General features: G+C 50.1%; 1 protein-coding gene across 1 annotated transcript; it reads right to left on the bottom strand.

Annotated features, from left to right (window-relative positions):
• Window positions 1–6,775: 6,775 nt before the first annotated feature.
• LIPE (lipase E, hormone sensitive type) lies at window positions 6,776–60,726 on the bottom strand. The gene is made up of 10 exons (XM_044278431.1): window positions 60,635–60,726; window positions 32,442–32,980; window positions 24,312–24,402; window positions 21,617–21,762; window positions 20,190–20,375; window positions 11,094–11,388; window positions 10,632–10,859; window positions 10,036–10,194; window positions 7,580–8,127; window positions 6,776–7,463 (listed from the first exon to the last, which is right to left on the bottom strand). Exons 1-10 carry the CDS (start codon window positions 60,684–60,686, stop codon window positions 7,173–7,175), a joined length of 2,535 nt encoding a protein of 844 aa, XP_044134366.1. The 5' UTR covers window positions 60,687–60,726; the 3' UTR covers window positions 6,776–7,172.
• Window positions 60,727–124,180: the final 63,454 nt, after the last annotated feature.

The raw sequence follows: 124,180 nt of genomic DNA, 5'->3' as shown, positions 1-124,180 counted from the left end.
GTGTTTTGTCTGGCAGCACCGTGCTGTGTTTGGGTGGCAGCACGATGCCGTGTTTTGGGTGGCAGCACCGTTGCTGTGTTTTGTCTGGCAGCACTGTTGCCGTGTTTTGTCTGGCAGCACTGTTGCCGTGTTTTGTCTGGCAGCACTGTTGCCGTGTTTTGTCTGGCAGCACCGTTGCTGTGTTTTGTCTGGCAGCACCGTTGCCGTGTTTTGTCTGGCAGCACCGTTGCCGTGTTTTGTCTGGCAGCACCGTTGCTGTGTTTTGTCTAGCAGCACCGTTGCCGTGTTTTGTCTGGCAGCACCGTTGCCGTGTTTTGTCTGGCAGCACCGTTGCCGTGTTTTGTCTGGCAGCACTGTTGCCGTGTTTTGTTTGGCAGCACCGTTGCCGTGTTTTGTCTGGCAGCACCGTTGCTGTGTTTTGGGTGGCAGCACCGATGCCGTGTTTTGGGTGGCAGCACCGTTGCTGTTTTGTCTGGCAGCACTGTTGCCGTTGTTGTCTGGCAGCACTGTTGCCGTGTTTTGTCTGGCAGCACCGTTGCCGTGTTTTGTCTGGCAGCACCGTTGCCGTGTTTTGTCTGGCAGCACCGTTGCTGTGTTTTGTCTAGCAGCACCGTTGCCGTGTTTTGTCTGGCAGCACCGTTGCCGTGTTTTGTCTGGCAGCACCGTTGCCGTGTTTTGTCTGGCAGCACCGTTGCTGTGTTTTGTCTGGCAGCACTGTTGCCGTGTTTTGTCTGGCAGCACTGTTGCTGTGTTTTGTCTGGCAGCACCGTTGCCGTGTTTTGTCTGGCAGCACTGTTGCCGTGTTTTGTCTGGCAGCACCGTTGCTGTGTTTTGTCTGGCAGCACCGTTGCTGTTTTGTCTAGCAGCACTGTTGCTGTGTTTTGGGTGGCAGCACCGTTGCTGTGTTTTGTCTAGCAGCACTGTTGCTGTGTTTTGTCTGGCAGCACCGTTGCTGTGTTTTGTCTAGCAGCACTGTTGCTGTGTTTTGGGTGGCAGCACCGTTGCTGTGTTTTGTCTAGCAGCACTGTTGCTGTGTTTTGTCTGGCAGCACCGTTGCTGTGTTTTGTCTAGCAGCACTGTTGCCGTGTTTTGGGTGGCAGCACCGTTGCTGTGTTTTGTCTAGCAGCACTGTTGCTGTGTTTTGGGTGGCAGCACTGTTGCTGTGTTTTGTCTAGCAGCACTGTTGCTGTGTTTTGTCTGGCAGCACCGTTGCCGTGTTTTGTCTGGCAGCACCGTTGCTGTGTTTTGTCTGGCAGCACTGTTGCCGTGTTTTGTCTGGCAGCACCGTTGCTGTGTTTTGTCTGGCAGCACTGTTGCCGTGTTTTGTCTGGCAGCACCGTTGCCGTGTTTTGTCTGGCAGCACCGTTGCTGTGTTTTGTCTGGCAGCACTGTTGCCAGTGTTTTGTTTGGCAGCACCGTTGCTGTGTTTGTCTGGCAGCACTGTTGCCGTGTTTTGTCTGGCAGCACCGTTGCTGTGTTTTGTCTGGCAGCACTGTTGCCGTGTTTTGTCTGGCAGCACCGTTGCCGTGTTTTGTCTGGCAGCACCGTTGCTGTGTTTTGTCTGGCAGCACTGTTGCCGTGTTTTGTTTGGCAGCACCGTTGCTGTGTTTTGTCTGGCAGCACTGTTGCCGTGTTTTGTCTGGCAGCACCGTTGCTGTGTTTTGTCTGGCAGCACTGTTGCCGTGTTTTGTCTGGTGTTGGGGTGTGGGGGTGCCGTCATCTACTATGGCTGTTCCTGTCTGGTATTGGTTGAGAGAACATTGACCAGACTTCAGCATGTCCAGGAAATCATGGATCCAGTCCTACTGCCATCACGTATGGTGTGGAGACACAAAGGACTAGCAGGGTGTCATGGTAGGGGCACTATCATCTACCATGGCCATACCCTTCTGGTATTGATGGAGGGAACGTTGTCTAGCCTTCAGTATGTCCAGGACATCATGGATCCATGTTATTAATACATGAGACTTTGTGTCCCGCTGTATAATGAACTGGGCGCAAGAGATTCTGTACAAGTTATTTTATTCACAGGTAAAAACCAAGCACAGAAATATGAGACGGCGCACACGTTATATACATGTATCTATACATATATATATATTAGAGAGGGTGTGCACACGTTATATACACATATATATTAGAGCCGGTGCACACGTTATATACATGTATATATATTAGGGACAGCACGCACATTATATACACATATATTAGAGACGGGACACACGTTATATACATGTGTATATATTAGGGACAGTGGACACGTTATATACATGTATATATACACATTAGGGATAGTGCACACATTATATACACATATATTAGAGACGGGACACACGTTATATACATGTGTATATATTAGGGACAGTGGACACGTTATATACATTAGGGATAGTGCACACATTATATACACATATATGAGAGATGGGACACACGTCATGTACATGTGTATATATTTATTAGAGAGGGTGCACACGTTGCATACATATAAATGGACAGACGTGATCTATACATGGATATACATGAGTGCTGTGTACACCGGAGACGGCTGGTGAGAGTACATGGGGGAAGCCTCCCACTGGATGGTGACACTACTGCTGGCTGGGAGTTGTAGTTCTCCCTAAATTAGATTATTTCCCTAAATGTGTCATTATTTAAAGTGTAGAACCGTTTTGGGCCCGAGCAACCACAGCGCAAACTTCACAACCAAATCTAAAAAGTAAAAACACTGGCCGTCCAGCTGCAGGGATTTGTGTTCTGGACTGAAAGTCACTGCCTCCTTAGTCTAAAAAAAAAAAATATAATAAAACAAATGGAGGCGGCCATATTGTTCTGTGCCCTGTTACACCGAGGGGCCGGCGCTCCTGGCACTGCATTAGGGCCTTGGCAGACCTAACACTTTCCACAGCTGATATTTGCTACATTGTATCCTCTGATACAGTCTAACAGATGCTCGAGAAAGAAGAGAGATTTGTGCTGGTGATACAGAGGACTGTCTGCATTGTAACAAACCCTCAGCAGTGTAAGGAAGAGGCTGTATCCATGATAATCGCACACTGCTCCTGTGTTTCTGGGACAGGAGAACATGTTACACAAGGGCTCGTTCCTGGACAAATATGTGAAGTGGACTAAACAGGCGTAATGACCTGAACATGTGACACAAGGGCTAGCCTCGGATACGGGTGTATATAATGAGGTGGACCGAACAGTCGTAATGACAAGAACATGTGACACAGGGGCTCATTCCGGATACGGAGGTATGTATTGAGGTGGACCGAACAGTTGTAATGATATGAACATGTAACACAAGGGCTAGCTTTAGACACGGGTGTATATAATGAGGTGGACAGAACAGTCGTAATGACAAGAACATGTCACACATGGGCTAGCCGCGGATACGGAGGTATGTAATGAGGTGGACCGAACAGTTATAATGACATGAACATGTGACACAAGGGCTAGCCTCGGCCACAGGTGTATGTAATGAGGTGAACCGAACAGTCGCAATGACAAGAACATGTGACACAGAGGCTTGCCTCGGATACGGGTGTATGTAATGAGGTGGACCGAACAGTTGTAATGACATGAACATGTAACACAAGGGCTAGCCTTGGATACGGAGGTATGTAATGAGGTGGACCCAACAGTCATAATGACATGAACATGTGACATAGGGGCTAGCCTCGGATACGGAGGTATGTAATGAGGTGGACCGAACAGTCATAATGACATGAACATGTGACACAGGGGCTAGCCTCGGATACGGAGGTATGTAATGAGGTGGACCCAACAGTCATAATGACATGAACATGTGACATAGGGGCTAGCCTCGGATACGGAGGTATGTAATGAGGTGGACCCAACAGTCATAATGACATGAACATGTGACACAGGGGCTAGCCTCGGCCACAGGTGTATGTAATGAGGTGAACCGAACATTCGCAATGACAAGAACATGTAACACAGGGGCTAGCCTCGGACACGGGTGTATGTAATGAGGTCGACCGAACAGTCGTAATGAGATGAACATGTGACACAAGGGCTAGCATCGGATACGGAGGTGCGTAATGAGGTGAACCGAACAGTCGCAAAGACATGAACATGTGACACAGGGGCTTGTCTCGGATACGGAGGTATGTAATGAGGTCAGCCGAACAGTCGTAAGGACATGGACATGAGACACAGGGGGCTAGCCTCGGACACGGGTGTATGTAATGAGGTGGACCGAACAGTCGTAATGACATGGACATGAGACACAGGGGGCTAGCCTCGGACACGGGTGTATGTAATGAGGTGGACTGAACAGTCGTAATGACATGGACATGAGTGTATGTAATGAGGTGGACTAAACAGGCGTAATGACCACAACATGAGACACAGGGGCTCATCCCGGAACCAGGTGTATGTAATGAGGTGGACCGAACAGTCGTAATGACATGCACATGTGACACAGGGGCTAGCCTTGGCCGTATGTAATGAGGTGGACCGAACAGTCATAATAACAAGAACATGTGACACAGGGGCTAGCCTCGGACACGGGTGTATGTAATGAGGTGAACCGAACAGTCGTAATGACATGCACATGTGACACAGGGGCTAGCCTTGGCCGTATGTAATGAGGTGGACCGAACAGTCATAATAACAAGAACATGTGACACAGGGGCTTGCCTCGGATACGGAGGTATTTAATGAGGTCAGCCGAACAGTCGCAATGACAAGAACATGTGACACAAGGGCTAGCCTCGGCTATGGGTGTATGTAATGAGGTGAACCGAACAGTCGTAATGACATGAACATGTGACACAAGGGCTAGCCTCGTCTATGGGTGTATGTAATGAGGTGAACCGAACAGTCGCAATGACAAGAACATGTGACACAAGGGCTAGCCTCGGACACGAGTGTATTTAATGAGGTGAACCGAACAGTCGTAATGACATGCACATGTGACACAGGGGCTAGCCTTGGCCGTATGTAATGAGGTGGACCGAACAGTCATAATAACAAGAACATGTGACACAGGGGCTTGCCTCGGATACGGAGGTATTTAATGAGGTCAGCCGAACAGTCGCAATGACAAGAACATGTGACACAAGGGCTAGCCTCGGCTATGGGTGTATGTAATGAGGTGAACCGAACAGTCGTAATGACCTGAACATGTGACACAAGGGCTAGCCTCGGCTATGGGTGTATGTAATGAGGTCAGCCGAACAGTCGCAATGACAAGAACATGTGACACAAGGGCTAGCCTCGGCTATGGGTGTATGTAATGAGGTGAACCGAACAGTCGCAATGACAAGAACATGTGACACGGGCTAGCCTCGGACACGAGTGTATTTAATGAGGTGGACCGAACTGTCGTAATGACATGAACATGTGACACAGGGGCTAGCCTCAGACACGGAGGAATGGAATGAGCTGAACCGAACAGTCAAGGAGATGAACATGCGACACAGGGGCTAGCCTCGATTACGGAGGTGCGTAATGAGGTGGACCGAACAGTCTTAAGGACATGAACATGTGACACAGGGGCATGCCTCGGCCACGGGTGTATGTAATGAGGTGGACTGAAGAGCCGTAATGACAAGAACATGTGACACAGACGCTCGTCCCGGACATGAGTGTATGTAATGAGGTGGACCGAACAGTCGTAAGGACATGAACATGTGACACAGGGGCTAGCCTTGGCCACGGGTGTATGTAATGAGGTGGACTGAAGAGCCGTAATGACAAGAACATGTGACACGGGCGCGTCCTGGACGCAGAAGTATGTAATGAGGTGACCACAATAGGTGACACAGGGGCTCGTCCAGGACACGTGTATGTAGATATATGGACTGGACCTTCCAACCATTTCACAGGGACACTATGGCGGTAAGGACAGTAGTTACATCCACGGGTGACCACTAATCTGCCAGTAACTTCCTGAAATAAATTCCCCCGAACGGTAAACATAAAGCGGGCGTGCCGCAATCCCCGTCACCACCTGAAGAGACCCGTACTGGTTATTCGGCTCAGGCCTGGCGATGATGACGGGTGTGACACAGAGTAGGGTCGTTGCGATACCAAAATTTTGTTTCTATTTTGATACTATAAAAAGGTATTGCGATACCCAATACCAAGAGATAAAAATAAAACACCAAAAAAGCCGCGTGCATTCCGCATAAAAAAAATATGGCTAATCGCAGTTTACATTTTTTCTTTTCCGGCATTAACCCCATAAGCAAATTTTTTTTTAAACATTTTAATAGTTTGGACTTTTCGGACGCGCCGATATGTAATATGTTTATATGTAAAATTGGGAAAGTTTTTTTTGATACTTAATAATTTTGTGGGGTTTTTTAAACTTTTTTTTATTTTTATTTACTGTTTATTTAATAACTATGAGCCCCCTTAGAGGCTAGAACCCTTGTCTCATTCACCCTGATGGAGATCACACTCTCCCTGCCGCCCTGTGCATCGTACACACAGCAGCAGGGAGCTGCCCATGGACGGCTTCAGCAGCGTCCTGGCTGCCATGGTGACCGATCGGAGACCCAGGAGTACACCGATCAGAAACTGCCACTGCGCCACCAATGAGAAGGGGAGAGGGGACCCTGTGGCCACTGCCACCAATGATTAGAATACTGGGGGGGTGGGGGGGGGGGGTGCACTGCGCCTCCAATGATAATTAACCTTTAATACTGGAGGCGGGTGCCGGCAGCGGAATCACATAGCTGGGAGCTGCGATCAGCCGCAGTTAACCCCTTAGGTGCCACGCTATGTGATTCTGCTGCCGGCACCTGTATTTGTATTAAACGTTAACGTTCATTGGTGGCACAGTGCGCCCGCCCCTCCTCCGCCCCTCTCTCTTCTTTTTGGCAGCAGCGGCACAGGGGGAGGGAGAGAGCGACTCCTTCTCCTGCTGAGGAGATCACGTGCGCGCTCCATGTTCTTTGATGCATAAATGTCAAATTCCGGTATTGTATCGAACCCGGGACAAAAGTATCAATTGGGCATCGTTATTTCGATACCAGCAACAACCCAAGTACAGAATATGGTGTCTTCTGCACAGAGCTGGCATTACCCGTGGGGCTCCACTGCAGCCGGTCTGCTCTGCCCTCTGCTGGTGACCCCCGTTATAATGGGAGCGAGGAGTGAAGCGCTAAGCATTGCACTTTATGAAGGTTATTACAGACTCAGGCCCCAATCTCTCGCTCAGTCACCGGGGTCTTCCCCAGGGTCCTTTCTAGCTTGCGGTGTTTTCTGGGGACAGTGGGGGGTGGGGCAGGAGGCTCCTCTCGCAGGATCTGTCGGATGCGCTGGATGCACACGTTGGTGGCAGTTCTTGTCTCTTGGGAGAGGTGTGCAAGGGTCAGGAAGCCATGAGGAAGATCTTCCACCACTTTTAGCGTGACCGGACGGCTGAGGGAGCGCAGCCTCTTGGCAAACATCACAGAGTCGTCCAGCATGGGGTCCAGGGCACAGGCCTGCGTGGGGACAATAAGCGGGCCCAAGTGAGCACTGTGCGGTGTTTTACAACATCAGGGTGCTACAACATCAATGGGTACATGCTAGGTCTATGCCAATCCCATCTGGTACTCACCACAATGTGAATGGGCGGAAGGCCTTGCAGCATACTGTCGGGTGCCAGGAGCGGTGACATGTAGGGATTGTTCACAATGGCGGAGGTCTGCAGGGTCATATTCGCCACCCCATTCTGGGAGCGGATAGGCTGGAATCCTTCAGGGAACCCCAAGGAGAAAAGGCTGGAAGACGGAGAAGACGTGTCCTCCGGGGGGATGTTCTCCTTGGAGTGTGCTGCCGGTTCTTTCTCATAGGAGTCCTCACTCTCGGTCAAGAAGAAGTTAACTGGTTCCTGCTGGCTGGATGGAGATTGCAGTTCGCCTACTCCGGGGTCAGACAGGACGGACGGGGATGGTGGTGACTGCTGCCTCCTCCCAGTGCTGCCCTCTGATCTGCTCTCTGCTCCTCTGGGCTGGTTCTGCTGGCTCAGGGCTCCAGCGGTCGAGCTGCACCCGCTGTACTGATGGCGGCTGAAATCCTGGACCGTCCTACTCTTCATTGACACCCGTCTGTTTACTGCTCCCACGTCCGTCAGTGCTGCATCCGATACGCTTTTCCTGACAGTCTCTGAAATATGGATAATAACAGTCACATAAACCGCCACACACGGCCTCACATAAACCGCCACACACGGCCTCACATAAACCGCCACACACGGCCTCACATACACCGCCACACATACACCGCCACACACAGCCTCGCACACACCGCCACACACCGCCACACACGGCCTCGCACACACCGCCACACACGGCCTCACATACACCGCCACACATACACCGCCTCACATACACCGCCACACACGGCCTCGCACACACCGCCACACACGGCCTCGCACACACCGCCACACACGGCCTCGCATACACCGCCACACACACACCGCCACACACACACCGCCACACACACACCGCCACACACACACCGCCACACACCGCCTCGCATACACCGCCACACACGGCCTCGCATACACCGCCACACACGGCCTCGCATACACCGCCACACACGGCCTCGCATACACCGCCACACACGGCCTCGCATACACCGCCACACACGGCCTCGCATACACCGCCACACACGGCCTCGCATACACCGCCACACACGGCCTCGCATACACCGCCACACACGGCCTCGCATACACCGCCACACACGGCCTCGCATACACCTCCACACACGGCCTCGCATACACCGCCACACACGGCCTCGCATACACCGCCACACACTGCCTCGCATACACCGCCACACACGGCCTCGCATACACCGCCACACACACCGCCACACACACACCGCCACACAAACACCGCCACACAACACCGCCACACACAGCCTCGCATACACCGCCACACACAGCCTCGCATACACCGCCACACACAGCCTCGCATACACCGCCACACACAGCCTCGCATACACCGCCACACACAGCCTCGCATACACCGCCACACACAGCCTCGCATACACCGCCACACACAGCCTCGCATACACCGCCACACACAGCCTCGCATACACCGCCACACACAGCCTCGCATACACCGCCACACACAGCCTCGCATACACCGCCACACACAGCCTCGCATACACCGCCACACACAGCCTCGCATACACCGCCACACACAGCCTCGCATACACCGCCACACACAGCCTCGCATACACCGCCACACACAGCCTCGCATACACCGCCACACACAGCCTCGCATACACCGCCACACACAGCCTCGCATACACCGCCACACACAGCCTCGCATACACCGCCACACACAGCCTCGCATACACCGCCACACACAGCCTCGCATACACCGCCACACACAGCCTCGCATACACCGCCACACACGGCCTCGCATACACCGCCACACACAGCTTCGCATACACCGCCACACACAGCCTCGCATACACCGCCACACACAGCCTCGCATACACCGCCACACACAGCCTCGCATACACCGCCACACACAGCCTCGCATACACCGCCACACACAGCCTCGCATACACCGCCACACACAGCTTCGCATACACCGCCACACACAGCCTCGCATACACCGCCACACACAGCCTCGCATACACCGCCACACACAGCCTCGCATACACCGCCACACACAGCCTCGCATACACCGCCACACACAACCTCGCATACACCGCCACACACAGCCTCGCATACACCGCCACACACAGCCTCGCATACACCGCCACACACAGCCTCGCATACACCGCCACACACAGCCTCGCATACACCGCCACACACAGCCTCGCATACACCGCCACACACAGCCTCGCATACACCGCCACACACGGCCTCGCATACACCGCCACACACGGCCTCGCATACACCGCCACACACAGCTTCGCATACACCGCCACACACAGCCTCGCATACACCGCCACACACAGCCTCGCATACACCGCCACACACAGCCTCGCATACACCGCCACACACAGCCTCACATACACCGCCACACATGGTCTTCAGTGAGTCCTATCACTTACCAGGACTAGTCTTCTCCTTATTGCCCTCCATCAGGTTGCTCAGCCAGGAGGCAGCGCCTTGCCGGATGTCTCTAAGAAACAGCGCAGTTCCTCGCTTCACCTGACTGACAGCACTCAGCTTCTCCAGCGCTCGATCCTCTACTGGGACCCGCTCGGTGCCTGTAGCAGATATTCAGTCACCAGGGGTGCACATACCATACAGGCCCCTCATGTAGAGTCGTCTATTATCCAGAAGGACGCCTATATTAGGGGAGGGTCCGGCGGGCTCATCTCAGTCACCATTTTCTACGCCTGTTTTAGGTGTAGAAAATGGTCTAAATGTAAGACAGAGAGGAGGCTCGGAAGCCGTCTGAAGTTATGGAGCGGTGGACAACTCTTCACAACGTCAGCGGATCCTCCGCCAGCACAGGGGTTATTAAGACCGGTGTCCAAAACGTCGGTCTTAAATGACCCCCTATGTGGCCCATGGGGAAGAGGACCTTCAGCTCAGCAATGGGCACTTCGGACATGGATGATGTACACAATGGGCGCCCATCTTGATCTCTTGGCTACTATGTATGCTTCTGGATATATCAGAACCCAGAGTGGAGCAGTACCTGCATATGCACTTAGACACTTTGACAGGACACTGAGGGGCAGCAGCGGGTCCATCAGGGTCAGAAGGCGGGAGGGGGACGCTGTAGCCTGCAGTAATGTGGCCGGATAGGCAACCATGAGACCATCTGGTAATCTGACACCAACAGAGGCTGCGCGGAGCGAGACTGTGATACAGAGGTTACCGCCGGCACTGTCACCCGCCAGACAGATCCGCTCTCCTGTGGAACCTACAAGGAAAGGAGAACATGTGACAAACCTGCAGCTGGGGACAGAAGTGACATGGGGGGGATGCCAGATGACCCCCGGAAGTGATGACGTGACTGCTGCCGGTTAATCAGTGGCCTCAGCAGTGACCTGTGCATACAAGGAACGTGACTGATGAGGCTCATTATAGGACTCCTTACGTCTAAACGCCTCCGTATGTTCCTATGTAACTAGCGCATTATTAGAGTAGCACTCACCCAGGAGGCGGCAGTGCTTTAGCGCCCAGCAGTACGCGTAGAAGCATTCCTCCAGCGCCCGCGGGAAAGGAGCCTCAGGAGCTAGGGAGTAATCCACAGACAAGATGGGGGCCTCCAGTTCCTGAGCCCAGGTCCTCAGGTAAGGTTCATGAGACTTGGAGGTTTGAGCTACAAAGCCCCCGCCATGGAAGTGGATAATCAGGTCGGGAGAGAGCGGGGCAGGACGAGATCGGAGACGAAGGTCCAGGCTCAGCGGACCCTCGGGCTTGGTGAAAGCGTTCAGTTCTTCACTCTCCTGAAATAAATATGGATATTTCAAAGGGGTGAAGGCAAGATGACAAGTACACACATATGGCCGACATCCAGAACTCGCCCCCTGCACGGTGCACACACACACATGGCCGACATCCAGAACTCGCCCCCTGCACGGTGCACACACACACATGGCCGACATCCAGAACTCGTCCCCTGCACGGTGCACACACACACATATGGCAGACATCCAGAACTCGTCCCCTGCACGGTGCACACACATATATGGCCGACATCCAGAACTCGTCCCCTGTACGGTGCACACACACATATGGCCGACATCCAGAACTCGTCCCCTGCACGATGCACACACATATATGGCCGACATCCAGAACTCGTCCCCTGCACGGTGCACACACACATATGGCCGACATCCAGAACTCGCCCCCTGCACGGCGCACACACACACATGGCCGACATCCAGAACTCGTCCCCTGCAGGGTGCACACACACATATGGCCGACATCCAGAACTCGTCCCCTGCACGGTGCACACACACATATGGCCGACATCCAGAACTCGCCCCCTGCACGGTGCACACACACATATGGCCGACATCCAGAACTCGTCCCCTGCACGGCACACACATATATGGCCGACATCCAGAACTCGTCCCCTGCACGGTGCACACACACATATGGCAGACATCCAGAACTCGTCCCCTGCATTGTGCACACACACATATGGCCGACATCCAGAACTCGTCCCCTGCACGGTGCACACACACATATATGGCCGACATCCAGAACTCGTCCCCTGCACGGTGCACACACACATATGGCCGACATCCAGAACTCGTCCCCTGCACGGCGCACACACACATATGGCCGACATCCAGAACTCGCCCCCTGCACGGTGCACACACACATATGGCCGACATCCAGAACTCGTCCCCTGCACGGTGCACACACACATATGGCCGACATCCAGAACTCGTCCCCTGCACGGCGCACACACACATATGGCCGACATCCAGAACTCGTCCCCTGCACGGTGCACACACACATATGGCCGACATCCAGAACTCGTCCCCTGCACGGTGCACACACACATATGGCAGACATCCAGAACTCGTCCCCTGCACGGCGCACACACACATATGGCAGACATCCAGAACTCGCCCCCTGCACGGTGCACACACACACATGGCAGACATCCAGAACTCGCCCCCTGCACGGTGCACACACACATATATGGCCGACATCCAGAACTCGTCCCCTGCACGGTGCACACACACATATATGGCAGACATCCAGAACTCGTCCCCTGCACGGTGCACACACACATATGGCCGACATCCAGAACTCGCCCCCTGCACGGTGCACACACACATATATGGCCGACATCCAGAACTCGTCCCCTGCACGGTGCACACACACATATATGGCAGACATCCAGAACTCGTCCCCTGCACGGTGCACACACACATATGGCAGACATCCAGAACTCGCCCCCTGCACGGTGCACACACACACATGGCAGACATCCAGAACTCGCCCCCTGCACGGTGCACACACACATATATGGCCGACATCCAGAACTCGTCCCCTGCACGGTGCACACACACATATATGGCAGACATCCAGAACTCGTCCCCTGCACGGTGCACACACACATATGGCCGACATCCAGAACTCGTCCCCTGCACGGTGCACACACACATATGGCCGACATCCAGAACTCGTCCCCTGCACGGCGCACACACACATATGGCCGACATCCAGAACTCGTCCCCTGCACGGCGCACACACACATATGGCCGACATCCAGAACTCGCCCCCTGCACGGTGCACACACACATATGGCCGACATCCAGAACTCGTCCCCTGCACGGTGCACACACACATATGGCCGACATCCAGAACTCGTCCCCTGCACGGCGCACACACACATATGGCCGACATCCAGAACTCGTCCCCTGCACGGTGCACACACACATATGGCAGACATCCAGAACTCGCCCCCTGCACGGTGCACACACACACATGGCAGACATCCAGAACTCGCCCCCTGCACGGTGCACACACACACATGGCAGACATCCAGAACTCGACCCCTGCACGGTGCACACACACACATGGCCGACATCCAGAACTCGCCCCCTGCACGGTGCACACACACATATATGGCCGACATCCAGAACTCGTCCCCTGCACGGTGCACACACACACATGGCCGACATCCAGAACTCGTCCCCTGCACGGTGCACACACACATATGGCAGACATCCAGAACTCGCCCCCTGCACGGTGCACACACACATATATGGCCGACATCCAGAACTCGTCCCCTGCACGGTGCACACACACATATATGGCCGACATCCAGAACTCGTCCCCTGTACGGTGCACACACACATATGGCCGACATCCAGAACTCGACCCCTGCACGGTGCACACACACACATGGCAGACATCCAGAACTCGTCCCCTGCACGGTGCACACACACACATGGCAGACATCCAGAACTCGCCCCCTGCACGGTGCACACACACATATATGGCAGACATCCAGAACTCGTCCCCTGCACGGTGCACACACACACATGGCAGACATCCAGAACTCGCCCCCTGCACGGTGCACACACACATATATGGCCGACATCCAGAACTCGCCCCCTGCACGGTGCACACACACATATATGGCCGACATCCAGAACTCGTCCCCTGCACGGTGCACACACACACATGGCAGACATCCAGAACTCGCCCCCTGCACGGTGCACACACACACATGGCCGACATCCAGAACTCGTCCCCTGCACGGTGCACACACACACATGGCCGACATCCAGAACTCGCCCCCTGCACGGTGCACACACACACATGGCAGACATCCAGAACTCGCCCCCTGCACGGTGCACACACACACATGGCAGACATCCAGAACTCGACCCCTGCACGGTGCACACACACACATGGCCGACATCCAGAACTCGACCCCTGCACGGTGCACACACACACATGGCCGACATCCAGAACTCGCCCCCTGCACGGTGCACACACACACATGGCAGACATCCAGAACTCGTCCCCTGCACGGTGCACACACACATATGGCCGACATCCAGAACTCGTCCCCTGCACGGCGCACACACACACATGGCAGACATCCAGAACTCGTCCCCTGCACGGTGCACACACACATATGGCCGACATCCAGAACTCGCCCCCTGCACGGTGCACACACACACATGGCAGACATCCAGAACTCGTCCCCTGCACGGTGCACACACACACATGGCAGACATCCAGAACTCGACCCCTGCACGGTGCACACATGGCCGACATCCAGAACTCGCCCCCTGCACGGTGCACACACACATATGGCCGACATCCAGAACTCGTCCCCTGCACGGCGCACACACACACATGGCAGACATCCAGAACTCGACCCCTGCACGGTGCACACATGGCCGACATCCAGAACTCGCCCCCTGCACGGTGCACACACACATATGGCAGACATCCAGAACTCGTCCCCTGCACGATGCACACACACACATATGGCAGACATCCAGAACTCGTCCCCTGCACGATGCACACACACACATATGGCAGACATCCAGAACTCGCCCCCTGCACGGTGCACACACACATATGGCAGACATCCAGAACTCGTCCCCTGCACGATGCACACACACACATATGGCAGACATCCAGAACTCGCCCCCTGCACGGTGCACACATGGCCGACATCCAGAACTCGCCCCCTGCACGATGCACACACACATATGGCAGACATCCAGAACTCGTCCCCTGCACGATGCACACACACACATATGGCAGACATCCAGAACTCGCCCCCTGCACGGTGCACACACACATATGGCAGACATCCAGAACTCGTCCCCTGTACGGTGCACACACACATATATGGCCGACATCCAGAACTCGTCCCCTGCACGGTGCACACACACATATATGGCCGACATCCAGAACTCGACCCCTGCACGGTGCACACATGGCCGACATCCAGAACTCGCCCCCTGCACGGTGCACACACACATATGGCAGACATCCAGAACTCGTCCCCTGCACGATGCACACACACACATATGGCAGACATCCAGAACTCGCCCCCTGCACGGTGCACACACACATATGGCAGACATCCAGAACTCGCCCCCTGCACGGTGCACACACACATATGGCCGACATCCAGAACTCGTCCCCTGCACGGTGCACACACACACATGGCAGACATCCAGAACTCGACCCCTGCACGGTGCACACATGGCCGACATCCAGAACTCGCCCCCTGCACGGTGCACACACACATATGGCCGACATCCAGAACTCGTCCCCTGCACGATGCACACACACACATATGGCAGACATCCAGAACTCGCCCCCTGCACGGTGCACACACACATATGGCAGACATCCAGAACTCGTCCCCTGTACGGTGCACACACACATATATGGCCGACATCCAGAACTCGTCCCCTGCACGGTGCACACACACATATATGGCCGACATCCAGAACTCGTCCCCTGTACGGTGCACACACACATATGGCCGACATCCAGAACTCGCCCCCTGCACGGTGCACACACACATATGGCCGACATCCAGAACTCGTCCCCTGTACGGTGCACACACATATGGCCGACATCCAGAACTCGTCCCCTGCACGGTGCACACACACACATGGCAGACATCCAGAACTCGTCCCCTGCACGGTGCACACACACACATGGCAGACATCCAGAACTCGCCCCCTGCACGGTGCACACACACATATGGCCGACATCCAGAACTCGTCCCCTGCACGGTGCACACACACATATGGCAGACATCCAGAACTCGTCCCCTGCACGGCGCACACACACATATGGCCGACATCCAGAACTCGTCCCCTGCACGGTGCACACACACATATGGCCGACATCCAGAACTCGCCCCCTGCACGGTGCACACACACATATGGCCGACATCCAGAACTCGTCCCCTGCACGGTGCACACACACATATGGCAGACATCCAGAACTCGTCCCCTGCACGGCGCACACACACATATGGCAGACATCCAGAACTCGCCCCCTGCACGGTGCACACACACACATGGCCGACATCCAGAACTCGTCCCCTGCACGGTGCACACACACACATGGCAGACATCCAGAACTCGTCCCCTGCACGGTGCACACACACACATGGCAGACATCCAGAACTCGCCCCCTGCACGGTGCACACACATATATGGCCGACATCCTGAACTCGTCTCCTGCACGGTGCACACACACACATGGCAGACATCCAGAACTCGTCCCCTGCATTGTGCACACTCACATATGGCCGACATCCTGAACTCGTCTCCTGCACGGTGCACACACACATATGGCCGACATCCAGAACTCGCCCCCTGCACGTTGCACACACACATATAGTGGACATATGAATTTTATTCAGCCGGACATGATGCACAACAAATTATGGCAACGTTTCGGGCTAAACAGTAGCCCTTCATCAAGGCTAGTAATACCCACATTAAAAGAACGCGCTCGGCAACGTTGCCATAATTTGTTGTGCATCATGTCCGGCTGAATAAAATTACCGAATTACTTCATCATGTCATTTGGAGTGCTGCCTGATTATACTAAGTCTCAAGGAGTGAAGGTAATGATCACAAAGCAAATGTCATGAAGGAATAAAGACACTCTGCACAGGCCGCCATCTTTTTTCTTTTTGACCGGTGACCTTGTTAGAAGTCCTTCTGTCTGCACAGCTTCCCCTCCACTGAGCAGCAGTTGTTAAGTAAAGCTGGTCATACGCACTGTACATACATGTATACAGACATATGTACATACACAGTCAAGTCCCATTATTCTGACCACTTGATACTTTCAGTGTTGGCAGTGTGCAGCTCATTAAAGGGGTTCTGCACTTTGTTTAAACTGATGATCTGTCCTCTGGATAGATCATCAGCATCTGATTGGCGGGGGTCCGACACCCAGGACCCCCGACGATCAGCTGTTTCAGAAGGCAGCGGTGCTCCAGCAGCGCCGCGGCCTTCTCACTGTTTACCGCCGGCCCAGTGACGTCACAACTAGTATCAACTGGCCTGGGCGGGCAAGTTGATACTAGTCGTAACATCAGTGGGCCAGCGGTAAACAGTGAGAAAGCTGCAGCGCTGCTGGAGCACCGCTGCCTTCTCGACACCCTCAACCTGGAGACTAGCTGCTGTCCGTGCTGCACACAGCGGTTATTCTGGAGACTAGCTGCTGTCCGTGCTGCACACAGCGGTTATTCTGGAGACTAGCTGCTGTCCGTGCTGCACACAGCGGTCACTCTGGAGATTAGCTGCGGTCCGTGCTGCACACAGCGGTTATTCTGGAGATTAGCTGCTGTCCGTGCTGCACACAGCGGTCACTCTGGAGACTAGCTGCTGTCCGTGGTGCACACAGCGGTCACTCTGGAGACTAGCTGCTGTCCGTGCTGCACACAGCGGTCACTCTGGAGATTAGCTGCTGTCCGTGGTGCACACAGCGGTCACTCTGGAGACTAGCTGCTGTCCGTGCTGCACACAGCGGTTATTCTGGAGATTAGCTGCTGTCCGTGCTGAACACAGCGGTCACTCTGGAGATTAGCTGCTGTCCGCGCTGCACACAGCAGTTATTCTGGAGATTAGCTGCTGTCCGTGCTGCACACAGCGGTCACTCTGGAGATTAGCTGCTGTCCGTGCTGCACACAGCGGTTATTCTGGAGATTAGCTGCTGTCCGTGCTGCACACAGCGGTTATTCTGGAGATTAGCTGCTGTCCGTGCTGCACACGGCGGTTATTCTGGAGACTAGCTGCTGTCCGTGCTGCACACAGCGGTTATTCTGGAGATTAGCTGCTGTCCGTGCTGCACACAGCGGTTATTCTGGAGATTAGCTGCTGTCCGTGCTGAACACAGCGGTTATTCTGGAGATTAGCTGCTGTCCGTGCTGCACACAGCGGTCACTCTGGAGACTAGCTGCTGTCCGTGCTGCACACAGCGGTTATTCTGGAGACTAGCTGCTGTCCGTGCTGCACACAGCGGTCACTCTGGAGACTAGCTGCTGTCCGTGCTGCACACAGCGGTCACTCTGGAGATTAGCTGCTGTCCGCGCTGCACACAGCGGTCACTCTGGAGATTAGCTGCTGTCCGCGCTGCACACAGCGGTCACTCTGGAGATTAGCTGCTGTCCGTGCTGCACACGGCGGTTATTCTGGAGATTAGCTGCTGTCCGTGCTGCACACGGCGGTCACTCTGGAGACTAGCTGCTGTCCGTGCTGCACACAGCGGTCACTCTGGAGATTAGCTGCTGTCCGTGCTGCACACAGCGGTCACTTTGGAGACTAGCTGCTGTCCGTGCTGCACACAGCGGTCACTCTGGAGACTAGCTGCTGTCCGTGCTGCACACAGCGGTCACTCTGGAGATTAGCTGCTGTCCGTGCTGCACACAGCGGTCACTCTGGAGACTAGCTGCTGTCCGTGCTGCACACAGCGGTCACTCTGGAGACTAGCTGCTGTCCGTGCTGCACACAGCGGTCACTCTGGAGATTAGCTGCTGTCCGTGCTGCACACAGCGGTCACTCTGGAGACTAGCTGCTGTCCGTGCTGCACACAGCGGTCACTCTGGAGACTAGCTGCTGTCCGTGCTGCACACAGCGGTCACTCTGGAGATTAGCTGCTGTCCGTGCTGCACACAGCGGTCACTCTGGAGATTAGCTGCTGTCCGTGCTGCACACAGCGGTCACTCTGGAGACTAGCTGCTGTCCGTGCTGCACACAGCGGTCACTCTGGAGACTAGCTGCTGTCCGTGCTGCACACAGCGGTCACTCTGGAGACTAGCTGCTGTCTGGGGAGTCCCTGCCTATTTCATCTGCTGCCTGTGCTGTTCGCTGTCAGCCCTGATCTTCTCTACGTTCCCAGCACTGAACCTGAGAAGATAGAGGGGTGCAGGGCTGCCGGTGACCAGTGTTGGGGGGTCCCCACAACAGGCGGAGGCCTCTGGGTGTATACATGTTCACACATGTATGGAAGCAGTGGCCGGGTAAGGAGAGGAGCTGAGAAGCCTCTGCATCTTACAGGCAGTCGTCTTCACCATACAGTGCACAATGAAGAAGGACTCTCCTCAGCTGCACTGAGAGGGGCCCCATAGGACCCTTTAGAGCAGGCATGGCCAACCTGCGGCTCTACAGCTGTTGTAAAACTACAACTCCCACCATTCCCTGCTGTAGGCTGATAGCTGTAGACTGTCTGGGCACGATGGGAGTTGTAGTTTTGCAACAGCTGGAGAGCCTCAGGTTGGCCATCCCCGCTTTAGAGGCTTTTTTCTTTTTCTCTAATAAAGTGTATTACATAAAAAAAACGCATGTTCACAATCATCGCCCATAGAACAAACATGGCAGCAGCTACATTCTGAATGTATATGTCCTTAAAGGGGTCAATCCACAAGATAGGTGATAAATATCAGCTCATGTCACACGTCAGCCCCACGGAAGTGAATGGAGCAGTGAATTAACCTGTGCACTACCACAGCATTCTTACGGGGATGCCTTGACCCCAGCAATCAGACCCCCTGCCATCTGATATTCATCGCCTACCCTGTGGACTGGTGATAGACACTTTTTGTGGGACAGCCCCCGAGCTCCATTGACTTGTGCTGTCTGCTTGCTGACATATTGATGTTTTTATCTCCAGTCACACCCAGAGCTGCAAGCTTCAGGACCTCACTGCTTCTCGGGAGCCATGCGTCTGACCACTGAACAATTGTAGGATTGTTGATGTGATGAGTGTAGCGGTCACTTACCTGTCCCTCCCGCAGCTGGTAGGATATGAGACGCATGTGAACGGGGCCAGGACCAGTGTGGGCTACAGGTGGGTTGATGGTCACAGTACACTGAGGGTCTGAGAGGAGCGGCATCTCCAGCGGCTCGGGGGGCACAATCAGGGTCTTGTTGATGCGGACAGCAGTGGAGGCTATGCCCACTATCGACTGGGTGGAAAGAGAAGAAAATGAGACAACCTGGAACTTTCTGACATTTATTCTTCACCATTTACAAGATCTCTGCTTGCTGTCAGTAAATATCCTCACCCAATACTTCCGTGACATGTGTACTTGGTCTGTGAGCTGAACAGTCCAGTGTGATACGTGTCTCCTGCGCTGACACATTGCAGCAAACAGGACACGTGAGAGATGTGTGATGGATACCACAGTATGACTTATGGGGTCCATAAATCGTGTTATGAATTGTAGTGCATCATGTAGACGTCACGCGTGATCTGCAGAGGTGCTAGCCCCTGACAGGTGGGGGCGTCTTACGTCCAGGATTATATTGGCATCTCTACATCTGAGGACTATGAGGTCACACTGGCGAGAAGCTCCGCCAGACACTTTAATTGCCCCCTCCAGAGGTACTAAAACATCACTCTTCTCCCAGGTGAAGATGCAGACAGGACGCCCCCAGCTACCTCATACTGGTGAACGGTGGCTGCATAGACCCAAAAATACACTTCAAAGGAGTTGTAATAATTTATGGTCTTATGATCAGGCAACCCCAAGATTTCTTTGGTCTCGAGCTCCAGGATTTTCGGCCTTAGGAAACCTACCAAAGTAATATTTCTTGGGTTGGTAAGAATCTCCTGTATAACTTGTGGTCGTATTACCTTTCTCGGAGATGCCTACAAAAAGTTCTGCCTCAAATTTGACTTATGCCATTTCCACTTTTTGTATGTAATTAGCAAACCCCATGTCACATGACTATTCGGAGGACGCAGGGGCTGGGTATGATCCCTTTAAAAACTGCGAACTGAAAACTACACAGGGTCAGAACCTGGAGATGCAGCTAACGTAGGACCGACCAGTGTGGATCTCTTACGTCCAGTACTAGCTGATTATATGGACCGCATGTCTTTTTAGCATCTTTTTGTAGCTTGTCGCACTGTACTTATTATGTAAAAGCGGTTCCTTGCTGCTCTGAACGTGCCCACGCCCCTGCTGTGTGACCATTGGAGGCCAGAGTGCTGGGGGTTTGCCTGTCATGTGCTCCGGTGTCGGTGGATGTGCGGACATGTTTTTCTGTACGCTTAACTCCTTGGCGGTCTAGTGCGTAGGCGAGTGCGGAAGGGGAATCCCCCTCATATCCAGGGTGACGGACGCAGGGAGTGCCCCCTCATGGCCTGTCGCCTGTCTCGGGGCCTATATCGTCTGTGGCAGCCGCTTTGCACATTACTCACCGTCAGAACCTCCATCTCTGTGATGTTCCAGAACGCTTTCCAAAAGTTCACGTCCAGGTTCTGTGTGATCCTCTCAAACTCTGCCCCTCGAAGCTCAGGGTCAATGGCGTACTTGCCACTGATAAAGAAGGAGCTGGCAGCGACACCTGCAGGGCGAGGGAGGAGACACGTCAATCATCATTACCAAGACGCGCATGGACAATATGGCAGCAGCAGAGACATTCCGCACTTACCGTAATAGGCTGAGAGCGCTCCCTCCGCTTCAGTGAGAGCATTACGAGGAGGAAGAGGGGAAACAGTCACATTGCAATAAAGACCGAGTACGTAACTAACCAGACGGACTGCAGACAGCGGGCGGGCAGGACAACAATGGGAGGACAGAGGGACAGGGAGGATCTGCCCAGTAACTGGAAAGAGGTCACCATGCAGACAGCATTCCACTAGAGGGCGATCACAGCGCAGGGGGCACTAACCATCATCCCCATAAGATGGAGCGTCAGGTACTCTGCTGTACTGACAACATTTGAGGTTGTACATGGAAACCATGACACCTAACAGACGAGGGCTATAGCTGGAGTCTGACAACCTCTCCGTCAAGAGGGGCCTACCAGACTTCCCCTATGGAAGGAGAGGGATAAGCGGCTTTCAGACACATAAGGCGCAGCTTATCCACGGAGACAAGCAGCCTGTGAGACAATAGCTGAGCCATCTCCAGGTTGAGTCTGAGCTCAGCTCTATGTATGCCCCATTACACCCCATTAATTTACCCCTGCTTCTATAAAGGGAGGGAGATAAGCGGTCAGAAGACAACTCTGCCTCTGCTTATCTAGAGGAAAAAAGAATAGGATGGGCTGAAATTCAGGTTCTGCTGGGGACAGTGCGGCTGGTGTCCTTCCAGAATGTTCTCAGGTTTCTGCGCGCCATCTCCCACAATTCAGCTCAGCACGCGCCGTGCAGCTGCTGAATGTGCTAGATGACATCACATGTAAAGGGTATCTAGACGGGTATGTGCAGTGCCCTGGAGCAGGGGGTACTTTGACATTTGTGGACATTTGCCTATTTCCTCTATGCAAAGTTAAAATTTCTTACGTTATTTCTGTTGAAAAGGTTAACTTATATTGTTTATTACTGTGTTACTGCATTTTATATATATGCTGCGATATATATCCTGTTCATTATCACTGTATTTGCAAGGCTCTGTGAGAGACTGTTAGGACTTTGAATGAGAAGCTGGTAATTTTCCACAGTTGCCATAGAGTTTAAAGACGACCATGTTTTGGGGGGAAAAAGCCAGACGTTGTTTACCACCAAAACCAGACAAAGTGACCTTCTGAATGTCTGGTTTTAGCTCTGTTGTCTGGAAACTTGGTTTTGTCTGTAAAACCTGCTGTGTCATTACCCATTGAGTAATATTCTAGCGCTAATATAAGTCTATGACAGACGAAAAGTGTAACATTGTATCTGTTTGTGCTGAGCTTCTCCACTTCACCACTCCCGCTAGAAGATTCCAGTCTATCAAAAACTGTATATAAGGAGAGCAGTCAGAGCCCCTAGTGTGCTGCAGTTAGGGACCAGTGCTTAGAAGAGGAGACTTTGCCAGACTACTGAGTGGCCAGAAGAAGACGATGAGACAGGGATACTCTGCCACAGACCCCGGATCACCAGGCTTGGACCAGGGAACTAGCCTTCTGAGAGAGAGAGGGACAGCTAGCTCAGGCCTTGCCTCAGCATCAAACCCTTCTTCTGCCAGGAAGGAGACTGGAGAAGCCGTCCCTATGCCTCGTCTCAGAGAGGAGACTGGAAAAGCCAGCCCTATGCCTCGTCTCAGGGAGGAGACTGGAAAAGCCAGCCCTATACCTCGTCTCAGGGAGGAGACTGGAAAAGCCAGCCCTATACCTCGTCTCAGGGAGGAGACTGGAGAAGACGGCCCTATGCCTCGTCTCAGGGAGGAGACTGGAAAAGCCAGCCCTATACCTCGTCTCAGGGAGGAGACTGGAGAAGCTGGCACTATGCCTCGCCTCAGGGAGGAGACTGGAGAAACCGGCCCTATGCGTCGTCTCAGGGAGGAGACTCGAGAAGCCAGCGCTATGCCTCGCCTCAGGGAGGAGACTGGAGAAGCCAGCCCTATGCCTCGCCTCAGGGAGGAGACTGGAGAAGCCAGCCCTATGCCTCGCCTCAGGGAGGAGACTGGAGAAGCCAGCCCTATGCCTCGTCTCAGGGAGGAGACTCGAGAAGACAGCCCTATGCCTCGTCTCAGGGAGGAGACTGGAGAAGCTGGCCCTATGCCTCGCCTCAGGGAGGAGACTGGAGAAGCCGGCCCTATGCGTCGTCTCAGGGAGGAGACTCGAGAAGCCAGCGCTATGCCTCGCCTCAGGGAGGAGACTGGAGAAGCCGGCCCTATGCCTCGTCTCAGGGAGGAGACTGGAGAAGCCAGCCCTATGCCTCGTCTCAGGGAGCAGACTTGAGAAGCCAGCCCTGTGCCTCGTCTGTATTGTTTTGTACTGAATCCCTCCAGCAAAGAAGACAATGGTTACTGCAGACTCTGACTCTCTATTGGGGTGCACCACATCTTTCCATCCCTTCCGGAGAGCAGCAACACGTGGTGAAAACTCGACGGTGTCCGGAGGGACCCAGCATAACCCTTGGGCCCCCACAAACCTGGCCACTGCATCCCCCATCCAATATGGAGACTTACTTATTCCAGATCCATGGCGCTTGTAATTCTCCCCAAACGACACGAGCCCGATGGAAATAGTCTGCAGGAATGGGCGGATGGACGGGGTGAACTGCAAGCAGAAGATAGTGAAAACAGAAACTCAGCAGATCAGAGGTCAAAGGTTACAGGTCAGGATAATAAAAAGCAGGTGAGAGGTCAAAGGTTGGACAAACAGGTAGGGGCACCAAGCTGGTTACATGGAAAGGGCATGGTGGAGACTGGTCTCATACTCAATCAGGGCAGAAAGGGGCCCCCGGGGCCGGCCCTTTTACATTGCCCCCTTTAGATGTCCATTATGCTCTCGGCTCCTGGTGGGGTACTTGGCCCCTGCAGGTCAGAACATGTCCATCTTATTTATTGCCCCAATGCCCCTAAAAGAAATGCTGAAGCGCCGCTGTAAACCCTTTGTGTATGCAGCTCCTATGGAATGGAAAAAAAAAAAGACCGCATGGACGCAGCCCAGTACGGAAAATAATGACCATGTGAACAGGTATGAAGAAGCGTTAAATATTACATCTCCATAGAAAACCCCAGCTGCAGACAGGAGAGGTGTGGCCCCCGAGCACCCGCAGTCACATCAAAGATGGCGTCCTGATGTGAGTCACGCACTTCAACCAGAACACAGGAGAATCTGGAAAAACCTCCGTCCTATCTTATCACAGGCGCAGATCAGAGGCCGTGATGTCATCACCACACAGGAGACAATCAAGGCCGCTCTGAAGGGCAAAAACGGAGGACGCACAGAGCCAGAGAGTGCGAGAGAGAGCGACACAGTGAAAGGAGAGTGCGAGAGAGAGCGACACAGTGAAAGGAGAGTGCGAGAGAGAGCGACACAGTGAAAGGAGAGTGCGAGAGAGAGCGACACAGTGAAAGGAGAGTGCGAGAGAGAGCGACACAGTGAAAGGAGAGTGCGAGAGAGAGCGACACAGTGAAAGGAGAGTGCGAGAGAGAGCGACACAGTGAAAGGAGAGTGCGAGAGAGAGCGACACAGTGAAAGGAGAGTGCGAGAGAGAGCGACACAGTGAAAGGAGAGTGCGAGAGAGAGCGACACAGTGAAAGGAGAGTGCGAGAGAGAGCGACACAGTGAAAGGAGAGTGCGAGAGAGAGCGACACAGTGAAAGGAGAGTGCAATACTGAGAGACAGGAGAGTGCAATACTGAGAGACAGGAGAGTGCAATACTGAGAGACAGGAGAGTGCAATACTAAGAGACAGGAGAGTGCAATACTAAGAGACAGGAGAGTGCAATACTGAGAGACAGGAGAGTGCAATACTGAGAGACAGGAGAGTGCAATACTGAGAGACAGGAGAGTGCAATACTGAGAGACAGGAGAGTGCAATACTGAGAGACAGGAGAGTGCAATACTGAGAGACAGGAGAGTGCAATACTGAGAGACAGGAGAGTGCAATACTGAGAGACAGGAGAGTGCATAGCACATAAGCCCCCTTTCACACGGGCGAGTTTTCCGCGCGAATGCGATGCATGAGTTGAACGCATTGCACCCGCACTGAATCCGGACCCATTCATTTCTATGGGGCTGTGCACATGAGCGGTGATTTTCACGCATCACTTGTGCGTTGCATGAAAATCGCAGCATGTTCTATATTCTGCGTTTTTCACGCAACGCAGGCCCCATAGAAGTGAATAGGGCTGCTTGAAAATCGCAAGCATTCGCAAGCAAGTGCGGATGCGGTGCAATTTTCACGCACGGTTGCGAGGAGACGATCGGGATGGAGACCCGATCATTATTATTTTCCCTTCTAACATGGTTATAAGGGAAAATAATAGCATTCTGAATACAGAATACACAGTACAATAGCGCTGGAGGGGTTAAAAAAAATTAAAATAAAAAAATAATTTAACTCACCTTAATCCTCTTGCTCGCGCAGCCGGCTTCTCTTCTGTCTTTTTTGCTGTGTGCAGGAAAAGGACCTATGGTGATGTCACTCCGGTCATCACATGGTCTGTCACATGATCTTTCACCATGGTGATGGATCATGTGATGACCGGAGTGACGTCACCACAGGTCCTTTTCCTGCACACAGCAAAGAAGAAGACAGAAGGAGATGTCAGCTGCGCGATCAAGTGGATTAAGGTGAGTTTAATTATTATTATTTTTTAACCCCTTCAGCGCTATTGTACTATGCATTCTGTATTCAGAATGCTATTATTTTCCCTTATAACCATGTTCGTGATATCGGACAGGGGGCACCTACTCTCCACATGCTATAGGACCGGAGTGGGGGGCACCTACCCTCCACATGCTATAGGACCAGAGTGGGGGGCACCTACCCTCCACATGCTATAGGACCGGAGTGGGGGGCACCTACCCTCCACATGCTATAGGACCGGAGTGGGGGGCACCTACCCTCCACATGCTATAGGACCGGAGTGGGGGGCACCTACCCTCCACATGCTATAGGACCGGAGTGGGGGCACCTACCCTCCACATGCTATAGGACCGGAGTGGGGGGCACCTACCCTCCACGTGATATAGGACAGGGGTGGGGGCACTTACCCTCCACATGATATAGGACAGGGGTGGGGGCACTTACCCTCCACATGATCTAGAACAGGGGTGGGGGCACTTACCCTCCACATGATCTAGGACAAAGATGGGGGTACCGACCCTCCACATGATATAGGACGGGGTGGGGGTACCTACCCTCCACATGATATAGGACCGGGTGGGGGTACCTACCCTCCACATGATATAGGACGGGGTGGGGGTACCTACCCTCCACATGATATAGGACGGGGTGGGGGTACCTACCCTCCACATGATATAGGACCGGAGTGGGGGGAACTTACCCTCCACAAGATATAGGACAGGGGTGGGGGTACCTACTCTCCACATGATACAAGACAGGGGTGGACACAAGGTGCGTTCAGATGCTCCGTCCATATCCAGCACAGCTAGTATCTGGCAGAGCAGTTCCAGGACGCAGCACTAGGGAAAGGCAGATCCTTAAAGGAGCACTCCGGTCAAAATGGAAAATCCCTCACTATTTGTACGTCTTCATAGCTTTCACGTTGTTCAGGCAACTGGAGTAAAAAACGATGTGGCCCGGGTCCAGGGGGACATAAACCTTTATCTAAGCCCCATCACCACCAGTGTCATGCAGGGGGGTAGTCATCATTGTACCCCGCAGGGCAGTAGTCATCACTGTAACGTCATGTGATGCTGTTATTTCTTACACTGACTCTGAGGTGGCTCAGGAGAGCACCTGTCATTATGACGGCTCAGGCTTCAGTTGCGGCCTACTAGGAGATGGCGGGATATCTCTGAAACAGCGTCACTCAGGTGAAGGAAACTTTGGGAGCTTGTAGAGCTCCAGCACCAAGGCCAATCGATTCATTTTTCATTTTTGCATGGAGTGACCCTTTAAAGAGGGCTTCTAGGAGTCCATATGACACAGGAAGCATTGTACAGCTGCTTAGAGAACCAGACCACTGCTCGCTAGACCCTAATGGAATCAGGGAAACGGTGAAGATTACGGGGATGTCACACTCACCGCTCCCCCATGTGTCGCTGGTTGTACCCTAATGAAGGAGCTCAGGATAACGGCATCAGGAACACAGTGGAGATTACGGGGCTGTCACACTCACCGCTCCCCTATGTATCGCTGGTTATACCCTAGTAAAGGAGCTCAGGATAACAGCATCAGGAACACAGTGGAGATTACGGGGTTGTCACACTCACCGCTCCCCCATGTGTCGCTGGTTGTACCCTAGTGAAGGAGCTCAGGATAAGGGCACCAGGAACACAGTGGAGATTACGGGGTTGTCACACTCACCGCTCCCCAATGTGTCGCTGGTTGTTCCCTAGTGAAGGAGCTCAGGATAAGGGCACCAGGAACACAGTGGAGATTACGGGGTTGTCACACTCACCGCTCCCCCATGTGTCGCTGGTTGTACCCTAGTGAAGGAGCTCAGGATAAGGGCACCAGTAACACAGTGGAGATTACGGGGTTGTCACACTCACCGCTCCACCATGTGTCGCTGGTTGTACCCTAATGAAGGAGCTCAGGATAACGGCATCAGGAACACAGTGGAGATTACGGGGTTGTCACACTCACCGCTCCCCTGTGTATCGCTGGTTGTACCCTAGTGAAGGAGCTCAGGATAACGGCATCAGGAACACAGTGGAGATTACGGGGCTGTCACACTCACCGCTCCCCAATGTGTCGCTGGTTGTTCCCTAGTGAAGGAGCTCAGGATAAGGGCACCAGGAACACAGTGGAGATTACGGGGTTGTCACACTCACCGCTCCCCAATGTGTCGCTGGTTGTTCCCTAGTGAAGGAGCTCAGGATAAGGGCACCAGTAACACAGTGGAGATTACGGGGTTGTCACACTCACCGCTCCACCATGTGTCGCTGGTTGTACCCTAGTGAAGGAGCTCAGGATAACGGCATCAGGAACACAGTGGAGATTACGGGGTTGTCACACTCACCGCTCCCCCATGTGTCGCTGGTTGTACCCTAATGAAGGAGCTCAGGATAACGGCATCAGGAACACAGTGGAGATTACGGGGTTGTCACACTCACCGCTCCCCAATGTGTCGCTGGTTGTACCCTAGTGAAGGAGCTCAGGATAACGGCATCAGGAACACAGTGGAGATTACGGGGCTGTCACACTCACCGCTCCCACATGTGTCGCTGGTTGTACCCTAGTGAAGGAGCTCAGGATAACAGCATCAGGAACACAGTGGAGATTACGGGGCTGTCACACTCACCGCTCCCCTATGTGTCGCTGGTTGTACCCTAGTAAAGGAGCTCAGGATAGGGGCATAAGGAACACAGTGGAGATTACGGGGCTGTCACACTCACCGCTCCCCCATGTGTCGCTGGTTGTACCCTAGTGAAGGATCTCAGGATAAGGGCATCAGGAACACAGAGGAGATTAGTGGTTGTCACACTCACCGCTCCCCTATGTATCGCTAGTTATACCCTAGTGAAATAGCTCAGGATAACGGCATCAGGAACACAGAGGAGATTTTGGGGTTGTCACACTCACCGCTCCCCTATGTATCGCTGGTTATACCCTAGTGAAAGAGCTCAGGATAAGGGCATCAGGAACACAGTGGAGATTACGGGGTTGTCACACTCACCGCTCCCCTGTGTATCGCTGGTTATACCCTAGTGAAGGATCTCAGGATAAGGGCATCAGGAACACAGAGGAGATTACGGGGTTGTCACACTCACCGCTCCCCCATGTGTCGCTGGTTAAACCCTAGTGAAGGAGCTCAGGATAACGGCATCAGGAACACATTGGAGATTACGGGGTTGTCACACTCACCGCTCCCCCATATATTGCTGGTTGTACCTTAGTGAAAGAGCTCAGGATAACGGCATCAGGAACACAGTGGAGATTACGGGGTTGTCACACTCACCGCTCCCCTATGTATCGCTGGTTATACCCTAGTGAAAGAGCTCAGGATAACGGCATCAGGAACACAGAGGAGATTACGGGGTTGTCACACTCACCGCTCCCCCATGTGTCGCTGGTTGTACCCTAGTGAAGGAGCTCAGGATAAGGGCACCAGGAACACAGTGGAGATTACGGGGTTGTCACACTCACCGCTCCCCAATGTGTCGCTGGTTGTTCCCTAGTGAAGGAGCTCAGGATAAGGGCACCAGGAACACAGTGGAGATTACGGGGTTGTCACACTCACCGCTCCCCAATGTGTCGCTGGTTGTTCCCTAGTGAAGGAGCTCAGGATAAGGGCACCAGGAACACAGTGGAGATTACGGGGTTGTCACACTCACCGCTCCCCCATGTGTCGCTGGTTGTTCCCTAGTGAAGGAGCTCAGGATAAGGGCACCAGGAACACAGTGGAGATTACGGGGTTGTCACACTCACCGCTCCCCCATGTGTCGCTGGTTGTACCCTAATGAAGGAGCTCAGGATAAGGGCATCAGGAACACAGTGGAGATTACGGGGTTGTCACACTCACCGCTCCCCTGTGTATCGCTGGTTGTACCCTAGTGAAGGAGCTCAGGATAACGGCATCAGGAACACAGTGGAGATTACGGGGCTGTCACACTCACCGCTCCCCAATGTGTCGCTGGTTGTTCCCTAGTGAAGGAGCTCAGGATAAGGGCACCAGGAACACAGTGGAGATTACGGGGTTGTCACACTCACCGCTCCCCAATGTGTCGCTGGTTGTTCCCTAGTGAAGGAGCTCAGGATAAGGGCACCAGTAACACAGTGGAGATTACGGGGTTGTCACACTCACCGCTCCACCATGTGTCGCTGGTTGTACCCTAATGAAGGAGCTCAGGATAACGGCATCAGGAACACAGTGGAGATTACGGGGTTGTCACACTCACCGCTCCCCCATGTGTCGCTGGTTGTACCCTAATGAAGGAGCTCAGGATAACGGCATCAGGAACACAGTGGAGATTACGGGGTTGTCACACTCACCGCTCCCCAATGTGTCGCTGGTTGTACCCTAGTGAAGGAGCTCAGGATAACGGCATCAGGAACACAGTGGAGATTACGGGGCTGTCACACTCACCGCTCCCACATGTGTCGCTGGTTGTACCCTAGTGAAGGAGCTCAGGATAACAGCATCAGGAACACAGAGGAGATTAGTGGTTGTCACACTCACCGCTCCCCTATGTGTCGCTGGTTGTACCCTAGTAAAGGAGCTCAGGATAGGGGCATAAGGAACACAGTGGAGATTACGGGGCTGTCACACTCACCGCTCCCCCATGTGTCGCTGGTTGTACCCTAGTGAAGGATCTCAGGATAAGGGCATCAGGAACACAGAGGAGATTAGTGGTTGTCACACTCACCGCTCCCCTATGTATCGCTAGTTATACCCTAGTGAAATAGCTCAGGATAACGGCATCAGGAACACAGAGGAGATTTTGGGGTTGTCACACTCACCGCTCCCCTATGTATCGCTGGTTATACCCTAGTGAAAGAGCTCAGGATAAGGGCATCAGGAACACAGTGGAGATTACGGGGTTGTCACACTCACCGCTCCCCTGTGTATCGCTGGTTATACCCTAGTGAAGGATCTCAGGATAAGGGCATCAGGAACACAGAGGAGATTACGGGGTTGTCACACTCACCGCTCCCCCATGTGTCGCTGGTTAAACCCTAGTGAAGGAGCTCAGGATAACGGCATCAGGAACACATTGGAGATTACGGGGTTGTCACACTCACCGCTCCCCCATCTATAGCTGGTTGTACCTTAGTGAAAGAGCTCAGGATAACGGCATCAGGAACACAGTGGAGATTACGGGGTTGTCACACTCACCGCTCCCCTATGTATCGCTGGTTATACCCTAGTGAAAGAGCTCAGGATAACGGCATCAGGAACACAGAGGAGATTACGGGGTTGTCACACTCACCGCTCCCCAATGTGTCGCTGGTTATACCCTAGTAATGGAGCTCAGGATAACAGCATGAGGAACATGGCAGAGATTACTGGGCTGTCACACTCACCGCTCCCCTATGTATCGCTGGTTATACCCTAGTGAAGGAGCTCAGGATAACAGCATGAGGAACACAGTGGAGATTACGGGGTTGTCACACTCACCGCTCCCCTATGTATCGCTGGTTATACCCTAGTGAAGGAGCTCAGGATAACGGCATCAGGAACACAGTGGAGATTACGGGGTTGTCACACTCACCGCTCCCCTATGTATCGCTGGTTATACCCTAGTGAAGGAGCTCAGGATAACAGCATGAGGAACACAGTGGAGATTACGGGGTTGTCACACTCACCGCTCCCCTATGTATCGCTGGTTATACCCTAGTGAAGGAGCTCAGGATAACGGCATCAGGAACACAGTGGAGATTACGGGGTTGTCACACTCACCGCTCCCCTATGTATCGCTGGTTATACCCTAGTGAAGGAGCTCAGGATAACAGCATGAGGAACATGGCAGAGATTACGGGGTTGTCACATCCCCCCACACACATTGCTGGTTGGACCCTAGTGAAGAAGCTTAAGATGAGATTTCAGGAACAAGGTGGAGATTACAGGGTTGTCCCACACACCGATCCCCCATCCTCCGAAATTTCTGGTTGGACCGTAGTGAACAGATAACGTATCAGGAACAAGGCGGAGATTACGGGGTTGTCACACTCACCTGGAAGCCCATGCACCGTCCATAGAAGCAGCCTTTGTGCATAGTGCTGTACTCTTTTACGAACTCCTCCGACAAGCCTCGCTCCTGGCGAAAGAACAGGTCGCCATGACGGTTAGCGGTGAGCAGACGTTGTGCAAAACAGAGCAGTGCACGAAGCTGGGTGAGAGCGGCTCCGTAGGCCTCGAGCTCGGAACAGTTGTGTGTGGCCCTGAAGAAGAGGCTGCGGCGGCTGGCAGCGACGTAGCGGCACTTGTGCAGGATGTGCTGGGTGCAGGCCAACACCACCTTAATCAGACTGCGGTACCCGTTAGCCGGAGTGTCGGGGTCCAGGTCAAACAGAGGACACACGGCAGCCAGAGCACGCAGGGCAGGCTCCAGGCCCCGGGCATCATCTTGGATACAGGAAAAGGCCTGCACCAGGCGGGAAGACACTTCAGAGCCAGACTCCCGAAAATGAAGGATGTTGTCCTGGCACAAGGCATCCACCTCCTGAAACAGGGGCCGAGGGTCCATCTGCTCGGGGGGCACAATCACCAAACCTAGGAGACAAAAGGTGAAAAGGCATGAGGTCCCCAGAGATCAGACAGAACATTAAAGGGAACCTGTCATCAACGTTATGCTGACCTCACTGAGAGCGCATAAAAAAGTGACAGAAATGCCGATGTCAGCGGAGTGTCACTCAGGAGCTAAAAGTAAGTGGTCGCCGAGAACCAGCATCATAATCACTGGAGCCCAGGCCTGGAAAAGAGTCACATCTACCTGAGAAGAGTCCGGGTTATTATAATCTCCTGCTCTCCGCGACCACCTGCTGATGATTGGCGGTCCTCTCCTAGAGAGAAAGGGAGACAACGAGGTAGAAGCCGGTCAGTCATCAGCGGGTGGGCGGGGAGCAGGAGATCATAATAACCAGGACTCTTCTCAGGGGGCCGGGACTCTTCTCCAGGCCTGGGCTGCAATGACTGTGATATTGGTTCTCGGCGACCACTTACTTTTATCTTATAAATGACCGACCGCTGAAATCGTCTCCCCTGTCTGTACTTTATACTGCCATTATATGGGCAGAATAAAGGTGAGGACAGGTTTCCTTTAAGCAGAACCATGATGCAAAGGACACTACAGTCTATTCACCGACAGGAGGCGCTCTCGACCGCAGGTTAGGCTGTAGTATATGCAGGAGGAGCTGAGCAGATTATATATACAGAGAACCTGTCACCGTGTAATCTGCGGGCAGCCGTCCTCCTCCCGTCACACATGTGGGGGAGCAGCCGTCCTCCTCCCGTCACACATGTGGGGGAGCAGCCGTCCTCCTCCCGTCACACATGTGGGGGAGCAGCCGTCCTCCTCCCGTCACACATGTGGGGGAGCAGCCGTCCTCCTCCCGTCACACATGTGGGGGAGCAGCCGTCCTCCTCCCGTCACACATGTGGGGGAGCAGCCGTCCTCCTCCCGTCACACATGTGGGGGAGCAGCCGTCCTCCTCCCGTCACACATGTGGGGGAGCAGCCGTCCTCCTCCCGTCACACATGTGGGGGAGCAGCCGTCCTCCTCCCGTCACACATGTGGGGGAGCAGCCGTCCTCCTCCCGTCACACATGTGGGGGAGCAGCCGTCCTCCTCCCGTCACACATGTGGGGGAGCAGCCGTCCTCCTCCCGTCACACATGTGGGGGAGCAGCCGTCCTCCTCCCGTCATACATGTGGGGGAGCAGCCGTCCTCCTCCCGTCACACATGTGGGGGAGCAGCCGTCCTCCTCCCGTCATACATGTGGGGGAGCAGCCGTCCTCCTCCCGTCATACATGTGGGGGAGCAGCCGTCCTCCTCCCGTCATACATGTGGGGGAGCAGCCGTCCTCCTCCCGTCATACATGTGGGGGAGCAGCCGTCCTCCTCCCGTCATACATGTGGGGGAGCAGCCGTCCTCCTCCCGTCATACATGTGGGGGAGCAGCCGTCCTCCTCCCGTCATACATGTGGGGAGCAGCCGTCCTCCTCCCGTCATACATGTGGGGGAGCAGCCGTCCTCCTCCCGTCATACATGTGGGGGAGCAGCCGTCCTCCTTCGATCACACCTGTGGGGAGCAGCCGTCCTCCTCCCGTCATACATGTGGGGGAGCAGCCATCCTCCTCCCGTCACACATGTGGGAAGCAGCCGTCCTCCTTCGATCACACCTGTGGGGAGCAGCCGTCCTCCTCCCGTCATACATGTGGGGGAGCAGCCATCCTCCTCCCGTCACACATGTGGGGAGCAGCCGTCCTCCTCCCGTCACACATGTGGGGAGCAGCCGTCCTCCTCCCGTCACACATGTGGGGAGCAGCCGTCCTCCTCCCGTCACACCTGTGGGGAGCAGCCGTCCTCCTCCCGTCACACCTGTGGGGAGCAGCCGTCCTCCTCCCGTCATACATGTGAGGAGCAGCCGTCCTCCTCCCGTCACACATGTGGGGGAGCAGCCGTCCTCCTCCCGTCATACATGTGAGGAGCAGCCGTCCTCCTCCCGTCATACATGTGGGGAGCAGCCGTCCTCCTCCCGTCACACATGTGGGGAGCAGCCGTCCTCCTCCCGTCACACCTGTGGGGAGCAGCCGTCCTCCTCCCGTCATACATGTGAGGAGCAGCCGTCCTCCTCCCGTCACACATGTGGGGGAGCAGCCGTCCTCCTCCCGTCATACATGTGGGGAGCAGCCGTCCTCCTCCCGTCACACATGTGGGGAGCAGCCGTCCTCCTCCCGTCACACATGTGGGGAGCAGCCGTCCTCCTCCCGTCACACATGTGGGGAGCAGCCGTCCTCCTCCCATCACACCTGTGGGGAGCAGCCGTCCTCCTCCCGTCACACCTGTGGGGAGCAGCTGTCCTCCTCCCGTCACACCTGTGGGGAGCAGCCGTCCTCCTCCCGTCATACATGTGGGGAGCAGCCGTCCTCCTCCCGTCATACATGTGAGGAGCAGCTGTACTTTCCTGATCCCTTATCTAGAGCTCCCGCAGCGTCACAGGAGAGTAAAGGTCTCTGCAAGCCGGAGGCGCTGACTACAAGAAATACAGAAGAAATAGAAAAAGACATGGACAGCTGTAGCAGCAATCCACAGGACACACACTACCCCCATCATCATAGGAACATACACTACCCCCATCATCATACCTGTGCTGAAGAAGTGCCTCTCAGTATGGCCTTTGCTTGTTCAGACAGAAGTATCTCAATGTCCAAGTGCTCTCCTCCTCGCACGGCTATAAACCCGAGGAGGAGGAGGGAGCCGCAGCTGGAGCAGCCCACTTGGAAAGGCAAGAAGTCTCGTGAGGCCCAACACATCATGGCACATGGGCCCCTCACCTGGCACCGCTCCCTGAGTGTTCACACCAAATATACCAATCACTGTAAGGCTACTTTCACACCAGCGTTATTCTTTTCCGGCACCGAGTTCCGTCCTAGGGGCTCAATACCGGGAAAAAGCTGATCAGGTTCATCCTAATGCATTCTGAATGGAGAACGATCCGTCCACGATGCATCAGGACGTCTTCAGTTCAGTCCTTTAAGGTATTTGGACGTAGAAAAAAACGCAGCATGCTGCGATTTTATTTCCGTCCAAAATTCCGGAACACTTGCTCCGGCATTTTTTCCCCATTGAAATGCATTAATGCCGAGTGTTCCGGCAAAACGGATCCGGCGTTGCAGGCTGCGCATGCTCAGAATGCAAAAAATGTGAAATAACATAAATGCCGGATCCGTTTTTCCGGATGACACCAGAGAGACGGATCCGGCATTTCAATGCATTTGTCATGCGGATCAGGATCCTAATCCGTTGGACAAATGCCATCAGTTTGCAGACGCTTTGACGGATCCGGCAGGTGGTTCTGGTGACGGAACTGCCTGCCGGAATCCTCTGCCGCAAGTATGAAAGTACCCTAAAAAACATGGAAGACCCTGTACACCCCGCAGGTTCTGGGTGACTTGCAATAATGGCCCCCACTGTAGTGACCCCAGGGGGTGCCACAACGTCAATCCTACATCCTGGTGGGTCTGTATAAATATCACTGAAGTTCTCGCATTCTATTCATCAATAAGAGGCCGATCATGAACAGTAGTATACATGCCATCATATGATCTGTGCAGTATCAGCAGCTGGGGTCTATCGGGTCTCCTACATTAGACCTTTAATACAGAGTGGGGTCTCTGTGTAGCTGACCCCGGCCTGGCACCACGGCATCCTCACCCGCTGGTGGTGCTCTCTGCGCACAGTGCCCTCTGCACAGCGCCCGCAGGACACGAGCCAGGAGAGAGCTGCACTTTTATCTAGAAAAGCAGAACATCGTCCTCCCATGACAAAACATGCCGGAAGCAACAACATAGGGGCACAAACTTTCTGGGAAGTGCGTCACACAACAGTGTCCTCTCTAGAGGTGCCTGTACACACACATGTATACTCGGCCCAGAACACGTATGTCATTAATGAGGAGAAGTGAATAAGCCACGGCGGCGACTTATCTCCCACACGATCGGCCATATTGATATCCAGGCAGATTTCCTGGGGTCCAGCCGCTCATCTGATCTGCGGCACCCATTTACCGATTTCCCAGTGATACATAGCAACGTTAAGTCCGCCAACACGCCAGGTGCTATTTACAGGGGCTCGTCACTCCAGGACCCACTTACATCCATACACCCTAAAAGATCTTACAGAAATGGATTGTATTAAAAGCGGCCATACACACCATGTAAACGTCATCCGAACCCAACAAACACCTAATGTGTGGGGGGTGTCCTGACAGCAAATGTAGGGGGATCAAACAGTCGAGTAAGCCCTAACCTTTATTCCCATGAGAGGCTAAGTCAGAGGGAGCCCGGGAGGGAGCAGAGGACAGAGGGAGCCCGGGAGGGAGCAGAGGACAGAGGGAGCCCGGGAGGGAGCAGAGGACAGAGGGAGCCCGGGAGGGAGCAGAGGACAGAGGGAGCCCGGGAGGGAGCGGAGGACAGAGGGAGCCCGGGAGGGAGCGGAGGTCAGAGGGAGCCCGGGAGGGGGCGGAGGTCAGAGGGAGCCCGGGAGGGGGCGGAGGTCAGAGGGAGCCCGGGAGGGGGCGGAGGACAGAGGCAGCCCGGGAGGGGGCGGAGGACAGAGGCAGCCCGGGAGGGGGCGGAGGACAGAGGCAGCACGGGAGGGGGCGGAGGACAGAGGCAGCTCGGGAGGGGGCGGAGGACAGAGGCAGCTCGGGAGGGGGCGGAGGACAGAGGCAGCTCGGGAGGGGGCGGAGGACAGAGGCAGCTCGGGAGGGGGCGGAGGACAGAGGCAGCTCGGGAGGGGGCGGAGGTCAGAGGGACCTCGGGAGGGAGCGGAGGTCAGAGGGACCTCGGGAGGGAGCGGAGGTCAGAGGGACCTCGGGAGGGAGCGGAGGTCAGAGGGAACTCGGGAGGGAGCGGAGGGCAGAGGGACCTCGGGAGGGAGCGGAGGTCAGAGGGACCTCGGGAGGGAGCGGAGGTCAGAGGGACCTCGGGAGGGAGCGAAGGTCAGAGGGACCTCGGGAGGAAGCGGAGGTCAGAGGGACCTCGGGAGGGAGCAGAGGACAGAGGGAGCCCGGGAGGGAGCAGAGGACAGAGGGAGCCCGGGAGGGAGCAGAGGACAGAGGGAGCTCGGGAGGGAGCAGAGGACAGAGGGAGCTCGGGAGGGAGCAGAGGACAGAGGGAGCTCGGGAGGGAGCAGAGGACAGAGGGAGCCCGGGAGGGAGCAGAGGACAGAGGGAGCTCGGGAGGGAGCAGAGGACAGAGGGAGCTCGGGAGGGAGCAGAGGTCAGAGGGAGCTCGGGAGGGGGCGGAGGTCAGAGGGAGCCCGGGAGGGGGCGGAGGTCAGAGGGAGCCCGGGAGGGGGCGAGGACAGAGGCAGCCCGGGAGGGGGCGGAGGACAGAGGCAGCTCGGGAGGGGGCGGAGGACAGAGGCAGCTCGGGAGGGGGCGGAGGACAGAGGCAGCTCGGGAGGGGGCGGAGGACAGAGGCAGCTCGGGAGGGGGCGGAGGACAGAGGCAGCTCGGGAGGGGGCGGAGGACAGAGGCAGCTCGGGAGGGGGCGGAGGACAGAGGCAGCTCGGGAGGGGGCGGAGGACAGAGGCAGCTCGGGAGGGGGCGGAGGACAGAGGCAGCTCGGGAGGGGGCGGAGGACAGAGGCAGCTCGGGAGGGGGCGGAGGACAGAGGCAGCTCGGGAGGGGGCGGAGGACAGAGGCAGCTCGGGAGGGGGCGGAGGACAGAGGCAGCTCGGGAGGGGGCGGAGGACAGAGGCAGCTCGGGAGGGGGCGGAGGACAGAGGCAGCTCGGGAGGGGGCGGAGGACAGAGGCAGCTCGGGAGGGGGCGGAGGACAGAGGCAGCTCGGGAGGGGGCGGAGGTACAGAGGGACCTCGGGAGGGAGCGGAGGTCAGAGGGACCTCGGGAGGGAGCGGAGGTCAGAGGGACCTCGGGAGGGAGCGGAGGTCAGAGGGACCTCGGGAGGGAGCGGAGGTCAGAGGGACCTCGGGAGGGAGCGGAGGTCAGAGGGACCTCGGGAGGGAGCGAAGGTCAGAGGGACCTCGGGAGGGAGCGGAGGTCAGAGGGACCTCGGGAGAGGGTCAAATTGGCCTCAGGGGTCAGGGGGGGATCAGAAGGGACTCGAGAGTCGGGGGGGTCAGAGGGGCCTTGGGAGTTGGGTGCCACGGTCCCTCAGGTGACTGATGTCAGGAAATCAAGGAGATTGGCTGAGTGTGGAGGAATCTAACAGCATCCTTGATTTCTCTTGATTCAGTGTTGATAGGGTTAATGACCACTTCCCTTTTCTTAGCTGTTGCTCAGTGGGCATCACTTCTACCCTTTATAGTCTGCCCCCACCCTTCTGACTATGCGGAAGATAGCTTAATTTGGGTTTGGCTGAGCTGGTGTGAGGTTGTCTCTGGTGTTCCCGTTCTTCCATCTCTACAGAAGTTAAGTGTCGCGTTTGTTTGTTATATTCCCTGTTGTTTGTATCTGGGCCTTAGACAGAGACTTCCATTCATCCATCTGGGGAGGAATGGGTTATCTCTGGTCCTATACTTATTCCAGGGCCTTATAGGTATCCTGCATATGAATATTCCTACCTTCAGGGTCTATTCATATTGATCGGTAGTCAGGGCCTGGATTATGGTTGTCTAGGAGGTGACCTGTTTCTTCCCTAGTTTCCAGGCCCAATTACTGTTCCACTTTCCTCCTGTGTTCAGTGTGGAGTTTCCCTCCCACACTGATCGTGACATTATCTACCGCCATATAAACCGCTATTTCGCTCAGGTCAGTGCAGCTATGGATCCTATGTCTGTACTGGTTGAACAGTCTTTGGCGGTAGCTGACCTCCGCTCGACAGTCTTACAGATGGTGGGTACCAGGCCTGCCTTGAACCTAAGGTTGCCCTCCCGGACAGATTTTTTGAGGGTAGCAACAATTTGATTCGGTTCACGGAACCGTGTAAGTTGTACTTCAAGCTGTGTCCATACTCCTCTGGGGATGAGTGTCAACGTGTGGGTATGATAATTTATTTGCTTAACCTCTTAACGACCCAGGACGAGAATGCTCATCCTAAAATGCTGGCACTTAGCGCTAGAGGACGAGTATTCTCGTCCTGCAATCCTTCTCTTCCCCTACGTGCAGTCCCACAACCAGCGGCAGAAATCCGGCTGTTACTGACAGACGGATCGCTGCTGCATCCACCAGCATCGGTGATGATGCCAATGTCGGTGGATTATCCCCTCATATGCCGCGGTCAACGATGACCGTGGCATATGGGAGGTTTGCGCTCCCTCATCTCATCCATCGGTCCCCGCGCTGCTGTGGCGGGGAGTCGATGGTTGCCATGGCAGCCCCAAGCCATTCCAAGGCTCGGGGCCTGGCATGTACGGAGGCCTAAGAGGCCCAGCCCCCAGGCTGGGTCTCCTAGGCAACTGTTAGCGTCTTACAGTGTAAGACACTAACAGTTCAATACAGCACAATACAGATGTATCGCGCTGCATTGAAACAGGGATCAGACCCTGTAATGTTGAAGTCCCAGAGTGGGACAAATAATAAGGTGTAAAAAAAAAGTTTAGGAAATGAAAGTTTTACCCCAAAAAATTAAAAGTTTCAAGTAAAAAAAATAATATTGTAGAGAAATTGAAACTTGGAAATTTGCAAATTTTTCAACATTATTGGCAAATTTGGCATTTATAAATAAAAATGTTTTCTTTTAACTCCATTTTACCAGTGTCATGAAGTACAATATGTGACGAAAAAACGATCTCAGAACGGCCTGGATAAGTCAAAGCGTTTTAAAGTTATCACCACATAAAGTAACACTGGTCAGATTTGCAAAAAATGGCCTGGTCCTGAAGGTATAAATGAGCCCAGTCCTTAAGGGGTTAAGGCCTCGTGCACACGGCTGTATTGCGGCTCGCAAACTGCGAGTCGGCAATCCACGGCCACCGGCTGTGTGCACCACGCGTCACGGATCCATTCACTTGAATGGGTCTGCAATTCCGGAGATGCAGAACGGAGTCACGGAATGGAACATCGGAAGCACTACGGAGTGCTTCTGTGGTGTTTCTTTATGTTGTTCCGTACCACAAATAAATATGACATGTCATATTTTTTAGCGATGTGGACAGACTGCACGGAACGGCCGCGTGCATGAGGCCTAAGGTTGATGCACAGTCTTGGGCTTTTTCTCTGCCGACCGGATCACTGTCCCTCCAGTCGGTAGATCGATGTTTTCGAGCTTTGGGTCTTATTTATGATGACCCGGATCGGATCTCTCAGGCTGAGACCAAGTTACGTGGTTTACGGCAGGGAGAACGCAGAGATCTATTGCTCTGAATTTAGGACATGGGCTACGGATACGGAGTGGAATGATCCTGCGATCCGTAGCCAGTTCTGTCAGGGTCTCTCTGCGTCGTTGGCCATTCATGAAAAACCTGAGTCATTGGAAGCAGCTATGTCACTTGCTGTACGTCTGGATAGACGCCTGAGGGGGAGATCTAAGGGTCCTCATCCTCAGGAAGTACTGTCAAACAAGGTGGCGGCTTCATTTGACACATGGTAAAGAGACACGGGTGGTTACGCCTTGTGAGGAGCTACTCCTGGGACTGCTGGTAAGAGCTCTGGCCATATGAAGGGAGTCTGTTTTTGTTGTGGAAAGAAGAAACGTTTAGTGAATATTTGCCCGTACATTCAGCGTCAAGGTGTAAACAAAAAAACACTTAATTCACAAATTACTATTGGTGGTGTGGGTGGGGAGCAAGAAAACGTACTTTGGTCATTTACTGGTAGTACCCAATTTCTCCTGTCTGCCGAGGTGGCGAGTCCAAAACGGTGGAAATTGAGGTGTTTATCGACAGTGGGGCAGGGGTTAACCTGATTGATGGAGAGTTTGTACGCATTCACGGGTTGACTACTAGTGCACTAGAGAAAAGTATTTCTGTCTTTGCAATTGATTCTGCACCTCTTACCCAAAAATGCCTGTCGCAGGTGGTAAATTACATCCATTTAAGAGTGGGTGATTTGCATCAGGAATCTATCTCCTGTTGTGTTGGAGGGTCTGCCTGCTCCGTTGGTGCTGGGCTTACCATGGTGAAGCAAATATAACCCCAACATCAACTGGTAAGGCCTCATGCACACGACCGTTGTGTGCATCCGTGGCCGTTGTGCCGTTTTCAGTTTTTTTTCACGGACCCATTCAAGTCAATGGGTCCGTGAAAGAACACGGATGCACACAAGATTGGCATCCGTGTCCGTGATCCGTGGCCGTAGGTTGCTTTCATACAGACGGATCCGAAGATCCGTCTGCATAAAAGCTTTTTCTGATCTAAGTTTTCACTTCGTGAAAACTCATTTCCGACAGTATATTCTAACACAGAAGCGTTCCCATGGTGATGGGGACGCTTCTAGTTAGAATACACTGCAAACTTTGTACAAGACTGCCCCCTGCTGCCTGGCAGCACCCGATCTCTTACAGGGGGATATGATAGCACAATTAACCCCTTCAGGTGCGGCACCTAAAGGGGTTAATTGTACTATCATATCCCCCTGTAAGAGATCAGGGCTGCCAGGCAGCAGGGGGCAGACCCCCCCCTCCCCAGTTTGAATATCGTTGGTGGCACAGTGTGCGCCCCCCATCTATTGTATTAAATCGTTGGTGGCACAGTGTGCGCCCACCATCGGCCCCCCTCCCTCTATAGCAGTAACAACATTGATGGCCAGTGTGCGGCCTCCCATTCCCCCCCCCCCCCATCATTGGTGGCAGCGGAGTTCCGATCGGAGTCCCAGTTTAATCGCTGGGGCTCCGATCGGTAACCATGGCAACCAGGAAGCTACTGCAGCCCTGGTTGCCATGGTTACTTAGCAATAGTACAACAGTATAAGATTCATACTTACCTGCTTGCTGCTGCGATGTCTGTGTCCGGCCGGGAGCTCCTCCTACTGGTAAGTGACAGTTCTTTAGCAATGCGCCGCACAGACCTGTCACTTACCAGTAGGAGGAGCTCCCGGCCGAACACAGACATCGCAGCAGGCAGCAGCAAGTATGAATCTTCTACTGTTGTACTATTGCTAAGTAACCATGGCAACCAGGACTGTAGTAGCGTCCTGGTTGCCATGGTTACCGATCGGAGCCCCAGCGATTAAACTGGGACTCCGATCGGAACTCCGCTGCCACCAATGATGGGGGGGGGGGGGGAATGGGAGGCCGCACACTGCCACCGATGTTGTTACTGCTATAGAGGGAGGGGGGCCGATGGGGGGCGCACACTGTGCCACCAACGATTTATAACAATAGAGGGAGGGGGGGGCCGATGGTGGTTGGCACACTGTGCCACCAACGATTTAATACAATAGAGGGAGGGAGGGGGGGGCGATGGTGGGCGCACACTGTGCCACCAACGATTTCTAACATTAGAGGGAGGAAGGGGGGGCCCAATGGGGGGCGCACACTGTGCCACCAACGATATTCAAACTGGGGAGGGGGGGGGGGGGGGTCTGCCCCCTGCTGCCTTGCAGCCCTGATCTCTTACAGGGGAATATGATAGTACAATTAACCCCTTTAGGTGCCGCACCTGACAGGGTTTATTGTGCTATCATATCCCCCTGTAAGAGATCGGGTGCTGCCAGGCAGCAGGGGGCAGTCTTGTACAAAGTTTGTAGTGTATTCTAACCTGAAGCGTCCCCATCACCATGGGAACGCCTCTGTGTTAGAATATACTGTCGGATCTGAGGTTCACGAAGTAGCTCATATCCGACAGTATATTCTAACATAGAGGCGTTCCCATGGTGATGGGGACGCTTCAAGTTAAAATATACCATCGGATTGGAGAAAACTCTAATCCGATGGTATAAAAGAACTCCAGACTTTACATTGAAAGTCAATGGGGACGGATCCGTTTGAAATGGCACCATATTGTGTCAACGTCAAACGGATCCGTCCCCATTGACTTGCATTGTAATTCAGGACGGATCCGTTTGGCTCCGCACGGCCAGGCGGACACCAAAACGACTTTTTTTTTATGTCCGTGGATCCTCCAAAAATCAAGGAAGACCCACGGACGAAAAAACGGTCACGGATCACAGACCCACGGACCCCGTTTTTGCGGACCGTGAAAAAAACCTGTCGTGTGCATGAGGCCTAAGCGAGACAGATTCTCGATTGGAGTGTTTTTGCATGGACAACTGTCTTAATGCATCGTTCTCTGTGGTCACCACTAAAACTGTACCCTCGTTCATGTCCCAATTTTCTGATGTGTTTTCTGAGAATAGTAACCAGGAGTTACCTCTGCATCGGGAGCGTGATTGTCCCGTCAATCTTATTCCTGGAGCTAAACTGCACAAATCTCGGTTGAATAATCTTTTCGGAGGTTATGCAAGAGGATATCACGAGAGCTTGGGTCATATCAGACCAAAAAAAAAAATGAAAGATGGTACCCTGAGACCATGTCTGGACTTCCATGAGCTCAACTGTATTTCCGTCCGTGATCCCTACCCCCCTTCCTTTGATTCTGGATTTGTTTAGTCAGATTGTGGGTGCCAAGGTATTCTCTAAATTGGAACTAAGGGGGGCATATAATCTGGTAAGGAACAGGGAGAGGGATGAGTGGAAGACTGCATTTAATACCCCTGAGGGTCATTTTGAAAACCTGGTCATGCCCTTTGGGTTAAACAACGCTCCAGCCGTTTTTCACTTTGTCAATGACATCTTTCATCATCTGGTGGGGAGGTTTATTGTTGTATCACTGGATGACATACTAATTTAGGCCTCTTTCACACGGGCGTTGCAGGAAAATGTGCAGGTGCGTTGTGGGAACATGCGCAATTTTTCCGCGCGAGTGCAAAACAATGTAATGCGTTTTGCACTCGCGTGAGAAAAATCAAGCATGTTTGGTACCCAAACCCTAAATCGGTGTTCTGTAGATTGTATTATTTTCCCTTATAACATGGTTATAAGGGAAAATAATAGCATTCTGAATACAGAATGCATAGTAAAATAGCGCTGGAGGGGTTAAAAAATAAATAAAAAATAATTTAACTCACCTTAGTCCACTTGATCGCGAAGCCAGCATCTCCTTCTGTCTGTCTTCTGTGCTGTGTGCAGTAACAGGACCTGTGGTGACGTCACTCCGGTCATCACATGATCTTTTACCATGGTGATGGATCATGTGATGACCGGAGTGACGTCACCACAGGTCCTGTTTCTCCACACAGCACAGAAGACAGACAGAAGAGATGCCGGGCTGCGCGAGCAAGTGGATTAAGGCGAGTTAAATAAAAAAAATTAACCCCTCCAGCGCAATTGTACTATGCATTCTGTATTCAGAATGCTATTATTTTCCCTTATAATTATGTTATAAGGGAAAATAATAATGATCGGGTCTCTATCCCGATCGTCTCCTAGCAACCGTGCGTGCACTTGCTTGCGATTTTCACGCAACCCCATTCATTTCTATGGGGCCTGCGTTACATGAAAAACGCACAAAATAGAACATGCTGCGATTTTCACGCAACGCATAAGTGATGCGTGAAAATCACCACTCATGTGAACAGCCCCATAGAAATAAATGGGTCGGGATTCAGTGCGTTCAACTCACGCATCGCATCCGCGCGGAATACTCCCTCGTGTGAAAGGGGCCTCATTCTCCAGACATGGAGACTTATGCGGATCATGCGAGACAGGTGTTACAGATCCTAAGAGAGAATAAGTTGTATGCTAAGATGGAAAAATGTGTATTTGCTGTTCAGGAAGTGCAATTCCTGGGTTACCTGCTCTCACCCTCAGGTCTTCGTATGGATCCCGAGAAGGTCCGTGCGGTGTTGGACTGGGATCGACCCGAAAATCTGAAAGCACTTATGTGGTTTTTGGGATTTACCAACTACTACCGTAAATTCATCTTGAACTATTCAACTGTGGTTAAACCTTTAACAGACATGACTAGGAAGGGTGCCGATATTTCCATCTAGTCTGATGGGGCATTACAGGCCTTTTCTGCTGTGAAGGAATGTTTTGCTTCAGCCCCTATTTTGGTGCAACCGGACGGGTCTCAGCCATTTATTGTAGAGGTTGAGGCATCCGAGGTAGGGGTGGGAGCAGTTTTGTCGCAAGGTCCTTCACCTAGTAAATGGCACCCATGTGCTTTTTTCTCTAAAAAACTATCGACTGCTGAAAGAAATTATGACGTGGGTAATAGGGAATTGCTGGCCATTGTTAACCCTGTAGCCTTCAGTCTTGAACTTCCTCAGGCTTTGAAATTTCTTAACGTATTTCATAAGTCGTTGTTGAAGAAATGTGTCGAACCTGTTGAGCTGTCCTCTCCACCTCCCGCTCCTGTCATGTGGATGGCAATTTTGAATTTCAAATCAGGATTGTGGACTCCCGAATTCTCCGTAGATCCCACCAGTATCTCGTCCACTGGAAGGGTTACGGACCAGAGGAGAGGATGTGGGTTCCAGCGGCCGATGTTAATGCGGATCGTCTGGTGAAGGCCTTTCACAGAGCCCATCCTGATCAGGTCGGTGCTGGGTGCCTGGAGGTCACCCGTAGAAGGGGGGGGGGACTATCATGCTCCCTCAGGTGACTGATGTCAGGAAATCAAGGAGATTGGCTGAGCGTGGAGGAATCTAACAGCCTACATTGATTTCAGTGTTGATAGGGTTAATGACCACTTCCCTTTTCTCAGCTGTTGCTCAGTGGTCATAACTTCTACCGTTTATAGTTTGACCCCATCCTTCTGACTATGCTGTAGATAGCTTCACTTAGGTTTGGCTAAGCTGGTGTGAGGTAGTCACTGGTGTTCCGGCTCGTCCGTCTCTACAGAAGTTAAGTGTCGTGTTTGTTTGTATTTGTTATATTCCCTGTTGTTGTATCTGGGCCTGAGACAGAGACTTCCATTCGTCCATCTGGGGAGGAATGGTTTGTCTCTGGTCCTAACATTTTCCAGGGTCTAATAGGGAAATAAAGGCCTAGGTATCCTGCATATTAATATTCCTACCTTCAGGGTCCATTCATATTGATAGTTAGGGCCCGGATTAAGGTTGTTTCCAGGCCCAGTTACTGTTCCCCTTCCCTCCTATGTTCAGTGTGAAGCCCCCCCCCCCACACACACACACCGATCGTGACTCGGGCCTCGGGAGCAGGGGTCAGAGGGGCCCCGGGAGCGTGGTTTAATAAAATCGTAGTCAGTGAATTGGATATGCTGAGGGTCCATTGTCTGTATTTTTTTTTTATTTTTTTTTTAGGGACAACCCCTTTACCATAACAATATAACAGTCAGGGTTTATAGTCTGCATAGTGTAGGTCTGGCTATGAGTAAATTGAGTCCAAAGCCACGATAGGTTATATTCTGCTTAAAACATAAAAACAAGATGAGAAAAAGAGAGAGGAGAAGGACAGATAAATAATTAACCAAGAAGACAAAAGGAGGAACCAAAGAGGAGATGTGTGGAGGAAGCATACACAGAAGATAAGGAAGGAAACTAAGACAAAAGAAAGGTAAAAAGAGAAGAGTTACCAATCAGAGGAGAGGTTAGAAGAGGAACCACAGCGGAGAGCTGGGGAGGAACCAAAGAGAGTTGAGGAGAAAGGCGAGGAAAGGATATACCAAACAAAGAAGAGCAGAGAGGAGAAAACAAAGACAAAAGGAAGGGGAAAAACAGAAGAATAACCAAAGAGAGAAGGGATGAAAGGTTAGAAGAGGAACCAAACAGAGAGAAGAGCAGATGAATCAAACAGAGGGGAGTCAATAGGTGAGAGGAGGAGGCAAAGAAATAGGAAAGGATAAAAGAAGAAGAACTAAAGAATGAAGAGAGGCGAGGGGGGGAACCAAATAGAAAGGAAAGCAGAGACGGAATTAAACAGATTAAACAGAATTAAACAGATGAGAGAGGTAGGATGAATTATGGACAGAGAAGAGAGCAGAGAAAACAAAGCAAGGGTAAAAAAGAGGAGAAGAGGAACCAAAGAAAGGAGTCAGAGAGGGGACAGGTAAAGAGAGAAAAGTAACCAAAGGAAAAAAAGAGGAGGAATCAAAGAGACAGGACAGAAGGAATCAGAGAAGAGAGGGACAACCAAAGAGAAGAGGGAGGAAGAGAGAGAAGGAACCAAAGACAGAGAAGAGGGGAGGAAAGCGCAGGGAAGGTACTGCCTTGATGATATTCTTGGGCATGCAAGACTGGAGCTGTAAACATGGACCAATTAGATTATAGATCCCATGACAGCACTTCTACTACAGTTACAATTGTAGATAGCTAGCTGTCATTGGTCAGACTATGTCAGTGGATGGTCATCCATTTTGTCTGAAGCATAGCAAATTATTGCTATTTACCCTTGTGGACAGCTTGTATTTGTTACATCTCTGTATAGTCATGTCCCATGCCACAGATTATCTGGCAGAACAATAAACCTTCTTCAGTGGAACACTGGAGACCGAACAGAACTTCCCCAACTCTGGGAATCGATGTGTTTATGATGACGGTCATATCCAGCTGTCCCATAGAGCAAGGAGGCAGGGGTGCCCTCTGTACATAGAGCCTCCGCCAACACTGGTGAAGAACGTGCAGGCTTAGGGAACAACATAAACCCATGAGTCAGGAGATGCAACAACAACACGGGACCACTTGGCAAAAGGACTGTGAACTCCACAGAAATGAGAGGACACATATCGCCAACTTCATCTTCACAACAACATGTCCTTCTCATGATGGATCCGAAATAATGAAAGCAGAAGAAAGACGACCAATAAACCCCTAAAACTGAGAGAATGTGATCACAACAAAAGAATGGCAACCAAATACACCCACAGGTGTGAGACATTGTGATCTGGGATGGTCAGATCCCCACTGATGGTACACGTATATTTGGAGACCACCATGTTAACCACTGACTGTTTACTCTACTGATTATTACCTGTCTTATCAAATTTAAAGGGGTCTTCTGTCTGCAGATAAGTCATTAATCTGAAAGTGGTGAGGGGCTGACCCCAGCCACTAGAAACCTGGACGTAGCTGGAAGCAGGAGTCTCCACACACTGTGGAATGGCCGTGCCCTACAGCTCAATGTACCCCGGCACTGCCACTACACGGTGCATGGAGCCTTCTGCTTCCAGCTCCATCCACTCTTAGGTGTAAACAGCTGATCAATGGGGGTGTCGGGCCCCCGCCATTCTGATATTGAGGACTTTCCTGGAACACAGGTCTTCAGTATCTAAAAGGTGAAAACCCCTTTAAGTGAACAGTAAATATAAAGGATCATTTATAAAATCTCCACCCGTCCTTTGATGCTACTCTAGCTCGTGTTACAATAAACTGAGAAGAATATAAGGAAATCTCTTCACCGTGTCCTGGAGCTCAGCCATGTCCTCCTCCTGCTCCTCACTGGCCTGTGTCTGGCTATAAAACAACTGGCTGCAGCAGGAGCCTCCCCCCTTCGGTCCTGTTTGAGTAGTAGAATGGAACAGATCGGCACGATATTGAAGGGGTTATCTGAGAGTCTGATACTGGTGGCCTATCCTCAGGGTAGCTCAACATAATCAGCTGTTTGTGACCGCTTTGGCCTCTTCCCAGGCCAGTGACATCACAGTACATCAGTCACGTGGCCTAGGCGCAGCTCAGGCCAATTCAAGTGAAAGCAGTTGAGCTGAAATACCAAGTGCAGCCACTAAACAATGTATGGCGCTGTGCTTGGAGACCCCACCCTGATGTGTATATACTGCAGGAGACCCCGCCCTGATGTGTATATACTGCAGGAGACCCCGCCCTGATGTGTGTGCGGAAAATATATATATTTTACACACAGACACTACTCACAAAAAATTTGGGATATTTGGCTTGTTGGTGAAATTTCAGGATGAACCTAAAATGCCCTCTAACCTTTACAGGAGAACTTAATGTGACCTTCTCTAACCTTCTGAATGCACATGTCGAACTGTTCAGTGTGTCAGGACTTTTTGCACAACTTGCTGTTCTCTAACAAGGAGCTTAACGGTAATATTCACACCTGGTGTTTGATCCATGAATCGCCCAATAACTTTCCTGGTTCAATTAGAATTGGTATTAAACAGTCCTCCTCATCATGCTGCTCACATTGTGACATCACAAGACCAAAACGACATCTAACAATTGATGAACAGGACCTCGTCATTATGAGGCTTCAAGTAGGATGTTCTCAGACGGAAGTGGGCCCTGAGCTTAGAGTGTCACAGAGTGTCATCAGCAGGTTGTATCAGAGATACAGAGATTCGAAGAGTCACAAAAAGGCAGAGAAGTGGACATCCTTTGGCCACATCCCACACTGAGGACCACTTTATTGTGAACAATGCCCTTCGGAACCGGATGATGAATGCCACACAACTCCAGGCACATTTAAAGGGTTTCTGTCATCAGAAAAATGGTTATGTAGCTGGCTGACATTAGCGATGTGCTAATGTCAGTAGAACATAACTGTATGACTGATATATCCCTGTTTGCCGCCGTCCGAGCTAAATAATGACTTTTATAATATGCAAATGAGCATCTAGGTGCTAGTGAGGCGTTGCTGCAGCACCCAAGCTTCGTCCTCTCACCGTTTGCCATGCCCTTGTAAAGGTGATTGACATCCTCGGTATCCTCCGAGCCCCACAAATCCCCGCACCCTCCATTAGGCGCAGTGAGTGAAAGACGTTCGCCTGCTGCCGTCCTTCACTCTCTGCACCTAATACTAAAATGAACGGCGCAGGCACAGGATTTGTGGGGCTTGGAGGATGAGAGGCAGCAAGTGTCACGTCAGACCATTCGAAACCATTTACATCAGCGTGATCTGTGTGCTAGACGACCTGCATGGGTTCCTAACCACACCACCAGGCGCAGGCGTCATCGTCTTGTATGGGCCAGTCTAAGCAGAAATGACGGCCACCAACAATGTTGGAGATGTTGAGGAGAGTGCTCTGCATCAGCCACTGCTGTCACCAGACGAGCCTTTGGTGGTGGTGTCACAGTGTGGGCAGGTGTGTCTAGTCAGTACAGAACTGCCCTACACTGTGAATGGTCCAGTGAAAAGCCCATACTACTTGAAGAATATCATTACTCCAGTCATGGTGCCTCTGCAGGAAAAACACAGGCCTAATGTCATCTTCATGGAGGACAATGCGCCGGCTTATCAAGGTACATCATTAAAGAACAGATGCTGGAGACTGGGGGACCTCACATGGTGTGACCTGTACTTTCTCCAGACCCGATTCCAATTAAAAACCTATGGGATCAGCTGATTTGCCGTGTAGAGGTTCGTAACTCTGTACCCCAAAACCTCAATGACCTGTGGGCCGCCCTTCAAGGAGAGTGGGATGCCATGCCTCAGCAGACAATAAAGCGAATTGTGAACAGCAGGAGATGTCATTTTCAAGCTGGAATTGATGCTCAAGGCCACATGACAAGATCCTGAGACACTGACATTTTGTGGCGGTACACCCAGCACTGGGGTCGGCTTCTGTGTCGACAAATCGTTTGAGATGAGGACATCACCATTGCTGCTTCTGCTTAAACGCCCAACCTTCATGATATAATATCACTGGAGCGGAAACTTTGTACGCTTTCCATAAATTTCATCTGAAAGCCAAATATCCCGAACTTTTTGTGAGTAGTAAATATACACACGGACATCTCCCTTAGAAAACCTTTACCGGGATTAGACAGCAGAATTCACAATGGACATCCCATCCAGAGAGGAGCTATGACTGCATGCAGAGTCTATAAGGGTTAACACACAGACGTACTTACAGTGCAGGTGAGGATCGGCAGGCCTGTACAGTAAGTGCCCCCGGACAATACATGCTCACTAGTGTGAAACTGGAAGGTCAGCAGCAGCCAATGGTCAGCAGGTCAGTGGTGGTGTGATGGGCTGGAGGGGGAGGGGCAGGTGTAGAAATAACCATTTCACTATGAATGGAAAGCTCCAGAATCAGGAGACCCCAGCACTGAACGCAATATCCCAGTAAGAACCATTACAGTACAATCCCTCTTATCTGCAGTCCGGAAATGTATGGATGTTCCTGGGGGACTATATCCTGATGTAGACCTGACAGTACAAATATTACTGGGGGACTATATCCTGATGTAGACCTGACAGTACAGACATTACTGGGGGGCTATTACCTGATGTAGACCTGACAGTACAGATATTACTGGTGGGCTATTACCTGATGTAGACCTGACAGTACAGACATTACTGGTGGGCCATTACCTGATGTAGACCTGACAGTACAGATATTACTGGGGGGGACTATATCCTGATGTAGACCTGACAGTACAGATATTCCTGGGGGGCTATTACCTGATGTAGACCTGACAGTACAGACATTACTGGTGGGCCATTACCTGATGTAGACCTGACAGTACAGATATTACTGGTGCGCTATTACATGATGTAGATCTGACAGTACAGATATTACTGGGGACTATATCCTGATGTAGACCTGACAGTACAGATATTACTGGGGACTATATCCTGATGTAGACCTGACAGTACAGATATTACTGGGGGGACTATATCCTGATGTAGACCTGACAGTACAGATATTACTGGGGACTATATCCTGATGTAGACCTGACAGTACAGATATTACTGGGGACTATATCCTGATGTAGACCTGACAGTACAGATATTACTGGGGACTATATCCTGATGTAGACCTGACAGTACAGCTATTACTGGGGGGCTATTACCTGATGTAGACCTGACAGTACAGATATTACTGGGGACTATATCCTGATGTAGACCTGACAGTACAGATATTACTGGGGACTATATCCTGATGTAGACCTGACAGTACAGATATTACTGGGGACTATATCCTGATGTAGACCTGACAGTACAGATATTACTGGGGGGACTATATCCTGATGTAGACCTGACAGTACAAATATTACTAAGGGGACTATATCCTGATGTAGACCTGACAGTACAAATATTACTGGGGGGCTATTACCTGATGTAGACCTGACAGTACAGATATTACTGGGGGGCTATTACCTGATGTAGACCTGACAGTACAAATATTACTAGGGGGACTAAATCCTGATGTAGACCTGACAGTACAAATATTACTGGGGGGCTATTACCTGATGTAGACCTGACAGTACAGATATTACTGGGGACTATATCCTGATGTAGACCTGACAGTACAGATATTACTGGGGACTATATCCTGATGTAGACCTGACAGTACAGATATTACTGGGGACTATATCCTGATGTAGACCTGACAGTACAGATATTACTGGGGACTATTACCTGATGTAGACCTGACAGTACAAATATTACTGGGGGGACTATTACCTGATGTAGACCTGACAGTACAAATATTACTGGGGGGACTATTACCTGATGTAGACCTGACAGTACAAATATTACTGGGGGGGGCTATATCCTGATGTAGACCTGACAGTACAGATATTACTGGGGACTATATCCTGATGTAGACCTGACAGTACAAATATTACTGGGGGGCTATTACCTGATGTAGACCTGACAGTACAAATATTACTGGGGGGGGGCTATATCCTGATGTAGACCTGACAGTACAGCTATTACTGGGGGGCTATTACCTGATGTAGACCTGACAGTACAGATATTACTGGGGACTATATCCGGATGTAGACCTGACAGTACAGATATTCCTGGGGGGCTATTACCTGATGTAGACCTGACAGTACAGATATTACTGGGGGGCTATTACCTGATGTAGACCTGACAGTACGGATATTACTGGGGGGCTATTACCTGATGTAGAGCTGACAGTACAGATATTCCTGGGGGGCTATTACCTGATGTAGACCTGACAGTACAGATATTACTGGGGGGCTATTACCTGATATAGACCTGACAGTGCGGATATTACTGGGGGGCTATTACCTGATGTAGAGCTGACAGTACAGATATTCCTGGGGGGCTATTACCTGATGTAGACCTGACAGTACAGATATTCCTGGGGGGCTATAACCTGATATAGACCTGACAGTACAGATATTATTGGAGGGCTATTACCTGATGTAGAGCTGACAGTACAGATATTACTGGTGGGCTATTACCTGATGTAGACCTGACAGTACAGATATTCCTGGGGGGCTATTACCTGATGTAGACCTGACAGTACAGATATTATTGGGGGGCTATTACCTGATGTAGACCTGACAGTACAGATATTCCTGGGGGGCTATTACCTGATATAGACCTGACAGTACAGATATTACTGGGGGACTATATCCTGATGTAGACCTGACAGTAGATATTACTGGGGGGCTATTACCTGATGAAGACCTGACAGTACAGATATTCCTGGGGGGCTATTACCTGATATAGACCTGACAGTACGGATATTCCTGGGGGGCTATTACCTGATGAAGACCTGACAGTACAGATATTACTGGGGGACTATATCCTGATGTAGACCTGACAGTAGATATTACTGGGGGGCTATTACCTGATGAAGACCTGACAGTACAGATATTCCTGGGGGGCTATTACCTGATGTAGACCTGACAGTACAGATATTACTGGGGGACTATATCCTGATGTAGACCTGACAGTAGATATTACTGGGGGGCTATTACCTGATGTAGACCTAACAGTACAGGGGGGGGGGTATTACCTGGTGTAAACCTGACAGTACAGATATTACTGGGGGACTATATCCTAATGTAGACCTGACAGTACAGATATTACTGGGGGGGTATTACCTGACAGTACAGATATTCCTGGGGGGCTATTACCTGATGTAGACCTGACAGTACAGATATTCCTGGGGGAGGGGGGTATAACCTGATGTAGACCTGACAGTACGGATATTACTGGGGGGCTATTACCTGATGTAGACCTGACAGTACAGATATTACTGGGGGACTATATCCTGATGTAGACCTGACAGTAGATATTACTGGGGGGCTATTACCTGATGTAGACCTGACAGTACAGATATTCCTGGGGGGGGGGGGGTATTACCTGATGTAACCCTGACGGTACAGATATTACTGGGGGACTATATCCTGATGTAGACCTGACAGTACAGATATTACTGGGGGGTATTACCTGACAGTACGGATATTACTGGGGGGCTATTACCTGATGTAGACCTGACAGTACAGATATTACTGGGGGACTATATCCTGATGTAGACCTGATAGTACAGATATTACTGGGGGGTATTACCTGACAGTACAGATATTACTGGGGGGCTATTACCTGACAGTTCGGATATTCCTGGGGGATTACTGCCCCCCATTACTGTGTTAATCGGGGTGCAATGTTTAGACTTTTCCAGAGCTTTTCCCCCTGAAAGTAGAACCTGTTTTGAACCCTGAAGCAGAACCCTGCACAGTCAGGAGTGGGTTAATACCGCAGCAGAGGTGTAATAGAATAAAGCTGGCTCTTTCAGCCTCGTAACGCTGCCATCACATATACATACATTGTGCCCACTACTCACCACCCGGAGCGGCCATGTCCCCGACGTCTTTAGCCGCTTCCTCGGGAGCTGGAACTGGAGACTGTGGATCAGGTGACTGCGGCCCGTTACCTTAAACCTGCCCCCTGTCGCTGCACAGCCTGGTACCAGCTCACACTGCCAGCTGATGCCAGTCTCGTCGGATTATAGAGGTCTGCACCCCCTATCTACGGGCAGACAGTATAAGCTCCACCATAAATCTCCATAGGAAAGACGCACCAGATGTACAAGGCATCCGCCATTCCTGGAGGACGACTTCCCGATGATGAGACAACCACATACCCGCTGCGTTCCGAGTGTCACATATAAATAACACTGCCATGTCTGTACACGCGGCGTGTGACGGGCGCACCAATACATCAGCCCCAGGTCCGCCATCGTCACTGCTGGGAGGGAGGACCTCAGGGACAGACGAAATCCACTCAGATTCCTCTTAAAGGGGCTGTCCAGGATTTTGATATTGTAGCTTTAGGCAACATTAACACGGACGTATCCGTTTTTGTGGACCGCAAATTAAGGATCCACAAACCATGGATACGGGCCGTGTGCGTTCCGTATTTTGCAGATCAGAACATCCTTCTCTATGAAATATCCGCAGAGACGTACAAGGATAGGACATATTCTGTCTTTTTTCTGGACTTCTCCTCAGGACAGGTCATCAATATCAGATCAGTGGGGGCCGACACTTTGTGCCCCTGTCGATCAGCTTTCTGGAGTGCGTCCAGCACCAGACTTACCTGCTCCATGCCATGTGTAGCAGTCAGAGCTGGTTACTGCTGTGTACAAGGGGACCGCTCTGTCACCACATAATGGAGGGAGATGGTCACAGATACTTCCAGATAGGCGACCGATGGGGGTACCGGGTGTCAGCCCTCTGCCCATCTGGTAGAGAACAATCAATCAAATACTGGAAACCGCCTTTAAGGTTGTATACAGCCATAAACATGGATGATCGGAAACATGTACGTTTTATCAAGGGGAGGAAGGAGAAGGGCGCTGCCAGACTCCTCAGTCCTCATCAGGATCCCTCTGCCCCCCCTCCTGACCCCACAGTGCCCTCCAGTCACCTCTGTCCCCAATCCTGACCTCTCAGTGCCTTAATGATTCCTCTGTCCTCCTCAAGGCCCCTCAGTGCCCTCCTGACACCTCTGCCCCTCTCCTGACCCCACAGTGCCCTCCTGACACCTCTGTCCCCATCCTGACCCCACAGTGCCCTCCTGACACCTCTGCCCCTCTCCTGACCCCACAGTGCCCTCCTGACACCTCTGCCCCTCTCCTGACCCCACAGTGCCCTCCTGACACCTCTGCCCCTCTCCTGACCCCACAGTGCCCTCCTGACACCTCTGTCCCCATCCTGACCTCTCAGTGCCTTAAAGCGAACCTTTCACCTGCATTTCACTTAATAAACTATCAAAAGTACCTTATAGCTCATCCTCATTGTGTTATCATAGAGTCTTGTCCCGCTTTCCTGCCATGTATATGCATGAAAAAAATCGGCTTATAAAGTACTCGTCTCCAGTTACAGGATCGCGATAGACGGGATCGCGCTGCTACTGAGGCCGACCGCGCATGCGCCGCCTGTACAAGCGCGGTCCCGGCGACTGAGCCGGGTGTCAATTAGACTGCATAGAGGTGGGGTTAGGGCAGGGGAGTTACAGCCTGGAGTGAGGGAAGGGCTGCCCCCTTGACTTCTAGCGTGACTTGTGGAGCTGGAGACGAGGACTTTATAAGGAGATTTTTTCATGCATATACATGGCAGGAAAGCGGGACAAGACTGTGTGATAACACAATGAGGATGAGCTATAAGGGACTTTTGATAGTTTATTAAGTGAAATGCAGGTGAAAGGTTCGCTTTAATGATTCCTCTGTCCTCCTCAAGGCCCCTCAGTGCCCTCCAGTCCCATCTGCCCCACTCCAGACCCCTCAGTGCCCTCCTGACTGCTCTGCCGCCCTCCAGACTCCTCTGCCTGCCTCCAGTTCCCTCAGCGGCCTCCTGACTCCTCTGCCCCTCTCCAGTCCCATCAGTGCCCTCCTGACCCTTCTGCCCCCTCCAGGCCCCTCAGTGCCCTCCAGTCCCATCTGCCCCACTCCAGACCCCTCAGTGCCCTCCTGACTCCTCTGCCGCCCTCCAGTCCCCTCCTGACTCCTCTGCCCCCCTCCAGTTCCCTCAGTGGCCTCCTGACTCCTCTGCCCCCCTCCAGTCCCATCAGTGCCCTCCTGACTCCTCTGCCCCTCTCCAGTCCCATCAGTGCCCTCCTGACGCTTCTGCCCCCCTCTAGGCCCCTCAGTGCCCTCCTGTCCCCCTCCAGACTATGGCTGTGCCTATCGTTCAGCATGTAGCACAGATGCCCTCGTCTGTGGCTCCCTATCCCCTGATAAACCCCCACATCGTGCAGAATGGTCAAAGTCCAAGGAGCAGCCAGATATCTCAGCTGTTGTGAAACTGTCAGATTCAGCCTTGAGGCGCAGCGCATGATCAGGCACTTGCGTCTGGCCGCTGTGTTCATGGTGCTTCCAGGTCTCAGCTTCCTAATGACAATCAGTGGTGTGATCGTGCACCCAGCTCTGGGCTGAACAAGTCTCAGCCAATGAGAGGAACCACCTGATGACTGTCACCTACCTGCCCATAGATGTCCTGTCAGCGCCTGTCCTGGAAGAGCCCAGAAGCTCCTACAACTATGACAAAGCGGGCACCAGACCCGCATATAATCTAGACCAGAAGAGCATCCACAGCCTCCCCAAAGTTGTATCCCGCTGCCTCCCCGACTCAGTGACCCGCAGACTCATGTATGGCGGGGACAGGGGAGGGCGCCGGCTCATGTATGGCGGGGACAGGGGAGGGCACCGGCTCATGTATGGCGGGGACAGGGGAGGGCACAGGCTCATGTATGGCGGGGACAGGGGAGGGCACAGGCTCATGTATGGCGGGGACAGGGGAGGGCACAGGCTCCGCCGGCGGGGACAGGGGAGGGCGCCGGCTCATGTATGGCGGGGACAGGGGAGGGCACCAGCTCCTTCTGCGGGGACAGGAGAGGGCGCCGGCTCATGTATGGCGGGGACAGGGGAGGGCGCCGGCTCATGTATGGCGGGGACAGGGGAGGGCGCCGGCTCATGTATGGCGGGGACAGGGGAGGGCGCCGGCTCATGTATGGCGGGGACAGGGGAGGGCGCCGGCTCATGTATGGCGGGGACAGGGGAGGGCGCCGGCTCATGTATGGCGGGGACAGGGGAGGGCGCCGGCTCATGTATGGCGGGGACAGGGGAGGGCGCCGGCTCATGTATGGCGGGGACAGGGGAGGGCGCCGGCTCATGTATGGCGGGGACAGGGGAGGGCGCCGGCTCATGTATGGCGGGGACAGGGGAGGGCGCCGGCTCATGTATGGCGGGGACAGGGGAGGGCGCCGGCTCATGTATGGCTGGGACAGGGGAGGGCACAGGCTCCGCCGGCGGGGACAGGGGAGGGCACAGGCTCCGCCGGCGGGGACAGGGGAGGGCACCGGCTCATGTATGGCTGGGACAGGGGAGGGCACAGGCTCCGCCGGCGGGGACAGGGGAGGGCACAGGCTCATGTATGGCGGGGACAGGGGAGGGCGCCGGCTATGTATGGCTGGGACAGGGGAGGGCACAGGCTCCGCCGGCGGGGACAGGGGAGGGCACAGGCTCCGCCGGCGGGGACAGGGGAGGGCACAGGCTCCGCCGGCGGGGAACAGGGGAGGGCACAGGCTCCGACGGCGGGGACAGGGGAGGGCACAGGCTCCGCCGGCGGGGACAGGGGAGGGCACAGGCTCCGCCAGCGGGGACAGGGGAGGGCACCGGCTCATGTATGGCGGGGACAGGGGAGGGCACCGGCTCATGTATGGCTGGGACAGGGGAGGGCACAGGCTCCGCCGGCGGGGGACAGGGGAGGGCGCCGGCTCATGTTATGGCGGGGACAGGGGAGGGCGCCGGCTCATGTATGGCTTGGACAGGGGAGGGCACAGGCTCCGCCGGCGGGGACAGGGGAGGGCACAGGCTCCGCCGGCGGGGACAGGGGAGGGCACTGGCTCCGCCGGCGGGGACAGGGGAGGGCGCCGGCTCATGTATGGCGGGGACAGGGGAGGGCACAGGCTCCGCCGGCGGGGACAGGGGAGGCACAGGCTCCGCCGGCGGGGACAGGGGAGGGCACAGGCTCCGCCGGCGGGGACAGGGGAGGGCACAGGCTCCGCCGGCGGGGACAGGGGAGGGCACAGGCTCCGCCGGCGGGGAAGGGGAGGGCACAGGCTCCGCCGGCGGGGACAGGGGAGGGCACAGGCTCCGCCGGCGGGGACAGGGGAGGGCACAGGCTCCGCCGGCGGGGACATGGGAGGGCACAGGCTCCGCGACAGGGGAGGGCACAGGCTTCATGTATGGCGGGGACAGGGGAGGGCACAGGCTCCACCGGCGGGGACAGGGGAGGCGCCGGCTCATGTATGGCGGGGACAGGGGAGGCACAGGCTCCGCCGGCGGGGACAGGGGGAGGGCACAGGCTCCGCCGGCGGGGACAGGGGAGGGCACAGGCTCATGTATGGGCGGGGACAGGGGAGGGGCACAAGGCTCATGTATGGCGGGGACAGGGGAGGGCACAGGCTCATGTATGGCGGGGACAGGGGAGGGCACAGGCTCATGTATGGCGGGGACAGGGGAGGGCACAGGCTCATGTATGGCGGGGACAGGGGAGGGCACAGGCTCATGTATGGCGGGGGACAGGGGAGGGCACAGGCTCCGCCGGCGGGGACAGGGGAGGGCGCCGGCTCATGTATGGCGGGGACAGGGGAGGGCACAGGCTCATGTATGGCGGGTGACAGGGGAGGGCACAGGCTCATGTATGGCGGGGGACAGGGGAGGGCACAGGCTCATGTATGGCGGGGACAGGGGAGGGCACAGGCTCATGTATGGCGGGGACAGGGGAGGGCACAGGCTCATGTATGGCGGGGACAGGGGAGGGCACAGGCTCATGTATGGCGGGGACAGGGGAGGGCACAGGCTCATGTATGGCGGGGACAGGGGAGGGCACAGGCTCATGTATGGCGGGGACAGGGGAGGGCACCGGCTCCGCCGGCGGGGACAGGAGAGGTTTATAACACACAGGTAGCAGAGGACACAGACCCCAGGGCTGTACATTATTGAACACCCCCTTCAGACACTGCTCCGTATTCTGCTGATACGGACACTCCGTAATACAGGCGCCGCCGTGCACAGTACACCACTTATTAGTTATAATAACTCACTTGTGAATCCGTTTCCCTCTGCTCGTTCCTCCCCCTCCCCGGCCGGCGCCATCTTGCAATGACGTCATAGAACGGCTGACAGGTCAAACACGCCCTTCTCTCAGGCTACGGGGCGGTCACGTGACGACAGGTGAGAGGGGGGGGTCGCGGTGTGAGGGGGCGGGGAAGTACAGAAGCAACCAATCAGCGTTTAGCTTTCAGTTTACCACAGCGGGTGGGGAGTAATAGCTGGAATCTGGTTACAGGAGACCTGCGGTCACGTGCTGCACATCGCGCTGCGGTTATGTGGCGTTCAGTGCTGATTTCGCAGATCCGGTCACAGTCTGTGGGGCCGTTCATCAGCGGCTGTAGATCCGGTCACAGTCTGTGGGGATCCGGTCACGGTCTGTGGGGCTGTTCACACGGCGGCTGTAGATCCGGTCACGGTCTGTGGGGCTGTTCACACGGCGGCTGTAGATCCGGTCACAGTCTGTGGGGATCCGGTCACGGTCTGTGGGGCTGTTCACACGGCGGCTGTAGATCCGGTCACGGTCTGTGGGGGCTGTAGATCCGGTCACGGTCTGTGGGGGCTGTAGATCCGGTCACGGTCTGTGGGGGCTGTAGATCCGGTCACGGTCTGTGGGGGCTGTAGATCCGGTCACGGTCTGTGGGGGCTGTAGATCCGGTCACGGTCTGTGGGGGCTGTAGATCCGGTCACGGTCTGTGGGGGCTGTAGATCCGGTCACGGTCTGTGGGGGCTGTAGATCCGGTCACGGTCTGTGGGGGCTGTAGATCCGGTCACGGTCTGTGGGGGCTGTAGATCCGGTCACGGTCTGTGGGGGCTGTAGATCCGGTCACGGTCTGTGGGGGCTGTAGATCCGGTCACGGTCTGTGGGGCTGTTCACACGGCGGCTGTAGATCCGGTCACGGTCTGAGGGGGCTGTAGATCCGGTCACGGTCTGTGGGGCTGTAGATCCGGTCACGGTACACTTTTGTTTTTTGCCTTACACTTTTTGTAAAGGCAAAGTTGCTATTTTTGCCATTCTTACATATATTTTTTACAGTGCTCATGTGAAGGGGCGGACCATATATTTTTATAGAGGCGGTCATGACAGACGCGGCAATATATTTACTATTTTTTCCCATATCGTCACCATGACGGCCACAAGGAGATTGACCCATGACCTCTGTGGGGGCAGGAAACAGAGAAGAGGTTAAATTGCCCCCTCCCACCACCGCACCTCAGTGTTCCTGTCCCCACTGTGGCCAGGGTCAGAGAAGAGTCTCCCTGCGGCCGGCAGGGAGATGAAGATAGGAATTTGTTTCTTTTTTTTAATTATTTTTCTTCTTCTCCAGGGGCCTCCTGGTTACCTGAGGCTCGTCGGAGCTCCCCCAGTCCGCCGGCGGCCGCGTGCTCATGCTGGGCTGGGGGATATCGGGAGGTCTCGCTCCGGCTGGTCTGGAGCCTGCTCCCGGGCCGCAATCTTCCTCCTCCTCCCCTGTGGGACGGGCTGGTGGCGGCCGGCGTGTGTGCACGCCGACGTCGGTGACGTCACTTCCGGGTTCGGACGCAACCCGGAAGTAAAGCGCAGGAGCAGAGCAGTTTGAATAAAAGGCGGGAGCGGCCATAGGACGCTGATCTGAGGTCTGTGAGTACTGCAACTGCACTTTGCTTCACAAAATGTTAGGTCCTGAGGTACAAACTGTTATGGAGCTTCATGCTCCCTCTCTGCCTCCTGTAAGTATCCCTCTGGGGGTCCGCTTTTCTTATGGCACTGTATTTTTGCTAGGCTTATTTCTGATACCGCTATTCCATATCTGTTTCAGGCTAAAGAGGCGCAAAAAAAGTTTAAAAAATCTCCTCGCTGCATCTCTTGTGCTAGGAAACGGCCTGACGAATATGGAAAGAAGCTTTGTAAAGCATGTATTTCTGATGTGATCCAGCAGGAACAATCGTCCCTTATGGAGAATATCAGATCGGTGGTTCAGGAAGAAATCCGGGCCGCTAGAGTTGCTCCGTCTGATCCCCAGGACGAGCCTTCTCGCAAGCGTCCGCGTTCCAGGATTATTTCCTCCGGATCCGAGGATGCTGGCGATTAAAGCTTCTACTTCCACGCAGTGGGAGGATGATCCATCTCTCTCTGAAGGGGAAATATACGAAAATAATAGGAAATTTTATTTTTCCTCAGAGGAGATGAGTGACTTGCTAAAGGCAGTCAGAGCGACAATGGGGATTGAAGAGACCCCTAGGTCCTTATCCATTCAGGACGAAATGTTTGGGGGACTCAAGGTGAAAAAATCCAAGGTCTTCCCCATAAACGAACACATTAGACAAATGATTCTGGAGGAATGGTTGGAACCAGAAAAATGATTGGGGATTTCCAAAGAATTTAAAAATCGACTATTATTCGACCCCTCTCAGTCTAAGTTGTTTGACGGGACCCCTAAAGTAGACGTGCAGGTGGCGAAAGTTAGCAAAAAAACTGCCCTGCCGTTTGAGGATGCTGCCCAATTGAAAGATGCTATGGAGCGGAAGGCAGATGCCCTTTTAAGGAAAGCATGGGAGGCCTCCATGTTTAACATCAAGACCAACATTGCGGCAACATCTGTCGCCAGGTCTATGTACCTATGGTTAGGAGAACTTGAGAACCACCTAAGCAGTAAGACCTCCAGGGAAGAAATCTTGCAGTCCATCCCGCTACTTAAATCAGCTACGGGGTTCCTGGCAGATGCATCGGCTGAATCTATTAGATTCTGTGCTAAGGAGGCAGGGCTTTCCAATGCGGCTCGTCGGACTTTGTGGATGAAGTCCTGGTCGGGCGATAGAATCTCTAAACTAAAGTTAATATCTATCCCCTTTTCAGGAGAATACGTATTTGGGCCGGTCCTAGACGAGATACTTGAGAAAGCGGCCGACAAGAAAAAGGGATTCCCTGAGGAAAGGTCCTTTAGGAAGAACCAGTCCTTTCGGTCCTACGGCAGACAAAACAAGACTGTTAGAGGGAAAGGAAAGTCAGGCCGCTGGTCTTATCCCAAAGGGGGTAGAGGAAGAGGCTTCCTTCTCAAGCCCCAATCCAAGTCCGAGGACAAACAATGACGCCATTGTAGGGGGGAGACTGAAGGATTTCCTGGGTCCATGGTCACTAACATCAAGAAATCCTTGGGCCTTGGATATCATTCGGCAAGGTTACAGGATCGAGTTCACCTCTCTCCCCCCTACAAGATTCGTCGTCACAAAAATGCCTGAGGGAAGCAATGAGCCTACTCGGCCTCCTAACCTCCTGTATACCCTCTGTCGAGTGGGCACAGGCTCACTGCTGTGTGATACAGATCTGGCTATTGTCCCACTGGAACAAGAAGAAGGGTTCTCTGGACTCCAATCTCCCAATCCCAGGATTAGTAAAGAGGTCCCTCTCATGGTGGATGAAGGAGAAGAATCTGTCCCAGGGAGTCCCATGGATCAGATCACCGTCAATTACCATCTTCACGGACGCCAGCCAATCCATTTGGGGAGCAAAAATCGACAGAGCCTATTTCCAAGGAACGTGGAAGCGTCTGATATCTGCCCAGTCCTCAAATTTCAGGGAGCTGTATGCGGTAAGAGAAGCCCTTCTCGCCGCCAGTCAATTGATAAGAAATCAGCATGTGAAAGTCCTATCGGACAACGTGACCGTGGTCTCCTACTTAAAACACCAGGGGGGTACTCGATCAAGGAGACTCCAGAGTATCTCAGAGGAAATATTCTCCTTTGCAGAAAAAGAACTAAAGTCCATCTCAGCAATGCACCTGAAGGGATCCCAGAATCTAGAAGCGGACTTTTTGAGCAGACAAGTGGTAGATCATACAGAGTAGGCACTGAATCCAGAGGTCTTCAATATGCTAACCCAAAGATGGAGGCTTCCTACAATAGACCTGTTCGCATCAAGGAGAAATACGAAAGTACAAACATTCTGCTCCCTAAATGCCGGAGATCATCCCTGGAGAATAGACGCCTTCTCCCTAAAATGGTGCTGGGATCTAGGGTACGCATTCCCTCCATTGCCGCTCATCCCGAGGGTCATTCAGAAGATTCAGGAGGGGAGAACCACGGTAATATTGATCGCTCCGTTCTGGCCAAAGAGAAGTTGGTTCGCTCCTCTCTTGAAGCTAGCAATAGACGAACCAGTGAGACTCCCACTCAGAGGGGACATCCTATACCAGGGTCCTTTGCTACATCCTCATCCGGAGTTCCTGAAGCTCACGGCTTGGATCCTGAGGTCTCCCTCTTAAAGTCTCAGGGCCTGTCAGACCAGGTTATAGCCACCCTGAGATGTTCCAGGAAAAAAGTAACTTCTGCGATATACCTGAAGGTTTGGAAGAGATTCTGCTCATGGTCAGGCGAGGAGAATCCAAATTTTGTGGGGCCTAATATCCAGAAAATTCAGGAATTTCTACAAAGGGGCCTGGACATGGGCCTCTCTCCATCCACCTTAAAGGTTCAAATTTCGGCATTAAGCGCCTTCTTTGACTCCGACCTGGCAGACCATAGATGGATCAAACGATTCATTAGAGCTGCCCGTAGACTGAGACCCACGCTTAGGTCCCGCAGCCCAACCTGGGACTTAAATTTAGTTCTCAACAATCTTATGTGTTCCCCATTTGAGCCATTGGAGGATTGTTCAATTAAGTTGCTTTCATTCAAAACTGCCTTTCTTATAGCAATTACCTCTGCCAAGAGACTAGGAGAGATTCAAGCTCTCTCCATTAGGGAACCATACCTTACCATCACTGAGGATAAGATTGTGCTTAAACTAGACCCAGGTTTCCTGCCAAAGGTGGCCTCAGACCGCAACAGAGGCCAGGAGATCCTACTTCCATCCTTTTTCAACAATCCCAAGGATCAGGAGGAAGAGAAATTTCATTTCCTTGATGTTAGGCGGACAGTCATTAGATACTTGGAAGCCACTAGGGACTTCAGGAAGTCTGACAGTCTGCTTGTCCAATTTGCTGGAAGGAATAAGGGATCCAGGGTCTCAAAATCCTCCATTGCAAGATGGATTAAAGACACTATTACCATATGTTATAAGAATCAGAATCTGGATCCTCCTTCCAATATTAGAGCTCACTCTACCAGAGCTGTATCCACTACCTTTGCTGAAAGAGCAGGGGCCTCCCTGGATGATATATGCAGGGCCGCCTCCTGGTCTAGTATTCACACATTTGTGAAACATTACCGTTTGGACTTGTCTGGAACCTCTGGCCTCTCCTTTGGTCAGAAGGTTCTCCAAGCGGTTGCCCCCACCCATAAAAAATAATTTTATAACTCTCCTTGTGGCCGTCATGGTGATAATATGGGAAAACCGGAATTAGACTTACCGGTAATTCAGTTTCCATGAAATCACCATGACGGCCCATATATTCCCTCCCTTTCTTTTGTTCAAGGTTCTTTTTCACCGGTATTTTTCTGGTATGGTGTAATACTGGGAAATACTAGGACACTTCTGGCACTTGATATCTTTGGAACACAGAGGTGCGGTGGTGGGAGGGGGCAATTTAACCTCTTCTCTGTTTCCTGCCCCCACAGAGGTCATGGGTCAATCTCCTTGTGGCCGTCATGGTGAGTTCATGGAAACTGAATTACCGGTAAGTCTAATTCCGGTTTTTCTATTGTATATGGCTTGATGAGGGGAAAGGAATTTTTGTATTAAAAAAATAGCTTTTTTTTTTAACTTTTTAGTTTTGTCCTCCCACTTTTGGGGATCTGTATTTTACTGCATTGGCTGTCCTTTAGTTCAGGGCCATCCCAGCCATCGAGTCTCCGTCACCGCAGTACGGGGATTCGATCGGGACAGGAAGGGAGCCCCCTCCCTCCACAAACTCTGTGTATGCTGTGTTCAGTTTTGACTGCGGCATGTGAAGAGTTAATGCTCCAGCATCGGTGTACTCGCTAGTGTCGGTATAGACGGACCCCTGCACCCCCCAATCAGAGCCTACGTGTACAGAGAATGTTGGGAAGGGGTTAATGTCGGAATGTGAAGAATACCTATCATTCCATTGTTTCAGCGATCCTTCTGTCCTCTTTCTGGAAATTTCAGATTTATTAAATGCCAGTATTCACCAGAAAGTAATGTTTTTGGAACCTTAGTTCTGTCTTTCGCTGTTACTCTGTTATTCCTATTTGAAATGTGAGGATAAATAGACAACAGGAACTCTTGACAAGCTATCAATGTACAGTCATGGCCAAAAGTTTTGAGAATTACATAAATACTGGAATTTGGAAAAGTTGCTGCTTAAAGGGAACCTGTCACCGGGATTTTGTGTATAGAGCTGAGGACATGGGTTGCTAGATGGCCGCTAGCACATCCGCAATACCCAGTCCCCATAGCTCTGTGTGCTTTTATTGTGGAAAAAAAACGATTTCATACATATGCAAATTAACCTGAGATGAGTCCTGTCCCTGACTCATCTCATATACAGGACTCATCTCAGGTTAATTTGCATATGTATCAAATCGTTTTTTTTCCCACAATAAAAGCACATCGAGCACAAAAGCACATTTTCAATTATACAGCAGACATACTCGAACCTCTCCACACTGACCTGCCCGTGACACCAGAGATAAAAAAGGGGTGTGCTCTCAGCACTGCAGTGCCACTCCGCTTCTTTTTCTTTGCAAACAGAAAAGCACATCGAGCTATGGGGACTGGGTATTGTGGATATGCTAGCGGCGATCTAGCAACCCATGTCCTCAGCTCTATACCCAAAATCCCGGTGACAGGTTCCCTTTAAGTTTTTATAATAGCATTTTGCATATACTCCAGACTGTTATGAAGAGGGATCAGATGAATTGCATAGTCCTTCTTTGCCATTAAAATTAACTTAATACAAAAAAAAACTTTCCACTGCATTTCATTGCTGTCATTAAAGGACCTGCTGAGATCATTTCAGTAATCGTCTTGTTAACTCAGGTGAGAATGTTGACGAGCACAAGGCTGGAGATCATTATGTCAGGCTGATTGGGTTAAAATGGCAGACTTGACCTGTTAAAAGGAGGGTGATGCTTGAAATCATTGTTCTTCCATTGTTAACCATGGTGACCTGCAAAGAAACGCGTGCAGCCATCATTGCGTTGCATAAAAAGGGCTTCACTGGCAAGGATTTTGTGGCTACTAAGATTGCACCTCAATCAACAATTTATAGGATCATCAAGAACTTCAAGGAAAGAGGTTCAATTCTTGTTAAGAAGGCTTCAGGGCGTCCAAGAAAGTCCAGCAAGCGCCAGGATCGTCTCCTAAAGAGGATTCAGCTGTGGGATCGGAGTGCCACCAGTGCAGCGCTTGCTCAGGAATGGCAGCAGGCAGGTGTGAGCGCATCTGCACGCACAGTGAGGCCAAGACTTTTGGAAGATGGCCTGGTGTCAAGAAGGGCAGCAAAGAAGCCACTTCAATCCCCAAAAAAAACATCAGGGACAGATTGATCTTCTGCAGACAATATGGTGACTGGACTGCTGAGGACTGGGGCAAAGTCATATTCTCCGATGAAGCCTCTTTCCGATTGTTTGGGGCATCAGGAAAAAGGCTTGTCCGGAGAAGAAAAGGTGAGCGCTACCATCAGTCCTGTGTCATGCCAACAGTAACGCATCCTGAGACCATTCATGTGTGGGGTTGCTTCTCATCCAAGGGAGTGGACTCACTCTCAATTTTGCCCCAAAACACAGCCATGAATAAAGAATGGCACCAAAACACCCTCCAACAGCAACTTCTTCCAACAATCCAACAACAGTTTGGTGAAGAACAATGCATTTTCCAGCACGATGGAGCACCGCGCCATAAGGCAAAAGTGATAACTAAGTGGCTCGGGGACCAAAACTTTGACATTTTGGATCCATGGCCTGGAAACTCCCCAGATCTTAATCCCATTAAGAACTTGTGGTCAATCCTCAAGAGGCGGGTGGACAAACAAAAACCCACTAATTCTGACAAACTCCAAGAAGTCATTATTAAAGAATGGGTTGCTATCAGTCAGGAATTGGCCCAGAAGTTGATTGAGAGCATGCCCAGTCGGATTGCAGAGGTCCTGAAAAAGAAGGGCCAACACTGCAAATACTGACTCTGCATAAATGTCATGTAATTGTCGATAAAAGCCTTTGAAACGTATGAAGTGCGAGTAATTATATTTCACTACAGCACAGAAACAACTGAAACTAAGATCTAAAAGCAGTTTTGCGGCAAACTTTGTGAAAACTAATATTTGTGTCATTCTCAAAACTTTTGGCCACGACTGTATTACTACATTTTCTGTAGAAATAATAGGAATGGCACAACACAGAATCTTACAAAAAACATGTTCTAGAATTGTTGTGGGGACATAGCTTTATTTTGCAGGTCTTTATATGGGTAGCGGTATGTGCAGGTTGTTATGGGGGTAGCAGGTCATTAAAGTTATGCAGGTACTGGTATGTGCAGTTTTTGGGGGACAGTTTCTATTTTGTGACTTTTATAGAAGCATAAGTGTTGTTTTTCGGGGTCCTGGGGTGAATGTTCCTCCCATTGCTGTGGGGCACAGAGCTCTGTGGTCTGCAGGAGTCACGTGGCAATCCCTGGATGATGATAATATTTACTTCTATGTCCATCAGCAGCATTGGACGGCATGCTGAGACTTGTAGTTTGCCTGTGCCGGGCATACACGGTGTATGATGGGTCAGAGGGTGAGTCCTGTGCTTCCTGCTCCGCAACTTCACACATTCCCTTCCACGTCGTCAGCACGTTCCTTGTTATAATGATATAAGTGGCATCTGTAATACAAGAAGACCTGACTCATCGCCCCACCTGTCATTAGGGTGCCTTACAAGAAGTCTGCATCGTAGCAAGGGTTAACCCCTTTGTGACTGGGCAATTTTCCATTTCTTTGATTTTTCACTCCAAGCCTTCCCAAAGCCGTAACTTTATTTTTCAATAAACATATCCGTATGAGAGCTTGTTTTTTGCGGGAGAAGTTGTACTTTCTAATGGCACCATTTATGGTTGCATATAATGTAATGGGAAGCAGGAAAAAAATTCCAAATGAGGTGGAATTATATTAAAAAAAAAAAAGCATAGTTTAATGGGTTTTGTTTTTACAGCGTTCCCTATGAGATAAAACTGACCTGTTCTCCTCATTCTCCGGGTCAGTACGATTACAGTGATACCACATTTATATAGTTTTATGGGTTTTGTTTTTAGAACGTTCCCTATGAGATAAAACTGACCTGTTCTCTTCATTCTCCGGGTCAGTACGATTACAGTGATACCACATTTATATATGTAGTATTATGGGTTTAAAAAAAAAAAGTTTTTTTTTTTTTTTTTTTTGCGGCGCCGTAGTCTGACCACTATAGCGTTTTTGTAGTTATGTCTACCTATCATTTTGGGGTGTGTATGACTTTTTGATCAATTTATTGTGGAATGTTAAGTGACCAAAAAACATCAAATTGGTGTATGGGATACATAGTTTTATATTTTAATAGCACTGGCACCTTTACCCACAGTGATACCCATGATGTGTATTATGTACTTTACATTTTGGGGAAAGGGGAGTAATTTGAAATGTTATATTTAATAGTTCCTCTATGGAACTTGAACAAGCAATCATCAGATTGATTCTCTCTGACTCCAGTGCAATCGTCGGATTGCTCCTCTCTGACTCCAGTGCAATCGTCGGATTGCTCCTCTCTGACTCCAGTGCAATCGTCGGATTGCTCTTCTCTGACTCCAGTGCAATCGTCGGATTGCTCCTCTCTGACTCCAGTGCAATCGTCGGATTGCTCCTCTCTGACTCCAGTGCAATCGTCGGATTGCTCCTCTCTGACTCCAGTGCAATCGTCGGATTGATTCTCTCTGACTCCAGTGCAATCGTCGGATTGATTCTCTCATAGACTGCAGCCTCAGATCATTCAGGAGGACCTCGAGTGCTGCACACACCACACCTCTCCCCAGATCCTCGCTGGGGGGGCGGTGAATGGCCAAGAGTGTGCACTCCCAGTTTTTATCCTCATAAATCCCATAGATGGGGTCCAACTGCTGGGGCCCTCTCTGTGTAATTGCGGATTTGATGCAGTTTTGACGCAGATCTTACCCTTCCATTGAATAGGGTGAAATCAGCAGCTAAAATCCTAAACATAATTGATGCGCTATTTAATTTGAAATCCGCTTAGCATATTGATTTCTGCACGAAAAAAATCCACAAAGTGTACAGGAGATAAGTACTTTGCTGGTACTGTAATAGGTTGGCCTTAGACTGCCACCAGCCAACATCTGAGTCTCCTGATTCCCCCATAAGAGCTAGTGCACACAAACAGATTTTTTGTGCATTCCGTTTTTTGTCCATATGTCCGCATGGCCGTTCTGCAAATAAATAAATAAAAAATCTTATTGTTTGCTTTCCGGACAAGGATAGGACTGTTCTATTATGGCCCGGACGTTTCATTCCAGAAAATGCGAAATGAACACTGCCAGTATCCGTGTTTTGCGGATCCGCAATTTGGTTGTGTGCATTAGCCCTAAATATCTACACTCTACACAGCCGAATGTGGATATGCAGTGAATGGGAGTAAGCAGCGGCTTATCTAGGGTTCATAGCTTCGAGAGCTCTGTATTGAAACGGCCTGTATACGCTCTTCAATCTCTACCGCCTGCACTATTAATTGTGGCACGGACTGTACATAGACTGCATTGATACAGCTCTGCAATGTGGCCAGGCTCCCACTGTAATTCCCTAGATGCTGCAGTTACATAGAGGCTCCATGCCACCATCGGCCTCCTGCAGACACAATCACAGGACACCAATGTGTTTCCATGACAGCCGGGGGTTTAAGTGTGCCATTACAGTATGACTAGTACGCTGTGCCACAGCTTAAAAACGGATGACATCCGTATGCCGAATGTGGATACATAAAGGGAATCAGCAAGGTAAAAGAGGAGAGAATATTTACAAGAAGAAAAACTGCTACAAGAGGACATAGTGTTACATTAGAGGGCAGAGGTTTAACAGTAATATCAGGAAGTATTACTTTACTGAGAGAGTAGTGGATGCAGGGAATAGCCTTCCTGCAGAAGTGGCAGCTGCAAATACAGTGGAGGAGTTTAAGCATGCATGAGATAGGCATAAGGCTATCCTTCATATAAGATAGGGCCGGGGCTATCCATAGTATTCAGTATATTGGGCAGACTAGATGGGCCACATGGTTCTTATCTGCTGACACATTCTGTTTCTATGCCATCCGTTTTTTTTTGCGGATCCGTAGTAGCAATGCCTAAAACGGACAAGAATAGGACATGTATTTTTTTTGCGGGGCTACAGAACGGACAAACTGATGCGGACAGCACATTGAAATGAATGGGTCCGCGTCCTATGTAGCCTTGGGGACAGTCCCTCACTGGTACACTGATAGGCTATAATTCAGTTTAATACAAGGAATACCAGTGCAGAGAGTAAAAAAATAATTAACCCCTTCAGGACCCTGCAATATTGAGTTTTTGTTTTTCACTCCCTGACTTCCCGGAACCATAATTTTTTTATTTTTTTTTTCACATAACCATAGGGCTTGTTTTTTTGTTGTTTGCTTTTTGTCTTTTTTTGCAGGATAAGTTGTAGTTTCTAATGCCATCATTTAATGTTGCATACAATGTAGTGGGAATCCGTTTTCTGGATCTTATTTTTCCGGTGTTTGTGCGGCTTCTGGACTGCCGCAGCTCTGCTCCAGTCTATCCCGAGCAGCGATTAGACCTGTCACAGGATTGTTAATGTGGACAGATCTGAGTCTCTTGACACGTCCTGTAGACTGCTGCCTGGCCGATCTGACTTGCAGGTCACGTCTTTCAGCAGCTGTAATGTCAGGATCATCAATTGCAGTCCCGAAAGCAGATTTCCAGCCTCTCGTTTTCGGGCTGATCATCAAACCTGAGCCCGGTTTTGGTAAGGTCACGGCGGACCTTGCAGAACCTGACCTGTCTAACTTCAGACAGGAAGTGGGCTGAGTAGTGCTGATCATATTGTTTGTGGTAGGGCTCATGCACACAAACGTACTTTCTTTCTGTGTCTGTTCTGGGGGGTTTTGTGGACCGTATGCGGAACCAGTCATTTTAATGGGTCCACAAAAAACACGGAAGTTACTCCATGTGCATTCTGTATGTCCGGATTTCCGTTCCGCAAAAAAATAGAACATGTCCTATTATTGTCCGCATCATGGACAAGGATAGTACTGTTCTATTAGGGGCCAGCTGTTACGTTCCGCAAAATACGGAATGCTCACGGACGTGATCCGTATTTTTTGCGGACCGCAAAATTACATAAGGTCGTGTGCATGAGCCCTAAGAGACATAGGAACATATGGAGCTGTGTAGGCATTCAGTCCGAGAGCTGGTTTAGACTCCATAGGTCTAGTTACACATGAAGTTGGACCTTTATGGTTTTCAAAGGCTGGTATATTGGTTTGGACCCGAGTACCTTTGTATTGAGGTTGCAGAGGTGTAGGGTCTTGGTGCACTGTGAAGGAGGTACAGGACGCAGCAGGGGGACAGTATTGTACTGACCTTGAATGCAGGGTTCTGCGCCTTGTTTTCTGGAGGAACATCTGATCTGTCAGGAACGTTTTCAGCAAACAGAGGTTGACTATTTTGGCTTAGCACATAGTCTCTTGTGCACTTAAAGGGAACCTGTCACTGGGATTTTGTCTATAGAGCTGAGGACATGGGTTGCTAGATGGCCACTAGCACATCCGCAATACCCAGTACCCATAGCTCTGTGTGCTTTTGTTGTGTAAAAAAAAAACGATTTGATACATATGCAAATTAACCTGAGATGAGTCCTGTCCCTGACTCTTCTCACACACAGGACACATCTCAGGTTAATTTGCATATGTATCAAATCGTTTTTTGACACAATAAAAGCACACAGAGCTATGGGGACTGGGTATTGCGGATGTGCTAGCGGCCATCTAGCAGCCCATGTCCTCAGCTCTATGCACAAAATCCCGGTGACAGGTTCCCTTTAATAGGCTCTTCTACAGTCACTCCCTTTGTGCTGGAACTGTCTCTCACTTCCACTAGTAGCTTGTTCTAGAACAAGCATGGCCAACCTGAGGCTCTCCAGCTGTTGTAAAACTACAACTCCCACCATGCCCTGCTGTAGGCTGATAACTGTAGACAGTCTAAGAATGCTGGGAGTTGTAGTTTTGCAACAGCTGGAGAGCCTCAGGTTGGCCATCCCTGTTCTAGAACTCTTAAAGGAGTATTCCCATCTCAAACAATGGGGGCACATCGCTAGGCGCTGGGGCAGACCGTGTGTGGTGCACTCCCATTCACTTCTATGGGAGCAGCGCCAGCCACAGCTCTCCCCGCTCTGTTCTCGTTATAGGTGTGGGACTCGCACCTATCAGACAATTAGGGAATATCCTAGCGATATGCCCCCATTGTCCGTGATGAGAACACCCCTTTAACCTTGTCATGGCTGTAGCATGTTCACATTGTTTCTGCAGATCTTCCATCTCGGCTCTTTCGGATGCTTCTGCTGCTTCCTTCTCTGCTCTTTAGGATGCTTCTACAGCGTCCATCTCTGCTCTTTAGGATGCTTCCATCTCTGCTCTTTAGGATGCTTCCTTCTCTGCTCTTTAGGATGCTTCCTTCTCTGCTCTTTAGGATGCTTCCTTCTCTGCTCTTTAGGATGCTTCTGCTGCTTCCTTCTCGGCTCTTTAGAAAACTTCTGCTGCTACCTTCTCTGCTCTTTAGGATGCTTCTGCTGCTACCTTCTCGGCTCTTTAGGATGCTTCTGCTGCTTCCATCTCTGCTCTTTAGGATGCTTCTGCTGCTTCCATCTCTGCTCTTTAGGATGCTTCTGCTGCTTCCTTCTCGGCTCTTTAGGATGCTTCTGCTGCTTCCTTCTCGGCTCTTTAGGATGCTTCTGCTGCTTCCCTCTCTGCTCTTTAGGATGCTTCTGCTGCTTCCATCTCTGCTCTTTAGGATGCTTCTGATGCTGCCATCTCTGCTCTTTAGGATGCTTCTGCTGCTTCCATCTCTGCTCTTTAGGATGCTTCTGCTGCTTCCATCTTTGCTCTTTAGGATGCTTCTGCTGCTTCCTTCTCGGCTCTTTAGGATGCTTCTGCTGCTTCCATCTCTGCTCTTTAGGATGCTTCTGCTGCTTCCATCTCTGCTCTTTAGGATGCTTCTGCTGCTTCCATCTCTGCTCTTTAGGATGCTTCTGCTGCTTCCCTCTCTGCTCTTTCGGATGCTTCTGCTGCTTCCTTCTCGGCTCTTTAGGATGCTTCTGCTGCTTCCCTCTCTGCTCTTTAGGATGCTTCTGCTGCTTCCTTCTCTGCTCTTTAGGATGCTTCTGCTGCTTCCTTCTCTGCTCTTTAGGATGCTTCTGCTGCTTCCTTCTCAGCTCTTTAGGATGCTTCTGCTGCTTCCCTCTCTGCTCTTTAGAAAACTTCTGCTGCCTCCTTCTCGGCTCTTTAGGATGCTTCTGCTGCTTCCCTCTCTGCTCTTTAGGATGCTTCTGCTGCTACCTTCTCGGCTCTTTAGGATGCTTCTGCTGCTTCCATCTCTGCTCTTTAGGATGCTTCTGCTGCTTCCATCTCTGCTCTTTAGGATGCTTCTGCTGCTTCCTTCTCGGCTCTTTAGGATGCTTCTGCTGCTTCCTTCTCGGCTCTTTAGGATGCTTCTGCTGCTTCCCTCTCTGCTCTTTAGGATGCTTCTGCTGCTTCCTTCTCTGCTCTTTAGGATGCTTCTGCTGCTTCCTTCTCGGCTCTTTAGGATGCTTCTGCTGCTTCCTTCTCGGCTCTTTAGGATGCTTCTGATGCTGCCATCTCGGCTCTTTAGGATGCTTCTGATGCTTCCTTCTCGGCACTTTAGGATGCTTCTGCTGCTTCCATCTCTGCTCTTTAGGATGCTTCTGCTGCTTCCATCTCTGCTCTTTAGGATGCTTCTGATGCTGCCATCTCAGCTCTTTAGGATGCTTCTGCTGCTTCCATCTCTGCTCTTTAGGATGCTTCTGCTGCTTCCATCTCTGCTCTTTAGGATGCTTCTGCTGCTTCCTTCTCGGCTCTTTAGGATGCTTCTGCTGCTTCCATCTCTGCTCTTTAGGATGCTTCTGCTGCTTCCATCTCTGCTCTTTAGGATGCTTCTGCTGCTTCCCTCTCTGCTCTTTAGGATGCTTCTGCTGCTTCCTTCTCTGCTCTTTAGGATGCTTCTGCTGCTTCCTTCTCTGCTCTTTAGGATGCTTCTGCTGCTTCCTTCTCGGCTCTTTAGGATGCTTCTGCTGCTTCCCTCTCTGCTCTTTAGAAAACTTCTGCTGCCTCCTTCTCGGCTCTTTAGGATGCTTCTGCTGCTTCCCTCTCTGCTCTTTCGGATGCTTCTGCTGCTTCCTTCTCTGCTCTTTAGGATGCTTCTGCTGCTTCCTTCTCGGCTCTTTAGGATGCTTCTGCTGCTTCCTTCTCGGCTCTTTAGGATGCTTCTGCTGCTTCCTTCTCTGCTCTTTAGGATGCTTCTGCTGCTTCCTTCTCTGCTCTTTAGGATGCTTCTGCTGCTTCCTTCTCTGCTCTTTAGGATGCTTCTGCTGCTTCCTTCTCTGCTCTTTAGGATGCTTCTGCTGCTTCCCTCTCTGCTCTTTAGAAAACTTCTGCTGCCTCCTTCTCGGCTCTTTAGGATGCTTCTGCTGCTTCCCTCTCTGCTCTTTAGGATGCTTCTGCTGCTTCCCTCTCTGCTCTTTAGGATGCTTCTGCTGCTTCCTTCTCGGCTCTTTAGGATGCTTCTGCTGCTTCCATCTCTGCTCTTTCGGATGCTTCTGCTGCTTCCATCTCTGCTCTTTAGGATGCTTCTGCTGCTTCCTTCTCGGCTCTTTAGGATGCTTCTGCTTCTCTCTTTTTCGGCTCTTTAGGATGCTTCTGCTGCTTCCTTCTCTGCTCTTTAGGATGCTTCTGCTGCTTCCTTCTCTGCTCTTTCGGATGCTTCTGCTGCTTCCATCTCTGCTCTTTAGGATGCTTCTGCTGCTTCCATCTCGGCTCTTTAGGATGCTTCTGCTGCTTCCATCTCGGCTCTTTAGGATGCTTCTGCTGCTTCTTTCTCTGCTCTTTAGGATGCTTCTGCTGCTTCCATCTCTGCTCTTTAGGATGCTTCTGCTGCTTCCTTCTCGGCTCTTTAGGATGCTTCTGCTGCTTCCTTCTCGGCTCTTTCGGATGCTTCTGCTGCTTCCATCTCTGCTCTTTAGGATGCTTCTGCTGCTTCCATCTCTGCTCTTTAGGATGTTTCTGCTGCTTCCATCTTGGCTCTTTAGGATGCTTCTGCTGCTTCCTTCTCTGCTCTTTAGGATGCTTCTGCTGCTTCCATCTCGGCTCTTTAAGATGCTTCTGCTGCTTCCATCTCTGCTCTTTAGGATGCTTCTGGTGCTTCCATCTCGGCTCTTTTGGCTTCTATAGTGCCATTTTTGGATGCCGCTGCGCAAATTCAGCCTGTATCCTGGTAGTCTCAGCCTCCTCATGTGCTCCTATAAGCTGGTCATTGAGCTTAGAATATCTTGAAGATCGTGACTGAGATGATCTTTTTGGAATGCCTGGTAGATTTGGAAATGCGAGATGACGTTTCCTGCAATCCTTGATGCTATTTTGGACTTGGTTTCACATACTAGGCTTTTATGTTCAGGGTTAAGACATTGGAAGCTAAGCTATACTGCTAGAGAATCTTGGTCTTTCTAACAGATTAACGTATTCAGCGCTCCCAATTGAAAACGGCTCATTCATTGTGGAAAGTTGCACGAGGCCTCCTTCTGGTGGTGATTCATCAGGCTGAGAGATGGTGGAGATATGACTAAGTGTTTTTTGCCATAAACCAGAGACTTTGGAAGAAAGTTCAGGTTTCCTGCTCTCAAGCTAAACAAAAATCTCAGAAAAGGGATAAAAAAAACAGATGAAAACATCCTGCTCGATATGATTAATAAATATGCGGATGTCTTTGGCTACATTTATGAAAAAAATCACAGAAATAAAATAATAATGCACTAACGCAATAGATGCAAGCATTATATATAGACTAATCCTTTATGCTGATATAATAAAATCTGAGAATCTCGGCCAATATATTTTGATCAAAACACATCTGTGCCAAGATGTTCTCAGTCAGGCAGGTTCTACTCTCAACCTACCTATGCCATTGGCATCTGTTACGGATATCTTACACCAGCTGAGTAAATCCGTACAGCGTCTCCCGAAATCCAAGAAAATCCGAAGGCGTTGTGTATAGCTTCTAACAACCCCAAAAAAAGGAGCCAAGACTTCAGAAAGGGGTTTAAACGATCACTATTATTGATGGCCAAAGCTCAGCCTTTTATCAAGTCCTCCAGCAAGGGTTGATCCCACGGGGACCTTGTGGAGGACAGGCACACGAAATACAGTGACCAATCAATATACAGTAATTTTTAATACAGACATAGTTCATAGTTCCATGCGGTCGACGACCAAGCCCATTGTGTTTGCTAAATGTATCACAGGCTATATCCATTGTGTTTGTTAATTGCGTCACAGGCAGAGGGGGTAGTTTGTGTACATTTAAAGGGCGAAATAGGGTTAACTACACAAACAGCAGACGAAATACAGAAGGCTGGGCATTGTTAAAATGGGTTTTGTCACAACATCTATGTGCAGGAGAGCAGACCCTGCACATATAGTGGCTGCTCCTAGTTACCTCTGTGTGCATCCAGCAACCGATGAGGGGAGCCCACACAGCTATATGTACCACCTAATCATGAGGGTCCGCACAGCTATATGTACCACCTAATCATGGGGGTCCGCACCGCTATATGTACCACCTAATCATGGGGCCCGCACAGCTATATGTACCACCTAATCATGGGGGTCCGCACAGCTATATGTACCACCTAATCATGGGCGCCCACACAGCTATATGTACCACCTAATCATGGGGGTCCGCACAGCTATATGTACCACCTAATTATGTGTGCCCACACAGCTATATGTACCACCTAATCCTGGGGGTCCGCACAGCTATATGTACCACCTAATCATGAGCGCCCGCACAGCTATATGTACCACCTAATCATGAGTGCCTGCACAGCTATATGAACCATCTAATCATGCGTGCCTACACAGCTATATGTACTAACTAATCATGCGTGCCCGCACAGCTATATGTACCACCTAATCATGCGTGCCCGCACAGCTATATGTACCACCTAATCATGCGTGCCCGCACAGCTATATGTACCACCTAATCATGGGGGTCTGCACAGCTATATGTACCGCCTAATCATGGGGGCCCGCACAGCTATATGTACCACCCAATCATGAGCGCCCGCACAGCTATATGTACCACCTAATCATGGGCGCCTGCACAGCTATATGTACCACCCAATCATGAGCGCCTGCACAGCTATATGTACCACCTAATCATGAGTGCCTGCACAGCTATATGAACCATCTAATCATGCGTGCCTACACAGCTATATGTACTAACTAATCATGCGTGCCCGCACAGCTATATGTACCACCTAATCATGCGTGCCCGCACAGCTATATGTACCACCTAATCATGGGGGTCTGCACAGCTATATGTACCGCCTAATCATGGGGGCCCGCACAGCTATATGTACCACCCAATCATGAGCGCCCGCACAGCTATATGTACCACCTAATCATGGGCGCCTGCACAGCTATATGTACCACCCAATCATGAGCGCCCGCACAGCTATATGTACCACCTAATCATGGGCGCCTGCACAGCTATATGTACTACCTAATCATGGGAGCCCGCGCAGCTAGACAAGAAGACCCTCAAGCGCATCATCAGAATGGCTGGAAGACTCCCTGGTCCTCAGTTACCATCACTGGGTGACATCTTCACTGCTCGCTGCAGCAACAGGGTAAAGATTATCTGCGGGGATCCAACTCACCCCGGCCACAGCCTTTTCACTCCCCTACCCTCTGGTAGGTGTCTTAGAGCCCTACATGCCCGCACCACTAGGCTGAAGAACAGCGTCTACCCCAAAGCTATCAGTCTCCTAAATGCTCAGAGACTATTGCCCCTTCCTAGGATAGAAACCACCAAAGACTGTAAGTGACTGCTCCATCCGTGACCCCATGATGACCTCTTGTCTGCAGTGGTGTCTGAATCAGTTTGTATATATATATTCATAAGTACTTCCTACTTTGCTATATATATTGTAAACTGTGAACAGTAATGCTTTTTAGTGCAATGTGTTTCTTTTTTTCTATTATAATACTTTAATTTAAATGTCAGTTCTTGTTCCTCTGTCCATGGCATCTAGGATTGCTCCAAACAACATTTCATTGTATTTATTGTATTGTACAGTGACAATAAAGGCATCTTATCTTATCTAGCTATATGTACCACCTAATCATGGGGGTCCGCACAGCTATATGTACCACCTAATCATGCGTGCCCACACAGCTATATGTACCACCTAATCATGGGCGCCCGCACAGCTATATGTACCAACTAATCATGGGGGTCCGCACAGCTATATGTACCACCTAATCATGGGGGTCCGCACAGCTATATGTACCACCTAATCATGGGCGCCCGCACAGCTATATGTACCACCTAATCATGGGGGTCCGCACAGCTATATGTACCACCTAATCATGGGGGTCCGCACAGCTATATATACCACCTAATCATGGGCGCCCGCACAGCTATATGTACCACCTAATCATGGGCGCCCGCACAGCTATATGCACCACCTAATCATGGGGGTCCGCACAGCTATATGTACCACCTAATCATGGGGGTCCACACAGCTATATGTACCACCTAATCATGGGAGCCCGCACAGCTATATGCACCACCTAATCATGGGGGTCCGCACAGCTATATGTACCACCTAATCATGGGGGTCCGCACAGCTATATGTACCACCTAATCATGGGAGCCCGCACAGCTATATGCACCACCTAATCATGGGGGTCCGCACAGCTATATGCACCACCTAATCATGGGCGCCCGCACAGCTGTATGTACCACCTAATCATGGGGGTCCGCACAGCTATATGTACCACCTAATCATGGGAGCCCGCACAGCTATATGTACCACCTAATCATGGGTGCCCGCACAGCTATATGTACCACCTAATCATGGGAGCCCGCCCAGCTATATGCACCACCTAATCATGAGCGCCCGCAAAGCTATATGTCCCACCTAATCATGGGCGCCTGCACAGCTATATGTACCACCTAATCATGGGCGCCCGCACAGCTATATGTACCACCCAATAATGGGGGCCCGCACAGCTATATGTACCACCTAATCATGAGCACCCGCACAGCTATATGTACCACCTAATCATGAGCGCCCGCACAGCTATATGTACCACCTAATCATGGGAGCCCACACAGCTATATGTACCACCTAATCATGGGCGCCTGCACAGCTATATGTACCACCTAATCATGGGGGTCCGCACAGCTATATGTACCACCTAATCATGAGTGCCCGCACAGCTATATGTACCACCTAATCATGGGTGCCCGCACAGCTATATGTGCCACCTAATCATGGGGGTCCGCACAGCTGTATGTACCACCTAATCATGAGGGTCCGCACAGCTATATGTACCACCTAATCATGGGGGTCCGCACAGCTGTATGTACCACCTAATCATGAGGGTCCGCACAGCTATATGTACCACCTAATCATGGGGGCCCGCACAGCTATATGTACCACCTAATCATGGGCGCCCGCACAGCTGTATGTACCACCTAATCATGGGGGCCCGCACAGCTATATGTACCACCTAATCATGGGGGCCCGCACAGCTATATGTACCACCTAATCATGGGGGTCCGCACAGCTATATGTACCACCTAATCATGGGGGCCCGCACAGCTATATGTACCACCTAATCATGGGGGTCCGCACAGCTATATGTACCACCTAATCATGGGGGCCCGCACAGCTATATGTACCACCTAATCATGAGTGCCTGCACAGCTATATGTACCACCTAATCATGGGGGCCCACACAGCTATATGTAACACCTAATCATGGGGGTCCGCACACCTATATGTACCACCTAATCCTTCGGGCCCGCACAGCTATATGTACCACCTAATCATGGGCGCCCGCACAGCTATATTTATCACCTAATCATTGGCACCCGCTCAGCTATATGTACCACCTAATCATGGGCGCCCGCACAGCTATATGTACCACCTAATCATGGGGGTCCGCACAGCTATATGTACCACCTAATCATGGGGGTCCGCACAGCTATATGTACCACCTAATCCTGGGAGCCTGTTTGATAATAAGGGCAGAAGTGCACAGGAATGCTACTCCCGGGATACACGTGAAGGTGCCACTCCCTCAGGCATATACTACAAACTAATAAATAGATATATGGAAGAAAAACTCCCTTACCATCTCCAACCCAGGATCAAATCATATTTCAGTGGATGTGCCGTGTCATGGTCGGTGAAGACTCCCAAAACAAGGATCCAGCACCGCCTTTCTCCAAACTGAGTTTTACTTGACGCGTTTCGGGCAACACGAGCCCTTTGTCAAAAAATCTCACAAGGTAAAATAGGTGTTTAGAAAATCAGGTAACCAATAATGAATCAACACATACATGATCAGGGGAATAGCATTAGGTCTCCACAGGTTCATGACTAATTATTCAAGGAGAGGGGGGGGACTCCTATAATGAAAAAAACAATACTTCATATACATGATAATTTTTAAATGACGTCCATCACTGATCACCCTACAATATAGTGCATAATATATCATGCTAATATAAATTAATTTAATAATAAATGTCATCCTGTCTTTTAGTTTCAATACGTTTTTATTAAAGTTTTCAAAAAATACAATCTTACATAGCATAACAAAAAGGTAAAAAACAGTATGTTGTGGTCCCTGAGGATAGTTATGTGCAGGCGTACCAATCATCAAGCGGCTGCTTTCCGAAATAATAACCGACAATAGAATACTGTGCCATCCATTACCTATCATTGCCACTTAGTGTCACTCGAGACTTGAAGGCCAAGGCGTTGCATAGGTGCTAGATAGCCACATCGTGGCACGGTTGTGTGCTACTATCCTGGATTGCATTGTAGGGGCAAATACAACTTCCAGCGACGAGCTATTACTTTCTTAGAAGCATTTAGAATGTGGACCACAATCAGGTGAGCACAGGCAGGGATCTGCTAGGCCTATTCAGAGAATTGCTAACTCCGGGGATAGTGATATCTGCAGATCTGTATCCTCCCTTATAATGTTGGAGATAGCCGACCAGAAACTATTAACTGATGGGCAATACCACCACATATGAGTTGGGGTCCTCTCCAGCATAAGGGGGAGTAATGTGGGATAATCTGGGTTCAAGTACCAACTGAGTTGAATTTTCTTATTCTGTTCTGTGCGGTTAATACAACGGGAGCACTTCATGGACCAATATAGTGCAGATTGCCTCGGGGGCAGGGGGAATTCTTTCCCTAGCTCTGCTTCCCATTTGAGCATGAATTGTTTGACAACTATATCCTCCTCTACCAAGGTGGAGTACCAAATAGACAGGTTGGAGCGCTGTGGGGTGTCGGCTGCAAAAAGCCTGTTCATTGGTTTAGCTTTATTCTGAATTACCGACTGGGGAGAGAGGAAGTGACGGATCGGCCAATACGGAGTTGACAAAATGGCAAACCAGTGGGAGTGGGAATGTGATGTGTGGGAATGTGATGTTCAAGAACTGTGATGGGGAAATTGAAGGCGTCCAAATGTATACAGCTTAAAGATTTGAACAAGCGGGTCCAAGCGAAGAATGTGGTACCCAGGCGCAGATTAGGACTACGCAGGCTTAACCCATAAGCAGCGAGTAGTGATTTCAGAGTCTTCCGTCTAGTGAAATGTTCCTCAATGCGTGACCATTGGTGTGACGCAGGAGGTGACCACCATTCTGTAGCTTAATCTAGCAAATTGGTAATGTAATAGCTATATAGATCCGGGACGCCCAATCGGAGAGGGGGGTGCAGTGCCTTTTTGGCTACTCTAGAACGAGAATTGCTCAATATAAAACGGAGCATGTCCTCTTGCAATTATGTGATCAGCAATTCAGCAGTTTAGGAATCTTAAGAGGAATGCAGCGGAACTTGTATAGTATTTTTGGTAATATGAGCATTTTTACTGTATTTATTTTTGCAATCCAGGATAGCTGCACTGATGCATATCTGGCATAATCTTTCTGCAAATCTATTCTTGGGCTTCTAAAGTTAGATTGTGTCAAATCTATACCTAAGTGACCGTTCGGCCCAATTATATTGGAAATGTCTCCGGATGTTGTCTCCGGTCCCATCAGGTACATTACTGGGTAACACATTAGTTTTAGTGACATTGAGCTTATAATAGGAGAGTGAGGAGTATTGAGTTATGAGCTTGGGTGCCGTTTCCAAGGATCTTAATGCGTCAGTTAATGTCAGAATGAGCCCAATAACATGAGAGCGTTCACCTACAGGGACACCAGAGATATCCGAGTAAGTGCGGAAGAGTTCTGCCAGTGGTTCCATGGCTATGGTGAAGATGAGGGGCGATAAAGGGCAGCCTTGCCCTGTGCAGTTAGTGGTCGGAAAGGCATCGGATAGATATCCAGAGGCTAGCACCCTGGCAGAAGGTTTGGAGTATAGGCCGGAAACAGCTGTCAATACATGGCCCCTAAACCTAAATTTCTGAAGCACCTGGTCCGGAAACCCCCGGTGGACTCAAATGCTCTCTAATACTGTGGGGGTCCTGGACCATACCGCTATCTGAAGTGGGTTTATCATATGCCTGGTGCCATCCCTGTGTTGCCTGCCAGGCACGAACCCTACCTGGTTGGTGGCCATCAGGGAGGGCAGGAATGCGTTGATTCTGGTAGCCAACAATTTGGGGAACATTTTTAGGTCAGCATTTAAACATGAAATCGGTCTAAAATTCTCCCCCTAGTAGGGGGTTTCCCAGGTTTGGGTAGAGTAACAACTGTGGCAGAAAGCATATCAGGGGGTTTGTAGACAGAGGTCATAAAGCTGTTGAACAACTTTTACATACAAGAAAGAAGGGAGGGGGTGAAATGTTTCATAATATTCTGCCGTAAATCTGTCGGGACCGGGGGCTTTGTTTACTGAGGTGGCTTTTATAATGCTCCGCTTTTGTGATTGGCTTGTTTAAGGAGTCTAAGGCTGCAGGAGAAAGTGTTTCCAGAAAGGAGGTTATGGCAGAGGGCTGAGGGGTACTGTCATCCAGATTGTGTAAAGAGGAGTAGAGGCATTGGCTATTTCTTGTGGATGGGTGACAACCGAGTTGGCGAAGTGCAATCTGTCTATCCTAGCCTCTACTTGCTTACGGTTTACCCTACCAACCAGCAGTACGCCTGCTCTATCCCCCATGTGATAGAAATGAGTTTTGAGGCGTCTCAGGCCGAGTTTGTGCCGGTAAAGGAGCAAAGATTTTAAATGCAGCTTACAGCCTTGCAACTCCGCTGCCGTTGAGGGAGTTTTATGTAATTTATGCGGCTGTTCCGTGGATTGCAAGTGCGGTAAGGCGTCTCGCACCGCCAGCTCTCTGTTTCTCTTCAGATGTGCAGCATATTGTAGCAGGATGCCTCTCATGTAAGCCTACCTCTAAATTCCTGCAGCCCGTCAGTGTACCCCTCAACCCTCGTGCCACATTGAAGCAGATAAGGATTCAACTTCTGTTGTGTGGGAAGTGGATTGGGAAGGCCATTATCAAGTGTTATGCTCACAGGTGCATGTTCAGACCACGTGGCGCTCCCAATATCCAGCTTAAGCACCTTTATGAAGCAAGCCTCCTGACACTAAAAAGTAGTCAATACGGGGTTGAGACAAGTGAACCGAAAGATGAACGCGTAATCATGCTCTCCCCCGTGTTGGTACCTCCAGATATCGTGATAAGGCTCCATTTAGACGTCCGTAGTGCATCCGCAATACGCCAGGCCGACGCGCCCCTAGAAATGCCTATTCTTGTCCACTATTTTCTTGTGGAGCTGCAGACTGGAAGATCGGGGCTGAGGGGTTCATTTCCGCAGTTCGGCGGATCGCATGCCCTGTTAATCAGGCCAGGTATGTGATACCACCGCCGGCACCCGCTGCCTCCTATACTTGAATTAATGTGTTAATTACATTCATTGGTGGCACAGTGGCCACAGCCGTTCCCCTTCTCCTCCCTGCTATCTCCACATTGGTAGCAGCGGCAGCCGCGTCACAGTGGAGAGGGAGGGATTCCCTCCTTCTCCAATGTGCTAGTGAAGAGAACATGGTACGCGCTGAGAGCGGCGCATACCATGTTCTCCATTAGGCTGCGCAGCTGCTTCCCATCTCCACAGCACTAGCCGCACTTGAAGCGGCAAAGAGCCGCATGCAGCTCGAGAGCCATGGGTTGGCCACCCCTGGACTAGAGGTTCCAGAATTATTACATGAGGGATGCATGAAGCTATTAAACCAGGAATGTCAGGAGCGGTGAGAGGTCCTCTTTAAGTAAATATACCTTTAACCCCATGGCATGTGGTCTTAGGCTGTCTGTGGAGGTGGGTACGCTCCATCTATATTGACGCAGCAAGGTGAGGCATGGTATGCCACACGGATCGATAGCGGCTTTCTCGGGAGTACACTGGTAAAAAAGGAAAAAATAAAAGGAACAAAGGAAAAACAGCAAACAGGTAGCCAACATGGCAAAATGCCCGTTTTGGGGGGCGTTCCGACCTTAGTGGTCAATAAGGTAGTGAGATAGTGGGGCAAGAGAGGATAATCATTTTTGTCGGTTCCTTACATTCCCTGAAGTGCACAGAACAACTCACAGTTCAGGCAGTGTCCCTGTCTGGGGTGATCTTGTCAGGTCGATTGGGCCTCATCCACTAGTTGAACTTCCTTGGTGAGAAGACCCCATTCCTGCAGCTTGCGGGCCGCTCCTTGCAGCGACTTGAGCGCGTAGGAGGTCACGTTTTACGAGACTACCCACCGGTGTTTTACATGGTGCTCCCTTAGGATTTTAGTGAGGAGGACAAATTATTTTCGCTTGGCTAGGGTTGCCGCAGTGAGATCCAGGTAAACAGAGATTCCTTTGAAGACATCTGTAGGCGTTGGATTCTGTCGTAGGGCCCGAAGAAATGAGTCCTTAATCGTGTAAAAGTGGATCCTCGCTATTACATCACAAGGTAAGGACGCGTCTAGACCTTGCGGTTTCGGCAGCCTATAAATGTGGTCTATGATCAGATCTCTCTCAGCGGCCTCCGGTAATGCTGCCTTGAGGAGTTCTTAGAGCAGGGGTTCCAGGTCAGCCACCTCCACAGATTCCGGGATCCCGCGCAGCAGTATGTTGTTATGACAGTGACGGTCTTCTAAATCATGCAATTTAGCTGCGAGTTTGGCTATATCGTCCTCTATGGCCTTGTGGGCATCTATGAGAGAATTATGAGAAGTGGCGAATTCCGCCATCTTGGATTCCAGGTGCGGAGTGCGGTCCCCAATGCTTTGAATGTCTCTTCTGAGGTCTCTGAGCAAGACCATCATGTCTTCCTTCATGGAAGAGCGTAGGCACTCCAGCATTGCACGCATGGTTTTCTCGGTTAGTTGTGTGGCAGGTTGCCCTACGCATTCTGCCCTTGCCAACAAACTGTTTCGCCGGGGCTGGGGGTCTTTTGACTTTCCCCATGTTGTTGGATCTCAAGGGATGCCCTGCGCCAAAGCAGGGTCGCGAGGAAAGCCGATGTGAGCCGCTTTACAATGTGAGTAAATCAAGCGACCGGCGCCATCAGCGAGCAGGCCATGCCCCCTACAACCTGTCTTTTATTTAGACCATTTGGCGCTCTAGTTTCTTGTAAATTATTTTATTTTGCAAAGTTTTAAGATTACAAACATGAGAGTAACGTCACTCTCAGTAAACATAAATCACATAATTCTGAAAAATGGGGAATAAGAAAAACTAGGGTGAGTGATGGGACAGTGGAGGTTGGGGAAAGGGAGGGGAGGGGAAGTAAGGAAAGAAGAAATGAGAAGTAAGTACCAGTCAGTAACCCAATGATTAAGTCTCATATTTCGGAAAAATCACTAAACAAAAAATGATATTAAAGAGGACCTTTCACCAGAAAAATCTAAACTGACTATACAGACGTGTAGAGCGGCGCCCAGGGATCCCCCTGCACTTACTGTTATCCCCGGGCGCCGCTCCGTTCTCCGGTTATAGCCTCCGGTATGTTCCTAGTTAGGCTCCACCCAGGGGAACCTGCCGGCGTCTCCTTCTCCTATGCTGTAGCGCTGGCCAATCGCAGCGCTCAGCTCATAGCCTGGCTAACAGTAAGTGCAGGGGGATCCCTGGGCGCCGCTCTACACGTCTGTATAGTCAGTTTAGATACTTTTTTTCTGGTGAAAGGTCCTCTTTAAAGAAGTTGAGAACGTACGAATTACAATCATAGAATAAAGAAAACAAGCAAAAACAGTTAATAACTAAAGTGGTAAAGTTTCATTGCAAACCACAATGCATTATACCAATAAACTAACTAAATGTGACTAAAGTTCAAACAGTCGGAGTGCTTTAGTGGGAGTTAGAAAATCAGTCCATTTGCTCCAAATACTCTCAAATTTTGAAGGCTTGAGCAGGACACGCCATCTTCTCCTTTCAAAACCTTGTATTTTCTGTAACTCAGTGAGCCATTCCCGTATCGTGGGTGGATCCGTTTGTAGCCCTTTCCTTGGAATCAATATCTTAGCGACGCTAAGGAAGTATGTGCATAACTCTGATTTCACAGATGATTGATATACATCATATAGATTAAACACCAGATTAATAGAGAGCTTAACTTTTGCCCCGAATACTTCATTGATGATGTTATTGAGCTCTTTCCAGAAGGATGAGATTCGGGGGCAGTTAAACCATATATGTGGATAATCCCCAACCCATCTCCACAGCGCTAACAAAGATTAGAAATGTTTTGATCTATTCTATTCAATAAGACTGGAGTCTTATACCATCTAGAGGATAGTTTAAATTGCATCTCCTGATATGCATAAGACTTTAGATTTGAAAAAGCATTGTAGCGGATTGTATTTAGCCTGGCCTGTTTGGATCATGTAGGACGACATTCGGTTGATTGTATGGCTATGTATTGTAAACTGTAATGTTTACTGTGTTGGATGCATTGCTTTTCTGTGCCTCCTCCCCTCCCCCTTTTTATTTCCTGTCCCATTGTTTTCCCAGCAAGGTGTTGTCTCAGGGACACTGGGAGACCAGTAATCTAGCTGTTCTGTCCCTCCTCCATCTCCCATCAGCCCTTGCTATTGTCTGTCCCCACCCTTCCTTGTACCATGGTCATCTATGTGCCCCATTGTATGTAAATAAGGCTGTTGGGGGGTTTAAAGTGTGTGCCATGTCCAAATAAAGTGAGTTCTGCTCCTGATGCTGTGTGTCGTCCAGTCATTGGGATCGCTGTTGGGATATTATTGGACTATTTTGCCTGCTGGAATTACTACTCTATGGATTTATGATACTTGTTCCTGAGCCTCACTGGGATCGTAGGTGGAGATTGGCTGTGGAATATCAGCTCTCCGCTACAAGCATTATTGATCAAACTTTGAGTTTGTGACTCGTTCATAGGTGTTTTTAATTCTGTAGACCATTTTTCTACATAGATCGGTTTGTCTACTGGATTGTTTATAAATTTGTACCACTTAGATAATAAGTGGGTTAGTGGAGTTCTGCTGTGGAGGTGGCGAGGCGCTCTAGTTTCTAACATGAAAATCCAGTATGTTTCCCTGGCCAAAAGCATTCTCCTATGGTCTCCACCTCTAAATGGTCTAGACACCCTTTCGATACCAATAAAAGTAAAGAAGGATAAATCTCCCTTATGAATATCAGCAGAAATATTCAACGCATTCTCATTACTGACATCAGAAAGATGCTGCAGTTCACAAAGTACACCACATACGAAGATATTTTATAAGTGCTATTGGTATTGAAAGAGGAAAAGGTTTTTGACATTTTTGCAGTCGCAGCAACGTCATATGTTATTGCCGCAGTAAAACTTTTGTATCTAACCATTTATGGTGAGGTTTGTCAGAAAAAAACTAACTTGGCGAAAGTAATGAACCAATACTAGGCGCCCTCTTTGCAACACAACTAACACTTTCCTGCAAGGCCCTTGTAACTGTTTCATCCTGATCAGGGCCGGTGCAAGGATTTTTGTCGCCCTAGGCAAGAAAAAAATTCCCTCCCCCCCCTATCAGATGATCTGCCCATATCATGACATCACATACAGTACAGACCAAGAGTTTGGACGCACCTTCTCATTCAGAGAGTTTTCTTTATTTCCATGACTGTGACAATTGTAGATTCGCACTGAAGGCATCAAAACTATGAATTATCACATGTGGAATTATATACATAACAAACAAGTGTGAAACAACTGAAAATATGTCATATTCTAGGTTCTTCACAGTAGCCGCCTTTTGCTTTGATTACTGCTTTGCACACTCTTGGCATTCTCTTGATGAGCTCCAAGAGGTAGTCACCTGAAATGGTCTTCACTTCACAGGTGTGCCCTGTCAGGTTTAATAAGTGGGATTTCTGGCCTTATAAATGGGGTTGGGACCATCAGTTGCGTTGTGGAGAAGTCAGGTGGACACACAGCTGATAGTCCTACTGAATAGACTGTTAGCTGCTTTTTTCTTGCCATAATACAAATTCTAAGTAAAGAAAAACGAGTGGCCATCATTACTTTAAGAATGGAAGGTCAGTCAGTCAGAAAAATTGGGAAAACTTTGAAAGTGTCCCCAAGTGCAGTCACAAAAACCATCAAGTGCTACAAAGAAACTGGCTCACATGCGGACCGCCCCAGGAAAGGAAGACCAAGAGTCACCTCTGCTGCGGAGGATAAGTTCATCCGAGTCACCAGCCTCAGAAATCGCAGGTTAACAGCAGCTCAGGTTAGAGACCAGGTCAATGCCACCCAGAGTTCTAGCAGCAGACACATCTCTAGAACAACTGTTAGGAGGAGACTGTGTGAATCAGGCCTTCATGGTAGAAGATCTGCTTGGAAACCACTGCTAAGGACAGGCAACAAGCAGAAGAGACTTGTTTGGGCTAAAGAACACAAGGAATGGACATTAGACCCGTGGAAATCTGTGCTTTGGTCTGAGGAGTCCAAATTTGAGATCTTTGGATCCAACCACCGTGTCTTTGTGCGACGCAGAAAAGGTGAGCGGATGGACTCTACATGCCTGGTTCCCACCGTGAAGCATGGAGGAGGAGGTGTGATGGTGTGGGGGGGCTTTTCTGGTGACACTGTTGGGGATTTATTCAAAATTGAAGGCATACTGAACCAGCATGGCTACCACAGCATCTTGCAGCGGCATGCTATTCCATCCGGTTTGCGTTTAGTTGGACCATCATTTATTTTTCCAACAGGACAATGACCCCAAACACACCTCCAGGCTGTGTAAGGGCTATTTGACCATGAAGGAGAGTGATGGGGTGCTGCGCCAGATGACCTGGCCTCCACAGTCACCGGACCTGAACCCAATCGAGATGGTTTGGGGTGAGCTGGACCGCAGAGTGAAGGCAAAAGGGCCAACAAGTGCTAAGCATCTCTGGGAACTCCTTCAAGACTGTTGGAAGACCATCTCAGGTGACTACCTCTTGAAGCTCAACAAGAGAATGCCAAGAGTGTGCAAAGCAGTAATCAAAGCAAAAGGTGGCTACTGTGAAGAACCTAGAATATGACATATTTTCAGTTGTTTCACACTTGTTTGTTATGTATATAATTCCACATGTGTTAATTCATAGTTTTGATGACTTCAGTGTGAATCTACAATTGTCATAGTCATGAAAATAAAGAAAACTCTTTGAATGAGAAGGTGTGTCCAAACTTTTGGTCTGTACTGTATGTTCCACACCTTTCTCAGCATTTAAATTAAAATAGAGTTATATGTTGCAATAAAACCCCTATTAAGAATGGTGGAGAATAACTACCATAACTTAAACCATAGCTAAAGAAACAAGCCTGGGGTGAAAAACAATAAGGCCTCCCCCCATGACACTTGATGACTTTTACAGAAGAAACTGTATATTGTGGGGCACAGTGGATGCTATATGTGTATAACATAAACATATTTCATATGAAAACTCACAGTTACTTGGCCCTTGGGGATCTCGGACGCCACTTCCACACTTGGCCGGGGGCTCGGCGGAGCTGATGTTGTGTTTTATCCTAATGAGAAAGATTTCATAATAAGGATTTGGAGAAGGGGCAGAGGGATAGCAGAGCAGGGAGAGGCCAGTGCTGCTACTAGGGGGTCATACCATGGGGGAGTAATAAAGCCCACCATAATGTCCCCCCCAGTAGAAATAATTCTCTTTATAGTGTGACAGTGCAAAAAATACCCCCTTTTAATGCCCCCAGTTGAGCTAATGTCCCCATAGTGCCCCATAATGTGCCAGTATAAAATACATATAGTGCCCCCAGTAAATGCCCCCATAGTGCTCCTCTCCCCCTTCCTCCTAGTGCGCCCCATAATGTACCAGTATAAAATGCCCCATATATAGTGCCCCAGTAGATGCCCCTCAGTGTCCCCCATAATTTGTAAGTATAAAATACCTCTTCTCAGTACCCCCGTAGATGACCCCATAGTACCCCTCTCCCCCTTCCCCATAGTACCCACCATAATGTGTCCCAGTAGAAAATGCCCCTATACAGAGCCCCCCATATAAAATAGCCGTTATTTGTGGCCTCTGTAGATGCCCCTATAGTTCCACCAAATAATGTGCCAGTAAGAAGTGCCCCCATAGATGTCCCCCAAAAATGTGCCCTCATAGAAGCCTCCAATCATGTGCCAGTAATAAGTGCCCCCCCACCATCATGTGTCAGTAACAAGAGCCCCCCTATATCATGTGCCAGTAGCCAGAGCCCCCTCCATATCATGTGCCAGTAGCCAGAGCCCCCCCATATCATGTGCCAGTAGCCAGAGCTCCCCTATATCATGTGCCAGTAGCCAGAGCCTGCCCTATATCATGTGCCAGTAGCCAGAGCTCCCCTATATCATGTGCCAGTAGCCAGAGCCTCCCCTATATCATGTGCCAGTAGCCAGAGCTCCCCTATATCATGTGCCAGTAGCCAGAGCCTCCCCTATATCATGTGCCAGTAGCCAGCGCCCCTCTATATCATGTGCCATTAGCCAGAGCCCCCTCCATATCATGTGCCAGTAGCCAGAGCCTGCCCTATATCATGTGCTAGTAGCCAGAGCCCCCCCCATATCATGTGCCAGTAGCCAGAGCCCCCCCATATCATGTGCCAGTAGCCAGAGCCTCCCCTATATCATGTGCCAGTAGCCAGAGCTCCCCTATATCATGTGCCAGTAGCCAGAGCTCCCCTATATCATGTGCCAGTAGCCAGAGCCCCCTCTATATCATGTGCCAGTAGCCAGAGCCCCCCTATATCATGTGCCAGTAGCCAGACCCCCCCTATATCATGTTCCAGTAGCCAGAGCCCCCCATATCATGTGCCAGTAGCCATAGGCCCCCCTGTCATGTTCCAGTAGCCAGAGCACCCCCATATCATGTGCCAGTAGCCATAGGCCCCCCTATCATGTGCCAGTAGCCAGAGCTCCCCCTATATCATGTGCCAGTAGCCAGAGCCCCCCCATATCATTTCCCAGTAGCCATAGGACCCCTATCATGTTCCAGTAGCCATAGGGCCCCCCTATCCCTATCGTGTCCCAGTAGCCATAGGCATCCCCGATCATGTGCCAGTAGCCAGAGCCCCCCATCATGTCCCAGTAGCCAAAGGGCATCCCCGATCATGTGCCAGTATCCACCAGTATTGACAAAAACAACAAAAAAAAATACACTTATACTTACCTCCATGTCAGCAATGTGATGCAGGCCTCTTCCGGACTGTGTCCCGCTCTGTACGGCTCAGGGCGCAGGCGGCACAATGACATCATCGCGCCGGCCTCTGATAGACTGCCGGCCTAGTGCCTGCGGCTGCCTCGGTCGCCTTACAGGTGGCGCCGGGCCTGGCCCTGATGTAATCTCGGGATCTATCTATCGATGATCTGTCTGTATGCCAGGCTGCATCTGGCGGAGGATGTAATATTCTTGGGTTTTTACGATTATTTCTTTGGTGTTGGTCTGATCCTGGCCTGGCAGGGTCGGGGTTAATAACTCCCTTCTCTCTTTGTCAGAGGCACTTTTTGGAACAACATAATAGTAAGGTTGCGTCCCTCAGTATAATTTTTATAGAAAAAGTAAAATTATACAAGGGGGGGGGGGGGGCAGTTCAAAAAAATTATTATTGAAGAGAGAAGCTTTCTGGATTTCCCCGCTCCCCCTTCTGGAATGGATTATCATACAGAGATTATTACATTAATATCCGATTGTTTCTCATCCTGCATTATATTATTTACTGATATATATTTGTTAGTACAAGTCGGTCTCCAGCCACCGGCATGTACCGTATTTTTCGCCCCATTAGACGCACTTGTACCCCCCTACAAGTGGGGGGGGGGGGGAATGTCAGTGCGTCTTTTTACTCTCACACTGATACGTCGCGGGCCGCGATGCTGCACAGCGAGGGGGGGGGGGGGCTGGAGGCCGGGGCTCTATTCCCCCGGGCCCCGCACACAGCAGCATTCATATGTAATGTATAGCAATGCTCTGAAACCCCCGCACTAGCAGCCAGGCCGGCCGGTCACTCACTTCGTCACGCGCATGCGTACCTTGTGCAGAACAGACATTTATACCGGCCGCACCCCGCCATTGTTAGACGCCAGCGCATTTCCATTTGCCAATGTTCCCAAAGTCATGCATTTTTTAAAATTAAGTGACTGTTGTAGTAGAGGACATTCTTCTGTGGAGTTTTTTTATTATTAAGAAATTCACTTTGACATACGTCTGTTATAGGAGAGGAAGCTAAGGACAGTGATTGGCTGCAGTGGTTATGTACACGTGTACTGTATGCTGTGGAGGGCACTGATTGGCTGCAGTGGTTATGTACACGTGTGCTGTATGCTGTGGAGGGCAGTGATTGGCTGCAGTGGTTATGTACACGTGTACTGTATGCTGTGGAGGACAGTGATTGGCTGCAGTGGTTATGTACACGTGTACTGTATGCTGTGGAGGGCACTGATTGGCTGCAGTGGTTATGTACACGTGTGCTGTATGCTGTGGAGGGCAGTGATTGGCTGCAGTGGTTATGTACACGTGTACTGTATGCTGTGGAGGGCAGTGATTGGCTGCAGTGGTTATGTACACGTGTACTGTATTCTGTGTAGGACAGTGATTGGCTGCTGTGGTTATGTACACGTGTACTGTATGCTGTGCAGGGCAGTGATTGGCTGCTGTGGTTATGTACACGTGTACTGTATGCTGTGGAGGACAGTGATTGGCTGCTGTGGTTATGTACACGTGTACTGTATGCTGTGGAGGGCAGTGATTGGCTGCAGTGGTTATGTACACGTGTACTGTATTCTGTGTAGGACAGTGATTGGCTGCAGTGGTTATGTACACGTGTACTGTATGCTGTGCAGGGCAGTGATTGGCTGCTGTGGTTATGTACACGTGTACTGTATGCTGTGGAGGACAGTGATTGGCTGCTGTGGTTATGTACACGTGTACTGTATGCTGTGGAGGGCAGTGATTGGCTGCTGTGGTTATGTACACGTGTGCTGTATGCTGTGGAGGGCACTGATTGGCTGCAGTGGTTATGTACACGTGTGCTGTATGCTGTGGAGGACAGTGATTGGCTGCAGTGGTTATGTACACGTGTGCTGTATGCTGTGGAGGGCACTGATTGGCTGCAGTGGTTATGTACACGTGTGCTGTATGCTGTGGAGGGCAGTGATTGGCTGCTGTGGTTATGTACACGTGTACTGTATGCTGTGGAGGGCAGTGATAGGCTGCAGTGGTTATGTACACATGTACTGTATGCTGTGGAGGACAGTGATTGGCTGCAGTGGTTATGTACACGTGTGCTGTATGCTGTGGAGGGCACTGATTGGCTGCAGTGGTTATGTACACGTGTGCTGTATGCTGTGGAGGGCAGTGATTGGCTGCTGTGGTTATGTACACGTGTACTGTATGCTGTGGAGGGCAGTGATTGGCTGCAGTGGTTATGTACACGTGTACTGTATGCTGTGGAGGACAGTGATTGGCTGCTGTGGTTATGTACACGTGTACTGTATGCTGTGGAGGACAGTGATTGGCTGCTGTGGTTATGTACACGTGTACTGTATGCTGTGGAGGGCAGTGATTGGCTGCAGTGGTTATGTACACGTGTACTGTATTCTGTGTAGGACAGTGATTGGCTGCAGTGGTTATGTACACGTGTACTGTATGCTGTGCAGGGCAGTGATTGGCTGCTGTGGTTATGTACACGTGTACTGTATGCTGTGGAGGACAGTGATTGGCTGCTGTGGTTATGTACACGTGTACTGTATGCTGTGGAGGACAGTGATTGGCTGCTGTGGTTATGTACACGTGTACTGTATGCTGTGGAGGGCAGTGATTGGCTGCAGTGGTTATGTACACGTGTACTGTATTCTGTGTAGGACAGTGATTGGCTGCAGTGGTTATGTACACGTGTACTGTATGCTGTGCAGGGCAGTGATTGGCTGCTGTGGTTATGTACACGTGTACTGTATGCTGTGGAGGACAGTGATTGGCTGCTGTGGTTATGTACACGTGTACTGTATGCTGTGGAGGGCAGTGATTGGCTGCTGTGGTTATGTACACGTGTGCTGTATGCTGTGGAGGGCACTGATTGGCTGCAGTGGTTATGTACACGTGTGCTGTATGCTGTGGAGGACAGTGATTGGCTGCAGTGGTTATGTACACGTGTGCTGTATGCTGTGGAGGGCACTGATTGGCTGCAGTGGTTATGTACACGTGTGCTGTATGCTGTGGAGGGCAGTGATTGGCTGCTGTGGTTATGTACACGTGTACTGTATGCTGTGGAGGGCAGTGATTGGCTGCAGTGGTTATGTACACATGTACTGTATGCTGTGGAGGACAGTGATTGGCTGCAGTGGTTATGTACACGTGTGCTGTATGCTGTGGAGGGCACTGATTGGCTGCAGTAGTTATGTACACGTGTGCTGTATGCTGTGGAGGGCAGTGATTGGCTGCTGTGGTTATGTACACGTGTACTGTATGCTGTGGAGGGCAGTGATTGGCTGCAGTGGTTATGTACACGTGTACTGTATGCTGTGGAGGACAGTGATTGGCTGCTGTGGTTATGTACACGTGTACTGTATGCTGTGGAGGACAGTGATTGGCTGCTGTGGTTATGTACACGTGTGCTGTATGCTGTGGAGGGCAGTGATTGGCTGCAGTGGTTATGTACACGTGTACTGTATGCTGTGGAGGGCACTGATTGGCTGCTGTGGTTATGTACACGTGTACTGTATGCTGTGGAGGGCAGTGATTGGCTGCAGTGGTTATGTACACGTGTACTGTATGCTGTGGAGGGCAGTGATTGGCTGCTGTGGTTATGTACACGTGTACTGTATGCTGTGGAGGACAGTGATTGGCTGCTATGGTTATGTACACGTGTACTGTATGCTGTGGAGGGCAGTGATTGGCTGCAGTGGTTATGTACACGTGTACTGTATGCTGTGGAGGGCACTGATTGGCTGCTGTGGTTATGTACACGTGTACTGTATGCTGTGGAGGACAGTGATTGGCTGCAGTGGTTATGTACACGTGTACTGTATGCTGTGGAGAGCAGTGATTGGCTGCTGTGGTTATAAACACGTGTGCTGTATGCTGTGGAGGGCAGTGATTGGCTGCTGTGGTTATGTACACGTGTACTGTATGCTGTGGAGGGCAGTGATTGGCTGCTGTGGTTATGTACACGTGTACTGTATGCTGTGGAGGACAGTGATTGGCTGCTATGGTTATGTACACGTGTACTGTATGCTGTGGAGGACAGTGATTGGCTGCTGTGGTTATGTACACGTGTGCTGTATGCTGTGGAGGGCAGTGATTGGCTGCAGTGGCTATGTACACGTGTACTGTATGCTGTGGAGGGCAGTGATTGGCTGCTGTGGTTATGTACACGTGTACTGTATGCTGTGGAGGACAGTGATTGGCTGCTGTGGTTATGTACACGTGTACTGTATGCTGTGGAAGACAGTGATTGGCTGCAGTGGTTATGTACACGTGTACTGTATGCTGTGGAGGGCAGTGATTGGCTGCAGTGGCTATGTACACGTGTACTGTATGCTTTGGAGGACAGTGATTGGCTGCTGTGGTTATGTACACGTGTGCTGTATACTGTGGAGGGCACTGATTGGCTGCTGTGGTTATGTACACGTGTACTGTATACTGTGGAGGGCACTGATTGGCTGCAGTGGTTATGTACACGTGTACTGTATGCTGTGGAGGGCAGTGATTGGCTGCAGTGGTTATGTACACGTGTACTGTATACTGTGGAGGACAGTGATTGGCTGCTGTGGTTATGTACACGTGTACTGTATGCTGTGGAGGGCAGTGATTGGCTGCAGTGGTTATGTACACGTGTACTGTATGCTGTGGAGGGCAGTGATTGGCTGCTGTGGTTATGTACACGTGTACTATATGCTGTGGAGGGCAGTGATTGGCTGCTGTGGTTATGTACACGTGTGCTGTATGCTGTGGAGGGCACTGATTGGCTGCAGTGGTTATGTACACGTGTGCTGTATGCTGTGGAGGGCAGTGATTGGCTGCTGTGGTTATGTACACGTGTACTGTATGCTGTGGAGGGCAGTGATTGGCTGCAGTGGTTATGTACACGTGTACTGTATGCTGTGGAGGACAGTGATTGGCTGCTGTGGTTATGTACACGTGTACTGTATGCTGTGGAGGACAGTGATTGGCTGCTGTGGTTATGTACACGTGTGCTGTATGCTGTGGAGGGCAGTGATTGGCTGCAGTGGTTATGTACACGTGTACTGTATGCTGTGGAGGGCACTGATTGGCTGCTGTGGTTATGTACACGTGTACTGTATGCTGTGGAGGGCAGTGATTGGCTGCAGTGGTTATGTACACGTGTACTGTATGCTGTGGAGGGCAGTGATTGGCTGCTGTGGTTATGTACACGTGTACTGTATGCTGTGGAGGACAGTGATTGGCTGCTATGGTTATGTACACGTGTACTGTATGCTGTGGAGGGCAGTGATTGGCTGCAGTGGTTATGTACACGTGTACTGTATGCTGTGGAGGGCACTGATTGGCTGCTGTGGTTATGTACACGTGTACTGTATGCTGTGGAGGACAGTGATTGGCTGCAGTGGTTATGTACACGTGTACTGTATGCTGTGGAGAGCAGTGATTGGCTGCTGTGGTTATAAACACGTGTGCTGTATGCTGTGGAGGGCAGTGATTGGCTGCTGTGGTTATGTACACGTGTACTGTATGCTGTGGAGGGCAGTGATTGGCTGCTGTGGTTATGTACACGTGTACTGTATGCTGTGGAGGACAGTGATTGGCTGCTATGGTTATGTACACGTGTACTGTATGCTGTGGAGGACAGTGATTGGCTGCTGTGGTTATGTACACGTGTGCTGTATGCTGTGGAGGGCAGTGATTGGCTGCAGTGGCTATGTACACGTGTACTGTATGCTGTGGAGGGCAGTGATTGGCTGCTGTGGTTATGTACACGTGTACTGTATGCTGTGGAGGACAGTGATTGGCTGCTGTGGTTATGTACACGTGTACTGTATGCTGTGGAAGACAGTGATTGGCTGCAGTGGTTATGTACACGTGTACTGTATGCTGTGGAGGGCAGTGATTGGCTGCAGTGGCTATGTACACGTGTACTGTATGCTTTGGAGGACAGTGATTGGCTGCTGTGGTTATGTACACGTGTGCTGTATACTGTGGAGGGCACTGATTGGCTGCTGTGGTTATGTACACGTGTACTGTATACTGTGGAGGGCACTGATTGGCTGCAGTGGTTATGTACACGTGTACTGTATGCTGTGGAGGGCAGTGATTGGCTGCAGTGGTTATGTACACGTGTGCTGTATGCTGTGGTGGGCAGTGATTGGCTGCAGTGGCTATGTACACGTGTGCTGTATACTGTGGAGGGCACTGATTGGCTGCTGTGGTTATGTACACGTGTACTGTATGCTGTGGAGGGCAGTGATTGGCTGCTGTGGTTATGTACACGTGTACTGTATGCTGTGGAGGGCAGTGATTGGCTGCTGTGGTTATGTACACGTGTACTGTATGCTGTGGAGGGCAGTGATTGGCTGCAGTGGTTATGTACACGTGTACTGTATGCTGTGGAGGACAGTGATTGGCTGCTGTGGTTATGTACACGTGTACTGTATGCTGTGGAGGGCAGTGATTGGCTGCAGTGGTTATGTACACGTGTACTGTATGCTGTGGAGGACAGTGATTGGCTGCTGTGGTTATGTACACGTGTACTGTATGCTGTGGAGGGCAGTGATTGGCTGCTGTGGTTATGTACACGTGTACTGTATGCTGTGGAGGGCAGTGATTGGCTGCAGTGGTTATGTACACGTGTACTGTATGCTGTGGAGGGCACTGATTGGCTGCAGTGGTTATGTACACGTGTACTGTATGCTGTGGAGGGCAGTGATTGGCTGCTGTGGTTATGTACACGTGTACTGTATGCTGTGGAGGGCAGTGATTGGCTGCAGTGGTTATGTACACGTGTACTGTATGCTGTGGAGGGCAGTGATTGGCTGCAGTGGTTATGTACACGTGTGCTGTATGCTGTGGAGGACAGTGATTGGCTGCAGTGGTTATGTACACGTGTACTGTATGCTGTGGAGAGCAGTGATTGGCTGCTGTGGTTATGTACACGTGTACTGTATGCTGTGGAGGGCAGTGATTGGCTGCAGTGGCTATGTACACGTGTACTGTATGCTGTGGAGGACAGTGATTGGCTGCTGTGGTTATGTACACGTGTACTGTATGCTGTGGAGGACAGTGATTGGCTGCTGTGGTTATGTACACGTGTACTGTATGCTGTGGAGGACAGTGATTGGCTGTATTGGTTATGTACACGTGTACTGTATGCTGTGGAGGACAGTGATTGGCTGCTGTGGTTATGTACACGTGTACTGTATGCTGTGGAGGGCAGTGATTGGCTGCAGTGGTTATGTACACGTGTACTGTATGCTGTGGAGGGCAGTGATTGGCTGCTGTGGTTATGTACACGTGTACTGTATGCTGTGGAGGGCAGTGATTGGCTGCTGTGGTTATGTACACGTGTACTGTATGCTGTGGAGGACAGTGATTGGCTGCAGTGGTTATGTACACGTGTACTGTATGCTGTGGAGGGCAGTGATTGGCTGCTGTGGTTATGTACACGTGTACTGTATGCTGTGGAGGACAGTGATTGGCTGCAGTGGTTATGTACACGTGTACTGTATGCTGTGGAGGGCAGTGATTGGCTGCTGTGGTTATGTACATGTGTACTGTATGCTGTGGAGGGCAGTGATTGGCTGCTGTGGTTATGTACACGTGTACTGTATGCTGTGGAGGACAGTGATTGGCTGCTGTGGTTATGTACACGTGTACTGTATGCTGTGGAGGGCAGTGATTGGCTGCTGTGGTTATGTACACGTGTACTGTATGCTGTGGAGGGCAGTGATTGGCTGCAGTGGTTATGTACACGTGTACTGTATGCTGTGGAGGACAGTGATTGGCTGCTGTGGTTATGTACACGTGTACTGTATGCTGTGGAGGGCAGTGATTGGCTGCAGTGGTTATGTACACGTGTACTGTATGCTGTGGAGGGCAGTGATTGGCTGCTGTGGTTATGTACACGTGTACTGTATGCTGTGGAGGACAGTGATTGGCTGCAGTGGTTATGTACACGTGTACTGTATGCTGTGGAGGGCAGTGATTGGCTGCTGTGGTTATGTACACGTGTACTGTATGCTGTGGAGGACAGTGATTGGCTGCTGTGGTTATGTACACGTGTACTGTATGCTGTGGAGGACAGTGATTGGCTGCTGTGGTTATGTACACGTGTACTGTATGCTGTGGAGGGCAGTGATTGGCTGCTGTGGTTATGTACACGTGTACTGTATGCTGTGGAGGACAGTGATTGGCTGCAGTGGTTATGTACACGTGTACTGTATGCTGTGGAGGGCAGTGATTGGCTGCTGTGGTTATGTACACGTGTACTGTATGCTGTGGAGGGCAGTGATTGGCTGCAGTGGTTATGTACACGTGTACTGTATGCTGTGGAGGGCAGTGATTGGCTGCTGTGGTTATGTACACGTGTACTGTATGCTGTGGAGGGCAGTGATTGGCTGCTGTGGTTATGTACACGTGTACTGTATGCTGTGGAGGGCAGTGATTGGCTGCTGTGGTTATGTACACGTGTACTGTATGCTGTGGAGGGCAGTCATTGGCTGCAGCAGTGACATGCAGGTATATAGTATACTGCTGAGAACAGTAAGTGTCCGCACTGGTGTCTATATGGTATATGGGTATACCGTCTACTGCTAAAGTCGGTGACTGTAGCGGTGTTATGCAGGTATATTGTGTACCACTGTGGACAGTGATTGGCTGCAGCAGTGATGTGTAAGTATGTGCTGAACTGCTGAGGACAGTGGTCGGCTGCAGTGGTCTCATGCTGTATCCCTGCACGTTACGGCTGTAGTGGAGAAAGAGCAGAGCATAGCACCAGTTTTCTATTCCACACCAATCAGGAGACTTGGGGGTTATCCAAGATTATAACATGCCCCCCGTAGGCCGGACCCTCACAATGAATATACTTACCCCGCTCCCTGTGCCGCTCCTGGTCCCTGCAATGCAGCTTCTCCCCGTGCGGGGATGAAAACTAGTGTCACCCGCGATGCATTGCGAGGGGCCCGGCCTACGGGGGGCATGTTATGGTCTTGGACAATCATGGACATGGGAGAAGATACATGTTTTATATGGCGAGCGCGGCGGCTCCTCCCCACGGGTCATCCCCAGGTGATATGGACTGACCAGTGGGTTGGTAGATGTGATTGGACATATTACCTTCCTAAACTCTGCCCCATCCAGTGTTCTATGGTGGCAGCGAACTGAACCTTGTCCCACGTCTCCTGACCCAAGATGACCTGTGGATGTGACACCAGAGGGGGTCCTATCAGCGCCTCATCCCACCACACTACTTCTCTGAATGCCATTCTCCTCCATCTGCTGTGACGGCAGCCATGTAAGTCTGTATGCAGCTAGCGCCCTCTGGTGGTGGCTACAGGTGGGAATAGACAATGCATTCCAGCCACTTAGCGTGGTTGAGCTCAGGGGTGTAATGTGTGCAGAAGGGGGGCGACTACTGGATATCAGGAAATGTCATCATGTACAATAATAAAGATCCAGGCCGTACGATTTAGAATATAAAGCATCTTTAATATTTTACCAGACGCACTTCCCCCCCCCTAATACATCCTAATAGGGTAATGTACAATCCTATTACACTGAAGCGTCATCCGGGGGGGTTACTGGTGTGTGATGCTGGACAGTCAGATGAATAGACCCAAAGCCACCAGCCGTTCTTGTCTAGAGTCTCCCCCATATTGTCAGGGGAGACGGACCCCACCATGTCCGCCATCATCTTCTGGTGCCTGTAAGAGGTGAGGAAAGTTCCGTAAATGACATGTATGTAGCACAAATATGGAGGAAGGAGCACAAAGAAGGATATGATGCAGGGAAAGCGAGGACATGGCAGCACCACCACCATTTTACCACTAGGTGGCGTTATATTATCGCTAGTCATATCTTTTCTGTAGATTCATGTATATACAGTACAGACCAAAAGTTTGGACGCACCTTCTCATTCAAGAGTTTTCTTTATTTCCATGACTATGACAATTGTAGATTCACACTGAAGGCATCAAAACTATGAATTATCACATGTGGAATTATATACATAACAAAAAAGTGTGAAACAACTGAAAATATGTCATATTCTAGGTTCTTCAAAGTAGCCACCTTTTGCTTTGATTACTGCTTTGCACACTCTTGGCATTCTCTTGATGAGCTTCCAGAGGTAGTCACCTGAAATGGTCTTCCAACAGTCTTGAAGGAGTTCCCAGAGATGCTTAGCACTTGTTGGCCCTTTTGCCTTCACTCTGCGGTCCAGCTCACCCCAAACCATCTCGATTGGGTTCAGGTCCGGTGACTGTGGAGGCCAGGTCATCTGGCGCAGCACCCCATCACTCTCCTTCATGGTCAAATAGCCCTTACACAGCCTGGAGGTGTGTTTGGGGTCATTGTCCTGTTGAAAAATAAATGATGGTCCAACTAAACGCAAACCGGATGGAATAGCATGCCGCTGCAAGATGCTGTGGTAGCCATGCTGGTTCAGTATGCCTTCAATAAATCCCCAACAGTGTCACCAGCAAAGCCCCCCCACACCATCACACCTCCTCCTCCATGCTTCACGGTGGGAACCAGGCATGTAGAGTCCATCCGTTCACCTTTTCTGTGTCACAAAGATCTCAAATTTGGACTCCTCAGACCAAAGCACAGATTTCCACTGGTCTAATGTCCATTCCTTGTGTTCTTTAGCCCAAACAAGTCTCTTCTGCTGGTTGCCTGTCCTTAGCAGTGGTTTCCTAGCAGATCTTCTACCATGAAGGCCTGATTCACACAGTCTCCTCCTAACAGTTGTTCTAGAGATGTGTCTGCTGCTAGAACTCTGGGTGGCATTGACCTGGTCTCTAATCTGAGCTGCTGCTAACCTGCGATTTCTGAGGCTGGTGACTCGGATGAACTTCTCCTCCGCAGCAGAGGTGACTCTTGGTCTTCCTTTCCTGGGGCGGTCCGCATGTGAGCCAGTTTCTTTGTAGCGCTTGATGGTTTTTGTGACTGCACTTGGGGACACTTTCAAAGTTTTCCCAATTTTTCGGACTGACTGACCCTCATTTCTTAAAGTAACGATGGCCACTCGTTTTTCTTTACTTAGCTGCTTTTTTCTTGCCATAATACAAATTCTAACAGTCTATTCAGTAGGACTATCAGCTGTGTATCCACCTGACTTCTCCACAACGCAACTGATGGTCCCAACCCCATTTATAAGGCCAGAAATCCCACTTATTACACCTGACAGGGCACACCTGTGAAGTGAAGACCATTTCAGGTGACTACCTCTTGAAGCTCATCAAGAGAATGCCAAGAGTGTGCAAAGCAGTAATCAAAGCAAAAGGCGGCTACTTTGAAGAACCTAGAACATGACATATTTTCAGTTGTTTCACACTTTTTTGTTATGTATATAATTCCACATGTGATAATTCATAGTTTTGATGCCTTCAGTGTGAATCTACAATTGTCATAGTCATGGAAATAAAGAAAACTCTTTGAATGAGAAGGTGTGTCCAAACTTTTGTTCTGTACTGTATATAATATCCAACAGAAAGAGAGAATCCGGCTTCTCGTGGAGTAAAAAATAGTTCTTTATTGGCTCATCGTATGAAATCCACCAAAATCACAGGAAAAGGTGAACAGTGACCTGTTTCGGCTACAGAATCCGGCCCTTCACCAAGACATAACACATATAATAAAACCGTTCCTTGTTATGTAGCACAAGGTCCGACCCCCTCTAATCAGCAAAGTGTCCGCACCTGGAGCCTGGAATGGGAACCAGAGGTCCAGCGGAGGAGATCCAGTATCACAGGTGATGATACATACACGTAATGTACATATCTTAGGCTACTTTCACACCTGCGTTAGGTGCGGATCCGTCTGCCATCCGCACAGACGGATCCGCACCTATAAATGCAAACAATGGCATCCATTCAGAACAGATCCGTCCGCATTCTATGTAAAAAAGTCTAAGTCCAATTGTTAGTCAGATGGATCCGTCCCGACCCCACACCGAAAGTCAACAGGGGACGGATCCGCCCGCAATCGCACCATATTGTGTCAACGTCAAATGGATCCGTCCCCACCGACCAACACTGCAAGTCAGGATGGATCCGCAAGGCCAGGAGGACACCAAAACGCTGCAAGCAGCGCCCCGGTGTCCGCTCCCAGAGCGGAATGGAGGCAGAACGGAGCCAGACTGATGCACTCCGAACAGATCCGCATCCATCCAGAATGCACTGGGGCCAAACCGATCCGCCCGAGGCCGCTTGTGAGAGCACCGATATGGACCCCACAGGCGGACACCGAAACGCCAGTGCGAAGGTAGCCCTAGTTGTATTGCAGAGCGAGGTCATGTTTTCTATTTAACCCCTTTAGCATGCAGGTATCAAGTGAAAACATCCAAAAGGTTTCCCTGCTAAGGAGTTTTTGTCTGCGGTCCCCTCCTCTTATGGGCAATGACACCACTTCAATCCCCTGTGCACAAAACGCAGATGCGTCACCTCCGTGAACAGTGGCGAAGTGGAAAGTCGCTGCCGATACATTGCGAGTCTGAAGATGAGGAATATCCCTGAGATGTTTTCTGGTACGTAATTTCAGTGTCACCACCAGACATCTGAGAAGCTCTGACAGACGTTCTTCAGAACCTCCTGCTTGAGGTTCCTTTTGTTTTGCTTTCGTTTTCTCATCTCTGTCATGTAGTTGCACTGATTGCATCCCTTTAAATCCCTTCCCATACTGCATCACTTTGCGGTTTATACTACTTCCTGGAGTGTGCTGTTCTAGAAGCTGGTACTGCTGCATCCACAAGATAAGTCTGTTTTCTTTATTTCTGTTTGCCTGTGGGCTTGATCCCAGGTGGCCCTGACTCCCTCCGTATTAAGTGTAGGGAGCCGGTGGTCGTGTCCCCTCACTATTATAGGGTGTTCAGGTGTCATACAGTCGAGGAACGAGGATATGCAATTTTCTACCATTGAGATTTTTCTATAGGCTGAGCAGTAAGGGAGAGAACTAGGGCTCTTACAGGGCTTACCCTCCTGTTCCTTAGTTTTGGATCAAGTCAGTCGGATCTTCATTTGTGTCTTCTAGTTTTCTGTACACCTTCCGTGACATTCAGCTCCTTTACATCCAACAAACTGAACGTTACAGATTCTGCATGTGATAGTGCACACCACAAACTCCAGGTTACAGCTGATGTATTGTTTCAGAGTGTCTGTTGTTATTCACTGTAGATGTGACCTCCTCAGTGACACGTGTATCGGCAGCAGATGCATTTCTTACCACCACATTTATAATTGCCAGTAGTTTTTGGCCAGGAACATACCCAGGGAATGGTACCAGTAAACAGGCTGGGGCTGAGTTTTTTTCCCACCGTAGGGGCTTTCTTGGATATACAGTCGTGGCCAAAAGTTTTGAGAATTACATAAATATTGGAAATTGGAAAAGTTGCTGCTTACGTTTTTATAATAGCAATTTGCATCTACTCCAGAATGTTATGAAGAGGGATCAGATGAATTGCATAGTCCTTCTTTGCCATGAAAATTAACTTAATCCCCAAAAACCTTTCCACTGCATTTCATTGCTGTCATTAAAGGACCTGCTGAGATCAGTTCAGTAATCGTCTTGTTAACTCAGGTGAGAATGTTGACGAGCACAAGGCTGGAGATCATTATGTCAGACTGATTGGGGTAAAATGGCAGACTTGACCTGTTAAAAGGAGGGTGATGCTTGAAATCATTGTTCTTCCATTGTTAACCATGGTGACCTGCAAAGAAACGCGTGCAGCCATCATTGTGTTGCATAAAAATGGCTTCACAGGCAAGGATATTGTGGCTACTAAGATTGCACCTCAATCAACAATTTATAGGATCAGCAAGAACTTCAAGGAAAGAGGTTCAATTCTTGTTAAGAAGGCTTCAGGGCGTCCAAGAAAGTCCAGCAAGCGCCAGGATCGTCTCCTAAAGAGGATTCAGCTGCGGGATCGGAGTGCCACCAGTGCAGCGCTTGCTCAGGAATGGCAGCAGGCAGGTGTGAGCGCATCTGCACGCACATTGAGGCCAAGACTTTTGGAAGATAGCCTGGTGTCAAGAAGGGCAACAAAGAAGCCACTTCTCTCCAAAAAAACCCATCAGGGACAGATTGATCTTCTGCAGAGAATATGGTGACTGGACGGCTGAGGACTGGGGCAAAGTCATATTCTCTGATGAAACCTCTTTCCGATTGTTTGGGGCATCAGGAAAAAGGCTTGTCCGGAGAAGAAAAGGTGAGCGCTACCATCAGTCCTGTGTCATGCCACCAGTAAAGCATCCTGAGACCATTCATGTGTGGGGTTGCTTCTCATCCAAGGGAGTGGGCTCACTCACAATTTTGCCCAAAAACACAGCCATGAATAAAGAATGGCACCAAAACACCCTCCAACAGCAACTTCTTCCAACAATCCAACAGCAGTTTGGTGAAGAACAATGCATTTTCCAGCACGATGGAGCACCGCGCCATAAGGCAAAAGTGATAACTAAGTGGCTCGGGGACCAAAACGTTGACATTTTGGGTCCATGGCCTGGAAACCCCCCAGATCTTAATCCCATTGAGAACTTGTGGTCAATCCTCAAGAGGCGGGTGGACAAACAAAAACCCACTAATTCTGACAAACTCCAAGAAGGGATTATGAAAGAATGGGTTGTATCAGTCAGGAATTGGCGCAGAAGATGATTGAGAGCATGCGCAGTCGGATTGCAGAGGTCCTGAAAAAGAAGGGCCAACACTGCAAATACTGACTCTGCATAAATGTCATGTAATTGTCGATAAAAGCCTCTGAAACGTATGAAGTGCGAGTAATTATATTTCACTACATCACAGAAACAACTGAAACAAAGATCTAAAAGCAGTTTAGCAGCAAACTCTGTGAAAACTAATATTTGTGTCATTCTCAAAACTTTTGGCCACGACTGTATACCTGATACCCGCAGACACCACATCTCTCCTCACTGTAACTGGGGACAGGGAGATGTTTACGGATAATTCTGCAGATGTGTGGATATTCTCTTCTGTAGTTAGTAATAAAAGCAGTAGGTTTTTTGTCCTCCTCAGCAAGGTCTTCACTTTTTTGACTTTTTTGACATCTATAGGATTTTTTCAAGGTCTGAGGAAAGATCAGAGATTCCCTATCTTTCAGTCTGGCAAACTCAACGCCTTTGTTGATGTTCTGGAGCGTGCAGCCTCTGCTCAGGGGTCTCTGTGTGATCATCTCTGCTTCTTTTAGGAACAGCCCCTCTGTAGAGCAGTTACGTCTAGCGCTAATCATTCCCCCCTTCGGTATGTTATTTATGACATGCGGTGGGTGGCCGGAGGAGGCGAGAAGAATGGTGTTCCCAGATGTCTTTTCTCTAAAGGTACAGGTGGTGACCGATCCCTCAGAGAGGTCCGATTCCAAATGTAAATCAAGAAAATCAGTTTTAGCTGAATCGCTAATATAAGTGAGTTTGATGGAATCTGTACAGTTATTTGGATACTCGATGCACTGGGTCACCTTATTCTGCCCCCCCCCCCCCCCCCCGCCAGACCCACAGCACATCATCTATATAACGGCCAGCAAAGGGGTTGTCATCAGGAAACAGAACATGCCTCTCCCACCGCGCCATGTGTATGTTTGCAATAGATGGGAGTGTTTGGCCCCCACTGAAACACCCGACATTTGGAGATAGTATTTCCTATTGAAGATAAAGAAATGATGTCTCATCAGAAAATCCACCAGAAATCCTGCAGCTCCAGTGTAGTCGCCATAGTGCGTCAGAGTCCTGAGGAATGTTAGTATATAGTGCGGTAATATCAGCCTGTGCGACTATGCTTCAGATAGCCAGGCATCGAGGGTATCAGTGGCTGTAGCAGGGAATCGGTCCACTCCGCTAGTCTCTCAGAACGGACCCGATGCCTGCCACAATCAGACGCATAGCGGGCGGGGAACCCGGTTTATGCACTTTTGGAAGTGCGTGAAAGATCGGTGCGGTCGCGTGTTCCACATAAATATAGTCCACTTCTTTTTTGGATAAAATTCCCAACCTTTGACCCTCCAACAGAACGATAAGGGAGGAGCGGATCGGAACCAGCAGCAGATAGATGTTCTTGTCATCCAACATACTGTACACTGCTGTCAGATCACCGCCGCCCTCCCGATCAGCCTCACGGACCACAATCTCCTGCAGAGCATGTGAAGCCTGCAGAGCATTCCTTTCCTCCCCGCTGAGATTGTTGGATTTTTGCTTGGACCTGTTTTTCTGTTTTAGAGTAAACAGATCCTTCTCCATTAACTCCTGGAATTTGTCAAGGGCCACAGAACGGGCCTGTACTGGGTAAAAACCCGTGTTTAATACCCTGAATGTTTCAGAGACATTTTGTAATTGTGAGTTCTCTGCCCTCTGATTCCTGCAGAGATGAGACACAGATCAGTCCCTTAAAGGGAACCTGTCATGTGGATATTTGATTATAATCTAACTAATTATATACAATCATTAACTACTAAAGTACCTTAGATGTATTCACTTACTGGTGTGACAGATGGTTACCTCATAATATACACACAGAGATGCCGCATGCTAATGAGCTGTTTCGAGTCCAGCGTGATGTCATTGAGTCCAGCGTATATTTTATTCAGAGCTATAGCCACTCCCCCGCCCACCTGCTGCTGATTCATATAGAAAATAACTGTCATTCAGCAGCAGGTGGGCGGAGAGAGTCAGGAGCTCATGAATATTCATGACTCATCATTATCAGCTGGAGCTTTTCAATACAAGATGTTGGCAGATTGACTGGATCAATTAAAGAAAGTGACCCAGCATTTTGCTAAGAGAATCAGTCCCTTATTTATGTTGCCCTTAGTTAGGACACCATAAAACTGGTGACAGGTTCCCTTTTAAGTCAAACACTGGATAATGCATAGATGTATCACTTAAGGTAGGAAGCGTCTGCAACTTTGTTTGATTTGTTGAGCCCGTGTTCACACTCATTATTGTTTCGCCTGTTTGGTCCGTGTTCACACTCATTATTGTTTCGCCTGTTTGGCCCGTGTTCACACTCATTATTGTTTCGCCTGTTTGGCCCGTGTTCACACTCATTATTGTTTCGCCTGTTTGGCCCGTGTTCACACTCATTATTGTTTCGCCTGTTTGGCCCGTGTTCACACTCATCGCGTCTTTACTGGATGAGAAATATATTTTGATAGTGAGATTTCTAGCAAGACGATTGATATCAATGATCGTGTGATACAGGTCAAAACTGAAGGACGGAGAGAAAGAAAACCCCTCCGCAGTCCCCGCTCCTGAATGGGGCAGATGGGCCCTGAGGGTCGGGTAATTACCTGAATGTCATCATGAGCTATTTCCGGCGAGTAGGATATCGCAGATTTTTTTACGGTGCCATTGTTTGCATTTATAGGTGCGGATCCGTCTGTGCGTCTCTAGCGCAGGTGTGAAAGTGTCCTGAGAGATGTACATTATGTGTCTGTAGCATCACCTGTGATACTGGATCTCCTCCGCTGGACCTCTGGTTCCCATTCCGGCTCCAGGTGCGGATCCGTCTGTGCGTCTCTAGCGCAGGTGTGAAAGTGGCCTGAGAGATGTACATTATGTGTCTGTAGCATCACCTGTGATACTGGATCTCCTCCGGACGCTGAGTGGTTCCCAGTCCGGGCTCCAGGTGCGGATCCGTCTGTGCGTCTCTAGCGCAGGTGTGAAAGTGGCCTGAGAGATGTACATTATGTGTCTGTAGCATCACCTGTGATACTGGATCTCCTCCGGACGCTGAGTGGTTCCCACTCCGGGCTCCAGGTGCGGATCCGTCTGTGCGTCTCTAGCGCAGGTGTGAAAGTGGCCTATGATATGTACATTATGTGTCTGTAGCATCACCTGTGATACTGGATCTCCTCCGCTGGACCTCTGGTTCCCATTCCGGCTCCAGGTGCGGACACTTTGCTGATTAGAGGGGGTCGGACCTTGTGCTACATAACAAGGAGCGGTTTTATTATATGTGTTATGTCTTGGTGAAGGGCCGGATTCTGTAGCCCGAAACAGGTCACTGTTCACCTTTTTCCTGTGATTTTGGTGGATTTCATACGATGAGCCAATAAAGAGCTATTTTTTACTCCACGAGAAGCCGGATTCTCTCTTTCTATTGGGCCCAGTTCTGGCCTTGTTTCCGTGCTTCGTGGATTAAAGTCAGAGGTGAGGGCTGCAGCCATTTCTATCATTGTTTTGGATATTAATAATAGCGCACCAGGTGGCCGGGCGTGGTATTACACGCACACTTACAGGATGAATAACCCCTTAGTGACCAAAAGCTATAACTTTTCTATTTTTCCATCTACGTAGCTGTATTGTGGGGGGGGGGGGGGGGGGCATTGGGTTTTGCGGGAACAGTTGTATTTTTTAATAGTGCCATTTTGGGGTACATAGGAAGCGCCAGTCTTGATAAATCTCCCCCTTTTGTGCAGCAACATTTTCTGAGTAAAAGTGGTAAATGTTCTGCGTATGGAAACTGTACTTCGTATTGGGGGAACCCTGGTGGTTTCCGGGACAGTCTTGGCGGTCCGGAGACTTTGGAGCCGTGGGTCAGCACCGTCAACCAGGCGGGCTTGTATATGGACCTACCGTCCCACAAGCCACGGTATGGAGCATCTACAAAAATGTCACGCCAATTACAAATGGACGACAAACCGAAATGTCGAGACTCTTTCACTGACTGGCCAATTGGAAGAGGACGAATTCACTGAGCTGCTGGTGTTGAGGGGTAAAGGTACAATTCACCCTCGTGGGAAGGTCAGTCACCACAAGGGCAGATCTGGGGCTCGAAAAACCCACAATCCCTTATCGGACCCATGAGGGATCGCCCAAAGTAACCGTATCCTGTGCAATGAGCAGCGGCTACGCACCCTTCTTTTTGCCGAGGAATTTGCCCGATGATACCTGGAAATGGCTGTTACTACAGATAGTGGAATGTCTGCCGAACATGGCAGGATGGCCTCCTCCTCATTTCCAGTTGGATGTTCACCAGAACCTGAATGACACTCTACCAGAACATTGAATCGGTTGCGCCAGAAGATTCACTGATACATGCACATATATAATGGTGCCCCCTGGTGGTCAGGCATGGTATTACATAGCACATATATAATGGTGCCCCCTGGTGGTCAGGCATGGCATTACATAGCACATATATAATGGGGCCCCCCGGTGGTCAGGCATAGCATTACATAGCACATATATAATGGGGCCCCCTGGGGGTCAGGCATGGCATTACATGTGTGTATAAGTGTATATATATAATTCTCCAAAGAAGAGGCTGCATTCCAGTGTATTGAAGGTGAAAGACCCGCTTTATTGTCCCTCTGCAACGTTTCAACCGCTCACTGCAGTCTTTATCAAGCTTGCTTAATAAAGACTGCAGTGAGCGGTTGAAACGTTGCAGAGGGACAATAAAGCGGGTCTTTCACCTTCAATACACTGGAATGCAGCCTCTTCTTTGGAGAATTATATATATATTTATATATATAATTATATAACCACTGATGACTGCCTTGTCTGTGGTCTGAGGAATTGCACCTGGATTCACAACATAGTGCTGCTGTTTTTTCTTCCTTTGTTTGTATATATATATATATATAATGTGCCCTCAGGTGGTCAAGCATGGCATTACATAGCACATAATTATAATGGTGCCCCCGGTGGTCAGGCATGGCATTACATAGCACATATATAATGGTGCCCCCAGGTGGTCAGGCATGGCATTACATAGCACATATTTATAATGGTGCCCCCGGTGGTCAGGCATGGCATTACATAGCACATATTTATAATGGTGCCCCCGGTGGTCAGGCATGGCATTACATAGCACATATTTATAATGGTGCCCCCGGTGGTCAGGCATGGCATTACATAGCAGATATATAATGGTGCCCCCAGGTGGTCAGGCATGGCATTACATAGCACATATTTATAATGGTGCCCCTGGTGGTCAGGCATGGCATTACATAGCACATATATAATGGTGCCCCCTGGTGGTCAGGCATGGCATTACATAGCACATATTTATAATGGTGCCCCCGGTGGTCAGGCATGGCATTACATAGCACATATTTATAATGGTGCCCCCGGTGGTCAGGCATGGCATTACATAGCACATATTTATAATGGTGCCCCCGGTGGTCAGGCATGGCATTACATAGCAGATATATAATGGTGCCCCCAGGTGGTCAGGCATGGCATTACATAGCACATATTTATAATGGTGCCCCTGGTGGTCAGGCATGGCATTACATAGCACATATATAATGGTGCCCCCTGGTGGTCAGGCATGGCGTTATATGCACAGTGTTAAAGATCATATTTACAAATATAGGGACTGGTATTGCCATTTTTGTAGCTCTTGGGCACTAGCTGAGGAAGGCGGCCAAGAGGGTCAGAGTCGGAGTGAGAATCTGGTAAGTCTGACATTCCATCTGCCATCCTCAACTGTATCTGGGCCCTCAGGACATGGATACAGGTGAAAACTCTAGTAGAGTGTCATTGGCTCTTGAGGAGCTGACTGGCTTGCTCGTTTGCGATTGGCTGATTGAGTGAACATATGGCAATGTCTGCCTTCGCCATATTCTTTTACATTGTGAAGAACTTTGACCCATGACTAGGGATGAGCGAACCCGGACTGTATAGTTCAGGTTCGTACCGAATTTTGGGGTGTCCGTGACACGGACCCGGACATTTTCGTAAAAGTCCGGGTTCGGTGTTCGTCGCTTTCTTGGCGCTTTTGTGACGCTTTCTTGGCGCTTTTTGAAAGGCTGCGAAGCAGCCAATCAACAAGCGTCATACTACTTGCCCCAAGAGGCCATCACAGCCATGCCTACTATTGGCATGGCTGTGATTGGCCAGAGCACCATGTGACCCCGCCTCTATTTAAGCTGGAGTCACGTAGCGCCGCCCGTCACTCTGCTCTGATTAGCGTAGGGAGAGGTTGCGGCTGCGACAGTAGGGCGAGATTAGGCAGATTAACTCCTCCAAAGGACTTGATTAATCGATCGATCTGCAGCTGTGGGTCATTGAGCTGCTGAAATTCAATTGCTCACTGTTTTTAGGCTGCCCAGACCGTTTGTCAGTCACTTTTTACTGGGGTGATCGGCGGCCATTTTGTGTCTTGTGGTGCGCCAGCACAAGCTGCGACCAAGTGCATTTAACCCTCAATGGTGTGGTTGTTTTTTGGCTAATTCCTACATCAGGGAGAAGCTGTCACACCAAGTGCATTTAACCATCAATAGTGTGGTTATTTTTTGGCCATATACTACATCAGGGGCAAGCTGCGCCCGTCACCAAGTGCATTTAACCAGCAATAGTGTGGTTATTTTTTGGCCATATCCCAGTCTAATTCTGTCAGTAAACCTATACCTGTCACCCAGCGCCTAAATACTAGGCCTCAAATTCATATCCAGCTAAATCTGTTGTTACTGCTGTAGCTGGGCGAGTTATTTAGTGTCCGTTCAAACACATTTCTTGTTCTGGGTTGAAATATAATTCCCAATTTAGCAATTTCAAAATTTAGTGGTTTCTGCTATATCAGAGCTATTTGAAATCTATCCCTAAATGGGTATATAATATTCAAGGTGCACATAGGGTCAATTAGAATAACTTCACACACACGCTACTGTGCATATCCCAGTCTAATTCTGTCAGTAAATCCATACCGGTCACCCAGCGCCTAAATACTAGGCCTCAAATTTATATTCAGCTGAATTTGAATACAATACATTGGGCCAAATAATATTTTTGTTGTTGTGGTGAACGATAACAATGAGGAAAACATCTAGTAAGGGACGCGGACGTGGACATGGTCGTGGTGGTGTTAGTGGATCCTCTGGTGCTGGGAGAGGACGTGGCCGTTCTGCCACAGCCACATGTCCTACTGAACCAACTACCTCAGGTCCCAGTAGCCGCCAGAATTTACAGCGATATATGGTGGGGCCCAATGCCGTTCTAAGGATGGTAAGGCCTGAGCGGGTACAGGCATTAGTCAATTGGGTGGCCGACAGTGGATCCAGCACGTTCACATTATCTCCCACCCAGTCTTCTGCAGAAAGCGCACAGATGGCGCCTGAAAACCAAGCCCATCAGTCTGTCACATCACCCCCATGCATACCAGGGAAACTGTCTCAGCCTCAAGTCTTGCAGCAGTCTCTTATGCTGTGTGCCCTGTTGCGCTGTTTCGAGTACTCCACCAACATGGCCAGTGGCCATGACGCCGTTATCAGCGTTACAATACCACTTCTATGTCTCCTTGAGAAAACACTTAGGGCGATGATGGAAGAGGAGGTGGCCCAGGAGGAGGAGGAAGAGGGGTCATTTTTAGCACTTTCAGGCCAGTCTCTTCGAAGTGACTCAGAGGGAGGTTTTTGGCAACAGCAGAGGCCAGGTACAAATGTGGCCAGCCAGGGCCCACTACTGGAGGACGAGGAGGACGAGGATGAGGAGGAGGTGGAGGAGGATGAGGATGAAGCATAGTCACAGCGGGGTGGCCCCCAACGCAGCTCGGGTCCATCACTGGTGCGTGGCTGGGGGGAAAGGCAGGACGATGACGATACGCCTCCCACAGAGGACAGCTTGTCCTTACCCCTGGGCAGCCTGGCACACATGAGCGACTACATGCTGCAGTGCCTGCGCAACGACAGCAGAGTTGCCCACATTTTAACGTGTGCGGACTACTGGGTTGCCACCCTGCTGGATCCACGGTACAAAGACAATGTGCCCACCTTACTTCCTGCACTGGAGCGTGATAGGAAGATGCGCGAGTACAAGCGCACGTTGGTAGACGCGCTACTGAGAGCATTCCCAAATGTCACAGGGGAACAAGTGGAAGCCCAAGGCCAAGGCAGAGGAGGAGCAAGAGGTCGCCAAGGCAGCTGTGTCACGGCCAGCTCCTCTGAGGGCAGGGTTAGCATGGCAGAGATGTGGAAAAGTTTTGTCAACACGCCACAGCTAACTGCACCACCACCTGATACGCAACGTGTTAGCAGGAGGCAACATTTCACTAACATGGTGGAACAGTACGTGTGCACACCCCTCCACGTACTGACTGATGGTTCGGCCCCATTCAACTTCTGGGTCTCTAAATTGTCCACGTGGCCAGAGCTAGCCTTTTATGCCTTGGAGGTGCTGGCCTGCCCGGCGGCCAGAGTTTTGTCTGAACGTGTATTCAGCACGGCAGGGGGCGTCATTACAGACAAACGCAGCCGCCTGTCTACAGCCAATGTGGACATCTGACGTTCATAAAAATGAACCAGGCATGGATCCCACAGGACCTGTCCATCCCTTGTGCAGATTAGACATTAACTACCTCCCCTTAACCATATATTATTGGACTCCAGGACACTTCCTCATTCAATCCTATTTTTATTTTCATTTTACCATTATATTGCGAGGCAACCCAAAGTTGAATGAACCTCTCCTCTGTCTGGGTGCCGGGGCCTAAATATATGCCAATGGACTGTTCCAATGTTGGGTGACGTGAAGACTGATTCTCTGCTATGACATGCAGACTGATTCTCTGCTGACATGAAGCCAGATTCTCTGTTACGGGACCTCTCTCCTCTGCCTGGGTGCTTGGGCCTAAATATATGCCAATGGACTGTTCCAATGTTGGGTGACGTGAAGCCTGATTCTCTGCTATGACATGCAGACTGATTCTCTGCTGACATGAAGCCAGATTGTCTGTTACGGGACCTCTCTCCTCTGTCTGGGTGCCGGGGCCTAAATATATGCCAATGGACTGTTGCAGTGTTGGGTGACGTGAAGCCTGATTCTCTGCTATGACATGCAGACTGATTCTCTGCTGACATGAAGCCAGATTCTCTGTTACGGGACCTCTCTCCTCTGCCTGGGTGCTGGGCCTAAATATCTGACAATGGACTGTTGCAGTGGTGGGTGACGTGAAGCCTGATTCTCTGCTATGACATGCAGACTAATTCTCTGCTGACATGAAGCCTGATTCTCTGTTACGGGACCTCTCTCCTCTGCCTGGGTGCTGGGCCTAAATATATGCCAATGGACTCTTACAGTGGTGGGTGACGTGAAGCCTCATTCTCTGCTATGACATGCAGACTGATTCTCTGCTGACATGAAGCCAGATTCTCTGTTACGGGACCTCTCTCCTCTGCCTGGGTGCTGGGCCTAAATATCTGACAATGGACTGTTACAGTGGTGGCTGACGTGAAGCCTGATTCTCTGCTATGACATGCAGACTGATTCTCTGCTGACATGAAGCCAGATCCTCTGTTACGGGACCTCTCTGCTCTGCCTGGGTGCCGGGGCCTAAATATATGCCAATGGACTGTTGCAGTGGTGGGTGACGTGAAGCCTGATTCTCTGCTATGACATGCAGACTGATTCTCTGCTGACATGAAGCCAGATTCTCTGTTACGGGACCTCTCTCCTCTGTCTGGGTGCCGGGGCCTAAATATCTGAGAATGGACCGTTCCAGTGGTGGGTGACGTGAAGCCTGATTCTCTGCTATGGGACCTCTCTCCAATAGATTTTGGTTAATTTTTATTTATTTAATTTTTATTTTAATTCATTTCCCTATCCACATTTGTTTGCAGGGGATTTACCTACATGTTGCTGCCTTTTGCAGCCCTCTAGCCCTTTCCTGGGCTGTTTTACAGCCTTTTTAGTGCCGAAAAGTTCGGGTCCCCATTGACTTCAATGGGGTTCGGGTTCGGTATGAAGTTCGGATCGGGTTCGGATCCCGAACCCGAACATTTTCGGGAAGTTCGGCCGAACTTCTCGAACCCGAACATCCAGGTGTCCGCTCAACTCTACCCATGACACATCCACCAGGTGGTACAGGATAGCCACCTGAGATGTTTCAGCACATGGACACACCCCCTACCCTATAAATAAACCGGATCTGGCTGCTATTTTACATTCAGTGTTTTGCCAGTGTAGGGAGAGGTCGCTGTGCGGAGCAGGACAGGCTGTTAGGGACACCAAACGCTGGCTAATAGGGCCACAAAAGTCCTTGTAAGGACTGGTGGGGCGGAACCCGCCTCGCCACTGGACATTGGAGAGGCCTGGCTACCCGCCTCCTACCTGCTGACTATGGCCCCTGGTAAATTTGTACATTTGAATGCAATTTGGGCATGTGCTGTTTTGTGTTGCTGCTGGCCCTTTGGGGACCATCCGTGGACATGTGACTTTTGGAACAATGGCCTTTGAGACTGTGTAGCAGATTGCCTACGGGCTGTCTTGAATATTGTGTATGTTGTTATGGGTTCCGTTGGATTGTGTTGCGATGTATTGTGGGCCGTGTGTATCTTGCTCTTGCTGTGATGTTAAAGGCATTTCTGTTCTGTGCCTCTTCTCCTCCCCCTTTTCCTGTCCCTCCTCCATCTCCCATCAGCCCTTGCTATTGTCGGGCCCCACCCTTCCTTGTACCCTAGTCCTCCATGTGCCCTATTGTATGCAAATGAGGCTGTTGGGGGGGTTTACAGTAGGTGTGCTATGTCCAAATAAAGTCAGTTCCTGTTTTACCCTCAAGGTGAACTCTCGTCTCATCATTGGGGGAGGATTCCGGGTATGCTGTTCCAGTTTGACTGCTAGGAGCGTAAACCTATTTGTATGGTTTTCTATTCAACTGCCTACAGCATTCATTGCTGGGAGAGGATTTATATGCTGGTTCGGTGATTGTGGTGTCTGCCAGAGTGCTTGGAAGCCTCAGGAAAACGCTAGGAGCATCCGTAAACGGAGGTACTCAGTCGGGGTGCCAGGTGATCCGTTACAACTGGTATAGGAGTGCTATCGATAGTTGTGATATACGGAGGGTGTAATATACTTATAATATACTTTCTAATATAGGCAGTATATTATAGTGCCATTGCCTCTTGCCTGAGATTGACTGCCTGCAGTGCGGCTGTGATTCCCCAATTCTCGCGCATGCGCGGTGCGCACCTGAAACCTGGCTAACAGCGGCAGCAGGAGATGGGATAGTGCATTACTACAGAGCGCACCGCGCATGTGCAAGCCTTGGGGAATCGCGGCCGCACTGCAGGCTGTCACTCCCAGGCAAGAGGGGACGGTTAGGGGGCGCAGTTACCTTGACTTCACACTGGCCGGCACTATAGCGCTGATGGAGAATAAAACTGAGATTTTTTACTTACGCAGTATCGGACAACCAGATGAAGTATATGATTATTAACAGGCTGCTACGAGGTACTGCTGGCGGTTGTAGAGGCATTTTTGAGGTGACAGGTTCCCTTTAATGCCGCTATCACACAGCACTTCACCCCAATAAGAGCGGTTTGCTGGAATCACAGAGCTGTATACTGCAATGTGGCTGCGCAGTCAGTGCAGCAAGGTGTAATAGGGTTGTGCCTGTTCCCCAGGCTGTGACCTCCCGACTGATCCCTGTTCTACAGAAACGCTGTGGATGATTCCTCCCTGTCCTTTCCCTGCACCACAATGAAGTCTTTCCTCGCACTGTCCCTAGCGCCTGCTGACGTCTCTCCCTGCACTAAGTGCACTGGAAAATGGCAGAATCCAAGATGGCTGCCGCTATTTATAGGGCTGTGACATCACAGGGCTGGCTGCTGATTGGCTGCATGCATGGCATTGTTGGTGATCCCTTGCACCACGAATAGCGAGGAAATTCGGCTTTGCTGAAATTCGGATCGAATTCCACTTCATCAGCTTTGATTCGCTCACCTCTAGTTATGAACAAGCATGGGGTAGACCCCCCCTTACCAGCTCCAACAGAGGACCGAGATGGCAATAATGTGGTCGGCGTGTCACGTGGAGACTCCTGAAATACACGAAATCCAGCTCTGCCGTTCTTCAAACTTCGGACTTTATAGAAATATACTCATGCAATAAAAACGTCCTTCTCTGGACGCATTACACGGCAGTGCTGGATTTCCTATATCTATTATGGGGATGGTTATGTAGACCGCCTCTATGCATCCTGCGTAGTACTGCTATACATGGCCGCTAAAGCTGGAGCCTCTCGTCAGGGTGTACATTACAGCGAGGCAGGATTCATACAATGTAAACATAAAGAGATCTTACTGGGAGCAGCTTTCGGCATCCGATTCTCATAGGTATTCCCCCACGTATCAAAGGCTGAAACGTCCTGCGAGGGAAAAGAGCAACACAAGCCGAGGTGAATGGAACATGACTCACCAATGTGTGCATCACACAGCAGTATTATAGCAGTTATATACCTGTACATAGGAGGCAGTATTATAGTATATTCTTGTACATAGGAGGCAGTATTATAGTAGTTATATTCCTGTACATAGGAGGCAGTATTATAGTAGTTATATTAGGAGGCAGTATTATAGCAGTTATATTCCTGTACATAGGAGGCAGTATTATAGCAGTTATATACCTGTACATAGGAGCAGTATTATAGTAGTTATATTCCTGTACATAGGAGCAGTATTATAGCAGTTATATACCTGTACATAGGAGCAGTATTATAGCAGTTATATTCCTGTACATAGGAGCAGTATTATAGTAGTTATATTCTTGTACATAGGAGCAGTATTATAGCAGTTATATTCCTGTACATAGGAGCAGTATTATAGCAGTTATATTCCTGTACATAGGAGGCAGTATTATAGTAGTTATATTCTTGTACATAGGAGGCAGTATTATAGTAGTTATATTCTTGTACATAGGAGCAGTATTATAGTAGTTATATTCTTGTACCTAGGAGCAGTATTATAGTAGTTATATTCTTGTACATAGGAGGCAGTATTATTGTCGTTATATTCTTGTACATAGGAGGCAGTATTATAGTAGTTATATTCTTGTACATAGGAGCAGTATTATAGTAGATATATTCTTGTACATAGGAGCAGTATTATAGCAGTTATATTCTTGTACATAGGAGCAGTATTATAGTAGTTATATTCTTGTACATAGGAGGCAGTATTATAGTAGTTATATTCTTGTACATAGGAGGCAGTATTATAGTAGTTATATTCTTGTACATAGGAGCAGTATTATAGCAGTTATATTCCTGTACATAGGAGGCAGTATTATAGTAGTTATATTCTTGTACATAGGAGCAGTATTATAGTAGTTATATTCTTGTACATAGGAGGCAGTATTATAGTAGTTATATTCTTGTACATAGGAGGCAGTATTATAGTAGTTATATTCTTGTACATAGGAGCAGTATTATAGTCGTTATATTCTTGTACATAGGACGCAGTATTATAGTAGTTATATTCTTGTACATAGGGGCAGTATTATAGTAGTTATATTCTTGTACATAGGGGGCAGTATTATAGTAGTTATATTCTTGTGCATAGGAGGCAGTATTATAGTAGTTATATTCCTGTACATAGGAGCAGTATTATAGCAGTTATATTCTTGTACATAGGAGCAGTATTATAGTAGTTATATTCTTGTACATAGGAGCAGTATTATAGTAGTTATATTCTTGTACATAGGAGCAGTATTATAGTAGTTATATTCTTGTACATAGGGGCAGTATTATAGTAGTTATATTCTTGTACATAGGAGCAGTATTATAGTAGTTATATTCTTGTACATAGGAGCAGTATTATAGCAGTTATATTCTTGTACATAGGAGGCAGTATTATAGTAGTTATATTTTTGTACATAGGAGCAGTATTATAGTAGTTATGTTCCTGTACATAGGAGCAGTATTATAGTAGTTATATTCTTGTGCATAGGTGCAGTATTATAGTAGTTATATTCTTGTACATAGGAGCGGTATTATAGTAGTTATATTCCTGTACATAGGAGGCAGTATTATAGTAGTTATATTCTTGTACATAGGAGGCAGTATTATAGTAGTTATATTCTTGTACATAGGAGGCAGTATTATAGTAGTAATATTCCTGTACATAGGAGGCAGTATTATAGTAGTTATATTCTTGTACATAGGAGGCAGTATTATAGTAGTTATATTCCTGTACATAGGAGGCAGTATTATAGTAGTTATATTCTTGTACATAGGAGCAGTATTATAGTAGTTATATTCTTGTACATAGGAGCAGTATTATAGTAGTTATATTCTTGTACATAGGGGCAGTATTATAGTAGTTATATTCTTGTACATAGGAGCAGTATTATAGTAGTTATATTCTTGTACATAGGAGCAGTATTATAGCAGTTATATTCTTGTACATAGGAGGCAGTATTATAGTGGTTATATTTTTGTACATAGGAGCAGTATTATAGTAGTTATGTTCCTGTACATAGGAGCAGTATTATAGTAGTTATATTCTTGTACATAGGAGGCAGTATTATAGCAGTTATATTCCTGTACATAGGAGCAGTATTATAGTAGTTATATTCTTGTACATAGGAGCAGTATTATAGTAGATATATTCTTGTACATAGGAGCAGTATTATAGTAGTTATATTCTTGTACACAGGAGCAGTATTATAGTAGTTATATTCTTGTACATAGGAGCAGTATTATAGTAGTTATAGTCTTGTACATAGGAGCAGTATTATAGTAGTTATAGTCTTGTACATAGGAGCAGTATTATAGTAGTTATATTCTTGTACATAGGAGGCAGTATTATAGTAGTTATATTCCTGTACATAGGAGCAGTATTATAGCAGTTATATTCTTGTACATAGGAGCAGTATTATAGTAGTTATATTCTTGTATATAGGAGCAGTATTATAGTAGTTGTATTCTTGTACATAGGAGCAGTATTATAGCAGTTATATTCTTGTACATAGGAGCAGTATTATATTAGTTATATTCTTGTACATAGGAGGCAGTATTATAGTAGATATATTCTTGTACATAGGAGCAGTATTATAGTAGTTATATTCTTGTACATAGGGGCAGTATTATAGTAGTTATATTCTTGTACATAGGAGCAGTATTATAGTAGTTATATTCTTGTACAGAGGAGCAGTATTATAGTAGTTATATTCTTGTACATAGGAGCAGTATTATAGTAGTTATATTCTTGTACATAGGAGCAGTATTATAGTAGTTATATTCCTGTACATAGAAGCAGTATTATAGTAGTTATATTGTTGTACATAGGAGCAGTATTATAGTAGTTATAGTCTTGTACATAGGAGCGGTATTATAGTAGTTTTATTCCTGTACATAGGAGCAGTATTATAGTAGTTATATTCTTGTACACAGGAGCAGTATTATAGTAGTTATATTCTTGTACATGGGAGCAGTATTATAGTAGTTATATTCCTGTACATAGAAGCAGTATTATAGTAGTTATATTCTTGTACATAGGAGCAGTATTATAGTAGTTATATTCTTGTACATAGGAGGCAGTATTATAGTAATTATATTCTTGTACAGAGGAGCAGTTGTCACGGACGGTGTACAGGAAACAAGACAAAGCAACATGCACAAACGACTGAGTGGATCCAAAGCTAAGGAACCAAAAGGGAGACCCCTGCACAAGACCTGAGACTATCCCTGGCTGCTCAGCCTATGCAAAGATCCGAAAGGTGGAGGTTTGCATATCCACGTACCTCGACTATATAACCCCTGATCACCCTACAATAGTGAGGGAACACGACCACCGTCTCCCTACTCAGACACGGAGGGAGTCAGGGTCACCTGGGATCCAGCAAACAGAAAATAACAGATAAATGTTCAGCACTTAACTTTGTAGCAGACAGGAAAACAAGGTCAGCATGCACACACACTCCAGGAGGAAGTATAAGCCGCCCAGCAATGCACCATGGGGA

This window comes from Bufo gargarizans, chromosome 2 (genome assembly GCF_014858855.1).
Source record: "Bufo gargarizans isolate SCDJY-AF-19 chromosome 2, ASM1485885v1, whole genome shotgun sequence".
In the NCBI taxonomy this organism is placed as follows: domain Eukaryota; kingdom Metazoa; phylum Chordata; class Amphibia; order Anura; family Bufonidae; genus Bufo; species Bufo gargarizans.
The sequence above is the reverse complement of the archived record's forward strand: the minus strand, read 5'-3'. Positions and strand labels throughout refer to the sequence as shown.

What these genes read in the sequence shown, in the direction of transcription:
- LIPE (XM_044278431.1), bottom strand. Translation starts at nt 60,686, where the DNA reads ATGGCGCCGGCCGGGGAGGGGGAGGAACGAGCAGAGGGAAACGGATTC. An exon ending in ACCAGCTGCGGGAGGGACAG is followed by an intron (nt 11,389 to 20,189) that starts GTAAGTGACCGC and finishes TATTTATTTCAG; the next exon opens with GAGAGTGAAGAACTGAACGC. An exon ending in GTGTCTAAGTGCATATGCAG is followed by an intron (nt 10,195 to 10,631) that starts GTACTGCTCCAC and finishes TATCTGCTACAG; the next exon opens with GCACCGAGCGGGTCCCAGTA.